General features: G+C 50.9%; 2 long non-coding RNA genes and 2 pseudogenes across 4 annotated transcripts; 2 read left to right on the top strand and 2 right to left on the bottom strand.

The window, feature by feature from the left end:
* Positions 1–49,679: 49,679 nt before the first annotated feature.
* On the top strand, positions 49,680–106,965 carry LOC308609942. Its single transcript, XR_014014372.1, has 5 exons — positions 49,680–49,840; positions 91,925–92,001; positions 98,424–98,500; positions 99,038–99,155; positions 106,941–106,965. It is a non-coding gene; the product is annotated as an uncharacterized lncRNA (long non-coding RNA).
* Positions 88,245–96,554, bottom strand: LOC308609944 (putative ATP-dependent RNA helicase DDX28; annotated as a pseudogene). Its single transcript has 2 exons — positions 96,498–96,554; positions 88,245–90,087 (listed from the first exon to the last, which is right to left on the bottom strand). The product of its transcript is annotated as a putative ATP-dependent RNA helicase DDX28 (transcript).
* Positions 106,966–107,146: 181 nt separating the features above from the next.
* On the top strand, positions 107,147–113,852 carry LOC308609941. Its single transcript, XR_014014371.1, has 2 exons — positions 107,147–108,635; positions 112,959–113,852. It is a non-coding gene; the product is annotated as an uncharacterized lncRNA (long non-coding RNA).
* Positions 113,853–117,212: 3,360 nt separating this feature from the next.
* LOC308609943 (phosphoethanolamine/phosphocholine phosphatase-like) lies at positions 117,213–118,730 on the bottom strand (annotated as a pseudogene). Its single transcript has one exon. The product of its transcript is annotated as a phosphoethanolamine/phosphocholine phosphatase-like (transcript).
* Between the last annotated feature and the right edge of the window lie 23,958 nt (positions 118,731–142,688).

Below are 142,688 nucleotides of genomic sequence, written 5' to 3'. Positions count from 1 at the left end.
GCTGGGCCTGGGGCTGGGGTTGGGACTTTGGCTAGGGCTGGGGCTGGGGCTGGGGCTGGAGCTGGGGCTGAGGCTAAGGCTAGGGCTGGGTCTGGGGCTAGTGCTGGGGCTGGGGCTGGGGCTGGGACTGGGGCTAGGGATGGGGCTGGGGCTGGGGCTACTGCTGGGGCTGGGGCTGGGGCTGGGGCTGGGGCTGGAGCTGGGGCTGGGGCTGGGGCTGGGGCTGTTGCTTTGGCTGGGGCTGGAGCTGGGGCTGAGGCTAAGGCTAGGGCTGGGGCTGGGGCTAGTGCTGGGGCTGGGGCTGGGGCTGGGACTGGGGTTAGGGCTGGGGCTGGGGCTGGGACTGGGGATGGGGCTAGGGCTGGAGTTGGGGCTAGGGCTGGAGCTGGGGCTGGGGCTGGACCTGTGGCTGGGGTTGGGGCTGGGGCTTTGGCTGGGGCTGCACCTGGGGCTGAGGCTAAGGCTAGGGCTGGGTCTGGGGCTAGTGCTGGGGCTGGGGCTGGGGCTGGGGCTGGGGCTACTGCTGGGGCTGGGGCTGGGACTGGGGCTAGGGCTGGGGCTGGGGCTGGTGTTGGAGCTGGGGCTCGGGCTGGGGCTGGGGCTGGGGCTGGGACTAGGGCTGGGGATGGGGCTAGGGCTGGGGGTGGGGCTAGGGCTGGGGTTGGGGCTGGACCTGTGGCTGGGGTTGGGGCTGGGCCTTTGGCTGGGGCTGCAGCTGGAGCTGAGGCTAAGGCTAGGGCTGGGTCTGGGGCTAGTGCTGGGGCTGGGGCTGGGGCTGGGGGCTGGGGCTGGGGCTGGGGGCTGGGGCTACTGCTGGGGCTGGGGCTGCGGCTGGGACTGGGGCTAGGGCTGGGTCTGGGGCTGGGGCTGGGACTGGGGCTGGGGCTAGGGCTGGGTCTGGGGCTAGTGCTGAGGCTGGGGCTGGAGCTGGGGCTGGGACTGGGGCTAGGGCTGGGGCTGGGGCTGGGGCTGGGGCTGGGACTGGGGCTGGGGCTAGGGCTGGGACTGGGGCTTGGGCTCGGGCTGGGGCTGGGGCTGGGGCAGGGGCTGGGGCTAGGGCTGGGGCTGGGGCTGGGGCTGGGGCTACTGCTGGGGCTGGGGCTGGGACTGGGGCTAGGGCTGGGGCTGGGGCTGGTGTTGGAGCTGGGACTAGGGCTAGGGCTGGGGCTGGGGCTAGGGCTGGGGCTGGGGCTAGGGCTGGGGCTGGGGCTGGGGCTGGACCTGTGGCTGGGGTTGGGGCTGGGGCTTTGGCTGGGGCTGCAGCTGGGGCTGAGGCTAAGGCTAGGGCTGGGTCTGGGGCTAGTGGTGGGGCTGGGGCTGGGGCTGGGGCTGGGGCTACTGCTGGGGCTGGGGCTGGGGCTGGGACTGGGGCTAGGGATAGGGATAGGGGCTGAGGCTGGGGCTGGGGCTGGGGCTGGGACTGGGGCTAGGGATAGGGCTGAGGCTGGGGCTGGGGCTGGGGCTGGGGCTAGGGCTGGGACTGCGGCTGCGGCTATGGCTAGGGCTGGGGCTGGGGCTTCGGCTCGGGCTGGGGCTGGGGCTACGGCAGGGGCTGGGGCTAGTGCTGGGGCTGGGGCTACTGCTGGGGCTGGGGCTGGGGCTGGGACTGGGGTTAGGGCTGGGGCTGGGGCTGGGACTGGGGATGGGGCTAGTGCTGTGGCTGGGGCTAGGGCTGGGGCTGGGGCTGGGGCTGGACCTGTGGCTGGGGTTGGGGCTGGGGCTTTGGCTGGGGCTGCAGCTGGGGCTGAGGCTAAGGCTAGGGCTGGGTCTGGGGCTAGTGCTGGGGCTGGGGCTGGGACTGGGGTTAGGGCTGGGGCTGGGGCTGGGGACTGGGGATGGGGCTAGGGCTGGAGTTGGGGCTAGGGCTGGAGCTGGGGCTGGGGCTGGACCTGTGGCTGGGGTTGGGGCTGGGGCTTTGGCTGGGGCTGCCCTGGGGCTGCGGCTAAGGCTAGGGCTGGGTCTGGGGCTAGTGCTGGGGCTGGGGCTGGGGCTGGGGCTGGGGCTACTGCTGGGGCTGGGGCTGGGACTGGGGCTAGGGCTGGGGCTGGGGCTGGTGTTGCAGCTGGGGCTCGGGCTGGGGCTGGGGCTGGGGCTGGGACTAGGGCTGGGGATGGGGCTAGGGCTGGGGGTGGGGCTAGGGCTGGGGTTGGGGCTGGACCTGTGGCTGGGGTTGGGGCTGGGCCTTTGGCTGGGGCTGCAGCTGGAGCTGAGGCTAAGGCTAGGGCTGGGTCTGGGGCTAGTGCTGGGGCTGGGGCTGGGGCTGGGGGCTGGGGCTACTGCTGGGGCTGGGGCTGCGGCTGGGACTGGGGCTAGGGCTGGGGCTGGGGCTGGGGCTGGGACTGGGGCTGGGGCTAGGGCTGGGTCTGGGGCTAGTGCTGAGGCTGGTGCTGGAGCTGGGGCTGGGACTGGGGCTAGGGCTGGGGCTGGGGCTGGGGCTGGGACTGGGGCTGGGGCTAGGGCTGGGACTGGGGCTTGGGCTCGGGCTGGGGCTGGGGCTGGGGCTAGGGCTGGGGCTGGGGCTGGGGCTGGGGCTACTGCTGGGGCTGGGGCTGGGACTGGGGCTAGGGCTGGGGCTGGGGCTGGTGTTGGAGCTGGGACTAGGGCTAGGGCTGGGGCTGGGGCTAGGGCTGGGGCTGGGGCTAGGGCTGGGGCTGGGGCTGGGGCTGGACCTGTGGCTGGGGTTGGGGCTGGGGCTTTGGCTGGGGCTGCAGCTGGGGCTGAGGCTAAGGCTAGGGCTGGGTCTGGGGCTAGTGGTGGGGCTGGGGCTGGGGCTGGGGCTGGGGCTACTGCTGGGGCTGGGGCTGGGGCTGGGACTGGGGCTAGGGATAGGGCTGAGGCTGGGGCTGGGGCTGGGGCTGGGACTGGGGCTAGGGATAGGGCTGAGGCTGGGGCTGGGGCTGGGGCTGGGGCTAGGGCTGGGACTGCGGCTGCGGCTATGGCTAGGGCTGGGGCTGGGGCTTCGGCTCGGGCTGGGGCTGGGGCTACGGCAGGGGCTGGGGCTAGTGCTGGGGCTGGGGCTACTGCTGGGGCTGGGGCTGGGGCTGGGACTGGGGTTAGGGCTGGGGCTGGGGCTGGGACTGGGGATGGGGCTAGTGCTGTGGCTGGGGCTAGGGCTGGGGCTGGGGCTGGGGCTGGACCTGTGGCTGGGGTTGGGGCTGGGGCTTTGGCTGGGGCTGCAGCTGGGGCTGAGGCTAAGGCTAGGGCTGGGTCTGGGGCTAGTGGTGGGGCTGGGGCTGGGGCTGGGGCTGGGGCTACTGCTGGGGCTGGGGCTGGGGCTGGGACTGGGGCTAGGGATAGGGCTGAGGCTGGGGCTGGGGCTGGGGCTGGGACTGGGGCTAGGGATAGGGCTGAGGCTGGGGCTGGGGCTGGGGCTGGGGCTAGGGCTGGGACTGCGGCTGCGGCTATGGCTAGGGCTGGGGCTGGGGCTTCGGCTCGGGCTGGGGCTGGGGCTACGGCAGGGGCTGGGGCTAGTGCTGGGGCTGGGGCTACTGCTGGGGCTGGGGCTGGGGCTGGGACTGGGGTTAGGGCTGGGGCTGGGGATGGGACTGGGGATGGGGCTAGTGCTGTGGCTGGGGCTAGGGCTGGGGCTGGGGCTGGGGCTGGACCTGTGGCTGGGGTTGGGGCTGGGGCTTTGGCTGGGGCTGCAGCTGGGGCTGAGGCTAAGGCTAGGGCTGGGTCTGGGGCTAGTGCTGGGGCTGGGGCTGGGACTGGGGTTAGGGCTGGGGCTGGGGCTGGGACTGGGGATGGGGCTAGGGCTGGAGTTGGGGCTAGGGCTGGAGCTGGGGCTGGGGCTGGACCTGTGGCTGGGGTTGGGGCTGGGGCTTTGGCTGGGGCTGCACCTGGGGCTGAGGCTAAGGCTAGGGCTGGGTCTGGGGCTAGTGCTGGGGCTGGGGCTGGGGCTGGGGCTGGGGCTACTGCTGGGGCTGGGGCTGGGACTGGGGCTAGGGCTGGGGCTGGGGCTGGTGTTGGAGCTGGGGCTCGGGCTGGGGCTGGGGCTGGGGCTGGGACTAGGGCTGGGGATGGGGCTAGGGCTGGGGGTGGGGCTAGGGCTGGGGTTGGGGCTGGACCTGTGGCTGGGGTTGGGGCTGGGCTTTTGGCTGGGGCTGCAGCTGGAGCTGAGGCTAAGGCTAGGGCTGGGTCTGGGGCTAGTGCTGGGGCTGGGGCTGGGGCTGGGGGCTGGGGCTACTGCTGGGGCTGGGGCTGCGGCTGGGACTGGGGCTAGGGCTGGGGCTGGGGCTGGGGCTGGGACTGGGGCTGGGGCTAGGGCTGGGTCTGGGGCTAGTGCTGAGGCTGGTGCTGGAGCTGGGGCTGGGACTGGGGCTAGGGCTGGGGCTGGGGCTGGGGCTGGGGCTGGGACTGGGGCTGGGGCTAGGGCTGGGACTGGGGCTTGGGCTCGGGCTGGGGCTGGGGCTGGGGCTAGGGCTGGGGCTGGGGCTGGGGCTGGGGCTACTGCTGGGGCTGGGGCTGGGACTGGGGCTAGGGCTGGGGCTGGGGCTGGTGTTGGAGCTGGGACTAGGGCTAGGGCTGGGGCTGGGGCTAGGGCTGGGGCTGGGGCTAGGGCTGGGGCTGGGGCTGGGGCTGGACCTGTGCCTGGGGTTGGGGCTGGGGCTTTGGCTGGGGCTGCAGCTGGGGCTGAGGCTAAGGCTAGGGCTGGGTCTGGGGCTAGTGGTGGGGCTGGGGCTGGGGCTGGGGCTGGGGCTACTGCTGGGGCTGGGGCTGGGGCTGGGACTGGGGCTAGGGATAGGGCTGAGGCTGGGGCTGGGGCTGGGGCTGGGACTGGGGCTAGGGATAGGTCTGAGGCTGGGGCTGGGGCTGGGGCTGGGGCTAGGGCTGGGACTGCGGCTGTGGCTATGGCTAGGGCTGGGGCTGGGGCTTCGGCTCGGGCTGGGGCTGGGGCTACGGCAGGGGCTGGGGCTAGTGCTGGGGCTGGGGCTACTGCTGGGGCTGGGGCTGGGGCTGGGACTGGGGTTAGGGCTGGGGCTGGGGCTGGGACTGGGGATGGGGCTAGTGCTGTGGCTGGGGCTAGGGCTGGGGCTGGGGCTGGGGCTGGACCTGTGGCTGGGGTTGGGGCTGGGGCTTTGGCTGGGGCTGCAGCTGGGGCTGAGGCTAAGGCTAGGGCTGGGTCTGGGGCTAGTGCTGGGGCTGGGGCTGGGGCTGGGGCTGGGGCTACTGCTGGGGCTGGGGCTGGGACTGGGGCTAGGGCTGGGGCTGGGGCTGGGGCTGGGACTAGGGCTAGGGCTGGGGATGGGGCTAGGGTTGGGGCTGGGTCTAGTGCTGGGGCGGGGGCTGGGGCTGGGGCTGGGGCTGGGGCTGGGGCTGGGGCTGGGACTGGGGCTAGGGCTGGGGCTGGGGATGGGGCTGGAGCTGGGGCTGAGGCTACGGCTAGGGCTGGGTCTGGGGCTAGTGCTGGGGCGGGGGCTGGAGCTGGGGCTGGGATTGCGGCTAGGGCTGGGGCTGGGGCTGGGGCTGGGGCTGGGGCTGGGGCTGGGGCTAGGGCTGGGACTGCGGCTGCGGCTAGGGCTGGGGCTGGGGCTTGGGTTCGGGCTGGGGCTGGGGCTGGGGCTGGGGCAGTGTCTGGGGCTAGGGATGGGGCTGGGGCTGGGGCTGGGGCTACTGCTGGGGCTCGGGCTGGGACTGGGGCTAGGGCTGGGGCTAGGGCTGGGGCTGGGGCTGGGGCTAGGGCTGGGGCTGGGGCTGGGGCTGGACCTGTGGCTGGGGTTGTGGTTGGGGCTTTGGCTGGGGCTGCAGCTGGGGCTGAGGCTAAGGCTAGGGCTGGGTCTGGGGCTAGTGCTGGGGCTGGGGCTGGGGCTGGGGCTGGGGCTACTGCTGGGCCTGGGGCTGGGGTTGGGACTTTGGCTAGGGCTGGGGCTGGGGCTGGGGCTGGAGCTGGGGCTGAGGCTAAGGCTAGGGCTGGGTCTGGGGCTAGTGCTGGGGCTGGGGCTGGGGCTGGGACTGGGGCTAGGGCTGGGGCTGGGGCTGGGGCTGGGGCTGGGGCTACTGCTGGGGCTGGGGCTGGGGCTGGGGCTGGGGCTGGGGCTGGAGCTGGGGCTGGGGCTGGGGCTGTTGCTTTGGCTGGGGCTGGAGCTGGGGCTGAGGCTAAGGCTAGGGCTGGGGCTGGGGCTAGTGCTGGGGCTGGGGCTGGGGCTGGGACTGGGGCTAGGGATAGGGCTGAGGCTGGGGCTGGGGCTGGGGCTGGGGCTAGGGCTGGGACTGCGGCTGCGGCTAGGGCTAGGGCTGGGGCTGGGGCTTCGGCTCGGGCTGGGGCTGGGGCTACGGCAGGGGCTGGGGCTAGGGCTGGGGCTGGGGCTACTGCTGGGGCTGGGGCTGGGGCTGGGTCTGGGGCTAGTGCTGGGGCGGGGGCTGGAGCTGGGGCTGGGATTGCGGCTAGGGCTGGGGCTGGGGCTGGGGCTGGTACTGGGGCTGGGGCTAGGGCTGGGACTGCGGCTGCGGCTAGGGCTGGGGCTGGGGCTTGGGTTCGGGCTGGGGCTGGGGCTGGGGCTGGGGCAGGGTCTGGGGCTAGGGATGGGGCTGGGGCTGGGGCTGGGGCTACTGCTGGGGCTCGGGCTGGGACTGGGGCTAGGGCTGGGCCTGGGGCTGGTGTTGGAGCTGGGGCTGGGGCTGGGGCTGGGACTAGGGCTAGGGCTGGGGCTAGGGCTGGGGCTGGGGCTGGGGCTGAGGCTAAGGCTAGGGCTGGGTCTGGGGCTAGTGCTGGGGCTGGGGCTGGGGCTGGGGCTGGGGCTACTGCTGGGCCTGGGGCTGGGGTTGGGACTGGGGCTAGGGTTGGGGCTGGGGCTGGGGCTGGAGCTGGGGCTGAGGCTAAGGCTAGGTCTGGGTCTGGGGCTAGTGCTGGGGCGGGGGCTGGGGCTGGGGCTGGACCTGTGGCTGGGGCTGGGGCTGGTGCTTTGGCTAGGGCTGGAGCTGGGGCTGAGGCTAAGGCTAGGGCTGGGTCTGGGGCTAGTACTGGGGCTGGGGCTGGGGCTGGGACTGGGGCTAGGGCTGGGGCTGGGACTGGGGCTAGGGCTGGGGCTGGGGCTGGGGCTGGGGCTGGGGCTCGGGCTGGAGCTGGGGCTGAGGTTAAGGCTAGGGCTGGGTCTGGGGCTAGTGCTGGGGCGGGGGCTGGGGCTGGGGCTGGGGCTACTGCTGGGGCTGGGGCTGGGGCTGGGGCTGGGGCTGGGTCTGGGGCTAGTGCTGGGGCTGGGGCTGGGGCTGGGGCTGGGGCTACTGCTGGGGCTGGGGCTGGGGCTGGGACTGGGGCTAGGGCTGAGGCTGGGGCTGCGGCTGGACCTGGGGCTGAGGCTAAGGCTAGGGCTGGGTCTGGGGCTAGTGCTGGGGCGGGGGCTGGGGCTGGGGCTGGGACTACGGCTAGGGCTGGGGCTGGGGCTGGGGCTAGACCTGTGGCTGGGGTTGGGGCGGGGGCTTTGGCTGGGGCTGCAGCTGGGGCTGGGACTGGGGCTAGGGCTGGGGCTGGGGCTGGGGCTGGTGCTGGGGCTGGGACTGGGGCTGGGGCTAGGGCTGGGTCTGGGGCTAGTGCTGAGGCTGGGGCTGGAGCTGGGGCTGGGACTGGGGCTAGGGCTGGGGCTGGGGCTGGGGCTGGGGCTGGGACTGGGGCTGGGGCTAGGGCTGGGACTGGGGCTTGGGCTGGGGCTGGGGCTGGGGCTGGGGCAGGGGCTGGGGCTAGGGCTGGGGCTGGGGCTGGGGCTGGTGCTACTGCTGGGGCTGGGGCTGGGACTGGGGCTAGGGCTGGGGCTGGGGCTGGTGTTGGAGCTGGGACTAGGGCTAGGGCTGGGGCTGGGGCTAGGGCTGGGGCTGGGGCTAGGGCTGGGGCTGGGGCTGGGGCTGGACCTGTGGCTGGGGTTGGGGCTGGGGCTTTGGCTGGGGCTGCAGCTGGGGCTGAGGCTAAGGCTAGGGCTGGGTCTGGGGCTAGTGGTGGGGCTGGGGCTGGGGCTGGGGCTGGGGCTACTGCTGGGGCTGGGGCTGGGGCTGGGACTGGGGCTAGGGATAGGGCTGAGGCTGGGGCTGGGGCTGGGGCTGGGACTGGGGCTAGGGATAGGGCTGAGGCTGGGGCTGGGGCTGGGGCTGGGGCTAGGGCTGGGACTGCGGCTGCGGCTATGGCTAGGGCTGGGGCTGGGGCTTCGGCTCGGGCTGGGGCTGGGGCTACGGCAGGGGCTGGGGCTAGTGCTGGGGCTGGGGCTACTGCTGGGGCTGGGGCTGGGGCTGGGACTGGGGTTAGGGCTGGGGCTGGGGCTGGGACTGGGGATGGGGCTAGTGCTGTGGCTGGGGCTAGGGCTGGGGCTGGGGCTGGGGCTGGACCTGTGGCTGGGGTTGGGGCTGGGGCTGGGACTGGGGCTAGGGCTGGGGCTGGGGATGGGGCTGGAGCTGGGGCTGAGGCTACGGCTAGGGCTGGGTCTGGGGCTAGTGCTGGGGCGGGGGCTGGAGCTGGGGCTGGGATTGCGGCTAGGGCTGGGGCTGGGGCTGGGGCTGGGGCTGGGGCTGGGGCTGGGGCTAGGGCTGGGACTGCGGCTGCGGCTAGGGCTGGGGCTGGGGCTTGGGTTCGGGCTGGGGCTGGGGCTGGGGCTGGGGCAGTGTCTGGGGCTAGGGATGGGGCTGGGGCTGGGGCTGGGGCTACTGCTGGGGCTCGGGCTGGGACTGGGGCTAGGGCTGGGGCTAGGGCTGGGGCTGGGGCTGGGGCTAGGGCTGGGGCTGGGGCTGGGGCTGGACCTGTGGCTGGGGTTGTGGTTGGGGCTTTGGCTGGGGCTGCAGCTGGGGCTGAGGCTAAGGCTAGGGCTGGGTCTGGGGCTAGTGCTGGGGCTGGGGCTGGGGCTGGGGCTGGGGCTACTGCTGGGCCTGGGGCTGGGGTTGGGACTTTGGCTAGGGCTGGGGCTGGGGCTGGGGCTGGAGCTGGGGCTGAGGCTAAGGCTAGGGCTGGGTCTGGGGCTAGTGCTGGGGCTGGGGCTGGGGCTGGGACTGGGGCTAGGGCTGGGGCTGGGGCTGGGGCTGGGGCTGGGGCTACTGCTGGGGCTGGGGCTGGGGCTGGGGCTGGGGCTGGGGCTGGAGCTGGGGCTGGGGCTGGGGCTGTTGCTTTGGCTGGGGCTGGAGCTGGGGCTGAGGCTAAGGCTAGGGCTGGGGCTGGGGCTAGTGCTGGGGCTGGGGCTGGGGCTGGGACTGGGGCTAGGGATAGGGCTGAGGCTGGGGCTGGGGCTGGGGCTGGGGCTAGGGCTGGGACTGCGGCTGCGGCTAGGGCTAGGGCTGGGGCTGGGGCTTCGGCTCGGGCTGGGGCTGGGGCTACGGCAGGGGCTGGGGCTAGGGCTGGGGCTGGGGCTACTGCTGGGGCTGGGGCTGGGGCTGGGACTGGGGTTAGGGCTGGGGCTGGGGCTGGGACTGGGGATGGGGCTAGTGCTGTGGCTGGGGCTAGGGCTGGGGCTGGGGCTGGACCTGTGGCTGGGGTTGGGGCTGGGGCTTTGGCTGGGGCTGCAGCTGGGGCTGAGGCTAAGACTAGGGCTGGGTCTGGGGCTAGTGCTGGGGCTGGGGCTGGGGCTACTGCTGGGGCTGGGGCTGGGACTGGGGCTAGGGCTGGGGCTGGGGCTGGGGCTGGGACTAGGGCTAGGGCTGGGGCTGGGGCTAGTGCTGGGGCGGGGGCTGGGGCTGGGGCTGGGGCTACTGCTGGGGCTGGGGCTGGGGCTGGGACTGGGGCTAGGGCTGGGGCTGGGGATGGGGCTGGAGCTGGGGCTGAGGCTACGGCTAGGGCTGGGTCTGGGGCTAGTGCTGGGGCGGGGGCTGGAGCTGGGGCTGGGATTGCGGCTAGGGCTGGGGCTGGGGCTGGGGCTGGTACTGGGGCTGGGGCTAGGGCTGGGACTGCGGCTGCGGCTAGGGCTGGGGCTGGGGCTTGGGTTCGGGCTGGGGCTGGGGCTGGGGCTGGGGCAGGGTCTGGGGCTAGGGATGGGGCTGGGGCTGGGGCTGGGGCTACTGCTGGGGCTCGGGCTGGGACTGGGGCTAGGGCTGGGCCTGGGGCTGGTGTTGGAGCTGGGGCTGGGGCTGGGGCTGGGACTAGGGCTAGGGCTGGGGCTAGGGCTGGGGCTGGGGCTGGGGCTGAGGCTAAGGCTAGGGCTGGGTCTGGGGCTAGTGCTGGGGCTGGGGCTGGGGCTGGGGCTGGGGCTACTGCTGGGCCTGGGGCTGGGGTTGGGACTGGGGCTAGGGTTGGGGCTGGGGCTGGGGCTGGAGCTGGGGCTGAGGCTAAGGCTAGGTCTGGGTCTGGGGCTAGTGCTGGGGCGGGGGCTGGGGCTGGGGCTGGACCTGTGGCTGGGTCTGGGGCTGGTGCTTTGGCTAGGGCTGGAGCTGGGGCTGAGGCTAAGGCTAGGGCTGGGTCTGGGGCTAGTACTGGGCCTGGGGCTGGGGCTGGGACTGGGGCTAGGGCTGGGGCTGGGACTGGGGCTAGGGCTGGGGCTGGGGCTGGGGCTGGGGCTGGGGCTCGGGCTGGAGCTGGGGCTGAGGTTAAGGCTAGGGCTGGGTCTGGGGCTAGTGCTGGGGCGGGGGCTGGGGCTGGGGCTGGGGCTACTGCTGGGGCTGGGGCTGGGGCTGGGGCTGGGGCTGGGACTGGGGCTAGGGCTGGGGCTGGAGCTGGGGCTGAGGCTACGGCTAGGGCTGGGTCTGGGGCTAGTGCTGGGGCGGGGGCTGGAGCTGGGGCTGGGATCGCGGCTAGGGCTGGGGCTGGGGCTGGGGCTGGTACTGGGGCTGCGGCTAGGGCTGGGGCTGGGGCTTGGGTTCGGGCTGGGGCTGGGGCTGGGGCTGAGGCAGGGTCTGGGGCTAGGGATGGGGCTGGGGCTGGGGCTGAGGCTACTGCTGGGGCTCGGGCTGGGACTGGGGCTAGGGCTGGGGCTGGGGCTGGTGTTGGAGCTGGGGCTGGGGCTGGGGCTGGGACTAGGGCTAGGGCTGGGGCTAGGGCTGGGGCTGGGGCTGGCGCTAGGGCTGGGGCTGGGGCTTGGGCTCGGGCTGGTGCTGGGGCTGGGGCTAGCGCTGGGGCGGGGCTGGGGCTGGGGCTACTGCTGGGGCTGGGGCTGGGACTGGGGCTAGGGCTGGGGCTGGGGCTGGTGTGGGAGCTGGGGCTGGGGCTGGGGCTGGGACTAGGGCTAGGGCTGGGGCTGGGGCTGGGGCTGGGGCTGGGGCTGGGGCTGGGGCTGTACCTGTGGCTGGGGTTGGGGCTGGGTCTTTGGCTGGGGCTGCAGCTGGGGCTGAGGCTAAGGCTAGGGCTGGGTCTGGGGCTAGTGCTGGGGCTGGGGCTGGGGCTGGGGCTGGGGCTGGGGCTGGGGCTGGGACTGGGGCTGGGGCTAGGGCTGGGACTGCGGCTGCGGATAGGGCTGGGGCTGGGGCTTGGGCTGGGGCTGGGTCTGGGGCTTGGGCTCGGGCTGGGGCTGGGGCTGGGGCAGGGGCTGGGGCTAGGGCTGGGGCTGGGTCTGGGGCTGGGGCTACTGCTGGGGCTGGGGGTGGGACTGGGGCTAGGGCTGGGGCTGGGGCTTGTGTTGGAGCTGGGGCTGGGGCTGGGACTAGGGCTAGGGCTGGGGCTAGGGCTAGGGCTGGGGCTGGGGCTAGGGCTGGGGCTGGGGCTGGGGCTGGACCTGTGGCTGGGGTAAGGGCTGGGGCTTTGGCTGGGGCTGCAGCTGGGGCTGAGGCTAAGGCTAGGGCTGGGTCTGGGGCTAGTGCTGGGGCTGGGGCTGGGGCTGGGGCTGGGGCTACTGCTGGGGCTGGGGCTGGGGCTGGGACTGGGGCTAGGGCTGGGGCTGGGGCTGGGGCTGGGGCTGGAGCTGGAGCTGGGGCTGAGGCTAAGGGTAGGGCTGGGTCTGGGGCTAGTGCTGGGGCGGGGGCTGGGGCTGGGGCTGAGACTGGGGCTAGGGCTGGGGCTAGGGCTAGGGCTGTGGCTGGGCCTGGGGCTGGACCTGGGGCTGGGGCTGGGGCTGGTGCTTTGGCTGGGGCTGGAGCTGGAGCTGGGGCTGAGGCTAAGGCTAGGGCTGGGTCTGGGGCTAGTGCTGGGGCTGGGGCTGGGGCTGGGACTGGGGCTAGGGCTGGGGCTGGGGCTGGGGCTACTGCTGGGACTGGGACTGGGGCTAGGGCTGGGGCTGGGGCTGGGGCTGGAGCTGGGGCTGAGGTTAAGGCTAGGGCTGGGTCTGGGGCTAGTGCTGGGGCGGGGGCTGGGGCTGGGGCTAGGGCTGGGGCTGGGGCTGGGGCTGGGGCTGGGGCTGGGGCTGGGGCTGGGGCTGGACCTGTGGCTGGGGTTGGGGCTGGGGCTGCAGCTGGGGCTGAGGCTAAGGCTAGGGCTGGGTCTGGGGCTAGTGCTGGGGCTGGGGCTGGGGCTGGGGCTGGGGCTACTGCTGGGGCTGGGGCTGGGGCTGGGACTGGGGCTAGGGCTGAGGCTGGGGCTGCGGCTGGACCTGGGGCTGAGGCTAAGGCTAGGGCTGGGTCTGGGGCTAGTGCTGGGGCGGGGGCTGGGGCTGGGGCTGGGACTACGGCTAGGGCTGGGGCTGTGGCTGGGGCTAGACCTGTGGCTGGGGTTGGGGCGGGGGCTTTGGCTGGGGCTGCAGCTGGGGCTGGGACTGGGGCTAGGGCTGGGGCTGGGGCTGGGGCTGGTGCTGGGGCTGGGACTGGGGCTGGGGCTAGGGCTGGGTCTGGGGCTAGTGCTGAGGCTGGGGCTGGAGCTGGGGCTGGGACTGGGGCTAGGGCTGGGGCTGGGGCTGGGGCTGGGGCTGGGACTGGGGCTGGGGCTAGGGCTGGGACTGGGGCTTGGGCTGGGGCTGGGGCTGGGGCTGGGGCAGGGGCTGGGGCTAGGGCTGGGGCTGGGGCTGGGGCTGGTGCTACTGCTGGGGCTGGGGCTGGGACTGGGGCTAGGGCTGGGGCTGGGGCTGGTGTTGGAGCTGGGACTAGGGCTAGGGCTGGGGCTGGGGCTAGGGCTGGGGCTGGGGCTAGGGCTGGGGCTGGGGCTGGGGCTGGACCTGTGGCTGGGGTTGGGGCTGGGGCTTTGGCTGGGGCTGCAGCTGGGGCTGAGGCTAAGGCTAGGGCTGGGTCTGGGGCTAGTGGTGGGGCTGGGGCTGGGGCTGGGGCTGGGGCTACTGCTGGGGCTGGGGCTGGGGCTGGGACTGGGGCTAGGGATAGGGCTGAGGCTGGGGCTGGGGCTGGGGCTGGGACTGGGGCTAGGGATAGGGCTGAGGCTGGGGCTGGGGCTGGGGCTGGGGCTAGGGCTGGGACTGCGGCTGCGGCTATGGCTAGGGCTGGGGCTGGGGCTTCGGCTCGGGCTGGGGCTGGGGCTACGGCAGGGGCTGGGGCTAGTGCTGGGGCTGGGGCTACTGCTGGGGCTGGGGCTGGGGCTGGGACTGGGGTTAGGGCTGGGGCTGGGGCTGGGACTGGGGATGGGGCTAGTGCTGTGGCTGGGGCTAGGGCTGGGGCTGGGGCTGGGGCTGGACCTGTGGCTGGGGTTGGGGCTGGGGCTTTGGCTGGGGCTGCAGCTGGGGCTGAGGCTAAGGCTAGGGCTGGGTCTGGGGCTAGTGCTGGGGCTGGGGCTGGGGCTGGGGCTGGGGCTACTGCTGGGGCTGGGGCTGGGACTGGGGCTAGGGCTGGGGCTGGGGCTGGGGCTGGGACTAGGGCTAGGGCTGGGGATGGGGCTAGGGTTGGGGCTGGGTCTAGTGCTGGGGCGGGGGCTGGGGCTGGGGCTGGGGCTGGGGCTGGGGCTGGGGCTGGGACTGGGGCTGGGGCTAGGGCTGGGACTGCGGCTGCGGCTAGGGCTAGGGCTGGGGCTGGGGCTTCGGCTCGGGCTGGGGCTGGGGCTACGGCAGGGGCTGGGGCTAGGGCTGGGGCTGGGGCTACTGCTGGGGCTGGGGCTGGGGCTGGGACTGGGGTTAGGGCTGGGGCTGGGGCTGGGACTGGGGATGGGGCTAGTGCTGTGGCTGGGGCTAGGGCTGGGGCTGGGGCTGGACCTGTGGCTGGGGTTGGGGCTGGGGCTTTGGCTGGGGCTGCAGCTGGGGCTGAGGCTAAGACTAGGGCTGGGTCTGGGGCTAGTGCTGGGGCTGGGGCTGGGGCTACTGCTGGGGCTGGGGCTGGGACTGGGGCTAGGGCTGGGGCTGGGGCTGGGGCTGGGACTAGGGCTAGGGCTGGGGCTGGGGCTAGTGCTGGGGCGGGGGCTGGGGCTGGGGCTGGGGCTACTGCTGGGGCTGGGGCTGGGGCTGGGACTGGGGCTAGGGCTGGGGCTGGGGATGGGGCTGGAGCTGGGGCTGAGGCTACGGCTAGGGCTGGGTCTGGGGCTAGTGCTGGGGCGGGGGCTGGAGCTGGGGCTGGGATTGCGGCTAGGGCTGGGGCTGGGGCTGGGGCTGGTACTGGGGCTGGGGCTAGGGCTGGGACTGCGGCTGCGGCTAGGGCTGGGGCTGGGGCTTGGGTTCGGGCTGGGGCTGGGGCTGGGGCTGGGGCAGGGTCTGGGGCTAGGGATGGGGCTGGGGCTGGGGCTGGGGCTACTGCTGGGGCTCGGGCTGGGACTGGGGCTAGGGCTGGGCCTGGGGCTGGTGTTGGAGCTGGGGCTGGGGCTGGGGCTGGGACTAGGGCTAGGGCTGGGGCTAGGGCTGGGGCTGGGGCTGGGGCTGAGGCTAAGGCTAGGGCTGGGTCTGGGGCTAGTGCTGGGGCTGGGGCTGGGGCTGGGGCTGGGGCTACTGCTGGGCCTGGGGCTGGGGTTGGGACTGGGGCTAGGGTTGGGGCTGGGGCTGGGGCTGGAGCTGGGGCTGAGGCTAAGGCTAGGTCTGGGTCTGGGGCTAGTGCTGGGGCGGGGGCTGGGGCTGGGGCTGGACCTGTGGCTGGGGCTGGGGCTGGTGCTTTGGCTGGGGCTGGAGCTGGGGCTGAGGCTAAGGCTAGGGCTGGGTCTGGGGCTAGTACTGGGGCTGGGGCTGGGGCTGGGACTGGGGCTAGGGCTGGGGCTGGGACTGGGGCTAGGGCTGGGGCTGGGGCTGGGGCTGGGGCTGGGGCTCGGGCTGGAGCTGGGGCTGAGGTTAAGGCTAGGGCTGGGTCTGGGGCTAGTGCTGGGGCGGGGGCTGGGGCTGGGGCTGGGGCTACTGCTGGGGCTGGGGCTGGGGCTGGGGCTGGGGCTGGGACTGGGGCTAGGGCTGGGGCTGGAGCTGGGGCTGAGGCTACGGCTAGGGCTGGGTCTGGGGCTAGTGCTGGGGCGGGGACTGGAGCTGGGGCTGGGATCGCGGCTAGGGCTGGGGCTGGGGCTGGGGCTGGTACTGGGGCTGCGGCTAGGGCTGGGGCTGGGGCTTGGGTTCGGGCTGGGGCTGGGGCTGGGGCTGAGGCAGGGTCTGGGGCTAGGGATGGGGCTGGGGCTGGGGCTGAGGCTACTGCTGGGGCTCGGGCTGGGACTGGGGCTAGGGCTGGGGCTGGGGCTGGTGTTGGAGCTGGGGCTGGGGCTGGGGCTGGGACTAGGGCTAGGGCTGGGGCTAGGGCTGGGGCTGGGGCTGGCGCTAGGGCTGGGGCTGGGGCTTGGGCTCGGGCTGGTGCTGGGGCTGGGGCTAGCGCTGGGGCGGGGCTGGGGCTGGGGCTACTGCTGGGGCTGGGGCTGGGACTGGGGCTAGGGCTGGGGCTGGGGCTGGTGTGGGAGCTGGGGCTGGGGCTGGGGCTGGGACTAGGGCTAGGGCTGGGGCTGGGGCTGGGGCTGGGGCTGGGGCTGGGGCTGGGGCTGTACCTGTGGCTGGGGTTGGGGCTGGGTCTTTGGCTGGGGCTGCAGCTGGGGCTGAGGCTAAGGCTAGGGCTGGGTCTGGGGCTAGTGCTGGGGCTGGGGCTGGGGCTGGGGCTGGGGCTGGGGCTGGGGCTGGGACTGGGGCTGGGGCTAGGGCTGGGACTGCGGCTGCGGATAGGGCTGGGGCTGGGGCTTGGGCTGGGGCTGGGTCTGGGGCTTGGGCTCGGGCTGGGGCTGGGGCTGGGGCAGGGGCTGGGGCTAGGGCTGGGGCTGGGTCTGGGGCTGGGGCTACTGCTGGGGCTGGGGGTGGGACTGGGGCTAGGGCTGGGGCTGGGGCTTGTGTTGGAGCTGGGGCTGGGGCTGGGACTAGGGCTAGGGCTGGGGCTAGGGCTAGGGCTGGGGCTAGGGCTGGGGCTGGGGCTGGGGCTGGACCTGTGGCTGGGGTAAGGGCTGGGGCTTTGGCTGGGGCTGCAGCTGGGGCTGAGGCTAAGGCTAGGGCTGGGTCTGGGGCTAGTGCTGGGGCTGGGGCTGGGGCTGGGGCTGGGGCTACTGCTGGGGCTGGGGCTGGGGCTGGGACTGGGGCTAGGGCTGGGGCTGGGGCTGGGGCTGGGGCTGGAGCTGGAGCTGGGGCTGAGGCTAAGGGTAGGGCTGGGTCTGGGGCTAGTGCTGGGGCGGGGGCTGGGGCTGGGGCTGAGACTGGGGCTAGGGCTGGGGCTAGGGCTAGGGCTGTGGCTGGGCCTGGGGCTGGACCTGGGGCTGGGGCTGGGGCTGGTGCTTTGGCTGGGGCTGGAGCTGGAGCTGGGGCTGAGGCTAAGGCTAGGGCTGGGTCTGGGGCTAGTGCTGGGGCTGGGGCTGGGGCTGGGACTGGGGCTAGGGCTGGGGCTGGGGCTGGGGCTACTGCTGGGACTGGGACTGGGGCTAGGGCTGGGGCTGGGGCTGGGGCTGGAGCTGGGGCTGAGGTTAAGGCTAGGGCTGGGTCTGGGGCTAGTGCTGGGGCGGGGGCTGGGGCTGGGGCTAGGGCTGGGGCTGGGGCTGGGGCTGGGGCTGGGGCTGGGGCTGGACCTGTGGCTGGGGTTGGGGCTGGGGCTGCAGCTGGGGCTGCAGCTGGGGCTGAGGCTAAGGCTAGGGCTGGGTCTGGGGCTAGTGCTGGGGCTGGGGCTGGGGCTGGGGCTGGGGCTACTGCTGGGGCTGGTCCTGGGGCTGGGACTGGGGCTAGGGCTGAGGCTGGGGCTGCGGCTGGACCTGGGGCTGAGGCTAAGGCTAGGGCTGGGTCTGGGGCTAGTGCTGGGGCGGGGGCTGGGGCTGGGGCTGGGACTACGGCTAGGGCTGGGGCTGGGGCTGGGGCTAGACCTGTGGCTGGGGTTGGGGCGGGGGCTTTGGCTGGGGCTGCAGCTGGGGCTGAGGCTAAGGCTAGGGCTGGGTCTGGGGCTAGTGCTGGGGCTGGGGCTGGGGCTGGGACTGGGGCTAGGGATAGGGCTGAGGCTGGGGCTGGGGCTGGGGCTGGGACTGGGGCTAGGGATAGGGCTGAGGCTGGGGCTGCGGCTGGGGCTGGGGCTAGGGCTGGGACTGCGGCTGCGGCTAGGGCTAGGGCTGGGGCTGGGGCTTCGGCTCGGGCTGGGGCTGGGGCTAGGGCAGGGGCTGGGGCTAGGGCTGGGGCTGGGGCTACTGCTGGGGCTGGGGCTGGGGCTGGGACTGGGGTTAGGGCTGGGGCTGGGGCTGGGACTGGGGATGGGGCTAGGGCTGGAGTTGGGGCTAGGGCTGGAGCTGGGGCTGGGGCTGGAGCTGGGGCTGGGGCTGGACCTGTGGCTGGGGTTGGGGCTGGTGCTTTGGCTGGGGCTGCACCTGGGGCTGAGGCTAAGGCTAGGGCTGGGTCTGGGGCTAGTGCTGGGGCTGGCGCTGGGGCTGGGGCTGGGGCTACTGCTGGGGCTGGGGCTGGGACTGGGGCTAGGGCTGGGGCTGGGGCTGGTGTTGGAGCTGGGGCTGGGGCTGGGGTTGGGGCTGGGACTAGGGCTGGGGATGGGGCTAGGGCTGGGGGTGGGGCTAGGGCTGGGGCTGGGGTTGGGGCTGGACCTGTGGCTGGGGTTGGGGCTGGGGCTTTGGCTGGGGCTGCAGCTGGAGCTGAGGCTAAGGCTAGGGCTGGGTCTGGGGCTAGTGCTGGGGCTGGGGCTGGGGGCTGGGGCTACTGCTGGGGCTGTGGCTGGGGCTGGGACTGGGGCTAGGGCTGGGGCTGGGGCTGGGACTGGGGCTGGGGCTAGGGCTGGGTCTGGGGCTAGTGCTGAGCCTGGGGCTGGAGCTGGGGCTGGGACTGGGGCTAGGGCTGGGGCTGGGGCTGGGGCTGGGGCTGGGGCTGGGACTGGGGCTGGGGCTAGGGCTGGGACTGGGGCTTGGGCTCGGGCTGGGGCTGGGGCTGGGGCAGGGGCTGGGGCTGGGGCTGGGGCTGGGGCTGGGACTGGGGCTAGGGCTGGGGCTAGGGATGGGGCTGGAGCTGGGGCTGAGTTTAAGGCTAGGGCTGGGTCTGGGGCTAGTGCTGGGGCGGGGGCTGGGGCTGGGACTACGGCTAGGGCTGGGGCTTTGGCTGGGGCTGCAGCTGGGGCTGAGGCTAAGGCTAGGGCTGGGTCTGGGGCTAGTGCTGGGGCTGGTGCTGGGGCTGGGACTGGGGCTAGGGATAGGGCTGAGGCTGGGGCTGGGGCTGGGGCTGGGGTTAGGGCTGGGACTGCGGCTGCGGCTAGGGCTAGGGCTGGGGCTGGGGCTTCGGCTCGGGCTGGGGCTAGGGCTGGGGCTGGGGCTGGGACTGGGGTTAGGGCTGGGGCTGGGGCTGGGACTGGGGATGGGGCTAGGGCTGGAGTTGGGGCTAGGGCTGGAGCTGGGGCTGGGGCTGGACCTGTGGCTGGGGTTGGGGCTGGGGCTTTGGCTGGGGCTGCACCTGGGGCTGAGGCTAAGGCTAGGGCTGGGTCTGGGGCTAGTGCTGGGGCTGGGGCTGGGGCTGGGGCTGGGGCTACTGCTGGGGCTGGGGCTGGGACTAGGCCTCGGCCTGGGGCTAGGGCTAGGGCTGGGGCTCGGGTTGGGGTTGGGGCTGGGGCTATGGCAGGGGCTGGGGCTTGGGCTATGGCAGGGGCTGGGGCTGGGGCTGGGGCTGGAACTGGAGCTAGGCCTGGGGCTGGGGCTGGGGCTGGGGCTAGGATTAGGGATAGGTCCTTAGTTACAAATAGTGTCAAGGCCTTAGTTAAGGACAGTGTCAGGGAAAGGCCTATGAGGAGCACAAGGGCCTGTGTAGGATCAGCATTAGGGGCCGGGGCTGGGGCTTTGGCTGGGGCTGGAGCTGGGGATAGGGCTGTGGCTCGGGCTGGGGTTAGGGCTAGGGCTACGGCCTTAGTTAGGAATAGTGTCAAGGCCTTAGTTAGGGTCACTGTCAGGGCCTTAGTTACGGTTAGCATCAGAGCCTACATTACATAAAATATCAGGGCCTGAGCTAGAAGTAGTGTCAGGTTCTTGGTTAGGATGAGCGTCAGAGCCTTTGTTATGTATAATGGCAGGGACAGAGTTATGAGGTGAGTCAGACCCTTAGTTACAGACAGTATCACAGCCTGAGTTAGTAGTTTCAACGCCTTAGTTAACCAGTGTCAGGGCAAGGCCTAGGAGGAGCATAAAGGCCTCTGTAGGATCAGGGGCTGGGGTTTGGGCTAGGGCTGGGGCTAGGGCTACGGCTAGGGCCTTAGTTAGGAATAGTTTCAAGGCATTAGTAAGGAACAGTGTCAGGGCCTTAGTTAGGGTTAGCATCAGAGACTTCATTAGGATTAATTTCACGGCCTGAGTTAGAAGTAGTGTCATCACCTTAGTGAGGGTCAGTGTCAAGGCCTCAGTTAGTACGAGAGTCAGAGCCTTTCTTATGTATAATTGCAGGGCCAGAGTTGGGACGAGAGTCAGGCCCTTAGTTAGGGACACTGTCAGGGCCTTAGTTAGGGACAGTATCACAGCCTGAGTTAGTAGTAGTGTCAAGGCCTTAGTTACGGACAGTGTCAGGACCTTATTTTCAATGAGCATCAGAGCCTTTCTTCATTATCGTGTCGGGGCCTGATTTAGGAGTAGTGTCAAGGCCTTAGTTAGGGTCAGTGTCAGGGGCTTAGTTAGGATTAGCATCAGAGCCTTCATTAGGTATCGTGTGAGGGCTTGAGCTTGTAGTAGTGTCAGGGACTGAGTTAGGAATAGAATCATTGCCTCTCTTAGGAACAGTGTCAGGGTCTGTGTTCAGTGTAGTGTCAGGGCCTTACTTAGGACTAGCATCAGAGCCTTGGTTAGGATTAGCATCAGAGCCTTCATTAGGTATCGTATCAGGACCTGAGCTTGGAGTAGTGTCAGGGCCTTAGTTAGGGACAGTGTCAGGGCCTGAGTTAGGATTAGCATCAGAGCCTTGGTTAGGTATCGTGTCATGGCCTGAGTTAGCCAGAGTCTCAGGCCCTACTTTGGGACTGTGTCAGGGCCTTGGTTAGCACTACCATCAGAGCCTTTGTTAGGGACAGTGTCAGGGTCTTGGTTAGGACTGGCGTCCAGGCCTTCTGTTAGGTACACTGTCAGGGCCTCAGTCAGGCATAGGGTTACGGACTTTGTTAGGGACAGTATCAGGCCCTGATGCTATCCCCTATAGTCTCAGCTGTCACTAAATAATGCCCTGATCCTGTCCACAACTAAGGCCCTGAATATGTCCCTAAGTGCATCTCTGACGATGTCCTTAACAGCCTGAACTCTCTTCAAGTTATCTCTGAGGCTCTGACACTGGCCCTTCCTAAGGCCTCACCCCGGGGTTGTCCCAGGCTGCTGGGCAGTTTTCTCTTGTCCGCATCTCCGGCCAGCGGCCTGCCATTGGCCACTCTAAGATTCTGCGATGCAGTGGTCCCACGTGGGATGTGCCTGTGTAGGCTCACCTGTGGGAGGAGAGTCATGGCCACTCCGCCCTCCAGGGGACTGCGGCTCAGGGTAGGAATCTCTCAGCCAGTGTCTGGAGAACGGGTTGTGTGTCCTTGTTTGTTGTAAATCCCTTGGAGTTACCTCTAACATTTTTTAAATGGATATCCCCCTCAGGATAATTTGATAATAATTTGATTATATCAATAATCAAATTACTGATAAATAATATAAATTACTTACCACATAAAAATTCAGGAATGACATTATGAGAATGAGCAGGAAAACACTGGATGCCCCCCACCCCCAATGATCTATTACTTGGAGGAGTTAAAATTCTAATGAGAAAACACTCACTCTCCTCACCCCCTTGGGTGTCAGCACAAGGCGGAAATCAGCTGCATCCTTTATTTATCCCTCTGATTTTCCAGAACCTTTCCTTCAAGGAGAAATCTCTGGGCTCTGCGGGAGCTGTGAGTGGTGACCATCAGGTAAATCTGACACTGAAAAGCAAGAGGAAAAGAGATAGAGGAGGAGATGAGAATCGGTGATGGGGAGAAGCAGGGGCATCCCCGTTCAATCGCAGGCCGAGGGTCTGGGTTAATCTCCAACGAAGCTAAGGACCACCAGGATCTGGCCCCACTGGCCTTGTCACCTGGTGTGGGGACTGGGGACAGCCAAACCACCATGGCCACTCTCAGAGAAATAAAGAAGGTGGGAGGGCACCCCGAGAGCCAGATTGAAAATGGTCATGCTGTGAGATAGTAAGATGCCCTTTTCAGAAAAGTGAAGACTGTTCTCTTGGCTCTCAAAGACTTGCAAATACTCTGTGTCCTTCTGGAGGCATGCTGAAGGCTTCAGCCTTTGAGGGCAGTAATGGGAGCGCATCGGGGCTCAACACCATCCAGCACTCACTCACTCCTTGAGGGTGCCGAGGATGACCAGTGACCACCCCTCGGGTGCCGTGGGGCCTGAAATTCCCTGATCACCGAGGACGGGAGGGGCCGCACAGACACTCCACTGGACCACCGGGGGCTTGGCCGGTGGGCTACATACAGTCCTTTATCAGATACATGGTTTGCAAACATCCTGCGCCATTTTGGATGGTGGATTATCTTATTCCTTGCTCCTTTTACACACAACTCCTTTTCATTTTGAGGAAGTCTAATTCATCTATTTTGTCCCTTGTTGCTTGTGCTCTCGGTAGATCTAAGATATCATGACCAAATCCAAGGTCGTGAAGATTTACTCTCATGTTTTCTTCTACGAGTTTTATAATTTTGGCTCTTGCACCTAGGCCTTTGGTCCATTTTGTGTTGATTTCGTATGTGGGGTGGGGGGAGGTAAGGGTCCAACTTTACTCTTCTGCATGTGGGTATCCAGTTGTTCCACTACCTGTGCTAACTGTTCGGGAGAAAATACCTGCAAATGATGCGACCAACAAGGTCTTAATTCTGAAATATACAAACGGCTCATACAGCTCAAAAAAGAAAAAAAAAATCAAAAAATAAGCAGAAGGTCTAAACAGACATTTCTCCAAAGACATACAGATAGCCAACAGGCACATGAAAAGATGCTCCACATCGCTAATTATTAGAGAACGCAAATCAAAACTACAGCGAGTTATCACCTCAGAGCGGTCAGAATGGCCATCATTAAAATGTCTAGAAAGAAATGCTGGAAGGGGTGTGGAGAAAAGGGAACCCTACTACACACACTACTGGTGGGAATGTAAATTGATGCAGCCACTATGGAAAACAGTATGGAGGTTCCTCAAAAACTAAAACTAGAATTACCATATGACCCAGCAATCCCACTCCTGGGCACATATCCAGACAGAACTATAATTCGAAAAGATACACGCACCCCAGCATTCACAGCAGCACTATTCACAATAGCCAAGACGTGGAAGCAACCTGAATGTCCCTCAGCAGATGAATGGATATAGAAGATGTGGTACATATATACAACGGAACATTACTCAGCCATAAAACAGAATGAAATAATGCCATTTGCAGCTACATGGATGGACCTAGAGATTATCATACAAAGTGAAGTCAGTCAGACAGAGAACAACAAATACCATATGATATCACTTATATGTGGATTATAAAATGAGACCCAAATGAACCTATCTACAGAACAAAAACAGACTCACAAATATAGAAAACAGACTTGTGGTTGTCAAGGGGAAGACAGGGGAGAGGGATGGATTGGGAGTTTGGTATTAGTAGATGCAAATTATTAGATATAGGATGGATACGTAAGGTCTTCCTGTACAGCACAGGGAACTGTATTCAATACCCTGTAATGAACCATAATGGAAAAGAATATGAAAAATATGTATATATGTATGTACGTATATATGAATCACTTTGCTGTGCAGCAGAAATTAACACAACATTGTAGGTTAACTATACTTCAGTATCAATTAGTTTGAAGGCACTTTTATAAATTAGGTCTTCGTTCTCTTGTCCTTTCATCCTGGGACAAATGTATCACAGAAACTAACCTGGATTACTCCCGGATGAACTCATATCACACAGAACTTTAACTGTTGAACAAACCGTGAATACCAGTTACACCAGGGGATGTCCTGATCCAATATGAAGTTTGTAAACCTTGTAACAAGCCTGCAGAATCCACTAAATTTGGAAATTCAAACTGAAATGAAGCTACCTATCCCATGACTTCTCCACAACTAGTTATACAACATCAATTGGAAACCATATACAATCAAATGAATGTAGACAGAAACAACTATAGCCTTCCTTTTTTTCCCTTTTAGATGAAGACGGTATTTAAGGTGATGTCTTGGGCCGTTTCAGGGTGTTACTCCATTTCCTGGGTATCTGCCATGCACACAGGAGGTACACATGTTAGTTAACTTGTTTGTGCAACTAAATGAAGGTAGTTAATACCACAAAACTGTATACATAAAGTGAATTAAATGCTAAAGTCGTGTTTTGTATTTTTAATGACAATGAAAAAAAAAAACTGTAGCGCTGATATTTGTTACAAAAATGAACGTTAAAAACATTCTTAGTGAAAAAAGCCATACAGAAAAGGCCCCCTAGATCCCATACTCATCTTGTCTGCTTCAAATCCATCAAGGTTGTCCAAATGAGGGAGAAACTCAGTCATGGTTCCAGAAAAAGAAAACTGGATCAGGATGGAAAAAGACATTTTCATACCGTTCGGACAGTAGGTGAAGGTTGAAGTGGGGCTGAGTATTAAATTATAACGTGGACATCAGGATTTCTTCATTTAGGGGTTATGTGCTGGTGCCTTGGGCAAAACACACTGAGCATTTTGTGTCAAGTGGCAAATGTGAGTACTTTTTGACATTATTGCAACTTTTCTGTACATTTTAAATTGCTGGAAAGTAAATTACTTTTCTAGACAACCATGTCAGGATCATGCCAGAAAATCAGAGAAGACAGACATCAAATTTTTCTTACAGAGGCCAAGACTTACCCAGACCACGTTCAACCAAAGTTGTGATACTTATTTCCCTTGTAGGAGTCCGCATGGGATTAAGAGGCACCGTGGGAAGAGTATATTAGTAGCTACCATGTCGTGGGTCCTGTGGATCACCTGGGGGGCAGTAGAAACGGTGAGATTTTAGTATTGCAATTTTTCACATTACTTCAAAAAATATGTTAAAAAATAAATGCAGTAAAGTTGCAAAATATGCACTCAATATACACACATCAGTTTCGTTTCTATACACTAATAATGAACCACCAGCAAGAAACATTAAGAAAACAATCCCATTTACTATTCCATCCAAAAGGACGAACTATTTAGCAATGAACTTAACCAAGGACACGAAAGACCTATACTCAGAAAACTATAAAGCACTGGTAAAGAAACTGAAGACACAATAGGAAACAATAATCATTGCTCATGCGTCAGAAAAATTACTATTATTAAAATGTTTGGGAGAGGGGGAAGATGGCGGAAGAGTAAGACACGCAGATCACCTTCCTCTCCACAGGTACATCAGAAATACAGCTACACGGGGAACCACCCCTACAGAACACCTACTGAACGGTGGCAGAAGACCTCAGACCTCCCAAAAGGCAAGAAACTCCCCACGGGGCTTCCCTGGTGGCGCAGTGGTTGAGAGTCCGCCTGCCGATGCAGGGGACACGGGTTCGTGCCCCGGGCCGGGAAGGTCCCACATGCCGCGGAGCGGCTAGGCCCGTGAGCCATGGCCACTGAGCCTGCGCGTCCGGAGCCTGTGCTCCGCCACGGGAGAGGCCACAACAGTGAGAGGCCCGCGTACCGAAGGAAAAAAAAAAAAAAAAAAGAAAGAAAGAAACTCCCCACGTACCTGGGTAGGGCAAAAGAAAACAGAATAAACGGAGACAAAAGGATAGGGCCGGGACCTGCACCAGTGGGAGGGAGCCGTGAAGGAGAAACGGTTTCCACACACTAGGAGCCCCTTCGCGGGCGGAGACTGCGGGTGGCGGAGGGGGAAAGCTTCGGAGCCGCGGAGGAGACCGCAGCCACAGGGGTACGGAGGGCCAAGCAGAGAGATTCCCGCACAGAGGACCGGTGCCGACCGCCACTCACCAGCCCGAGAGGCTTGTCTCCTCACCCGCCGGGGCGGGCGGGGCTGGGAGCTGAGGCTCGGGCTTCAGTCAGGGCGCGCTGGCGGCGTGAACACAGCCTGAAGGGAGTTAGTGCGCCACGGCCGGCCGGGAGGGAGTCCGGGGAAAAGTCTGGAGCTGCCGAAGAGGCAAGAGACTTTTCCTTCCCTCTTTGTTTCCTGGTGCGTGAGGAGAGGGGATTCAGGGCGCCGCTGAAAGGAGGCTCCAGAGACGGGCGCGAGGCGCGCCTGAAAGCGCGGACCCCAGAGACGGGCGTGGGACGCTGGGGCTGCTGCTGCCGCCACCAAGAAGCCCGTGTGCGACCGCAGGTCACTCTCCACACCTCCCCTCCCGGGAGCCTGTGCTGCCCGCCACCGCCACGGTCCCGGGCTCCACAGACAACATCCCCGGGAGAACGCACGGGCGCGCCTCGTGCTGACGCAACCTCACGCCAGCCTCCGCCGACGCACGCTCGCCCCGCCTCCGTGCCCCTCCCTCCCCCGCGGCCTGAGGGAGCCAGAGCGCCCGAATCAGCGGCTCCTTTAACCCCGTCCTGTCTGAGCGAAGAACAGACGTCCTCCGGCGACCTACACGCAGAGGCGGGGCCGAATCCAAAGCTGAGCCCCGGGAGCTGTGCGAACGAAGAAGGCAAAGGGGAATCTCTCCCAGCAGCCTCAGAAGCAGCGGATTAAAGCTCCGCAATCAACTTGATGTACCCTGCGTCTGTGGAATACCTGAATAGACAACGAATCATCCCAAATTGAGGAGGTGGACTTTGAGAGCAAGATTTATGATTTTTTTCCCCTTTTCCTCTTCTTGTGAGTGTGTACGTGTATGCTTCTGTGTGAGATTTTGTCTGTATACCTTTGCTTTCACCATTTGTCCTAGGGTTCTATCCGTCCGTTTTTCGGGGGGTTTTGTTTTTTTTACTTAAAAAATTTTTTTCTTAATAATTCTTTATTTTAATAACTTTATTTTATTTGACCTTACTTTATTTTATTTTATCCTCTTTCTTTCTTCCATTCTTTCTTTCTTTCTCCTTTTTCTCCCTTTTATTCTGAGCCGTGTGGATGAAAGGCTCTTGGTGCTGCAGCCAGGAGTCAGTGCTGTGCCTCTGAGGTGGGAGAGCCAACTTCAGGACACGGGTCCAAAAGAGACCTCCGAGCTCCACGCAATATCCAACGGCGAAAATCTCCCAGAGATCTCCATCTCAACACCAACACCCAGCTTATCTCAATGACCAGCAAGCTACAGTGCTGGACTCCCTATGCCAAACAACTAGCAAGACAGGAACACAACCCCACCCATCAGCAGAGAGGCTGCCTAAAATCATAATAAGTCCAAGACACCCCAAAACACACCACCAGACGTGGACCTGCCCACCAGAAAGACAAGATCCAGCCTCATCCAGCGGAACACAGGCACCCTCCACCAGGAAGCCTACACAACCCACTGAACCAACTTTAGCCACTGGGGACAGACACCAAAAACGACGGGAACTACGAACCTGCAGCCTGCAAAAAGGAGCCCCCCCCCCCAAACACAGTAAGAGAAGCAAAATGAGAAGACAGAAAAACACACAGCAGATGAAGGAGCAAGATGAAAACCCACCAGACCTAACAAATGAAGAGGAAATAGGCAGTCTCCCTGAAAAAGAATTCAGAATAATGATAGTAAAGATGATCCAACATCTTGGAAATAGAATAGAGAAAATGCAAGAAACATTTAACAAGGACCTAGAAGAACTAAAGATGAAACAAGCAACGATGAACACCACAATAAATGAAATTAAAAATACTCTAGAAGGGATCAATAGCAGAATAACTGAGGCAGAAGAACGGATAAGTGACCTGGAAGATAAAATAGTGGAAATAACTACTTCAGAGCAGAATAGAGAAAAAAGAATGAAAAGAACTGAGGACAGTCTCAGAGACCTCTGGGACAACATTAAACGCACCAACATTCGAATTATAGGTGTTCCAGAAGAAGAAGAGAAAAAGAAAGGGACTGAGAAAATATTTGAAGAGATTATAGTTGAAAACTTCCCTAATATGGGAAAGGAAATAGTTAATCAAGTCCAGGAAGCACAGAGAGTACCATACAGGATAAAGCCAAGGAGAAACATGCCAAGACACATATTAATCAAACTGTCAAAAATTAAATGCAAAGAAAACATATTAAAAGCAGCAAGGGAAAAACAACAAATAACACACAAGGGGATCCCCATAAGGTTAACAGCTGATCTTTCAGCAGAAACTCTGCAAGCCAGAAGGGACTGGCAGGACATATTTAAAGTGATGAAGGAGAACAACCTACAGCCAAGATTACTCTACCCAGCAAGGATCTCATTCAGATTGGATGGAGAAATTAAAACCTTCACAGACAAGCAAAAGCTGAGAGAGTTCAGCACCACCAAACCAGCTTTACAACAAATGCTAAAGGATCTTCTCTAGGCAAGAAACACAAGAGAAGGAAAAGACCTATAATAACCAACCCACGCACATATGGTCACCTTATCTTTGATAAAGTGGCAGGAATGTACAGTGGAGAAAGGACAGCCTCTTCAATAAGTGGTGCTGGGAAAACTGGACAGGTACATGTAAAAGTAGGAGATTAGATCACTCCCTAACACCATACACAAAAATAAGCTCAAAATGGACTAAAGACCTAAATGTAAGGCCAGACACTATCAAACTCTTAGGGGAAAAACATAGGCAGAACACTCTATGACATAAATCACATCAAGATCCTTTCTGACCCACCGCCTAGAGAAATGGAAATAAAAACAAAAACAAACAAATGGGACCTAATGAAACTTCAAAGCTTTTGCACAGCAAAGGAAACCATAAACAAGATGAAAAGACAACCCTCAGAATGGGAGAAAATATTTGCAAATGAAGCAACTGTCAAAGGATTAATCTCCAAAATTTACAAGCAGCTCATGCAGTTCAATAACAAAAAAACAAACAACCCAATCCAATAATGGGCAGAAGACCTAGACATTTCACCAAAGAAGATATACAGACCGCCAACAAACACATGAAAGAATGCTCAACATCATTAATCATTAGAGAAATGCAAATCAAAACTAGAATGAGATATCACCTCACGCCAGTCAGAATGGCCATCATCAAAAAATCTAGAAACAATAAATGTTGGAGAGGATGTGGAGAAAAATGAACACTCTCGCACTGCTGGTGGGAATGTGAATTGGTAGAGCCACTATGGCGAGCAGTATGGAGGTTCCTTAAATAACTACAAATAGAACTACCATATGACCCAGCAATCCAACTACTGGGCATATACCCTGAGAAAACCATAATTCAAAAAGAGTCATGTACCAAAATGTTCACTGCAGCTCTATTTACAATAGCCCGGAGATGGAAACAACCTAAGTGTCCATCATCGGATGAATGGATAAAGAAGACGTGGCACATATATACAATGGAATATTACTCAGCCACAAAAAGAAACGAAATTGAGCTATTTGTAATGAGGTGGATGGAGCTAGAGTCTGTCATACAGAGTGAAGTCAGTCAGAAAGAGAAAGACAAATACCGTATGCTGACACATATATACGGAATTTAAGGGAAAAAATGTCATGAAGAACCTAGGGTTAAGACAGGAATAAAGACACAGACCTACTAGAGAATGGACTTGAGGATATGGGGAGGGGGAAGGGTAAGCTGTGACAAAGTGAGAGAGTGGCTTGGACATATATACACTACCAAACGTAAAATAGCTAGCTAGTCGGAAGCAGCCGCGTAGCACAGGGAGATCAGCTTGGTGCTTTGTGACCACCTAGAGGGGTGGGATAGGGAAGGTGGGAGGGAGGGAAATGCAAGAGGGAAGAGATATGGGAACATATGTATATGTTTTACCGATTCACTTTGTTATAAAGCAGAAACTAACACACCATTGTAAAGCAATTATACTCCAATAAAGTTGTAAAAAAATGTTTATTCTACCTAAAGCCATCAACAACCAGTGCCTGGAAAACTAGACACCGGACTCCAAAGAACGACAGTGGTCATCATCTACACTGCATATAAAGCTAACTAAAAGCACACAGTATTCCACATTAAACTCTTTCTCTCCTGAGTCCCCTGAAGATGCACCCACCCAGCCAGCACTCAGTTGCACAGGAAGATTCTCCACACTTGCTCATTTTTTCCTCTTGCGGAGTCTCCTCACCAGTGGCTCCTGAGAAAACCCAGCTCCTGTCAGTGTGGACAATGCCTCATGTTCCAGAAACCTGAGCCCTGACAGGAGACAAAGCTCCCGTCTGCTTGTCACAGAGCAGTCTGTGGGCAGGGTGCACCTGTGCCCCCAGGGTCAGACAGGTTGGTTTGGCGCCCCCTGTGGGACGTGAGAAAAGTGCCGGGAGTGCCGCACTCACAAACCCAGAGGCCTCATCCGGAAGGCAGTTCTGCTGTATATACTAAGTTTGGAAATCCAAACTGAAATGGAGCCAAGTGTCTCACTGTATCTTCTCCAAAATTGGTTAAGGAGCAATTAATTACAAACCATATGTAATGAAATGAATGTAGACACAAACTTTACAACTTAAACCAAAATTCACTCAAAATTGCCCATAGACAAATTTAAATTACCAAACTATAAAAATCCTAGACAAAAAAAAGATAATCTACATGACTTTGGGTCTGGTGACCTTATTCAGAAAACTGGAAGACAAACCACAAACTGCAAGAAACTATTTCCAAAACACATATCTGATAAAGGATTTGTACTCAAATTATGCCAACAACGTCATTAAAATTTAGTAAAGATTGAAACACACACCTAGCCCAGGAAGATAAACAGGCAGTAAATAAGCATACAAGAATATACTCAAGATGCTGGTGGAATGCATGTACAACCAACTTTGGAAGACAGTTTGGCAGTTTTTTCCAAATCTAAAAAGTCTCACCTTAGGATCCAAGAAGTGTACCTCTTGTATTTAGACAACTGCTTTGAAAAACTGTGTTCAAACCAAAACTAGCATCAAGTAATGCACAGCAGCTCTATTCATAATGGCTAAAAACTTAAGATATCAGGATGTCCTTCTGTAGATTAATTCATAAGCAAATTAGGGCACATATATGTCAAGGGGAGCAGAATACACCACCCCAAAATATGCCCATTTGACAAAAGGATTATTTTGGACTGGTTAATTTAAGAAACAGCAGACTCAGGAGAATCTTTCAAAACCAAGTAGATGGCTTCCCTGGTGGCACAGTGGTTGAGAGTCTGCCTGCCGATGCAGGGGACACGGGTTCGTGCCCTAGTGTGGGAAGATCCCACATGCCGCGGAGTGGTTGGGCCCATGAGCCACGGCCACTGAGCCTGCACATCCAGAGCCTGTGCTCCGCAACGGGAGAGACCACAACAGTGAGAGGCCCATGTACCGCAAATAAATAAATAAATAAGTAAAGTAGAAAATGCCCTTTTAGGAGGTAAATTTCCATTTATTAAGGATATCTCCATTTGTAAGGGTATGTCCCTCTTTGGACCAGGAATTGAAAGATGACTAAATATCAAGAAAAGTTTGTTGGGACTTCCCTGCTGGTCCAGTGGTTAAGACTCCACACTCCCAATGCAGGGGACCAGGGTTCAATCCCTGGTCAGGGAACTAGATCCCACATGCTGCAATTAAGGGCCTGCATGCCGCCACTAAAGATTACACAGGCTGCAACTAAGACCCAGTGCAGCCAAATAAATAAATGTTTAAAAAAAAAAAACAAAGCTTGTCAATGAAATAGGCCTGGATGTAAATCTGTGTAACAACCATACCCTTGTTTACTGGGCTTTGACTAATAACATCCCTTAAATGGCTTCCTCCATTCCCTAACATCTTTCTTTTGTTCTCAGCAGAAGATAGCATTTAAGGTAATGGCTTGGGCCATTTCAGGGAGTGACTCAGTTTTCCTGGGTATCTTTCAAGTATACAGGAGGTACGCATGGTATATATTAAACTTCTGATTGTTTTCTCCAGTTCGTCTCTTTTTCATTACAAGGGAGATCTCAATAAAGAACATAGAAGTGTAGAGGGAAAATTATTTTTCCTCTCATATACATGCAGTGCAATAGTATTCAGAGATATAAAGGAATGGATCATCAACCCATGCAAATATATATAGATAGATATAGATGCAACTAACACGTACATTGCTAAGTGAACGAATCCAGTCTGAAGTGCTACACACTGTATGACCTCATTTATATGACATTCTAGAAAAGGTAAAACTGACACTGGTAAACAGTTTAAGGAATATGTGGTAGAAATAGTCCATATGATACTTTAGTGGTGAATACCTGTCACTATGCATTTGTCTACACCCACAGATTTTTACAACACAACAAGTAATTTACAATCTATTCAAACTTAGCTACTTAGGATATGGGAGTGTCAAAGACTGGAATACAGAATGTAACAAAGAATCGAACTGTTTCAGAAATGTATGGAAAAAGTGACTGTTGGTAGTGGGACAAATGGGCTGACCTAAGTTAACTTTGGAAATGTACAGAATCTGTAGGCCAAAGACAAAATGTGCCATACATGCACAGTGGACTCTAAGTTCTTTCCCATGAGGGGTAGTAGCTAACAGTACTGAAACTACTATATCAGTAATCGAATGGAAGAAGCACTGAATTTAATAAATGACAAATGGTGGAAGCCAGGTTTCTTACCACTGGAGTGGGATGTTACAGTCAAACAAAGGGAGAAGGTTACGATATCCATGTCATAACAGATCCGGTTGGAGACATCGGTATAAACTATCTTTAGCCTACACATAGTTCCATATGGATATCTTTATAATTATGTGTATATGCATAGGCTGGGATACATGCATGTATTTCTATGTACTGTCAGCTGAGCATATTTAGCTCCCACATGTAAGTTTTTAATACCATTCTTTAATAAAAGGAACAAGGGCTCTTTGAAGAAAGGGCTGATGCTAGGACTGAGACAGTAAATATATGAAACAGGATAATCTTAAAATATCAGAAAGTAAAGAAGTACCCAAAATTTTAAAAACCCACAAAAGAAAAATTATGTAAAATGAAAACAGGAGCAAATGGAAAAAGCTCTCAACAGCCAAAGCAAGAATGAACTAAGCAGTCTAATAATGTAGTGCTGGATTATAAACAAAAGTTTACAATAATCATTCACGTGTCCAAACTGGTAAAAATAAATTACATAGTTTTCGATGAATGGTGTTAAATAGAAATCTCCTACGCACAAAGCTTCTAAACAATTCATATAGGCACTCAGCTGTCCATCAAGGATGTGAAGCTAACCCCTCTCTCCTCAAGTGTGGCTTCTGCATTATGACTTCCTCCTAAATAAGACACACAGGATGGACATGGGAAAAAAATTAACCTGTGGGAAAACTTGACAAACACTACTTCAGCTAGGTGACCAAAGTTAAGAATATAAGTGAGAAGTTTCCTTAAGAGCCTGTCCTCTTGATATATAGTGAAGAGGAAGCACTTCACCTCTGTGATCTGCTTTTTCAAAGCCAAGTCTAACCACGACAAAAACACCAAGCAAATCCCAGTGCCCGGCAGTCTATAAAATACCTGACCAGTCCTCCTCCACACTGTCAAGGTCATGGAAACAAGGAGAGTCTGAGCAACTGTCAGAGCCCAGAAGAGACTAAACAGACATGATGACCCCATGTCCTTTGAGACCCTGGAACAAGGAAAGGTATAACAAAGGAACGTGAATAAGGACTTCAGTTAATAGTAAAGTATCAGTATTTGTTCATTATTTGTCATGATTCTGTAGAAAATTAGACAGGAAAAAGTAAACATCAAATAAGAGAAACCTACTGTAACAAACTGGAAACCTAGAGGAAAAGGGGGATTTCTTTGTAAAAACACATTACCAAAATGGTCCCTAAATTAAGGAAAACACAAAAAGGCCAATTAATCACTGAGGAACCTCTTCCTCTACTGGTTATCCTATCACTCTTCCAGGGTTTCCCTCTCCTGGGACAGGGAAGGAGCAGGGACAGAGATGTCTGGCAGCTCCCCTAGTATATGACCCCACCCAGTGTCTTCACCTCCCCCAGCCACGCCTACCCAGTGAGGACACCTGAGGAAGGATCAGGGATTATTGACTCAGATGTATCAACCAGGACTTTTTCTTTTCCCAGCGACTGGACACACTACGGAAGTAAAATAAATTAGTATTTATTGTAAGGGTAGAAATACATTAATACTTGCAAGTGACAAGTTGAAGAATGGGTTTGGACCTGGCAGGTCCAGTGGCTCACACTGTCTCAGTGTGATCTTGCTTCTCTCCAAACCTTTGTCCCGCTCAGTGCCTTTGGGGGACCCCATTCACAGGCACAGGCTCTCTCACTGCCCTTGGGCCAACAGCAGTTCTAGGCTGACAACCACTCACCATCCATTTTCCGAGAAAGAGTTTCTCCTTTTCTTGGATTCCAAAAAGTCATGGTTTTAAATGCCTTTGATCTGGCTTGGGTTGCATTCTCATCATTGACCCAACACCAGAAGATGGAAAATGGGACTGGCTAGATGTGGGTTGTAAACCCTTCTTCGAGCGGGGTGGAACATGGGGTCATCCTTCTGCAACTGTTTGGACTGGAAGCAGGTGAGATGTAATTCCCAAAGGAAAACTGAGGCACTTGGGCCTGAGAACAGATGTTCGCTGGGAGAAAGCAACAGATTCTAAGTCAATGACAGCTCACTGCACAGCACAGAATCTGACACAAAAGGAAGAAAGGGGTTCACTTAGGGTCAGGGGCTGCAGCTATGTATCCAGTGCTCTTACTGTCCCTCCCAAGACTGCAAGAAGTTCTTTCACTTGCTGAAAAGTCAGGATCATTGGTGGTGGTAAACTCAAGTCTCTTTCCTTGGGCATCAGGTTCTCACATCTCATGGCCCAGAACAGCCCATGTGCCCTCAGAAGACCCACAGACCTCATTCCTGCCCCTGAGATGTGGGATCCCGTGAGTTATGCCATCTCCCTGGCCATATTAACTACCCATCCCTGAAAAACAATACTGCTCCTTTTCCAGTTTCTTCTCTCTCCTTTTCTAAGGGAAGAAACCAAATGCTAGGGTGGTAAGGAAACTCTTGTGCAATGAAGTAACGGGAGGCTCAAGAATTATTCCATGCCATGGAACCCATAATTGGCAGGCTTCCAGAGGCCACATGGATGCATATGGCTCTCCAAGACAATGGCAGTGTCAGTGTAAACCTCCCACTGGGAGGTCCAGGTGCTCCCATATCTTTGATTCTTAATGAATATGCATGTCAAAAGTTTCTAACAGGGCTTCCCTGGTGGCGCAGTGGTTGAGAGTCCGCCTGCCAATGCAGGGGACTTGGGTTCGTGCTCCAGTATGGGAGGATCCCACATGCCACGGAGTGGCTGGGCCCGTGAGCCATGGCCACTGAGCCTGCGCGTCTGGAGCCTGTGCTCCGCAACGGGAGAGGCCACAACAGTGAGAGGCCCGCATACCGCAAAAAAAAAAAAAAAAAAAAAAAAAAGTTTCTAACAACTGAAAGGACAAAGGATTGCAGGGCCATGGTCTACTGTATGGGTGTTGTGTCAGGGACACACTCCAATGTTTAGAGGATTATTACTTCTCTTGGCAGCCTATGAGGCTGTGAGCGGGAGGCCTTTTTCTCAGCCACATGCATGTTAGTAGTTGAAACTTCTCAAAAAAATGTCTACACTGCCCAGGTAGCTCTTGAATTGCCCAGCATCATGGTCAGCTCCGTAACTGTACATGAGGGCCTGACAATGCCCAGGCTGGACTGAGCTAGAGGACCACAGATGCCTGCCTGGATAGTCAGAGGTCAAAGGCTGTCCTGCCTGAGACTTGATCATCTATTCATGCCCACTCAGATGGAACAAAGGATGCCTCCAGGGCCAGGAGGGCCCCACCAGCCCTTAAGAAGGTGGCATCTGGGGGCTGGCAGGTCACTGCCCTCAGTCCTGTATAAATCCACACGTGTCCGCTGAGTGCCCTCCTGTCTTGGCTGTGCTGGAACCTGGGGCTGCCCAGGCAGAGTAGGGCCAGCATCACCCTTCCCAGGTAGGAGGGCAGAAGGAAACCATACATGACTTCTGACACCCTCCCCAATCCTTGACAGAGGTTGACTTGGATAAGAAACAGTCCGAGACAAGAACAGACATTTCATTCTTCTCTCAGAGCCCAGGACTGGGGGAAGGGAGGCCAGAAAAACAGTTATTGACCTCAGCTCCCTGACTCCTGTTTGACCCTGGGCAAGTCCTATCCATTCTGGAGGCTTCAGAGAGAAAGAGAGGGGAGGGCAATGAGGGCCAATTGTGCTTAAACCTAACTCTAACCTTTACCCTAATAACCCTAACCTCTAACCGTAACCCCCTAACAACCCTAGCCCCAGACCCCTAGACCCTTGCCCCGACCCCTAAACTCTAACCCCTGACCCTTTAGCCACAGCCCTCTACCAGGACGCTCCAACAATGACCCCTAACCCTAAACCGTGACCCCTGAACCCTCACACTGACTCAAACCTAGGCTTAAAGCCTGGCCTAGTGGGTACCGAGGGATGACTGTATGAACTCTCAAATAAACCAAGGAATTAAATCTTCCTGACCATGAATTTAGCAATGGTTTCTTAGATTTGACAGTAAAGCATAAGAAATGAAAGAAAAAAATAGATAAATTGGATTTCCTCAAAATGACAAACCTTTGTGCATCAAAAGAGGCTATCCAGAAAGGAAGAAGACAGCCCACAGAATGGAAGACAATATTGGCACATTCTATATCTGATAAGACTCTTTACCTAGAATATACCCAGGACTTTTCCAACTCATCAACAAAAAGACAATAACATTTTTGAAACAGACAAATGGCTGCATGGACTGCTCTCCAGGCAAGACATACAAATGGTCAACAAGGACATGGAAAGATGTCAAACGTCAGTAGTCATGATGAAAATGCAAATGAAAGCCACAGTGTGATGCCCCTTCACACACAGTAGAATAAAAATAAACTTTAAAATCAATTTTAAAATATATAAATAAAAATAACAAATGTTGGCAGCAATGCAGAGAAATTGGAACCTTTAAAAGTTACTTGTGGAGATGCACAATGGTGCAGTCTATGCGTACAAACCTTTACCATTTACTTAAAAATATAAAATATAATTACCATGTGGTTCAACAACTCCACTCCTAGATATATACCAAAAAAAAAATGGAAAACAGGCATTCAAACAAAAACTTGTACACCAATTATTCATAGCAGCACTGTTCACAAGAGCCCAGGGTAGAAAAGATTTAAATGTCCATCAGCAGGTAAACAGATAAGCAAAATAAGGTAGATTCATAAGCTACATTATTCTGTCATATAAAGGAATAAAGTAAAATTATACAGCCGCTGTGGAAAACTGTATGGTGGCTCCTAAAAAACATGGATGTGATCCCTTGATTCCACTCCAGGGTGTACACCCAGAATATTAGAAAGCAAGGGCTGGAACAGACATTTGTACCCCATATTCATAGCAACATTATTCACAATAGCCAAAAGGTGGAAGCAACACAACACATCCTTCAACAGATGAATGGATAAGTACAGTGTAGTATATACACAATGGAATATGATTCAACCCTTAAAACTAAGGTAATTCTCACACATGTTACAATGTGGATGAACCTTGAAGTCATTATGCTAAGTGAAACCAGCCAGACACAAAAAGGACAAACGTTCTATGATTCCACTAGTATGAGGTATCCAGATAAGTCAAACTCAAAGACAAAGTAGAATAAGGTTGCCAGGGGTTGAGATGAGTTCGTGTTTAATGGTTACGGTTTCACATGGGGAAAATAAAGCTCTGGAGATGGATGGTGAGGATATTTTTACAACAATGTGAATGTAGTTAATGCCACAGACCTGTGTACTTACAAATGGTTTAAATGGCGCTTTCCCCATGGCACAGTGGTTAAGAATCTGCCTGCCAATGCAGGGGACACGAGTTCAAGCGCTGGTCCTGGAAGATCCCACATGCCGCAGAGCAACTAAGCCCGTGAGCCACAGCTACTGAGCCCTCGTGCCACAACTACTGAAACCTGTGAGCCTAGAGCCCGTGCTCCGTAACAAGAGAAGCCACCGCAATGAGAAGCCTGCACACAGCAACGAAGAGTAGCCCCGCTCGCTGCAACTAGAGAAAGCCTGCGTGCAGCAACAAAGACCCGACACAGCCAAAAAATAGAAAATAAAATAAAATAATTTTTTAAAAAGTTTTTTAAAAATGTTTTAAATGGTAAATGTTATGTGTTTTTAATCACAATGGAAAAAAATGAATGAAATAATGATCAATGTTACAATGTGGATAAACACTGAAAACATCCTAAGTGAAAGAAGCCATACAGAAAAACCACCCAGATCATGCTCATCTTGTACACTTTAAACCCAGAAAGGTTTTTTAAGTGAGGAAAAGCCCCAGTGATGGTTCCAAGAAAAGAAAACTGGATTCGAATAGAAAAATACATTTCCACAAAGCTGGGCAGCTGGTGAAAGTTGAAGCAGGTCTGTAGATAGGATTATAATGTGGAAACCATAATTATTCCTCATTTGGGGGTTATGTGCTCGTTCCCTGGGAGAGTGGCCCTCCTACTCTCACAGGGTAAAACAAACTGGAGAATTTTGTGAATGTGGAAAACTTTATACTGCTATTTAAAGTTTTTTATACACTTGAAATTTACTAGAAAATAAAGTACTTATCAAAACAGCCATGTCATACCATGCCAGAAATACAGACAGAGCTATAGGGACTTGCCTGGGGGCGCGGTGGTTAAGAATCCATCTGCCAATGCAGAGGACATGGGTTCGAGCCCTGGTCCAGAAAGATAACACATGCTGCGGAGCAACTAAGCCCGTGCACCACAACTACTGAGCCTGTGCTCTAGAGCCCGTGAGCCACAACTACTGAAGCCCAAAGCCTAGAGCCCATGCTCTGCAAGAAGAGAAGCCACTGAAATGAGAAGCCCATGCACTTCAACGAAGAGTAGCCCCAACTTGCTGCAACTACAGAAAGCCCACGTGCAATAACAAAGACCCAACACAGGCCAAAAAAATTAATTAATTAAAAAAAATAGAGCTACAGAGCATACAGCACTTCCACTCCTGGGTGTATATCTCGGGATAACCATAAATCCATAAGGCACAGGCACTTCAACTATTAGTGCAGCCCTTTTGCAGGAGCCTCGACTTAGAAACAATATAAATGTTCTTGGAAGAAAAAAATGGATAAAGAAGATATGGTACTTATGTACAATGGAATATTACTCAGCCATGAGATCAATGAAATAAGGCCAGTTGCAGCAACTCAGGTGAACTTAGGTACAATCATTCTAAGGACATAAGTCAGACACAAAAAGACACTTAGCATAAGATATCACTTATAGGTGGAATCTAAAAATGGCTACACATGAACTAAATTACAAAAGAGAGTCACACATTTAGAAAACATACTTAAGGCTGCTAAAGGGGAAAGGTGGGGTGGGGTGAGGCATAAACCAGAGGGTTGAAATTAGCACAGATAGGGTTCCAAAGACCAAATAGGTAATTGACAAGACCTACTCTATAGCTCAAAAAACTAGACTGGGCACACTCTAGTCACCATAAAAGAATATATACGACTGGTAAGAATCTGAAAAAGAATTTATGGATGTCTCTCTGTAAGTGAATCAAGTGGATGTGCAGCAGCAAGAAAGACAGCATTGAAAATCAGCTATACCCCATTATAAAAATAAATTACAAAAAAAAAAAACCAAGGAGAAACTGTTACAAAATTCGTTCAGGGGCTGTGATGAAACCTGCATTGACCCCATCTAGATCCACAGCTAAACAGGACAAGAGCAGAGGGCTCCATCTCTGTCTTTACGTTTACAGTCTAATGCGAGCTCAAGTCATTTTACCTCTGTTCATACACTGCTGATTATTTTCAACAAATCACAAAGATATTGGTGTTTTATATTTACTATTTGGTGCTTGAGCTGGAGTAGCAGGCAGCGCCTTGAGGATATTAATCCTGGCTGAGCTATGATAACCTGGAGCGCTACTTGGAGATGCCCAAATCTTTAACGTAGTCTTAACAGTCCCTGCACTTGTAATAATTTTCTTTATAGTTGTACCCATTATACTGCAGGGTTCAGAAACTGACTTGGGCCACTAATAACTGGGATACCTGAGGTAGCATTTCCCCAAATAAATCATGTAAACTTTTGACTACTTCCCCCATCATTCTTACTCCTACTCATATCACCAATAGTAGAAGCTGGTTCTGGTACAAGTGGAACTGTATATTCAGCTCTAGCCTGCAATCTGGCCCATGCAGGAGCCTCTGTCGACCTAACCATTTCCTCCTTACCTTTAGCAGGTGTCTCTTCAATTCTTCGTGCTATTTCTTGTATTACTATAGTCTTTAATCCAAAACCAGCAGTCAAATCCCAATACCAAACACCATTATTTGTTTAGTCTTCCCTAACTATAGCCATATTACTATAATTACCACTCTCAGTCCAAGCAGCCAGAGTTGCCACACTGTTAAGAGATAGAAATCTCAACACTACATTCTTTGACCCTGCAGGAGGAAACCGAATCCTATAGCAACACCTAGTTTGATTCTTTGGTCACCCTGATGTGTGTATTCATGGCCTACCAGGGTTTGTTATAATTTCACATATCATTACGTACGATTTAGGACAAAAACTGCCTTTCAGCTATTTGGGAGTATTAAGAGTCATGTCCACTGGCCTTTTAGGATTTCTCTCGTGGGCCCATCTCATATTTACCATAAGGGTAGCTGTCGACTCAGGAGCATACTTTGCATCAGCTACCATAATTACTTCTATCCCTACAGGAGTAAAAGTATCTAGCCGACTAGAAACTCTTTATTTAATTTTTTTATTTTTTTATTTTTGGCTGCGTTGGGTCTTCATTGCTGCGCACCGGCTTTCTCTCGTTGCGGTGAGCGGGAGCTACTCTTCGTCGCCATGCGCAGGCTTCTCATGGCGGTGGCTTCTCTTGTTGCAGAGCACAGGCTCTAGGCATGTGGCCTTCAGTAGTTGTGGCTCACGGGCTCTAGAGGGCAGGCTCAGTAGTTGTGGCGCACCGGCTTTTTGCTCCGCGGCATGTGGAATCTTCCTGGACCGGGGATCAAACCCGTTTCACCTATATTGGCAGGCCAATTCTTTACCACTGCATCACCAGGGAAGTCCCTGATTAGCAACTCTTCACGGAGGTAATATTATATGAGATCCCACTCTATTATGAGTTTTAGGCTTTATTTTCCTTTTTACAGTAGGTGGTTTGACAGGAATCATCTTAGCCAACTCATCCCCAGACATTGTCCTCCAGGATACATACTATGTAGTAGCACACTTCCATGACGTAGTGTCCATGGGAGCAGTCTTCACTATTATAGGAGGCTTCCTACACTGATTCCCACTATTCTCAGGTTACACAGTTAACTCAGCAGTAGCAAAACTCACTTCACAGGTATATTTGTAATAGTAAATATGACTTCCTGCAGCACTTTCTTGGCCTCTCAGGGAGGTTACTACATTCCTCTGAGGCACACACAACATGAAATATTTTGTCTTTAGGCTCATTCGTCTCAGTAGCAGCAGTAATGCTAATAATCTTCATACTGTGAAAACCATTTGTGTCCAAACGAGAAGTCTCAGCAGTGGAAACTGCTGCTCCTAACCTAGAATGGTTGCACGGATGCCCTCCACCATATCCTATATTTGAAGTCCTACCTATGTAAATGTAAAATAAGGTAGGACTCAAGTCCTTTTCAAGCAGTTTGAAGCCAACAGCATAACAATTATGTCTTTCTCAATAAATGAGATAAATGTAAAAAGTGATGTAAAATTTTCAAAGTGAAATTATAGGCTAAAATAGTGTATATCACAAAGGCATATCAATTTCATCTAAGCTCTCAAGATACAACATCACCGATTATGGAAGAACTTTTACATTTTCATCACACACATTAATAGTGATTTTTAAAAGAAGTTCTCTAGTCCTCTATATTATTTCACTAATATTGACAATTAAACTAACTCATATATGTACAATAGATGCACAGGTAGAGAAAATTTGAACATTTTACCAGCCATTATTGTAATCTTAGCTGCTCTATCATCATTGTGAATCCTTTACATGATACATGAAATCAATAACTCTTCCCAAAGCATAAAAACTATGGGTCAGTAATGATACTGATGCTACAAATACACAGATTAAGAAGATTTAAATGTTGACTGCTCTGTAATCCCCACATCAGAGCTAAAACCAGGAGAATAGTGATTAATAGAAGTCAACAACCTAGCACTATAGAGACAGTCATTGAAGATTAGTTTCACCTGAAATTGTTGTATACTCCTGAGCTGTTCCTTCTCAGGCCTAAAAAGAGCTGCTATCCCAGGACGCCTAAATTAAAGACTCCTAATACCGACAGGACCAGGCCTATGTTGTGGACAATGATCAGTAGAGGTCGTTTTCCTGAGGTCAAAGACAGGACAGAGGGATATGGCTGAGATATGGGGTGAATCTGGAGCCCATGGGGATGCACCCTCCAAGCTCCAGGATAGGAATGGGGCCTCTGGGGTCCCAGGCCACCCACCACGCCCTCCCGAGCAGGATCTTGGCAACATTCCCTGTCAGTGATGAGGCAGCCCTAGCACTTGTCATGCCCCAATGCTGTGTCCTATGTGGGTCCCATGCTCTTGGGACCACACCCACACTCTGCAGGTCCACGCTGCAGGGTCCTTCCTGCCTCAGGAGTACAGACCCCACAGCAAGCAGTTTCCTCCCCAACCAGCAGGAGGAGGGGAGGAGAGCAGGGGCACGAGGGGAATCTCACTCAGACAACACCCCAGGGGTGCCAGCGGGAACAGTGATGATGCAGATGAGGCACAGACCAAGAGATGGATCCAGAGGGCCCAACAGGCAGCTGGTCAGGTCCTGGCTCATCTGTACCCCAGACACCTTTGTCCCTCATACAGCCCCTTCCTCATACACCCTCTCCTTAAATGCAGATTCTTCAGATGCAAACAGGCAGAGTTTCAGGCTGAAAGTCAGCTCTTCCAAAGTGACCCCTCAGCAAACACTGCAGGATTCCGCTCCAGTGGGTGCCCTGGAGTCCACAACTCAGGGACTGAAGTGGATATCGGTGCCAGGGGCAGTGGGAGAGAATGGGGAGTGAGACGCTCGTGGTTGTGGAATTTTGGTTTTGCAAGATGAAAAGTTCTAGGAATGGTGGTGATGGCTCCACGAGAAAGTAAATAGATCTGATGCCTCAGAAACGTGCACTTAAAATGATGAAGATGGTAAAGGGTATGTGACGTGTGTTTTATTTCACTTAAAATAAATTCTTAAAATAATGTCTTGTTCACTGTGATTCCATTTCGACTCCCCTTCATCACAGATGTCAGAGGCCCAGACACAGTCCACTACCTTAGGGGCCATCACGGTACCCTCACATGGCACATGGGAGACCATTCTTAGGGGGGGCTAGTCTGTGCTCACCTGACCTCTGCCCAGGGGGACCCAGGCAGTGGTGACCCCCATAGATTAGACATATGATATGATATGTTATTAATATGATACCACCAAGCATTGTCACTCACCAGAACACAGAGCAGCAACCCACTCAAACATGCCTGACCTCACATGAATGTGAGAAGACTAAGAGAAGAAAAGGTACCACAGGTTAATCAGGTCAACACCCTTAATGCAGAGGTTGGAAATCTCAAAGGGGAAAAGACACACTGCAGGCAAAGAGCACATATGGGCTCTCCCCGTACATGTGATCCTGACCCATGCAGATGTGGTGAGAGCCACACAGTCCCCACACCCTTTACCTGGGGTCGCATGTCCACACTCACCACGGTGACCCCACCTCCCTAGACCCTGCACCTAAAGTCACACGTGCTCTCTCAACAGGTGACCCCTCCTACCCAGACCTCTCCACCTGTCCACAGTCCCAGGGTGAGCTGCCCTCCCCAGACTCCCCCAACTGGGGTCACATGTGCACAGTCTCCAGGGTGACCTCACCTCCCCAGACCCTGCACCTGGGGTGACATGTCCCCTTGGTCAGGACACCATGGCTCTGCTGGTGGATCCCCTCATGTGGAAACAAGCTGTGTTCCTGGGGCCTCCTGGGATGGGAAAATGTGGCAAGTGGGTCTCCTCTCCCCACACTTGTACCAGAGAAGTCCTCCTCTTTTCAGTTTGATTCTGTTGATTTTACTTGTTTTTAAAGCTTTCATGCTGAAGTTGAGCACACTACTTGGTTCTGGCAGGCTCAGTCCTTTCTTGTCTCACATGCTTGTTGAGATAACTCACAGGACAGCAGGGCTGAAAGCAGGGGGGCAGATCTGGACGCTTCTGAGAATGGAAGGAGAGCTCAGCAGCAGCCTCAGCTGTTACCCATCGGGCTTTTGCCCGATCTGCGTGCCCTGCAATCAATTCACCAGCTAAACCTGCCTCCCTACGCACCATGCACGTGCTGGTGAATTGGAATTATTGCCAGGTAGCCCTCCTGTGGATTCTCCACGAGCCCCAGGGAAGGTGAACCTTACAGGGATTAAGACTAAGGCCCCGACAACAGCACTGACCCTTGGGAGGACCAAGTAACCACACTCAGAAGAGAGGCTGTTACTTAGAGAAGCCCACCTCAGTTCCAGACCCCAGACATTTAAGCACTCACCTTCAGATGCAGGCACAGAGCTTCCCAGTCCTGAGGCCAGGCTGGGTTTCTACCCAGGTTCCCATAGTCCTAGCGTACACAGAACATGGTCAGGCCTAATCTTCTTCTTATAGACAACACATGGTCAGCTCTGAACATAATCAGTAGAAAGGACATGCAGAGGTCTAAATCTACCATGTAGACAGAACTTGACCATGTTTAAACTAGCTTAGGGCTGATCTCATAGGAGGTACAGACCACACACATGGGTCTCTCATCTTTGGACACCCACATCAGGAAACTGAACAAAATCTTTGTCATTAAACATTTCAACAGGCAAAACCAAATGTTACCAATATCTCTGGCCACCTCATGGTCAGGATCCATGAGTGAGCCACGAACTTCTGAGAGTGCAGCCCCGTCTGCTGCCAGGACAGACAAGAAGTGGCCTGATTCCAGCCTCCCAGGCTTCCAGAAGGAGGCGGCCGCACTGGAAGCCCAGGCAGGACAGTCCTGCATGGTCTGGACCAGGAGATCCTGTCTGTCCGCTCCACTGGCCGATTCCGGGCGGGGCGCTCAGGGCCGCTGAGAGCCCTGCACTCAGGTCCTGCTTCCCTGCAGCGTGTGCATGTGCATGTGTGTGTGCGTGTGTGTGTGCGTGTGCGTGTGGGTGTGTGTAGAGGGGGCGGTGGCTGACGGCTCCCATGGCTCCCGTCCCGGGCACCGCACTGTCTTCGAGGGGAGTCACGGGGAGAGGTAGGGGCACAGAAGCTGTTGGAGAGGAGAACCCACCGTGGAGCTCCTTGCACACTGGCTCACCCCACCTGGTGACCCGCCTGCCCATCGTGGGCCGCATGTCACCCCCCAGCCCACACCCCCGAGGGCAGGGTGCCTGCTCTTTCAAAAGGACAAGGTCTCACATGAAGGAGACCCAGTGGGGACTGTCACGCCCCCACTCCTGATGCTGACTTTGGGAGAATGAACCCCCTTGACTGGGCGATGGGACACTGTGAGGAAAGAGGTGGCGGCCCCATCCAAGTCGGGGCCTGGCTGAGAGATGGGAACACAGGAGCCAAGTGCAGGGCCTGGAGGCCAGGCCAACAGGAGGGGCATCCCCAGCCTTGACCGGACTCTCCAACTGTGACATTGTAGCTTTAGGGGACCTGGGGCAGGTGACTGAATGTAATGCGTGTCTAAACTGGACCCTGAATGGGGCTTAAGGAAGGTGTGAAGGATGTTACTGAGACCGTGACAGTCATTGGAAGACAGACTCTGTGTCAGGACATCCTGCTCCATCCATTTAAATCCCTGAGATCTGTGACCTTTACGTGGCTACGCAGGATTGTTAGAGCAGCTGCGTGTGGATATATCTGCAAGTGGTTCCAGCAAACACACAGTTGTGCACACAGGCGGGCACAGCACACACACAAACATATGTAGGTGCACAGCACAAATATATTCACACACTAGCATATGAACACACATGCACGCATATGCCCATGCACACACTAACGTGAGCAAGTGCACACTAACGAACGAGTGCAAGTGCACATACCTATGCACATGCACAGCATAGGTATGCAAACAGGCACAGGCACACGCATGTACATAGCACACACACAGGGAATAAAGTGAATCCATAAAGTGAGTCCGTAAAGCATTAAGTCCTGAACACAAGTGAAGCTGACATGTATTTTTCCCTTTTCTTAGCTTTGATGTTTTTCACAATAAAAAGTTTAAGGAAAAAGTTAATGGCAAATGACTTTTGATTCATAGGACTTTCTGACGTTATTCCACAAATATTATGACAGGAGAAATGAATGTAGATAGTACATGTGTCCACTAATGGATGAATGGAGAAGAAAAACATGGTCCATCAATACAAGGGAATGTTATTCAGCCTAAAAGGGAAGGCAATTCTGACACAGGCTGCAGCAGGGATGATCCTTGAGGGCATTAATGCTCAGTGATGTAAGCTAGACACAAACAAACAAACAGTGCTTGATCCATTCATACAAGGCCCCTAGAGCAGTCGGAAACACAGAGACAGAAAGTAGGATGGTGAGTGCCAGGGGCTGAGGGAGGGACAATGGCGACTGAGTGTTTAATGGGGACTGTTTCAATTTTGCAGGATGAAAAAATTCTGGAGGACGATGGCGGTCAGGTTTGCACAACAGTGCGAATTACTTCTGGACCCTGAAATGTGCACTTAAAAACGGTTAAGATAGTAAAGTTTATGTTTTGTGTATTGGACCACAATTTTTAAAACTTTAAAAAAAAACAACAGGAAGTAGTCCGTGAATAACACAAGATGCACAACTTCACTGACAACCGAGGGATTAAAACCGTAAGAAAACTATTGTGCACACACCTACCAGAATGGCAGACATGAAGACACAGTATCAAATATCAGCAGGATGTGGAGCAATGGAAAGCCCGGTGCGCAGCGGGGGGTGCAACCACTTCTGAAACAATCGGGCCTCAGAGAGCGAAGTCCGTGCACACAGACCCACAGTGTTCCTCCCAGCTGAACACAACCCCCCCAGCCCTGCACCAGGACACACGGACATGGACTCTGCAGCCACAGGAGCCAAACCTGAAAGAACCTGAAGACCATCACAAGCAGATGCAGAAATGAACCATGCACGCTTCTATGAAGGAATATTCCACAGCGATGGAGTACATTTTGTTTAAAGGCAGTAAAACTATAAAAAATTATTTTTTAAAAAAAACTATATTCACAAGATGAAAGAATCTATAATTCTGGCACCTAAGGATTGTCGAATGCTCCTAAAAATAGATTGTTGTGGAAACGTTTATTATAAGGAAATTAACATATTCTCTAGGAAGGATGGGGTGAATGGGCCTGCTACATTTTCTACATTGAAGACATATACAGGTTTTGATTCTACTTCTGTTAACTCAAGTGGGGCTTCATTGGATTTCTGCTACCGCGGAGATAATCAAATTCTGGGTAGGGGTCAGGAGAAAACTAGTCATAGGCATTCTCGTGTAATAATTACTGTTGAAAGTGTAAATGATCCATTTATCAGTACGACTGAGAATAGAATAACTGCTACATTACTTCATATGAGATTGTGTCTGCTACTGTCCCTAGGGCTCCAGTGAGTGAGTATTTTGAATGTGAAGCTCATCCAGATCTGAGAATGGAATAAATGGCTAGGTGTGATATGGCTAATATAAATAATATGCCTACATTTATATTAATTAGTGGGTAAGATATGGGAAGAGGAATTCATGTTTTGAGAGCCAGGGTTAAGGTTAGCATTGGGGCAATAATATATAAATTGATGATGTTGATGGACATAGTGGTTCTTTAATAAGTAATTTGTATGCCTCAGCAATGGTTTGTAATCATCCATGGGGGCTGAGGATTGTTGGCCCTTTCTGGATTTGTATATAGCCTAGGATTTTCCATTTAATTAATATGAGGAATGCTATGGTGAATTAAATTGGGTCATTTGTGAAAGAATGTTGATTATAAACATATTCTTAGGAAGAGGACTTGAACCAGTGCAGATAAAGGTTTCAGTTTTACATAATTACCGGGCTCTGCCACCTTAACAAACATGGTTCTACAGTAGGGTATGTATAAATTAATTGAATGTAGATTATATCATCATTTAGTTTCCAGACATTTTGTAAAGTAAGCCGTAATGCCCTTGTCCTTTCCTACTGGCAGAAATCTGCAATAGACAGAAAGCAACCAGGATGACTCCAGTCTGAACTCAGACCACGTGAGACTTTAATCGTTGAACAGACAATTAATAACAGTTATACCATTGAAATGTCGTGATCCAGCATCAAGGTCATAAACCATATTGCCGCTATGAACTCCAGAATACAATTACACTGTTATCCCTAGTAAAACTTGTTCTGTTGATCAGTGTTTTAGAACAGGTGATAAAGCATTTTGACTAGTTGGTCTAAATTTTGATCACTCAGAGGTGGTTGCTTCTCCAAAAAATAAATGGCACACGGGCCCAAGGCGCACCAGCTTCAGTAGTTGTGGCACACAGGCTCAGTAGTTGTAGCCCACTGGCTTAGTTGCTCTGTGGCACGTGGGATCTTCCCAGACCAGGGATCGAACCCGTGTCGCCTGCATTGGCAGGCGAATTCTTAACCACTTCATCACCAGGGAAGTCCCAGGATCACAGTCTCCCTTTTAGTATACCTTAAGCCCAAAGAATCCATGGAGAATTGTTACAGAAAATAAGACAATAAAATATTGTAAGGACTGTAACAGAAGCATATAGTACATTGTTCATATAGACACAACCCAAGCAGTTACAAAGTATATTAAAAGGGAGGCTGAAATTTTATTTTATTTATTATTTTTTTAACATCTTTATTGGAGTATAATTGCTTTACAATGATGTGTTATTTTCTGCTTTATAACAAAGTGAATCAGTTATACATATGCATAAGTTCCCATATTTCTTCCCTCTTGCATCTCCCTCCCTCCCACCCTACCTATATCACCCCTCTAGGGGGTCACAAAGCACCGAGCTGCTCTCCCTGTGCTATGTGGCTGAGGGAGGCTGCAATTTTAAAGAATAAGATAAATTATACCCACAAACTCCCAATCTTTCCTGAAACGTTGCAATCTGGAACCCTATTGTAGGAAGCAGAAGATTCCAGGAGACATTCTACAAATGAAGGACTCTAAACCCTGTGGTTGGATAAGGAATTCTGGAAGGAAGGTATCCTCACCAGAGGAGAGCAGGTTCCTATACTTGTCTAACACCACATACCTGGACAGTTCCCACTGATCTTGGTCCAGGCATTGCCTGTCCTCTTGAGAGAAAACTATGGCCATATCCTGGAATGTCAGCAGTCCCTGAAATTAAAAGTACACATACCGTGTGGCCACGGGAAGAGTTCATAATGTGACCCAAGAAGAAAAGAGCAAGTTAAGAGAACTGGTTTTAATTTAGAAGAGTGTCTTCAATTACCCACTAATATATATATATATATATATATATATATATATATATATATATATATATATATATATATATATATATATTTTTTTTTTACAAAGTAAGTTTCTCTATCTTATTTCTAACTACAAGAAAAGAGTGTGGCATGTGATCCACAAAACCAGTATAGAGACTATACTTATCTGGAAAAGAAATGATAAAATGATGGTTTCAACACAGGCATATGCATTTTTGAGTGTTTTATTTATATCAAATTGGATAAAATGTGTGTATTTCTCAGACAGAAAAGACGTGTCGAGGTAGAAATGTACCTTTCAACTATTCATGGGTACACAAGTACACTGGGGAGACTGTACAAGTTCAGATTGTGATTCAGTAGGTCCGGTGGGCCTGAGTTCTATTTTTTTAACAAGCTCATTTTTAACTAGTGATGCCACAGTCTCTGATTCATTAACGACAATTGTGAATAGCAGAGACATAATTAGAAAGGTAAAAATTCATATTTAATTTTGAACTTAAAGTGTTTTATGGATTTTACACCTTTAATAGGATAGTAAGCACAGCAGCAACAATCATTTGTGAATATTTACTATAGACCGTGTATCTTTCTAACTTTGTAGTGTAGGACTCCAGGAAAAATGCCTGGGCTGCGGTCACAGTGGGCGGGGCCCTCAGGCCGGGCCGCCCCGCCAGGACCCCCGACGGGGCCCTGCGCTCCTGGCGGCTCCCTCCCCCGGCGCCTCCGTCCCTCCCAGAAGGCCTCGGGGCAGAGCGGTCCCACCCCCTGCGCGCAGAGCGGAGCCCGCGTTTCCGCAGAGCTGGAGCTCCCGGCTCGGGGTCTCTTCCCTCCGCCTTCACGGAACTGCCCCGGAGCCCGCGGCGAGGGCGGCCTCACTGACGCTGCCGGCTCTGGAGGGGCCCCGGAGGCCGAAGCCGTGACAGTCGTGCGGACGGCGGGCCGGGTAAGTGGGCGCCGACCCTCCGCCTGGTACGGTGCCCTGGCGGCAGGGCAAGACCAGCTTCTGAGGGGCAGGGGTTCGCTGCCACCCGCCGCTGCTGTGCAGAAAGGGCGGCCCCCAGCGTCTGGTCCCGGGAACTTCGGTCCCTCCTCTCGCCCCTGCCCTCGGCCTGGCTCGCGGGGCCTGGGGGGCGTGGGGAGGGGGTCGGCCTGAGTGTCCTGAGGGGAAACGGGGCAAGGGAGGCGCAGGGCCCGGCTGCAGCGTCAGCGCGCCTCCCCCCGACTGCGGGGAAAGCGGCTAAAAACTCCTCCCGAGGCTCGCAGGCCCCTTATTCAGCGGAGTCCCTCTGCCCTCCTTCCTCCCTGAGCTAAAGGACTGGGGGGAGGGGACAGGGCAGGGCACTGGCGCAGGTAATGGGGACCATCAGCAGGTGATTGTTAACTAAGGAAAACCGGCTCTCCCAACGTGAGGAATGCAGCGCTTTTCTTTGTTTGCGGAGATGCCAGAGGCTGGGCTCCCTGAATTCCTTCCTTTCATATGCACCTCAGCGCTCTGGGGCCTGCATTCTGTATTTGCATATCCTGAGATCCTCAGGGCTCGCGGCTCACACTGGAGGGCTGCAAAGGCTGATGACTGTGATATCCTTTGTTTACTGAGATGGCAAGAAATATTCCATTTCTCACAGGCTTGAAGGGCACAGAGTGAAAAGGGTAGGAGAATCTCACTCGGCATGTACTTTGGTTTACACATAGATAATATTTACACTTAACTGTGCTACTAGAGGTTCTCAAGTGCGATCAACTTGTACCACTGCCCTCTATGTATTAACTTCATGAATATCATAAGATAAGTGCCTATAGAATTGACTTAATCCATTTAAATAGGATAATGGTTTTTAAAGGAAACATAATAGAAATATGACAACAAATCCCTTACCACTAAAGGCTGGGTCTGGAGCAACCTAAATAAATGTTCCATTGTTAAAATATTGAAAGATGTATTCAATAGAAATATCAACAAAAATGACAAATAATGAGGGCAGCAGAATGTTGAAATGTTCTATCTTTATCCTTAAAGTGCCAGAACATCATGTATTAGTAGGCACTGGGGGCAGAAGATGCCTGATTTTATACCTTTGTCATATTCGTACAGTTGTTTCAACAAGTAACTTAAAGACCAAATGGGAAAAAAGGAGGTTTGTGCCTGAGATCATGTTTATGTGAAACCAGGGATGGCTACCTTGTCCCAGGTGAGTTAAGTTTACCTGGCAGGTAGACCACAGAGCTCCTGAGAAGCAAGGGTTGGAATTTTTCTGCTGGGTGCCCCTTAGGTTCTGTGACTTGACTGATTGTGAGTCATGTTTCGGGAAAGACCTGATCACAGGAAAAGGGTGGGGAAGAGTGATTTGGGGAGCAGCTAACAACATGCATCACGGCTCATGGCTTGAATGAATTTTAAAGAAACAGGAAAACAAATGCTTCTTATGGAATCAGAGAATGTCCAGCCGGACAATCCCAGAAAATGAGGAACACCCATCCCATTTTCCAGATGAGAAAACAGAGGCCCAGCAAGGTGAAATCCCTCACCCAAGTTGCACCCGTCTCTCCTCCCCACTACATGGTTCATGAAAGCACGACTTTTCCTGTCGTGATCACTGCTGAACCCCAAAAAGGACCAGGCATCTAGCCGCTGCTCCAAAAATTTTGGTTGACTGTAGGAACAATGCTATTTCTTTTTTCTCACTCTTATTCAGGATTGTGCCAAGAACTCCCCAGGCTGCAATGTAATTCGATAAATGTAAATATTAATTGAGTTTTGTTGTGATGAGGACTTAGGCTTTGAAGGTAACAGACTTGATTCAGATCTTGGTTCTGCCACTCAATAGCTGTTTGGCTTTGGGAAAATTACTAAACCTCTCTGAGCTTATTTCTTCCTTTGTAAAGTGGGGATAAATGTATCTGAGCCAGCAGAGCACCTGCATGAGAGATGTGCACTAAATATTGGTCTTTCTCACTCTCCCACGCCATCTCTGTTCTTCCCAGAGAAGTTGTACAGAAGGATATAGTACTTTTTTAAATTAATTAATTAATTAATTAATTTTTGGCTGTGTTGGGTCTTCGTTGCTGTGCGCGGGCTTTCTCCAGTTGCGGCGAGCGGGGGCTACTCTTTGTTGTGGTGCGCGGGCTTCTCATTGCAGTGGCTTCTCTTGCTGCGCTTGTTGTGGAACACCGGCTCTAGGCACACGGGCTTCAGTAGTTGTGGCCTGCAGGTTCACTAGTTGTGGCGCATGGGCATAGCTGCTCCGCAGCATGTGAGATTTTCCCTGACCAGGGCTCGAACCCATGTCCCCTGCGTTGGCAGGCATATTCTTAACCACTGCGCCACCAGGGAAGTCTAATATAGTACTTTATAAAGAGGGGTTTTAATTGATTTCAGATAGTGTACATGTTTCTTGTAGAAAAGATTTTTCCACTATAGAAACGTTAACATGCAATACCACTACAAATGCAGTATTCTATGGGTTAGATATTGTCAGTAAATTTTATAAGTAATTGGGCAAAGGCCAAGGCAGTAGGTACTGGGGAGTAAGAAGTCTCAAGTCTGGGGTGCCCCCCCACCCCAATTTCAAGAGCAGGGTGTGTTTTTCAAATCCATGTTTCATCTGGTCTTTGTTTCTCATCCATCCTCTGTGTCTGCCTTTCACAAAAGGCTCAGATCCTCCACTTTCACACCCTCCCGGCTGGCTGTGCCCCAGCTCCCGTCCTGGAACCTCTGCACGCATGGGTGTGCCTGCTCTCCCTGGGCTTCACCAGCTTTGCCAGGGAGCTGCTGTATCGTGCACTGCTAGCTGTACCCCAGAGTGCCTAGACCCTTCTGGTACATGAAGTACACCCTCATCACCATGAGTGCACACCCATCCCCTTACCTTATATCCTGCCTCTAAGCCAGGCTTGGGGGTGACTAGTGTGCATTCAGCTATGTGAGGTGCTGGGATCAAAGTGAAGTTCCCAACTTTTGAAGTTGCAGGCTTGAGGAGCACACAGTGATTTAAAGTCGGGTCACCTGACTTAAAGGGGGAGCTGATTGCTTTAAAGCCAGGGCAGCTGGCTTAAACCCTGCGTCCCTCCGCTGCAGGACGAGACCAACTTTGGCGGTTCTCGGGTTTGCTCCAAGCCAGCACTGCTGTGCAGGAAGAGCTTCCAGTAGTGCCTTAGTGCGGGGGAACTTGGTCCGTTGTCTTGCCGCTGCCCTCAGAGCGGGACCACCTGCTCTTCTGGAGGAGAATCAGGGAGGGGGAAGTGCAGAGTCCCGGCTGGAGTTGCGGCACCCTTTGTCTGATGGCAGGGAAGGGGGGACGGGGCTGTGTGGTGTCCTGGGGCTGGACTCACCAGGTCAACTCAGCCTCTCAGCCTCCTAACCTCACCCCACACACCCCACAAGAGTCTCCAATGATATGTAATTGTGCCTTAGGTTCTCGGTCTTCAAACTCATACCCAGGCTCCCAGGTCCCTTGATTCATCCAATTCCTCTGTGCTCTTTCTTCTATTAGATACAGTCCCAGAGGGAGGGGCTGGGGGATGGGACTGGAGGGACCCCGGCAGCACTGGCCTAGGCTGACTAAAGAGATCCAGGGCCTGCACTCTCACACATGTGTGAGGACCCTTAAGGCGCAATAGAGGGGGCCAGTTAGAGGCAGTCCTTGTTGCCTCAAGTGAGTATGGATCACCGTCGGGTGGGGAGCATGCTGACCCCTGAGAAGTACTGTTAGAAGGATGTGTTCCTCCCTCGGCTTCAAGGACGTGGGTGGGCTTCAGGGCTCCATTTCCCCTCCAGACCTCCAGGGCTGACTGCACCCCAGCGGCCTTGCAGACCTGGCTTCCTGTCCCAGAACTTGCCAGGCTCCAGGAAGAATCCAGACTGCAGAGATGGTGCTTGAGCGCTCCAGCTTAAGAAGTGCTGTCCCTGGGGACCCAACAGTGGAGGGAGGAAGGGTGAAGGGAGTAGGGGGGTGGGGTTGGGAGGGGTGGCTGCCCTGGGAGACGTTGAGAGAGAAATATCGTCCCCCACACCCCCTGCCCCCTGCAACTGACTGACCCACTGATGCCATAGGATCTCAGGCCCTTTTAGTCAGAGATGCCTCGGTTTCTTTACTCCTGAGTTCAAAACTATGCAAAACCAACTCTTCATCCTCTTGCTGCCTGGCCAGGACTTGTAAAGCACTGTTCTTTTGGAGCACTCGTTCCCTAAACTGCAGTTTGGAGCTGTCCCAGCTATTTAAAGGTGTTCTCCTTAAACTGAGACTAAATCCTACTCTTTTGGAAAAACGCCTTGCACTTCCGAGGAGATCATGTTTTCTGCCCATTCCTTCCTTCTACTTCCCTCTTAAGAAGCCCTGTGCTCAAAGGGCTTGGTGACTTATTTTTTGCTTGATGTCAAAAAGAAACCTTCCCCATGCACCACAAAAATCTTTCCTGGAGCATAGGTGTTTCAAAACCATGACCGTGTTTTGCAGTCAGTATACACTGGGTAGACTGCCTAGCAGTCCCTCCAAGAGCCAGAGGTGAGCGTAATCAACTTATCTGATTGGATGCCCTTCAAGTTTAGGAAGGTCCCATTCTTATGCCCCAGCAGATAAGACAGGGCCCTGGATGGCTGTGGCTGTGATTAGATAACTTCTGATGATTTTATTTCCCTTACTGAGCTGCTGCTTCTAGGTTAAATTCATTTTATTACCTGTCCTTTTTTTTTTTTTTTTTTTTTTGCTGTACGCGGGCTGCTCACTGTTGTGGCTTCTCTCGTCGTGGAGCACAGGCTCCGGACGCACAGGCTCAGCGGCCATGGCTCACAGGCCTAGCCACTCCGCGGCATGTGGGATCCTCCGTACTGGGGCATGAACCTGTGTCCCCTGCATTGCAGGCGGACTCTCAACCACTGCGCCACCAGAGAAGCCCTACCTGTCCATTTTTAAAGAAAGACTGAAAAAGTCACTGTAATAGGTCAGGAGTCTGAGCTCAGGGTTAGTCAAAGGTACTCACAGGGAGGAAGGTGGATAAACATAGGTGCGTAAAATAGGAGGGTTGGCAAGTACAGCCAGGACGACCGGGTTCACCGTGCGCACTAATAAAGGCCAGAATCTCCTCATTTATCTCTGGTGGGAAGTTCTGATGGTTTCTCAGGATCAAACTCAAATCATATTCAAACTAGGGGGCTTCCCAGAAGGCGCTGAAGCACCGGCAGAGCCCACCTGCGCTCCCACCTTGGCACTCCAGGATCAGAGTTGGGTTTGGAGATGGGGTTGCTGTAACCCCAAGGAGGTGAGCAGAGAGGAGGAGTTGATTACCGGTCTCCTCTGACTCTCTGGCCCAAATTGCCTGGCTTCACGGGGGGTCAGAGTTTTGCTTTGAGCAACTTATGGGGCACTTCCAGACTGGTGGGGTTGCCCAGTGGCCCGACAGTCTGACAGGCTGGCTGCGGTGTGACCGCCCTTTGTTTCTTCAGAATCTGTTCATCAGGAGGTGCATGGTTGCGGAAGCCCATTCACCGCCCTCCACCGAGGGTGATGGCACCTTCCCTGGCTGTACCCTATGACCACCAGGTACTTGAAATGAATGCAAGGTTTTTGACTTCAAAGAAGAGCTCACATAACCCCTTCTGCCTCATAATGTGTGGGATTTACTATAATGGAAGGACATTATAAAGAACAGGTAGAAAACCCACCTGTTGGTCTCCATGTAGGAGTTTATTTTGTGTGAATCTCTCCTACACGAGCAGATAGCAGAGGTTTATTTTTGTTCCCGTGTGTGTAGTTGTGGCAGAGGACGTAGGTATGGTGGTTTGAAGCCCTCAAAGAAATATTCTCAGAATTCTCAAGACTTCTCTTGATTGGAACCGAAAGAGACCTGGAAAAGGAGGAAAAGCAAAGGAGGAGGGAGAACGAATGGCTGTTTCTCAGTAAATTCACCTTCCTGGTTGATTTTTCTGTCTTCTCATTTCTTTTAACTTCTATGTATGTCTAATGGAATGATGTAGAAAGGCTGATTTTTATGCTTTAAAAGATTTTACATCACAAAGAAACTAGAAGTGGCTAACAGAACTTATTCACATCAATGTTACATAGAGACTTTGATATTAAATTTGTATACTAAAATGGGTTAATCCAAATTTTCTCTTTCTTTTTGAGTGAATATTTCTAACATATTTTTGTAGATAATAATTTATCCTAGATATACAAAATTGTGAGAATGGGTACCATTTTTCACCACTTAAATGATTTCTTTTAAATGAATAGATCGTACACTTTAAAGGCCAATGTTGTCTTACATGTTGTTTTTTAATTCCTTGATTTCCAAAACTTGTGTTTATTTAATTGATTTCTATCTAATAATCTGTCTCTCCTTTATTGTTTCTTACTTTATATTTTATTGATCTATAGTTAATTTACATTATTATATTAGTTTCAGAGGTACAACATAGTGATTCATAAATGTTTAGGTTCTTCTCCATTTATACTTATTATAAAAGAGTGGCTCTATTCCCCATGCTATACAGAACGTCACTGTAGATTATTGATTTTATACATAGTGGATTCTTCCTCAGAATCTCCTACCACTATTTTGCTCCTCCACCCTGTCTCTCCCTGCTGGTAACCACTAGTCTGTTCTTTAATCTGTGAGTCTGTTTCATTGTTGTTGTTGTTGTATTCAATGTTTTAGATGCCACGTGTAAGTGATAACCTACCAGGCTTGTTTTCTCTGCAGCTTATTTTACTAAGCATAATACCCTCCAAGTCCATCCATGTTCTTGCAAATAGCAACATTTCATTTTTTGCTGAAGTCATCATAAATATCATTTTTTTATCCCCTAACCTATTGATGAACACTTAGTTTGACTCTATATCTTGGCTATGGCAAATAACACTGTTATGAACATTGGTGTGCAGTTATTTTTTTTTTTAAATAGTGTTTTTGTTTTCTTCTGATATACCCAAGAGGGAAATTGTTGGATATTATGGTAGTTCTATTTTTAGTTTTTTGTGGAACCTCCATTCTTCTTTCCACAGTAGCTGCACTACTTCACATTCACATCAAGAGTTTACAAGAGTTTCCCTTTCTCCACATCCTCACTAACCTTTGTTATTTGTGACCTTTTTGATGACAGCCATTCTGACAAGATTGAGGTGATATATCTCATAGTTTTGATTTGCAATTTATTGCCGATTAGCTATGTTTAGCATCTTTGTGCATTCTGGCTGTCTATCTGCATTTTTTCCTTGGAAAAATGTCTATTTAAGTCTTCTCATTTTTTAAAAAATTATTTTGGGTGCAGTTCTGATATTGAGTTGTATGTGCTGTTTCTGTAGTTTAGATATGAACCCTTGCTTGGTCATCTTTTTGGTGTTAACCTCTTATCATGTGCAAATATTGTCTCTCCTTCAGCAGGTTGTCTTTTCATTTTGTCTTTGGTTTCCTTTGCTGTGCAAAATCTTTTAAGTTTAGTGAAGTCCCATTTGTTTATTTTTGCTTTTGTTTCATTTGCCTTAGTAGACTGAACGCAAAACTGTTGCTATCATTTATGTTGAAGAATGTTCTGTATTTTCCTCTCGGGGTTTTATGGTCCTACATTTAGGTCTTTATTCAGTTTTGCGTTAATTTTATATACGGTGTGCTAAAATACTCTAATTTTATTCTTTTCCATGTAGCTGACCAGTTTTCCTAGTACCACTTATTGAAGAGACAGTTCTTTCTCCATATTGCCTGCTTTGTCATAAATCAATTAAATATACGTGTGTGGGCTTATTTCTGGGATCTCTATTCTATTCCAGTGATCTTTGTGTCTGTTTTTGCTCCGGTCCGATGCTCTTTGATTACTGTCGCTTTGCAGTATAATCTGAAGTAAAGGTGCCTGATGCCTCCAGCTCTGTTCTTTCTCAAGATTGTTTGGCTATTTGGGGTCTTTGTGTTTCTATACACATTTTAAAATTACTTTTTCAAGTTCTGTGAAAATGCTTTGGTATTCTGATAGGGATTGCATTAAATCTGTAGATTGTCTTTGGCAGTATGGTTATTTTAACAGTATTAATTCTTCCAGTCCATGCACCTGCTATATTTTCTCATCTTTTTCTGTTGCCTTCAACTTCTTTCACCAATGGCTGATACATTTCTGAGTACATGTCTTTTACCTGCTTAGGTGTGTTTGTTCTTAGGTATCTTATTATTTTTAGTGTGATTGCATATGGTATTGTTTTCTTAATTTTTTTCTTTCTGACAGCTTTGAGTTTTGTTTTTTTCTTCTTTTTCTAATTCCTTCAGGTGTAATGTTAGGTTGTTTATTTGATATTTTTCTTGTTTCCTAAGAATAAGCTTGTATCACTATAACTTCCCCCTGTGAACTGCGTTGGCTGTGTCCCATAGATTTTGGATCACTGTGTGTTCATTTTCATTTCTCTTGGGTATTTTTAGAATCCCTCTTTAATTTCTTCACTGTTCCTTTTTTCCCCTTTTATTCATCTGTGATGTGAGGACTATCTTTAATATGATGTTTGGATTTCTTTCAGTTGTGTGTGTGTGTGTGATTATTTAAGTTGCTGAGCTCTTAGTTTCACGTGGACACTAACAACCCTGCATTGTTACTCTGCTCCCCCACAGTTACTGAATTTGACCTTATATTTTACATCTACTTGTTTTGTGTGTCCCTTAACTTCTTATTGTGAATATAGATGATTTTATTACTGTTTTCTTTCATCCTTCCTATTAGCTGTGTACGTGGTTGATTTACTGCCTTTGTTGAATATTTGCCTTATCCAAGGAGGTTTTTCCGTTAGTAAGTTTCCTTTTCTAATTTTTATGTTTCAGTCATGGCCTTTTCTTTTTCACTGAGAAAAGCCCCTTTAAGATTTCTCATAAAGCTGGTTTGGCGATGCTGTGCTCTTTTAGTTTTGCTTCTCTGTAAAACTTTAGATCTCACCATCAAATCTGAAGGAGAGCCTTGCTGGGTAGAGTATTTTTGGTTATAGGCTTTTCCCTTTCATGACTTTAAATATACCATGCCACTCCCTTCTGGCATGCAGAGGTTATCCTGAAAAGTCAGCTGATAACTTAATGCAAGTTGCATGTTTGTAACTTGTTGCTTTTCCTTTGCTCCTTTTAATAGTGTCTTTTTATCTTTATTTTTTTGCCATTTTAATTACAATGAGTCTTGGTGTGGTCCTCTTTGGGTTGATCCTGTTTTGGCCTTACTGTTTTTACTGGACTTGGATGTCTGTTTTCTTTCCCAGGTTATGGAAGTTTTCAGCTCTTATGTCTTCAGGTATGCTCTACACTGCTTTCTCTTTCCTTTTTGCTTCTGGGACCAGTATAATGCAAATATTAGTACACTTGATGTTTCACATGTCTGTTCAACTTTCTTCATTTCATTTTAATCTATTGTTTTACAGTTCATCTTCAGTGATTGCCAGTACTCTGTCCTTCAGTTTTCTGATTCATTCCTCTGTCATTTAGTCTACAGTAGTTTCCTTTTAGTGTATTTTTCATTTCAGTTATTGTATTCCTCATCTCTGTTTTGTTGTTCTTTAATGCTCTAACTCTTTTTAAAAAAATTCTTCCTTCTTGCTCTGGTCGTCCATTCTTCTCCTGAGTTCTTTGATCATCTTTATAGTCATTACCTTGAAGTATTTTTTGAGGAGATTGGCTACCTCCACTTCACTTAGATCTTCTGAGTTCTTATCTTGTTCCTTCATTTGGATCGTGTTTCAGTGTCACCTCATTTTTCTTAACTTGCTGTTTTTATTGCTATGTATGTAGTATGTTCGTTACATTTCCTGACCTTCTAGAAGTGGCCTTTTGTAGGAGAGGTCCTATGTGTCCCAGAAGCCCACTGTCCCCTGGTCACTAGAACTATAGTTCTAGGTGTACCCCCTATGTTGGCTACTTGGGCTCTTCTATTGTGGTGGGCTGACTACTGTGGGTGGTCTGGTAGGCTTGGCTGCCCCCAGACTGCTTGTTTGACAGACTCTGCCTTGTATGGAGGCTGTCTGTGCTGCTTGGTGAGGCTAAATCATAAGGCAGTTGGCTGCACGACTCTGTGGGACACCAAATCTAGTGCTGGTTCACTTATGGGTAGAATTGCAGTCCAGGTGATATCAGGGCTAGTGCCCAGTCACTGGGGTGATGCTGGCTACTGGGAGGAAGACACAGGTCCTGAGTTCTGGCTGCAGGGCCCAGGAGTCTCAGAGTTGGTGTTGGATCACTGTTCCTGACACAGCTATCTGCAGGGTCTGGGGTATCCCTAATCTTGTGCTGTCATTCTGATGGGCAGGGTCAAGACCCAAGTGAGTGCATGGCTGCTTGTGGCCTGCAAGTGAGTGTTCTGGTCACACAGGCTGCTGGGCTGTGGTATTCCTGGAGCTGGTGTGTGCCTGTTGGTGTATGAGGCTGATCCCACTGCTAGAGCAGATTTGCTGTTGGGTAGGTCCAAGCTCCATCCAGTCCCTGTGCAGTAATCACCTGCCGACGGTGAGACTGATTCCAAGGCCAGAGCAGGCTCACTTGTCAGAGGGGCCAAGGACTCTGGGGCTGGTGCCTCTCCACTTAGGTGTGGAGGCTGGTCCTGGGGCTTTTGGTTGCTGGGCCCATGTCCAGCGGCAGCTGTGCATTGAGAGGGTCTGAAAGCAGCCTGTTTGCTGGTGGATGGGGCTATGCCCCTGCTCAGTTAGTTGCTTGGCCTGCAGCATCCTAGTACTTGTGTCTATAGTCTGGTGGAAATGGGTAGGGCTAGACCCTGAGGCTAAAAAGATAGAGGGAGGACTCTGAAATAATGCTTGCTGGTACCAGTGGCCACGAGGTAGAAGGAGCTCCCCCAAGTGGCTGCTGCCAGTGTCTATGTCCCTGAGGCTGTGCTGTAGTTGCCTCTGGACTCTCTGGGAGACTCTCCAAGATCAGGAGGTAGGTGTGACCCAGGATCCGTTCAAATGAGTCATACCTGAGGTTTCTAAGAAGTTATATACACAGTTGCTATTTGGATTGCTTGTTGATGAAGATAAGTGGAAAAACTAGAGTCGTTTCCAAGTGTAGGTAAGATATAATGAGAGGATGGAGGTGGGAAGTAGGGAGGCCCAGAGAAAAGTGGGAAGGTCATACTGGGCCAAGATGGTGGTAATATCCAGCAGAATGGATGGTAGGGCAGACTGTGGTTTCATCTTTATTATTTCGGCTCCCCACCTCATCCTTAATAATTCTTTGGGAATATTTCATTGCTCTGTGATGCAGGTACAGAATTCGAGTGAGGAGACTACACCCTCAGCGTCCAGCTGTCTGAGTCCTCAGTGTGCTTCAAATGATGGAGAACTATTGCTTCTTTATGAGAAGAGTTAGTACCTCGTAGCTAAGCTTTAGCTGGAGCTTATGCAGGATTGATTCCAATTTATATATACTGTTGGCATGGAGGTTCCTCCTCCTCTTTTCTTGACCATTATGAAATGAATCTATATTTCTCAATATTTGTGTATATCAGATAAATACATTAAGTAAAGGAATCTTATATATTGCTCCCTGCATAGTTTGCTCTTTCTTGTTTCTCTTTTACCTTTACTAAATTAGCACAGTGAGAGACCGTGCAATGTTCTGATCAGGAGAGATTAGAACATCATATTTCTAGAGAGGTTGGTGGGACAGAGCAGGGGTCCCAGTGAGAATCAAAGCTTCTGTTTCTACTTGGAAGTGTACCTGTATAGAGTAGAGGGCTCCAGGAAATATCCTAGAATATTGCAGTGTCCCTGCGGGAGATCATTAAGAGAGGCAGGATCTGGTCCCAGATCACTGTACTATGACATGTTTGTCAGTCATCTGGTGTGAGATTCTCAGAGCCAATCCCATATGGTAAGGCTGAGTGCAGAGTATGAAGCACCTGTGAAAGCCTTTGATTGAATGTTAAAGATGAAGCTCTGATTTTGGGGAGAATTTTCTTACCTGACTGAATGTCACCCTTCTGTGGGGATGAGATTCTGTGCTTTTCTTCTCTTGATGACCACTGACTGAAAGTCATTAGAGGATCATGTCTAGACAGCATTCTTTATTTAATTTCTTAAAGAAGAAAACATAGAAAACATTTTTATCCACTTTCAAATTGAGGGTCAAGGGGAATGACATCAGTGAAAATGTCAGAGTAGGGAGCTCTAGCTTGTGTCCATCACCAGAAACACTGACATACGTGGTAAAACCTGTCAGAATGATCTTATCAACACATGTAAGTTTTCTTTTCTTTTCACCCTGTAGATTTATCTTTCACTGAAACTTAACTTACTACAAGATGTGGAGAATAAACAGGGAAGTAGAAACTGCATTTCCTGATGAGAGAATCACTAAGTCACATTAGTTGTTCTGAGCTATGTCTTACTTACCGTGACTGTAATTAAAACAAACAAACAAACAAAACACTTTTTTTTGGTAAGTCAGTTCTGACATTTCCTCGTTAAAGACAAGGTAACAGATACAGATTTAGATCTACCAGAATTGAGCAAAATGTTGATTGTACCTGTGCTGCATATATGAGCATGACCTGCTACAAATCTTCATTATACTGATTTCCACAACTGACAAATTCACTTTGGCCACTCCTGATATGTTGCATGTAAGGAATGCATAGGACACTAACCCCAGCTGGTCACAGGTAAACTCTGCCACGTGGATTACCGCATGTTTTCCTGCTGGAAGACCACACATTCTCGAGTATCATGACTGCAGAGTATGTGGGCTCTTCTTTTTTCTGGATAAAGGTTAGATAATCACCTAATTTTATGAGAAATATATAAATTGTATTTGCATATTCTTCAGGTTTTTATTTATCCATTCTCTTTCAAGTCCTAAGTGCAAATATTAAAGTGATTTCCAAGAGGGTGGTAAATAAGACAGCTACGTTTATGCTCCAAAATTAGCAATAAAGCATAATACAATTGTAAATGCATTAATGTGTGATTAATATGTAGATACTATGTAAATGCAATTTTAGTAATGCTTTGTGGAGAGCTTCAGAATCTAGGTATTTAAAAAAAAAAGAAGAAGGAGTTTTTGAAACTCTCAGGGAATTATATAGAAGTTTTTGTGTCTATAATTATCAATCTGGAATAATGCATTTTCTCAGAAATAAACTAGGCATAAAATTGTAGGAAAAAACTTCATGAAATGAAAGAGCATGTGAGATGGGCATACAAGAAAAAGAATATTCTCAGAGAATAATGAACAGTGTGAAGTTCAGCAGAAGTGTAATACAGATTAAAAGAGTAAAACTTTGGAGAGCCTACTTATGAGTTCCCCATATTGCATCTTTGGAGAGACGGTAGTCATTTGAAATATGATGTTATAAGATGACGTTAACATACTTAAATACTTTCGTTTAGAAATGACCACTTAGAACCAGAATAAATGAAAGAGAGCACAAAATTATGTTTTTGTTGATTTTTGAAGATCTCAGGTGAGTGCTAATAATTTAAATATATATGATGTCAGGCTTCCCTGGTGGTGCAGTTGTTGAGAGTCCGCCTGCCGATGCAAGGGACACGGGTTCGTGCCCCGGTCCGGGAAGATCCCACATGCCACAAAGCGGCTAGGCCCGTGAGCCATGGCCGCTGAGCCTGCACGTCCGGAGCCTATGCTCCACAATGGGAGAGCCCACAACACTGATAGGCCTGCGTACTGCAAAAAAAAAAACAAAAAAAACATGGTGTCTTTCACTGCAAAATAAAGGAGCTTTGGAGGATTCCTGGAATGAATGTCAATATTATGACAATAGTATGAGTGTGTTTCATGTTTGGTAATTACAATCATTGTTGCTTTTGCTGTGGTCATCCATTTACAATGTTTGGTGTCAGTTGATTTTTCTCTTGTAAAAATAAAATACAGTCTGTGTGTGTGGGAAAAAAACATATGTGATGTCGTGATAAAGTTGTATGTAATTTGAGATCTGGCAAAAAGCATTTCTTTTCTGTAATGCTAGGATGCTAATTGGACATTTTTGCAAGAAAGAGATTTCAGGATGCAAATCTCGTGTCTCTAAGGTAGGAAGCCAGTTCATGATGGAACATTCTATTAAACTTGTGTGAGTGCAGAAATATTTCTTTGGAAGAAAGAGGTCATGAATCCCTTTTTAACAGTTAGTGGTTTATAGTATACCGAATGAGCAAAATGGGTATTTCTGAACTTTAGAAAAAAATAATATAGTTTTTCTGCATTTATATTATGCAGCTGATGTAGAATATCAAAAATTCTTTATTTTGAAAAACAATGTAATCAATTTGACATAATTCATATATATTGAACCTGTGGTACACACACACAATAAAACATACATTCAAAAAATCTTTTTCACTTAAGAAATATTTTCTAGTGTAGTTGATTTACAACGTTGTGGTATTTTAAAATACATGTTTATTAGAGTATAATTGCTTTATAACACTGTATTAGTTTCTGCTTTACAACAAAGTGAATCACCTATATGTATACATATATCCCCATATCCCCCCGTCTTGAGGCTCCCTCCCAGACTCCCTATCCCACCCCTGTGGGGGACATAAAGCACCGAGCTGATCTCCCTGTGCTATGCGGCAGCTTACCACTAGCTCTTTTACATTCGGTAGTGTATATATGTCAGTGCTACTCTCTCACTACGTCCCTGTGTCCCCTTCAGCCCTGTGTCCTGAAGTCCGTTCTCTACATCTGTGTCTTTATTCCTGCCCTGTCACTAGGTTCGTCAGTACCATTTTTCTGAATTCCATATATATGTGTTCACATACAGTATTTGTTTTTCTCTTTCTGACGTACTTCACTCTGAATGACAGACTCTAGGTCCAACCACCTCACTACAAATAACTCAATTTTATTCCTTTTTATGGCTGAGTAATACTCCATTATATATATAGGCCATATCTTCTTTCTATATTCCTCTGTCGATGGACATTTAGGTTGGTTCTATGTCCTGGCTATTGTAAATAGTGCTACAGTGAATATTGTGATACATGTCTCTTTTTGAATTATGGTTTTCTCCGGGTATATGCTCAGTAGTGGGATTGCTGGGTCATATGGTAGTCCTATTTTTAGCTTTTAAGGAACCTCCATATTGTTCTCCATAGTGGCTGTATCAGTTTACATTCCCACCAACAGTGCAGGAGGGTTCCCTTTTCTCCACACCTTCTGCAGCCTTTATACATTATTGTATTAATTTCTGCTGTGCAGCAAAGTGATTCAGTTATGTATATATATATATATATATATATATATATATATATATATATATATATATATATATATTCTTTTCCATTATGGTTTATCAGAGGATACTGAATATAGTTTCCTCTGCTGTACAGTAGGTCTTTGTGGCTTGTCCATCCTATGTAGAATAGTTTGCTTCTGCTATTCCAAAACTCCCAATCTCCATCACTCTCTCCTTGGCAACCACAACTCTGTTTTCTATATCTGTGTGTTTGTTTCTGTTTTGCTGACATGTTCATTTGTGTCCTGTTTTCGATTCCACATGTAAGTGATATTATATGGTATTTGTCTTTCTCTTTATGACTTACCTCAGTATCATTATCTCTATGTCCATCCATGTTGCTGCAAATGGCATTATTTCATTCCTTTTTATGTCTGAGTAATATCTATTGTATACGTATACCACACTTTCTTTATACATTCATTTTTTAATGAACATTTAGGTTGTTTCCATGTCTTGGCTATTATAAATAGTGCTTCTATGAACATAGGGTTTTATATATTTTTTGGAATTATAATTTTGTCTAGATATATGTCCAGAAGTGGGATTGCTAGATCAGATGGCAACTCTCTTTATAGTTTTTTTGCGGAACCTCCATACTGTTTTCCATAGTGGCTGCACCAACTTACATGGCCACCAACAGTGCTGAGGGGTTCCCTTTTCTCCATACCCCATCCAGCATTTGTTAATTGTAGATTTTTTTTAATGATGGCCATTCTGATCAGTGTGAAGTGATACCTCATTGTAATTTGGATTTGCATTTCTCTAATAATTAGTGATGATTAGCATCTTTTCATGTGCCTATTGGCTATCTGTATGTCTTCTTTAGAGAAATGTTTATTTAGGTCTTCTACCCATTTTTCCATTGAGTTATTTGTTATATTGTTATTGAGTTGTAGGAGCTGTTTGTATAGTTTGTAAATTAAGCCATTGTCAGTCTCATCATTTGCTAATATTTTCTCCCAGCCCATAGGTTGTATTTTCATTTTGATTATGGTTTCCTTTGCTGTGCAAAAGCTTATAAGTTTGATTAGTTCCTGTTTCTTTTTTGCTTTTACTGTAAGTCCGCTACGTATGAACAAGTTCTGTTCCAAGAGTGCGTTTGTAAGTCCAATTTGTTTGTAAGTCCAACAAAGTTAGCCGAGGTACCCAGGTTACACAGTCGGCTATATGGTATTGTACCATAATGGGTTTATAATACTTTTCACACAAACAGTATATAAGAAACAAACACAAAAACAAAGAAGACATTTTTAGTCTTACAGTACAGTGACTTGAAAAGTACAGTAATACAGTACAACAGCTGGGATACTGGGGCTGGCATCGAGGGAACAGGCGAGAAGAGTTACTGATTGGAGGAGGGGGAGGAGGTGGGAGATGGTAGAGGTGAAGGGTTATCAGCAGTGGGAGACAGGGGGCAAGCTCCAATTTCACTCATACCTGACATTGATGACACAGGTTCTGGTTCCTTGCTGGATTTAATTCTATCTACCCTCTTGAAAAACTGATCCATTGATGTCTAGGTCGTAGCTCGTTTCTTCTCATCATAGATGATGACACGGTAGCACTGGTTTGCCTTCTGAATGGCTGCTACCACCTTTGGGTACCATTGTAGGTTCGAGCCCTGTGCCTCAGAAACTAACAGTGCCTCCTCAAATTTAGAAGATGCCCTTGGCATTTTCTGTGTCGTGAATCTCTTCAGTTCTTCAGTTACTTCTTCTTCCTCCTGTCCCTCTTCATCCTTTCTCTGCGCCTCCAATTCCATCAGTAAGCTCCTCATGTTGCACAGCAAGGAGTTCAATGAAACCGTCCTCTTGCAGATCTAGCTCCAGCTTCTCGCTGAGGGTCACTACGTTGCTGAAGACCTTTTCAGACTTCTGATCTGCCTTCTCAAGTCCACAAACATCATGAACAAACTGTGGGCAAAGGTTCTTCCAAACCCCATTCATGGTGACCAACATACACTCACACCATGCAAAGTCAATGTTTTTTATGGCCTTGTAGATGTTATAGTCCTTCCAAAATTGTCCCTAGGTTCTTCCTGATTTCTCACTTACCTTTACTGCCTGACAAAAAGTGTGACATAAATAATATTTCTTGAAAGTCGCTATAACTTCCTGGTCCATAGGATGGATGAGCAATGCAGTATTCGGTGACAGATGCACTACTCTGACGTTGGGAAAAGTCATCCATGAAAGGGGGGTGGCCCAGAGCATTGTCAAGCAGCAAAAGAATGTTTTTCTGGGACGTCCTTCTCCGAGCAATATTTCTCTACATCTGGGATAAAGTGTTGGCAAAACCAGTCCTGGAACGTGGCCTGTGTAATCCAGGATTTGGGGTTACACTTCCACACAATAGCAAGAGAGTCATTGGCTATGTTTTTAAGTGTTCTTGGGTTCTCTGAATGATGAACTAAGAGAGCCTTCAGCTTCATATCACTGGAAGAATTGCCACCAAACAACAGTTAGCCTATCTGTTTCTGCTTTACAGCCCGGCATCAACTTTTCCTTCTTACTGATGTAACTTCGGTCTGGCATCCTCTTCCAGTACAGTTGTGTCTCATCCACATTAAACACCTGGTCGGGTAAATGCACACCATTATCAATAATTTCTCAAAGTGTTTCAGGAAGTTCCTGGACAGCTACCCTATCTGCACCTGCTGCCTCTCCACTTACTTTTACCTTGTTGAGGTTGGCTCTACCCTTGAACCGATGAAAACAGCCATGGCTGGCATTAAAAAATATGCCCTCTGATTCTTTCCCGTGTTTCTTCTTCAAGTCTTCATAAAGGCTTTTAGCTTTCTCTTGAATCACCATAAGCTGAGCAGGATTTAGCGCTGATATTGATCCTGCACCTGCACACTGAGAAGTTTCTCCATCTCCTCCATCACTTTTCCGTGCTTCTTTGATATTTTGTCATGAGCATTGAATATTATATTGGCTGTGGGTTTGTCATAAATAGCTTTTATTATGTTGAGATGTTTCCTTTATACCCATTTTAGTAAGCGTTTTTATCATGAATGGATGTTGAAGTTTCTCAAATGCTTTTTCGGCATCTATTGAGATGATCATTTGTTTTGTGTTTTTCCTTTGTTGATGGAGTGTATCATGTTGATTGATTGGCATATGTTGAAACAACTTTGTGACACGGGGGTGAATCAAATTCGATCATGGTGTATGATCCTCTTATGTGCTGTCAGATTGGGTTTTCTAATATTCAGTTGAGAATTTTTGCATCCATATTTATCAGAGATATTGGCCTGCAATTTTCTTTTTTGCTAGTGTCTTTCTCTGTGTTGTTTTTTTTTTTAAGTCTTTATTGAATTTGTTACAGTATTGCTTCTGTTTTATGTTTTGGTTTCTTAATTGTGAGGCATGTGGGATCTTAGCTCCACCACTAGGCATTGAACCCACACCCCCTGCACTGGAAGGAAAAATCTTAACTGCAGGACCACCAGAAAAGTCCCCATCTGTGTTTTTTTATTTTTCAGTAAATTTCTTTATTTACTTATTTTTGGATGCATTGGGTGTTTGTTGCTGTGAACGGGCTCTCTCTAGTTGTGGCGAGTATGGGTTACTCTTTGTTGTGGTGTGCGGGCTGTTCACTGCACTGGCTTCTTTTTTGCAGAGCATGGGCTCTAGGTGCGTGGGCTTCAGTAGTTGTGGCTATCAGGCTCAGTAGTTATGGCTCGTGGGCTGTAGAGCACAGGCTCAGTAGTTGTGGCACATAGGCTTAGTTGCTCCACGGCATGTGAGATCTTCCCGGACCAGGGCTTGAAACTATGTCCCCTGCATTGGCAGATGGATTCTTAACCACTGTGCCACCAGAGAAGTCCCCCCCCCCATCTGGTTTTGATATCAGGGTGATGGTGGCTTCATAGAATGTCATTGGATGTATTCCTTAATCTTCAATCTTTTCGAAGAGGTTGAGAAGAATCAGTGTAAGTTTTGCTTTGTATATTTGGTAGAATTTGCCTGTGAAACCATCTGATCCTGGATTTTTGTTGGTAGGGAGTTTTTGTAAATTACAGTTTCTATTTTGCTTGTAGTGATCAGTCTGTTCAAGTTATCTATTTCTTCTTGATTCAGTTTTGTTTGGCTGTAAAAAACAAATATTTTAAAGTTATGTTAGCAGCTAAATACTTACCATGTATTAGACCACAAAAGAGCAAAGAAAAAAATATTAAAGTATTTTTTCAAATAGAAAAAGTATTGAAATATTTTTAAGAAATTGGGATAATAGTACTAGTTACAATATTGACAAATTGTTCTGAAATTAAACACTACTTTATCTAAGATGCATATCATATGCTTATCGTTTTACTGTTTTTAAATACATGGAATGTTTTCACCTTTCTAAAGTAATTATTTTATTTTACCTGTATATTGGGAAAAAATTTTAGTTGCACATAATATAAAAAATTACACTTTAATAGGAGACATTAATCCATTTACCTTTGCTGTAGTATTGAAAATACTTAGGTTTAGAGTTACCATGTTATTGAGTACCCTTATTTATTTATTTATTTATTTGTTTGTTTGTTTGTTTGTTTTTTGCGGTACGCGGGTTTCTCAATGTTGTGGCCTCTCCCGTTGCGGAGCACAGGCTCCAGACGTGCAGGCTCAGCAGCCATGGCTCACGGGCCTAGCCGCTCCGTGGCATGTGGGATCTTCCCAGGCCAGGGCACGAACCCGCGTCCCCTGCATCGGCAGGCGGACTCTCAACCACTGCGCCACCAGGGAAGCCCTATTTATTTATTTTTAAAAAAACTTAATTTGGGGGAGGTATAAATTATTTATTTATTTATTTATTTTTAGCATCTTTATTGGACTATAATTGCTTTACAATGGTGAGTTAGTTTCTGCTGTATAACAAAGTGAATCAGCTATACATATAAATATATCCCGATTTCTCCTCCCTCTTGCATCTCCCTCCCACCCTCCGTTTCCCACCCCTCTAAGTGGTCACAAAGCACTGAGCTGATCTCCCCATGCTATGCAGCTGTTTCCTACTAGCTATCTATTTTACATTTGGTAGTATATATAAGTTAATGCCACTCTCTTACTTCGTCCCGGCTTACCCTTCCCCCTCCCCATGTCCTCAAGTCCATTCTCTATGTCTGCGTCTGTATTCCTATCCTGCCCGTAGTTTCTTCCCAACCATTTTTTTTCTTTTTTAAAATTCCATATATATGTGTTAGCATACAGTATTCGTTTTTGTCTTTCTGACTTACTTCACTCTGTATGACAGACTCTAGGTCCATCCGCCTCACTATAAATAACTCAATTTCATTTATTTTTATGGCTGATAATATTCCATTTTATATTGAAGATGTGCAAAATCTTTTTTATCCATTCATCAGTTGATGGACACTTAGGTTGCTTCCATGTCCTGGCTATTGCAAATAGAGTTGCAATGAACATTGTGGAACATGATTCTTTTTGAATTATGGTTTTCTCCAGGTATATGCCCAGTAGTGGGATTGCTGTGTCATATGGTAGCTCTATTTTTAGTTTTTTAAGGAACCTCCATACTGTTCTCCATAGTGTCTGTGTATCAATTTACATTCCCACCAACGGTGCAAGAGGGTTCCCTTTTCTCCACACCTCTGCAGCATTTATTGTTTGTAGATTTTTTGAATGATGGCCCTTCTTACCTGTGTGGGATGATACCTCATTGTAATTTTGATTTGCAATTCTCTAATGATCAGTGATGTTGAGCATTCTTTCATGTGTTTCCTGGCAATGTGTATATCTTCTTTGGAGAAATGTCTAATAGGTCTTCTGCCCATTTTGGATTGGCTTGTTTGTTTCTTTGATATTGAGCTGCAGGGGGTGCTTGTAAAGTTTGGAGATTAATCCTTTGTCAGTTGCTTCATTGGTAAATATTTTCTCCCATTCTGGGGGTTGTCTTTTCATCTTGTTTACATTTTCCTTTGCTGTGCAAAAGCTTTTAAGTCTCATTAGGTCCCATGTTTTTATTTTTATTTTTATTTCCATTTCTCTAGGAGGTGGGTCAAAAAGGATCTTGCTGTGATTGATGTCATAGAGTGTTCTGCCTATGTTTTCCTCTAAGAATTTTATAGTGTCTGGCTTTACATTAAGTCTTTTATCCATTTTGAGTTTATTTTTGTGTATGGTGTAAGGGAGTCTTTTAATTTAATTCTTTTACCTGTAGCTGTCCAGTTTTCCCAGCACCACTTATTGAAGAGGCCGTGATTTCTCCATTCTATATTCTTGCATCCTTTATCAAAAATAAGGTGACCATATGTGTCTGGGTTTATCTCTGGGCTTTCTCTCCTGTTCCATTGATATATATTTCTGTTTTTGTGCCAGTACCATACTGTGTTGATTACTGTAGCTTTGTAGTATAGTCTGAAGTCAGGGATTCTGATTACTCCAGCTCTGTTTTTCTTCTCAAGATTGCTTTGGCTGTTCGGGGTCTTTTGTGTTTCCATACAAATTGGGAAATATTTTGTTGTAGTTTTCTGAAAAATGCCATTGGTATTTTGATAGGGATTGCATTGAATCTGTAGATTGCTTTGTGTAGTATAGTCATTTCACAGTGTTGATTCTTCCAATCCAAGAACATGGTATATCTCTCCACCTGTTTGTGTCATCTTTGATTTATTTCATCAGTGTCTTATAGTTTTCTGAGTAAAAGTCTTTTGTCTCCTTAGGTAGGTTTATTCCTAGGTATTTTATTCCTTTTGTTGCATGGGTAAATGGGAGTGTTTCCTTAATTTCTCTTTCAGACTTTTCATCTTTAGTGTATGGGAATGAAAGGGATATCTGTACATTAATTTTGTATCCTGCAGCCTTACAAACTTCATTGATTAACTCTAGTAGGTTTCTGGTAGCACCTTTAGGATTCTCTATATATAGTATCATGTCATCTAGTGGCAAACAGTGACAGCTTAACTTCTTCTTTTCCGAGTTGGATTCCTTTTATTTCTTTTTCTTATCTGATTGTTGTAGGTAAAAATTCCAAAAGTGTGTTGAATAATAGTGGTGAGAGTGGGCAACGTTGTCTTGTTCCTGATCTTAGTGGAAATGGTTTCACTTTTTCACCATTGAGAACAATGATGACTGTGGGTTTGTCATATATGGCCTTTACTATGTTGAGGAAAGTTCCTTCTGTGCCTACTTTCTAGAGGTTTATCATAAATGGCTGTTTAATATTGTCGAAAGCATTTTCTGCATGTATTGAGATGATCATATGGTTTTTATCCTTCAGGTTTTTTAATATGGTGTATCACATTGATTTGCATGTATTGAAGAATCCTTGCATCACTGGGATAAACCCAGCTTGATTATGGTGTATGATCCTTTTAATGTGCTGTTGGATTCTTTTTGCTAGTATTTTGCTGAGAATTTTTGCATGTATGTTCATCAGTAATATTGGCCTGTAGTTTTCATTATTTGTGACATCTTTGTCTGGTTTTGGTATCAGGGAGATGGTGGTCTCATAGAATAAGTTTGGGAGTGTTCCTCCCTCTGCTATATTTTGGAAGAGTTTGAGAAGGTTAGGTGTTAACTCGTCTCTAAATATTTGATAGACTTTTCCTTTGAAGCCATCTGGTCCTGGGCTTTTGTTTGTTGGAAGATTTTAATGACAGTCTCAATTTCAGTGCTTCGGATTGGTTTGTTTATAGTTTCTATTTCTTCCTGGTTCAGTCTTGGAAGTTTGTGCTTTTCTAAGAATTTGTCCATTTCTTCCAGGTTGTCCATTTTACTGGCATATAGTTGCTTGCAGTAACCTCTCATAATTCTTTGTATTTCTGCAGTGTCAGTTGTTACTTCTCCTTTTTCATTTGTAATTTTATTGATTTGAGTCTTCTCCCTTTTTTTCTTGATGACTCTGGCTAATGGTTTTATCACTTTTGTTTATCTTCTCAAAGAATCAGCTTTTAGTTTTTTTGATCTTTGCTGTTTCCTTCATTTCTTTTTCATTTATTTCTGGTCTGACTGTTATGATTTCTTTCCTCTGCTGACTTTGGGGTTTTTTTTTCTTTCTTTCTCTAATTGCTTTAGGTGTAAGTTTAGTTTGTTTATTTGAGATGTTTCTTGATTCGTGAGGCAGGATTGTATTGCTATAAACTTCCCTCTTAGAACTGCTTTTGCTGCATCCCATAGGTTTGGGGTCGTCATGTTTTCATTGCCATTTGTTTCTAGGTATTTTTTAATTTCCTCTTTGATTTCTTCAGTGATCTCTTGGTAATAAAGTAGTGTACTGTTTAGCGTCCATGTGGTTGTATTGTTTTACAGATTTTTTTCCTGTAATTGATATCTATTCTGATAGCGTTCTCGGAAAAAATACATGATACAATTTCAATTTTCTTAAATTTACCAATGCTTGATTTGTGACCCAAGATATGATCTATCCTGGAGAATGTTCCTCAAACACTTGAGAGTGTATCCTGTTGTTTTTGGATGGAATGTCCTATAAATATCAATTAAGTCCATCTTGTTTAATGTATCATTTAAAGCTTGTGTTTCCTTATTTATTTTCATTTTGGATGATCTGTTCATTGGTGAAAGGGGGGTGTTAAAGTCCCCTACTACGATTGTGTTACCTTCGATTTCCCCTTTTATGGCTGTTAGCCTTTTCCTTATGTATGGAGGTGCTCCTATATTGGGTGCATAAATATGTACAATTGTTAAGTCTTCTTCTTAGGTTGATCCCTTGATGATTATGTAGTGTCTTTCTTTGTCTCCTGTAATAGTCTTTATTTTAAAGTTTCTTTTTTCTGATATGAAAATTGCTACTCTAGCTTTCTTCTGATTTCCATTTGCATGGAATATTTTATTCCATCCCCTCACTTTCAGTCTCTATGTGTCCCTAGGTCTGAAGTGGGTCTCTTGTAGACCACATATATACCGGTCGTATTTTCAGATCCATTCAGCCAGTCTATGTCTTTTGGTTGGAGCATTTAATCCATTTACATTTAAGGTAATTATTGATATGTATGTTCTTATTACCATTTTCTTAATTGTTTTGGGTTTGTTATTGTATGTCTTTTCCTTCTCTTGTGTTTCCTGCCTAGAGAAGTTCCTTTAGCATTTGTTGTAAAGCTGGTTTGGTGGTGCTGCATTCTCTTAGATTTTGCTTGTCTGTAAAGGTTTTAATTTCTCTGTCGAATCTGAATGAGGTCCTTGCTGGGTAGAGTAATCTTGGTTGTAGCTTTTCCCCTTTCTTCACTTTAAATATGTCCTGCCTGTCCCTTCTGGCTTGCAGAGTTTCTGCTGAAAGATCAGCTGTTAACCTTATGGGGATTCCCTTGTATGTTATTTGTTGTTTTTCCCTTGCTGCTTTTAATATTATTTCTTTGCATTTAATTTTTGATAGTTTGATTAATATGTGTTTTGGCATGTTTCTCCTTGGGTGTATCTTGTATGGGACTCTCTGCACTTCCTGGACTTGATTAACGATTTCCTTTCACATATTAGCGAAGTTTTCAACTATAATCTCTTCAAATATTTTCTCTGTCTCTTTCTTTTTCTCTTCTACTTCTGTGACCCCTATATTCTAATGTTGGTGTGTTTAACATTGTCCCAGAAGTGTCTCAGATTGTCCTCAATTCTTATCATTCTTTTTTCTTTATTCTGCTCTGGTAGTTATTTCCACTATTTTATCTTCCAGGTCATTTATCCATTCTTCTGCCTCAGTTATTCTGCTATTGTTTCCTTCTAGAAAATTTTCAATTCCATTTACTGTGTTGTTCATCATTGTTTGTTTGCTCTTTAGTTCTTCTAGGTCCTTGTTAAACATGTCTTGTATATTCTCCATTCCAGTTCCAAGATTTGGGATCATATTTAGTATCATTACTCTGAATTCTTTTTCAGGTAGACTGCCTATTTCCTCTACATTTGTTTGGTCTGGTGGGTTTTTACCTTGTTCCTTCATCTGCTCTGTGTTTCTCTGTCTTCTCATTTGGCTTTGTGGACGGTGTTTGGGGTCTCCTTTACGCAGCCTGAAGATTCGTAGTTCCCGTTGTTTTTGGTGTCTGCCCCCAGTGGCTAAGGTTGGTTCAGTGGGTTGTGTATGCTTTCTGGTGGAGAGGACTGGTGCCTGTGTTCTGGTGGGTTTGTCTGGATCTTGTCTTTCTGTTGGGCAGGTCCGCATCCGGTGTTGTGTTTTGGGGTGTCTGTGACCTATTATGATTTTAGGCAGCCTCTCTGATAATTGGTGGGCCTGCATTCCTGTCTTGCTAGTTGTTTGGCATTGGATGTCCAGCACGGGATCTTACTGGTCTTTGAGTGGAGCTGGGTCTTAGCATTGAGACGGATATCTCTGGGATGCTTTCGCCGTTTTGATATTACAAGGTGCCCAAGGTCTCTGGTAGACCAATATTCTGAACTCTGCTCTCCCAACTCAGAGGCACAGGCCTGACACCCGGCTGGAGCACCAAGACCCTCTCAGCCACACAGCTGGGGGTGAGAGCAAGAGCTAGCTTTGGTACATCTCAAAGAACACTAATGAGATTCACTCACCATTTTCTCTCCATCAGTGAAGAAAACAAAATTCAGTGTTCGGTGAGTCAGCCACCTTGGTAGCCAGCCTCCAAGAAGGCCCTAATCATACCCTAATTATCTCCCAGTCATCATGCACCTGTGTGCCTCCTCACAGTTGAAAAGGGCTGATGTTTTAACTAATAAGACATTGCAGAAATGACAAAGTGCAGCTTCCAAAGGTATAAAAGATATTGGAGCTTCTGCTTTGGTTTCTGCTAGATCACTCATCCTGGGGTAAGCCAGCTGCCATGTCATGAGGACACTCAAGCAGCCCTAAGGAGAGATTCATGTGGCAAGGAGCTGAGGCCTCTTACTTACAGCCACATGAGTGAGTCATCTCACAAGTCACAATACTTAATTTTATTTATTTATGGTTGTGTTGGGTCTTCGATGCTGCACAGGGTTTCTCTAGTTGTGTCGAGCAGGGTCTACTCATCATTGTGGTGCATGGGTTTCTCCTTGCTGTGGTTTCTCTTCTTGTGGAGTATGGGCTCTAGGTGCATGGACTTCAGTAGTTGTGTCACGCAGGCTCAGTAGTTGTTGCTTGCAGGCTCTAGAACGCAGGCCAAGTAGTCGTGGCACATGGGCTTAGTTGCTCTACAGCCTGTGGGATCTTCCCAGACCAGGGATTGAACCCCTGTCCCCTGCATTGGCAGGCAAATTCTTACCTACTGAGCTACCAGGGAAGTCCAGTGTGCTCTTTTTTAAACCTAGTCTGTTTTCATTATTTTCTATTTTAACTGTTCTATATTAAATAAAAAATAATAATACTCTTTTCTACCCCTCCTCTTTGAGGATGATATATGAAGAAGTATGTCTTATTTATTAATCTGAAATTTTCACCTTACTTTTAAGAAGTAATCACAATGTCAAGTATTTAATACCTTTCACTTCCACCTTGAAAAGCATGGATATTAAAGTGCTAATATAATTACCTTCCCTAGTCTATCATTTTTACTTTTTGTTATGTATAAAAAACAACTAAAAATATGCATGGTTTGTAAGGAAATGACAAATTTCAGAAAATTCAGAATCTGCATACACTCTATACATAGCTTCTAGATACAGACACAGAAAATTGCCAGATACTCAGAGCCCCCCTTGTCCAATTCTAGTGACTCCCCTTAAGGTTTAATATTGTTCTGGTATCTAACAAAAAGATCACTTTACCTGTATTTTGTATTTTATATAAATGTAATGGCACAGTAAAATCACTTTTGGATTGGGCTTTTTAATTTTATGTTGTTTATGAATATGCCTATATGGTTGCCTGTTGTTGTTGTCATGCACTGACACTGTTGCATAGGATTCCATAGTGTAAATATTTAACTATTAATTAATTTTTTCCAAAATGTATCACAATATGAGTGATTTTCAGTTTGGGTCTATTGAGAATTGCACTGGTATATACATACTAGAACTTGAGCTTTGGTGGTATGTGTATAAATTATTGTTCAATATACATGTAGTAGTAAAATTTTTGACTCATAGCTTTCATCTGTTTATCTTTTTAGATATTTCTAAATATTTTCAAAACATTTGTATGATTTTTCATCCTCAGCAGCAGTGAATGAGATTCAAGGATTACACACATTCTTGTCAAACTTGATAATACCTGTCATTTTCATTTGAACTTTCTTGTTGGGGAGTGATAATTCCAGGTATGACTTTTTTGCATTTAATTGACTACTAAGAAGCCAAGCATCTTTTGATATGTTTACTTAACGTTCTGTACTCTCTTTCTTGAAATATCTTTTGGTATATTTTTCCCATCTTTGCTATTACATTATCTTCTTATTGAAGACTTTTTTTTTTTTAACATCTGAAGACTTCTTATTTAGGAGTTTTAAATATATACTTGATATAAGTTCTTCTGTCTTTCTGTCTCTCCTCTTTCTTTAGATGAGTGTCAGTTTTTAATGTTAATAACATCTAATTTGTTATTTTCCTCTAGTCTTATTTCTATTTATTTATGTAATCTTCTTATCTGTTGCAGAACACATTATATATTCTAAACCACAAATATGTTTTCGTTTCTTCAATAAATCTAATTGTTAAGCTTTAAATTTAAGTTAACTTTCTGAACTAAATATGTTGTATCATAGTGAGCATTAATTTGTCTATGACAGCTGAAAGGTTACATTTATTCAGAAAATGTTGTATTCAGCTTTCTTTTCATTTGCTCCTATTTCTCATTGATTCACAGAGGTAAACATCACTTCATCCATGGATCTGACTTTTCTTGATTTCTCATGGTCATTCTCATTAATTCTTCTTGCCTCATGAAATCTTTAGGCATTGCATTATTCCACAAAAGCAAAAAGCTTCCTTGGGCCTTTTTCCTCAGAAGATTGATTATTCCCACGTTTTAAATGGGAGATTGCAATAAGTTAGGAGAAAATGCCACAGGGGTCTCTCTCTCTTTTTTTTTTCTTTCACATCTTGTATCAGCCTCTGCTTGCACTCTGTGTTCAAAGATTTTTGTATAACACATTGATAGAAGTGCCTGGTGTTTCTATCCTTGGGGCAAAAGACAGATTAATTACCTGACAAATAAAATGAAGACAGTGTCCTTCTCTGTTCACATGTTGGAAAGGATTGCTTGCATCCTAATTTAAAAGTTTCAGGTGAGTGAAGCTTAAGATTCCAAAGCTTTAATCCATATTTGCACCATGCACAGCATCCAACAGGACTGCTTTACAAAACCCCATGAGACTTTTGTGTGTAAGTGAAATAGATAAAAATATAAAACTATTGCTGTCTTTTTGGGTCATAAAAAAGATTTTTTGTCTCATTTAAAATATATTTTTTTCTAAAATCCAAAAACGTGTCAGGCTAAAATATTGGAATTTCAAACATGGTAAAACCCCTTTTGAACGATGCGAAGTGAGACTTCTTTGTAGTGCTGATTTACATTGCCCACTTGCTTGGTTGGCCAAAAAGGGCCTACGCGTTTTTTCCTTAATATATTCAGGGAAAAAAAACGTACGCCCATTTTGGCCAACTGCATCATTGTCGAAGTTCTGCCGCTTTTCATGTGCTTTAAAGGCAACTCCGATCTACCTCTTGAAAACGGTTTCCTGCAATTCTGCCTTGTTTTCAAATCCTCTTCGTTGCCTTACCTCAATAAGGTACGAAAGTTATCATTTATTATCCTGCAGGTTTGTGAATTTTAGTGCCTCTGAGATCCATTTTTCAACTCGCCTTTTTGGGAGCTGGCCTCCAAACCGCAGGATTGCTTCAGGCCCTATTCTGGTTCCGGGGGGGGGGGCAGGCAGAGCCTTCGGTTAATTCTTCTTCCTGATTGGAAATTAGAGTGACATGTGTCTGTCCAAACACCTAGAGGTGATCTCTCATTGGTTCCCCCTCTACCCGTTCAACCTCTGGACAAATTGCAAACTGTACGAAACTGGAGGTTAAAGGTGCTGATTCTCCAAGTGGGGAGATTGTTGGTAAAGCAGCTGGAATGGCGAACCCGAGCACCACGAGATGAAAAATGAGGTGCATTTTAGAAACGTTTCCCGATCATATGGTGTACCATCCTCTGGGTTTCCCATGCATTTTTTAGCTGTAGGAAGATTCCCTTGAACCTGGAGATTTCTGACCCATGGAATGGGTAGCACGCAGTATTACTTTAAAGGGTCTGCATTTGCTCACGCAACCTCACCAATCCGGTCGCCCCCAAGAGTGTCCAGCCTTATGTCTCTTCCAGCTGTGGGTCTAGATGTGGTCAATCCAGGTTGCATCACAGCCACTGAACGAATTTTGTAAGAATTTCTCTCTCTTTCACTGTCTTTGCTTTTTTTTGTAATTTGTATTTATAATGGGATTTAGCTGATTTTCAGTGCTGTGTTTGTGCCTCTTTACACCCACTATATTCACTTACCGAGAAATATCAATAAATACTTTTTAAGATTCTTACTACGCAGATATATTCTTCTGTGGTGAATAAGGTGTGTTGAGTCCAGTTCACTGAGCAATGAGTATGTCTTCTCTATTACATATTTGGTTGATGGAATGGTATCTGTGCTGATTTCAAACTGTTGTTTTATGCATCACCCCACCTCACCTTTCCCCTTAAGCAGCCATAAGTGTGTTTTCTAAATGTGTGACTCTGTTCTGTTTTGTAATTTAGTTCATATAGCGATTTTTACATTCCGTCTATAACTGATATCTTATGATAAGTTTCTTTATCTGTGTGACGTATTTCTCTTAGAATCATCGTACCTAAATCCACTCATTATGCTGCTACTAGCCTTAGGACATTGATTTCATGGCTGAGTGATATTCCGTTGTACATAAGTACTACAACTTGTTTATCCATTTTTCTCTTTCATGAGATACTTAAGGTGTACCCGAGTCGAGGATTTTGTGAACACAGCAGCCCTAAAATTTGGGGTGCCTGTGTCCTGTCGATTTTTGGTTTTCTCAAGATATAAGCCCATGAGTGGAAGTGCCCTGTGCTCTGTAGCTCTGTTTTTTAGATGTTTTAGGAAACACCATACAATTTTCGAGAGTGGCCGTTGGCAATTTATATCACGCCCATCAGCGTAAAAAAGCTCCCTTTTCTCCTTGACTTGCCCTGCATTTGTGGTTTTTACACTTTTTCAGCATGGCCCTTTTGACCAATGCCTAGTGAGACTTCTTTGCAGTGTTGATTTGCATTGCCCGCTTGTTTGGTTGGCCAAAAAGGGCGAATGCGTTTTTTCCTGAATATATTCAGGTGCTCACCAGGGCATGTAGCAGGTGTGGGTGAGTGTCACGTAGCGCACACCCAGCGCATAGAAGGTACGCAAGATGGAGAGGCTACTGTCCAGTGAGTGGCCGCCCTCCACACCAGTAAGGCAAGCCAACTTCCGGGTATTGTTGAGAGCTGGGGGCACATAGGTCACATGATCATTTTCAGAGGCAGGGGTAGCTTACTGAAGTCCCTAACACCCACTACCACCAGTCTGTTTACCTTTTTTTTTTGGCCATGCCACGCAGCATAAAGGCTCTTAGTTCCCCCACCGGGAATCAAACCCGCCCCTCCTGCAGTGGAAGCGTGTTGTCTTAACCTCTAGACTACCAGGGAAGTCCCCCGTCTACCTTTAACTGAGGTCACAAGCTCCAGCTCAGAATAGGAGGCACACATGAGGCGGATGAGGTCAATTTGTTCCAGGATGAGGCGCACAGCATCCCGTTCGTGGGTCTGGCATGGGACGTAGGCTGACCAGAACTGAGGGAAGGCCAGGGCTTAGTTTGGGCTTTGGAACTCCTTGGGCTTCTCATAGCCTCCTCAGCTGGCACAGCACTTACTGTGCCCAGAAGTCACATGTAATGCGTTGCTTTTTCTGTGGTACTTGGAAGCCCGTCAGGTGGGCTCACTGTGACCCCTGTAGCCCCCAGCGTCCATGGCATGGCACTTTCTAGGTCACTATGGTAACTTCGTTCCAATGTGACTAACCTGTGGTCTCTGTGGCCCCCAAACTGCCCCACATTCCCCAGCAGCCATGGTGGTACCTTGTGTGTCCCTTTGGTACATGGCCACCCACGAGACCATCTTTCAGCCTGTCCAAGCTGGTCTAGCCATGGCTGAAATTGCGCAGATTACCATGCTATATAGCCCATTGTGGACCAGGGGCATGTTGTTGTGGCTGGAGGGAGGTCAAGGCAAATGGGTGGGCTCCTTAGGTCTTGGGATCGGGCAGGACACATTGCCTGGCCTGGGCCAGCCTGGGGGTCCCCCACCTCACACTGTCACACAGACTATACTAGGAGCAGCTGAGGCCTGGGCTGAGGGTTTCCCACCAGGGAGGGGATGACAGAGAAGGGGAAGGGCATCCATAGACGATGGAGAGGACATCCAGGGGTGGTGTGAGGGAGCCTCCCCACTAGCGCTACATGCTCCGGACCTCCTCCCCTGCCCAGGGCCAGGCTAGGCCCCCAGCAGCCCGCACACACTGCAGCCACCCTTCCACAAGCGGGAAGTCCCGCATCAGGGCCCGCGTGCGCTCCCGCGGACTTGGGGTGCTGGAGGTGCCCAGCGTGGTCTGCACGAGGGTTACCGATCACAGCAGCAGACCCAGCAGGAGCAGCAGGCACAGCAGAGGCCGCTGGCTGCGTGCACGGGGACCTTCGAGGCCCCCGGGCCGCAAGCTGCGCAGGGCAAGGCAGGCGGGCAGAGGCGGGTCTGAGAGGGGCGGGCTATGGGGTTCTGCCCGTCGACACAGGCCACCCAGCGGCGTGGCCTCGCGAGGGGGGCGGGGTGAGGGAAGGGATACAGAGTCACAGGACCCTGCGAGCCGTGTGCGGAGAGCCGCGATCCGGATCCGGGAAGCCCGGGAGTCACAGGGGGGCACTGCCCTCCCGCCCCCTGCTCAGAGGCAGCTCCCGCGGGCTAAGCTGGCCTCTGCTGAGAGCCCACTCGCCTCCCATCGCGGGTTCCCTCCGCCCCCGCCCCTCTTCCCACACCCACTGCACCGAGGGGGCGCCCTAGGTTGCTCTCCCCCGCCCCTAACCTTCCTGTCCAAGCTGGGGTGCTTCTCTCAGAGGGCCACCTGCAGCCCGTGGCCTCCCGGGAGCACACCTCGTCCCCATCTGCCTGCAGCCGGCCCCGCCCACCCCGAGGGCTGCGTGCGAGGGTCTCTGTGGCCACAAGTGCTCTGGGCTCCCGGTTTCCCGGTACTGGGCCATGGGGGCTGGTGTGGGGGAAGAGATAGTTTCTGGAAATGGGGGGGGCGGGTAACCATGTGAGCTCTGGATTCAGGAAGGGGCCCTCTGCCCCCAACCTTCTCTCTCCTCCTACTTGACTCCCCAACCTGCATGACCATTCTCTGGGGACTTGAACCAGCACCTGGGAACTATCAGGAACCTCCCCCACTTCTGTCAGCCAGCCTCAGGAGAGCGCCCTCAGGAGCTGCTACACCTCCCCAGGGCCTGAATAGAGGGACTTTTGGGATGTGAACTGAACAACCTTCTGGGGAGAGTCAACACCCTTTTACTCAACAGAGCAGGAACTCAGTCAGTAGGCTATTCGTGTGGAAGGAAATGAAGTCGCTTCCATGGCAGAAGAGCCCCCGCCGCAGCAACCTTCGTCCCAGAGCTGCTGGCTGACCTTCTGGCCAGGATCCCTCCTACCTCAGCGTGGAAGGCCCGGCCTCGTGGAGAAGTGTAGGTTCTGAAGAAAGACCTGGCACCTGGGCTCTGCTGCTACACTTGCCTTATCTCGTGGCCCTTGTGGCTCTAGCTTTCCCAGAAACCTCAAGGGCTAAGTACCTGTGCTTGCTCAGAGGCCGCACGCCATTCCCCATTTCCAGCCTCAGGCCCTCCCTCTAGCTGCCTCCTCTAGGGACCCCCTCCCCCCAACACACACACACACACACACACACACACGCACACTGGGGATGTGCCTTCTCACAGCAGCTCAACCACTGAGATGATTTAGGGACTGTGCCCAAACTCCTGCATCCCCAGCCTCTCAAGTTTTTGCTCTGATCCCTGGCACCCCCTGGAGCTGTTCCACCTTTGGAATCTTTCCCATGTGGCAGGAGTGCCTAGCACAGGGGTAGTGACCTAAGTCTGAGCACTGGCGACCCTACAAATCTGTTGTTACAGAAAAACATTTTATTGAGCAGTAAGGGACCCCACTGGGGACAGAAAGGGCTGGCAATAAAGGAGCATGTGAACCTCGGGGCGGGGTGCGTGCTGCTTGACTCTCCATCCTGTTCTTGCTTCAGGGAGCAGGGCTTCCTGGGCCTCTCTGTCCTGCCTCCTGAGACCCCAAGCAGGAGGCTCTTTGCGAAGCCACAGATTGCTGCTTTCAGTTTCAAAAAGCCCAGCTCCCCCCTGGTTTGTGGTGGTGGCCGCTGACAATGGCTCAGGGCAGGAGCCCATGTGGTAGACTGCTAAGGCTTCTCTGCACCCTGTCTCTGCTCCTGCATCCTCCTCTGCTCGCAGAGTGCAGACTTCACTTTCTCCAGCTCACAAAGGGGCCCGTGAGGATTGAGCAGAGGAATGCCAGGTTTTCTTCCAGGCCAGCTTCTGCCCTGGGATGTTCAGGGCAGACTCTCATTTCAAACCTCACTTTCTGAGGCTCCTGGCTTATGGCCATTTAGTGTGCAGGGAGACTCCTGGCTGAGGAAGGCTCAGACAGAACGACGCAGGTTCTAATCTGTGGTAGTGGGCAGTGGTGGGGGGGGGCGGGAGGGGTCACTGCAGGAAGAGGCATTCGCTGTCTTAGGCAGTTAAACCATTGCCCTGTCTTCAGAATGGTTCAGCCAGCAAGATTCTGTGGAGTCCGCCTCCTGGCACCATGCTACAATCGCCGGATTTTGGGTCTGGAGCAACCGAGATCTTCGTCCGACTCTTCCGGAGTGTGCTTTCTCTCGGGAGCACATCTGGGGACTGGCTTCTCGGCTTCCTCCTTTGCTGGCATGGCCAAAGGAGCATCCCCGTCGGCCCGGTAGCCACCAACCAGGCAGTATGTCTCCCCATGCCGGCCCAACTGCGTTTCTCCACACCCTCGGTTAAGGACATGGTAGTGACCAGGTTTAGGAGGAGAAATGGGAGCCACAGCTGCTGCAAAGAAAATCAGAACTGATCAGTTACTTCTGCTGTACACAGTCTCCTGCCAGAATTTCCCTCTCTCATGTCTCTCCCAGTTTCTGGCTGAAGACCTTTAATCTACTTGACATCCAAAACACAGACTTGGCCCATCACCTCTATGAGTCCCTAGAGAAGGGACACTGGCTGCAAAAGCAATTCCTAGAGCCTACGGCTGCATCAGGTGAGGCAGTCTCTTCACCGTTGCCAGGGAAAACAGTAGAACCCGAAAGAAATTGCAATCATGATCCTCTCCATCTCTCCCTTCCACAACAGAGAAAACATTTCTTGCAGTGTGTCACTTCTGAGGCTTTAATGGAAACGTCTTTCAAGTTTTGGAAAAAGATAATCTAATATAAATTGGTTAAGGACCCCTCCCACCTTGGCAACCCCTCTTGGGCCCCATTTATAATGCCTGTTACAACCACACTGAACTCTAGCCCTCTGATACTTTTATCTAGATTAGAACAAGGCCAAATACTGAGGCACAGTGATCAGGAGACTCAGAACCGGGTTCTGGGTACCAAGTGTAGGCTCACATCCACCCAGCCTCCTGGGACACCATCTGCTCAGCCCTCCAGTCTCAGTAGCACTTCATCACCCCCCTTGGTCCTTCCGGTCTTCCCATGAATAGGGCACCACCCTCTCCCCTAGTACTCAGCAGCTCAGTATGGGATGTGTCTGAGGGGACCGATATAGATGTGTACATGGCAGCACAGAGGCGCCTGGGTTTGAAGGTGCGGTTCAGGAGTGGCCGTCTTCCTCAAACTGCTCCGTTTACCATCTGCCAACAAAAACGCGCTTGTCTTTTGCTAAGAGGCCAATCAGGAAAGGGTCTGAATGGAAGCATCCTGTAGCCCAAAGCGGAAGGCAACATTTATAAAGATCAGAAGCTTCCTGAACACTAGTTCAGGGATGACCTTTCACTTGTCCTCAGCAGTGAGCACTGTGGGACCCTGAAGGTGTCCCAGGTCACTGGTATTACTTACAGCTGGGAAAGCGCTGAGGTTTACATAGTGGGCAAGCCCCACAGGAACATGTGGCAGCCAGGTGAGGTTGTGTGTACACCATGCCTCTTCTACAGATGCCCGGTCTCGGTGTACCTGCTGCACTGCCCAGCCAGGGAACAGAGCACTGGTTTGAGTAAATATAGACGATCCGGTCAGACATTCTCTCTCAGACAACCAAAGAGATTGGTATCTGGTGGAGAACTGGTAGGGAAGTTTCTCTGAGGGCAGCACGTTTCCATAGTTATGCTGCCATGGAAACTGTGAGAAGGCCTGTGAGGTCATCACTACCCAGTGAGGTCATAATAAGGAACCTGTGACTTGCGGTCAGGCTTCAGGAGGAGGGGCAGTTTTGTGGAGGAGAGCAGGGTGGAGGCAAAGGTACTCTGCCTGGCCCCTCACACCTGGGCCTCCCCACCCATGCCCTAGTCTAGTAGACACCCCACGTGGGGCATGCAGTTGGGCTGGTACAGCCCCAGGGGCCCCAGGAGGGCAAGAGAGACCCACATTCTAAAACTGGCTTGAGAGGCAAGATTAACGTTAAGAGACAGCTAGGTTGTATGGCACTGACCCTGAGAGGCAGAGAATTGTGTGGACTGGAATCAGGGAAGGCTCCTTGGCAGTGGGCCTGAAGGACAAGTGAGATTTGGACCCATGGGGAAGAGAGGGAAGACATTCCAGTTTGGGAGAATACAAGCAAAGACACACTCTTCTCGACCTTGTCCTGCCCCAAATATAAATTCATAGAACCCTCACATTTTTACACCTGAGGGCTTAGAAAAACCAAGATGTTAAGGAGCCTACCCAGTGTTACACAGCTAGTGAAGAGGGGTTCTGCTCAATGGTTACGTTCATGTCGGGGCTCCGGATTTACAGCTGATAGGAATGTGAGGACGAGCTCATGCCGTTTCAAACATTTCCAAGTGATACTGAGAGAGATGTTAAAGGTGCAAAATGAGGGTGCTGAATGACCTCACAAAGTGGGAATGGTGGGCCCATTTTAATATGAAATTCAAAACAAATTCATGACAAAAGGACATAATACAAAATGACAATCATTACACTCCCCTCTCCCCTAGAAGTAAAAATCATTATAATCCTCTCTCTCTCCACCATGAAAGGATGAGATAAAGGCTCAGCAGCAGCCCCCGTGAAAATCATGGTCAAAACTGTGAAGAGGGTTTAGTAAGACAACTTGGTCTGACTCAGAGAAGGAAAGAGACAACTCTGCCCTTAGCCTGATCAGGCCCACAGGAAGGAACCACATTTGGGCAGCTTTTGATAGTGTGGCAATGAGAGAGAACCTTCTTTAGGAGGGGACTCCCTGTTGCCGACCTTGAAAAAGCAAAGATGGGACCTTCGTTTACTGGGGCTGTTGCAGAGGGGATGTGCCCAGGAGGTAGAGACTGCTTGGACTACCCTTTTAGAGGTTGGGCCACCCTGGTTGAGAACCACAGCACCTTCTATCCCTAAACTGCTTGAATCAGTGGGTGCCCGTTAGGACAGACGAAGTCAGGCCTCATTGGAGCAGACTGCCTTTGGGAGTGGTAGAAGGTAAAATGTGAAGGGGAATGCTTGCTCTGGCGGAGGTTTGTCACGGCAGGTGGGCCAGCATGAGACCATTCAGAATCTCCGAGGCTCCGGAGATTACTTGGCTGGGAGCATCCCTCTGATGTGGTGTGGGGACTCCTACCTTAACAGGACCTGGCTGGGCATCTGGGGGAGGCAGAATAAACGGTTTATTAACTTAAGAGCGAGAGAATCACCTGGGGGGTTCCACCAAACCACTTAAAAAGCCTTGTACCTGGATTCTTGAGCCAACCCTCAGAAAACTTATCTAGATCTGGAGTAGGGCTCAGGAAGCTGCACTTTTAATAAGCTTCCTGGGCAGTCCCACCACAGTGGTCCATGGATAGACAGACCAAATTATTGTGTATTCTCGGTTGCTTTTGGGAGTCAAAGTGGGCAATATTAAAAACTGCAGCAGGCATATGTATAAACAGGGAATATTCAAGGCAAGCAGAGGTGTGTAGTTATTCTATGCATGAATCAGATTTGAGAAAAGCTAGCCTGGTGGTTAAAGAACACAACCCTGAGGACAGACAAACCAGATTCTTTCCTACTGACTTGTGTGATTTTGACCAAGTTCTTTTATCCTTCTGACTGTTTCTTCATATGGAAAAGAGCTATGACTGTACATTTAGCACAATATTCTCTTTCGGCAAAGGTTGCTCTGGGTCCATTTGTGTTCTCTGCAACTTAACCCTTTCCAGTGCGCAAGCATTTTTAAGTTGTTTGGTGAAGTATTACATTTGACTTTCAACAGTTCATTACTTTGGGCAAAGCTTATATAATGCTGCAGAGACTAGAACCTATGCAGAAATAGTGAGAGGATGTTATAAGCTTATTCTGCTGGTTTATAAAAAAGTTTAACCTTTTCTTCTCTTCCTCCACCTGCCACCAAGAGACGAGAAAGAAGGCAGAGCCTGGAAATGCACACCAAGCAATATTTCTGTGTCAGTTTGCCTTTTATTCCTCTGCCAGTACTTCCCAGAGAGATTTCACCAAAAGTGCCTAAGCTTGCCATGGCCATTGTTGTGAAGAAAATTTCTCTTTATTGCTAGTCACATCCCCTTTTCCTTCTCCTGGAGGCTTAATGGATGTTTGGGGGCAGGAAACAAAATTTAAACTAAAACATCAATTGAAAGAGCCTTCGTCCTAAGTGTGGTAGTTTGGAGTGTGAATCTTCTCAGGGTCTACTGAATTCTGCCCCAGTGGAAACTTATTAAGGGGCACCCATAGAAACATCGCTTATTGTTAGAAACCATGACATAATACAGAGCCAAGATCGACATTCTTCTTCACGTGAAAGACTACAGAGAGCCAAGCTCAGTAGTTCACCCTCAAGTGTTGGCCAGCAACTTATCTTTTGAAGCCAGACAGCAGCCCGAGTCTTCAGAAGGTGACTAGGCAGCCCAGAGCACCCTACTGACAAGTGTGTGTGCTCACCCATCCAGCACAGAGGGAAAGGTCCCTGTTATGGCATCATATATAGGCCTGCTGCAATAAGGTTTGCCGGTGCAAAGGCTCTCTCACTGAGGACCCCAGTCCTGGAAGGCTTCTCCTCTGGCGAGCTGCCAGTTCAATCTTCTGAGCCAGGCTCACGTCCCAGGGATGGGTCACAAAGCTGACGACGGTGCCTGGCACCTCGCCCCCCACCCGGCCCACCCTCCCTGCTCTGTGGATGTAGTCTTGCAGGGTGAGAGGGAAATCATAATTGATGACTAGCTCCACCTGGGTGCTGTCCAGGCCCTGAGAGGCGATGTCTGTGCAGAGAAGAATGTCTCGGGAGCCCTTCTGGAAGGACTGGAAGATGCCTGCTCTCATTGAGGCTGGCATTTGTCCCTGCAGTCTTAAGTGTTGGATTTTGTGGTCATCCAGAATATATACCCCAGCCAGTTCACAGCGCTGTAGCAATTACAGAACACCAGAACAGTTCCTGCGGCGCCAGTCCTATATGCTCTGTCATGCTGCCTAAGGATCTGTACCAACCCAGTCACCTTCTCTGTTCCCTTCAGCCTCATGAATGTCTGTCTGACATGAGGCATGATGCAGTGGAGCTTGTCACTGGTAACGGGGGTTAGAGAGTCTAAGCTGGCAACTTTACTCAGCAGCTGGCCTATACCTTCGGGAAATGTGGCACCCACCAGCACTAACTGAGCTTTGGGACTGAAGGGGTCTTTTATGTCAGCTGAGCCTTCTGCTATATGGCTCCCCTCCAAGATGTAATCCACCAGTTCCAGGAAGCTTTCATCCAACAGCGTGTCTGCATCATCCAACACCAAGAAGGAGAGCTGCTCCAGGCTGATCATCAGTTGAGTTTTCAGGGCCTTCCACAGAGCCCCCGGAGTGGCTACCAGAATATCTGCTGGAGGTTGTTTGGACAGTTGCAGCCGGATCCTCCTCATGCCATGGCCTCCCCCTAACTCCCGCACCTGGAGGTCCAAGGAGCTGCCCAAGGCCTGGGCCACGGCACGCACCAGTTTGGCTAATTCTCGAGAAAGCACAAGAACCAGGCCTCGAGGAGCAGGGATACGACAGGGGTCCAGGCTTGGCTGGCCCAACAGCCGTTGAAGGAGAGGTAGCATGTAGCTGAGAGTTTTGCCACTGCCGGTTTCTGCGGCGCAGAGAATGTGGCGGCCGCGAAGAAGTGGGGGAATGGTACTCGACTGCACGTTTGTGGGCCGAACAACTTCGGGAGCAGCCTCCTGTAGCGCGCTCAGAACGGGGAGCTCCAGACACAATTCAGTGCAGCTGCCCTTGGGCGAAAGGTTCCGCAGCGCTGGAGCCTCATGTTGCGCGCACTCGATGGAGAAATGGTCCGCGTGGGTGCACCGATTCCTCCAGCCCCACGAAGAGAGTGGCACGGGTTCCAAGAGCCTAGCGTGAGGTGAGCCGGCTGGTTCAAGTCGGGTCGCCGCACTGACATCAGCGTCAGCCCAGGACGCGGCAGCATCAGCCGCGGGGGGGCTACGCTGGCCGCTATGCCGCTCTTCCTGCTGCCGCTGTAGAGCCCGCGGGATGCGCACCACGGGCAGGGGCTCGTTGGGACCGCGGACCATCAGGTCCCGGCGAGGCGCCAGAAGCAACCGAGCCGCGAGCGACAACAGCCGCAGCCGCCGTGCCAGAGCCATACACCCCTTGTTGCGGGAGAGGCGCACGACAGTGACGTCACCGGCGCGCCAAGGCCTCGCGGACGGTGGCCGGCGCGGCTCAGTAAGGCCCGCGGACTCGGCGAACTGTGTGGAAGGAGCGGGATGTGTAGAGCTCAGCAGCGGCGAGGTGTGTAGGTCCGAACCGGGGATGGTGACTCCAGACCCCCGCCAACCTTGGGGAAGGGTGCGCGACGGAGGCAGGACCGGGGTCCGGCGATACGCGGCGATGGGGCCCTGGCATTACGAACCAGGAGGGCGGAGGGCTTCTGGCGATCCGATGTCCGATCCCTGCCGTGCTCTTTTGTCGCCCTCACAGCTCCTGTCATGGCTTGGCCAGTTCGGGTCTCCCCCCGTGACTTATGATGAGGGTGCGGCGATGTTTTCCCAGATGTGGTCCCCGTGTAAGGTCTTTGAATACAAGTATTTATTGAGAGTCTGAGTGAATGGGTCAGGCCTGGGGGCCGAGACCAGGAGTCCGGAGTCGTAGGTCCAGGCTCACCCTTCCCTTAGAGCTCCCCAGAGAGCTGAGGGCCCCGAGGGCAAGCTGATGGCTTTCAGCGTATCTTCTCTTCAGTCAAGAGAACTCATCTCTTGGTACTTTTCCCCTTTCTTTTCAGCTGAGGTTCATTCTCCCCTCCCTTGTCACCCTTTCCAAATTCTCATCCTGAACTCACTGCTTTCTTGGGTAGTTCACCTCCAACGGTTTTCCAGTCAGATACCTCAATTCCGTAAACAGCAGAGAGGAGGGTCCTGCTACAGGTTTGTGTCTTGTCTCACAAAGCCGCGGTCAGGCAGAATATTTTACTTTAATTCAGTTGTTCAGGTTGCCAAAAAGCCTTAGACAACAGGTACTTCCTGAACGGATACCGAAAATGGGTGTCCGATCATTTCTGTAATTTCCAGTGTCTTGGGTAGGAGATAAGGTAAACGTGGATTAATCACCTGGGAGGTTCTTAACATCTGGCGAAAGAGTTTTACTTTCATCAGATACCGTTACAGAGATAAATACTATCAAATTTCAAATAGCATTTTGATACACGATAGACGTTCTGGAGAGTTGGATGCTAAGCCAGCAGAGGAGAGGGTTTTGAGTCCTCATGGGTGAACAGAGTCATTGGAAAGAGCAGTGGCTCTTGAGTGAGGGTGATTTTGCCATCACCCGTCCTCCAGAACGTTTGACAATGGCTGGAGACATTTTTCTTTGTCACATCCGGGGTGTGGGGGCGGGTGGGGCGGTGCTGCAGACATCGAGTGGGTAGTGGCCAGGATGCTACTACATATCGTACAAGGCATAGGACAGCCCTCCCCACCACCCCAAAAGAATTATCTGGCCCAAAATGTCAATAGTGTGCTATGGAGAAACCTTGGATAGAGGCTGAGGACTGAAGAGAGGCTGAGGTTCTCACATGTACTCTCCCTTCAGGTTGTCAGTCACATTTGCCAGACCCTTGTGTGGCCCTGCCCCTTTCCTAGAATCTGTAGCAGGCACACTGATGCCATTGCTTGTCACGGCCTTGGGATGAGAAAACCTTGGGGGCTCCTCAAAGTCATAAACACAGGAAGGAAGGAGTGATTTAGGAGGGTGACGTGGGAGAAGAGAGCTTTAGGCAGAACAAAATTGTCCTCATGTGTTTGGGAAATGTGCCAGGTGGAAAAGAGATGAGGTGTGCCATGGGGTGTACCATTGCAGAAGGCAGACTGGGACTGATGCGTGACAGGGAGTCAGATTCTGAACTTGATATAGACTGCTGTAGCAACTAGAAGTGCCTAGACCTGTCTAGACAGTGCTGGGTTTCCTGTCACTGCAAAGTTCATGTATAGGCTGATGACCAGTGACTGGTGATATGCAAGAGGGGATTTCATATAAAGGATGCTCTAAGATATTGTGATTCTACACCACTTTTGCGATTCTTTCCCAGAACTCGGAGCTCCTCGTTCGTTAGCTGAAGAGCTCCTTGGATGTCTGCTCTGACAAGTTTCATCCATTTACATGTGCCACTCATTTTTCAGGTACAAAACGAAGAATCGCTTTGCACAAAGCCAGAAGGGATACGCTGAAAGAACGATCAGAAAAGAATAATACATAGGTAAGCATTTACATTGACTTTCTCCACATAGTTGAGACAGGGTAGCTGGTTAGTGGCTGCTTTCTCGTGCTCGAGCCCTTACAAAGTGAATCTCCTCAGCATGTCATAGAGGTTGGAGCCTGTCTGAGCCTGTGTGTCTCTGCCCGTGGCCCCTAGTTTCTTCGTGTCATTGCTTTAGATACTGTGTAAGGCGCTTCTCTTTTCCTCCGATCACAGCAGACATTGAGTAACCTCTAGTTCTGACTGAGATGCATATTTCACATTATAGTACTTTGAAATGAGAAAGGTTTACCTATTGTGGAAACAAATGTAGGCTCCTGGGAATGTTAGTGTCACATGGTAATGTTTTTCCCAGGGCTGCCATGGTAACTGACGTTGCCTGGTTACTCCCTAAGTTTTGAAAAGAATGTCTCCTTGGATCTCAGGTGATAGTGGTACATTCCTTCCTTCATTTATTCATTCAGTATATATTTTCTGAGCACCATGTATGTCCCAGGTACTTTTCATATGGACAGTGAATGAAACAGACAAAATTCCTGCCCTAGTGAAGTGTATATTCTGATTAAAATGGGGTGAGGCCTGGCCATTGGTAGTTTTAAAAATCTCTCCAGATGATTCTAATGTACAGCTAGGTTTGAGAATCACAGTTATAAGTGAAGCACGTTGGGAATTGCAAAGGCATTGCAGAAATAAAAAGTGGCTGGCTATTCGTATTCCTTCGCTATTCCTGCATTCTCCTGCCTGCATCCGGACTGTTGTACAAGTGCCGATCATTTTCTTTTCAGCCCTTTTCGCTCTTTGCCTAGACCCTTTATCCCTCTTTCTAACCTAACACCCTACCTACCTCCTTCTGGTCTTCCAACCTCCAGTCCATCATCTGTTTGGGATTTGTCCTAAAGTTGGTGGGAAGCCATTGCAGGGTATAAACAGGGAAGTGGTGTTAGCAGAGATGCCTTTTTCAGACACCGTACTGGCTATTGTAAGAGAATGGATAGGAGGGGGCGGGAGAAGATTTGGGGAGACTCATTAGGAGACTGGCTTTGTGCCCAGTGGTGGCCTTGGAGGTGGAGTAAAGCAGGCACGTTAGAGTCATATTTGGAAGGTTAGTGATGGCTTGGAGGCGAATAGGAGTAAGCGATGAATTGGATGTGGGGAATGTGGGTTAATGGTGTGTAATTGGGTAAATGGAGGTGCTACTTACTGAAATGGGAAAAATTTTCTCCTCACATATTGGCCTGATAAACACCTTCTCACCCTTTAGACCTTGAATCAGAGATCCTTTCTTTTTTTATTTTAATATATTTTATTTTATTTCATTTTTATTTGGGCTGCGGTGCCGGCTTTCAGGACCTTAGTTCCCCAACCAGGGATTGAACCCAGGCCCCCTGAACTGGAGGCACAGGGTCCTAACCAGAGGACCACCGGGGAATTCCCAGCAGAGATTTTTTTCTTTTTTTTTTTTTTTTTAAATATAAGCTTTAATTAATCAATTTTTGGTCACGTTGGGTCTTCGTTGCCGCGCGTGGGCTTTCTGTCGTTGCGGCGAGGAGGGGCTACCCTTCGTCGTGGGGCACGGGCTTCTCACTTGCAGGGGCTTCTCTTGTTGCGGAGCACGGGCTCTATGTGCGTGGGCTTCAGAAGTTGTGGCGCACGGGCTCAGTAGAGGTGGCTCGTGGGCTTAGTTGCTCCGAGGCATGCGGGATCTTCCTGGAGCAGGGAGCAAACCCGTGTCCCCTGCATTGGCAGGTGGATTCTTGTTTTTGTTTTTGTTTTGTTTTGTTTTAAGCATATTTATTGGAGTATAATTGCTTTACAATGGTGTGTTAGTTTCTGCTGTATAACAAAGTGAATCAGCTCTATGCATACGTATATCCCCATATGCCCTCCCTCTCGAGTCTGCCTCCACCCTCCTAATCCCACCCCTCTAGGTGGTGGCAAGGCACTGAGCTGATCTCCCTTTGCGATGCCGCTGCTTCCCACTACCTAGCTGTTTTACATTTGGTATTGTATATATGTCAGCGCTACTCTATTACTTCATCGCCGCTTACCCTTCCCCCTCCCCGCGTCCTCAAGTCCATTCCCTACGTCTGCGTCTTTATTCCTGTCCTGCCCCTAGCTTCATCAGAACTATTATATTTTTTTAGATTCCATACATATGTGTTAGCGTACGGTATGTGTTTTTCTTTCTGACTTACTTCACTCTGTATGACAGACTCTAGGTCTATCCACCTCAGTACAAGTAACTCAATTTCGTTTCTTTTTAAGGCTGAGTAATATTCCATTGTATATATGTGCCACATCTTCTTATCTATTCGTCTGTCGATGGACACTTGGGTTGCTTCCATGTCCTGGCTATTGTAAATAGTGCTGGCTGGCGGATTCTGAGCCGCTGCGCCACCAGGGAAGTCCACAGAGATTATTTTTTGAGGGAGGCCCTCCTCAACCCCCATCAGTCTCTTCGCTGCTGAGCTAGACTCCTACAGCCTTACGTAAGTGCTCCATCACAGCACCGTGCACACTTTTATTTTCACACATATCTGTAAGTTCCCTTTCTATAACCCTCTGTCCTATTGAACCTTACCCTCCTGCCTCATCTTTCTGTCTCTAGTGCCTAGCAGTGCTTGGCGTATCTTAGGGGCTCAGTAAGTGTCCGCTGAATAAATAATTGGAGACAGAGTACGAGGCTTAGGAAGGTTGATCAAGGCTTTGTCTTCTACACGTGGAGTAGGAGATGCCCTTAACACATCCGAGTGGGGATGTGTTTTGAGCAGTTGGTGGGAGGTTGGGATGCCTTTGGAGATGATCGTGGCCAGTAGTTTATACCATGGGAGTGAATAAATTTGTGGGGCAGGATGTGTGAAATTAGCAGGGAAGAGGGCCCACGACTGAGGAGCAACCTCAACATGTGAGGGCAGGAGTTGAAACCAGGAAAAGAGACTGCAAAGCAGGGGTAGAGAGAAAAACTGGGAGAGTGTGCGGTCGATGAACCCAGGGAGGAGAGAGAGCGAGCAAGAGGGGAGGCTTCACCGTGCCACGTGCTGCTAGCAGAACACGACTGAGGACAGGTCAGTGTCTCGTAGACTGAGCCACTTCGAGGTAATTGGTGACTTGAATCAGAGCAGTTTTGGGAGAGTGGCAGAGGGGGAGGGCATGCCGGAGTGGGCTGAGGAGTACAAAGGTGTAGTACCTCTGAGAAGAGCATCCTTGGCAAGCTTTGTGGTTTTGAGGAGGGACCGAGTTTGCTTAGAATAAATGAATTAACAGTTATCTCTGGGCCACGGGATTTGGATTTTCTTCGTTTTACTCCTGTTGCTCTACCTTCAAAATATTTTTAGAATGTGACCACGTCTCGCCACCTCCCCTACTATCTCTCCGTCCTGAGCCACCATCATCTCTGACATCGGTGGCAGAAGAGCCTTCTGATGACCTGCCAGTGTCTACCGTGGCCCCCACAGTCTGTTTTTCATACAGCAGTCGGCGTGATCATGGGGAAGGTGATCCGTCACGCCACTCCTCTCCTTAAAAGCCTTCACTGGCTCCTATCGTGAAGCGCTGACACAGCCCGCAGAGCGTCCGACAAGGCCATTCGGGGTCCGACCGCTGTGTCCTACCTGCTCGCTGCTCTCCATCCATTGTGTATCTGACTTCCGTTACCCTCTTCTCCTTTCTGTGGCCTCCTTCCTGTTCTTCTCACACACCAGACAAGCTCCTGCCCCAGGGTCTTTGCACCGGCCCTTACCTCTCCTGCACGCTCTTCCATTAGATACGAACTTGGCTAACTCAGATCTCTGCTCAGATGTCACCTGCTCATTGAAGTTTATCTGGGCTCCTTCCTCTATTTAAAATTTTAACCTACGGGGATGAGGTGGCGGGGGGGGAATGGGTGCGGGTGGTCAGAGGATACAAACTCCCAGTTACGAGACAAATATGTTCTGGGATGTAATGTGCAGCATGGCAACTATGGTTAACAATACTGTATTGTATCTGTTTTCATTTTATTTATTTGTTTACTTTTGGCTGTGTTGGGTCTTCGTTGCTGCACATGGGCTTTCTCTAGTTGCGGTGAGTGGGGGCTCCTCTTCGTTGCGGTGCACCGGCTTCTCATTGTGGTGGCTTCTTTTGTTGGGGGCCACCGGCTCTAGGCGCGTGGGCTTCAGTAGTTGTGGCACGTGAGCTCAGTCGTTGTGGCAGCGGCCCAGGTCGCGCCAGCACCGGCCGCGGGGGGGCTCCGCTGCCCACTCTGCCGCTCTTCCTGCCGCCGCTGTAGAGCCCGCAGGATGCGCACCACGGGCAGGGGCTCGATGGGACCGCAGACCGTCAGGTCCCGGCGAGGCGCCAGAAGCAACCGAGCCGCGAGCGACAACAGCCGCAGCCGCCGTGCCAGAGCCATACACCCCTTGTTGCGGGAGAGGCGCACGACAGTGACGTCACCGGCGCGCCAAGGCCTCGCGGACGGTGGCCGGCGCGGCTCAGTAAGGCCCGCGGACTCGGCGAACTGTGTGGAAGGAGCGGGATCTGTAGAGCTCAGCAGCGGCGAGGTGTGTAGGTCCGAACCGGGGATGGTGACTCCAGACCCCCCGCCAACCTTGGGGAAGGGTGCGCGGCGGAGGCAGGACCGGGGTCCGGCGGTGCACGGCGATGGGGCCCTGGCATTACGAACCAGGAGGGCGGAGGGCTTCTGGCGATCCGATGTCCGATCCCTGCCGTGCTCTTTTGTCGCCCTCACAGCTCCTGTCATGGCTTGGCCAGTTCGGGTCTCCCCCTGTGACTTATGATGAGGGTGCGGCGATGTTTTCCCAGATGTGGTCCCCGTGTAAGGTCTTTGAATACAAGTATTTATTGAGAGTCTGAGTGAATGGGTCAGGCCTGGGGGCCGAGACCAGGAGTCCGGAGTCGTAGGTCCAGGCTCACCCTTCCCTTAGAGCTCCCCAGAGAGCTGAGGGCCCCGAGGGCAAGCTGATGGCTTTCAGCGTATCTTCTCTTCAGTCAAGAGAACTCATCTCTTGGTACTTTTCCCCTTTCTTTTCAGCTGAGGTTCATTCTCCCCTCCCTTGTCACCCTTTCCAAATTCTCATCCTGAACTCACTGCTTTCTTGGGTAGTTCACCTCCAACGGTTTTCCAGTCAGATACCTCAATTCCGTAAACAGCAGAGAGGAGGGTCCTGCTACAGGTTTGTGTCTTGTCTCACAAAGCCGCGGTCAGGCAGAATATTTTACTTTAATTCAGTTGTTCAGGTTGCCAAAAAGCCTTAGACAACAGGTACTTCCTGAACGGATACCGAAAATGGGTGTCCGATCATTTCTGTAATTTCCAGTGTCTTGGGTAGGAGATAAGGTAAACGTGGATTAATCACCTGGGAGGTTCTTAACATCTGGCGAAAGAGTTTTACTTTCATCAGATACCGTTACAGAGATAAATACTATCAAATTTCAAATAGCATTTTGATACACGATAGACGTTCTGGAGAGTTGGATGCTAAGCCAGCAGAGGAGAGGGTTTTGAGTCCTCATGGGTGAACAGAGTCATTGGAAAGAGCAGTGGCTCTTGAGTGAGGGTGATTTTGCCATCACCCGTCCTCCAGAACGTTTGACAATGGCTGGAGACATTTTTCTTTGTCACATCCGGGGTGTGGGGGCGGGTGGGGCGGTGCTGCAGACATCGAGTGGGTAGTGGCCAGGATGCTACTACATATCGTACAAGGCATAGGACAGCCCTCCCCACCACCCCAAAAGAATTATCTGGCCCAAAATGTCAATAGCGTGCTATGGAGAAACCTTGGATAGAGGCTGAGGACTGAAGAGAGGCTGAGGTTCTCACATGTACTCTCCCTTCAGGTTGTCAGTCACATTTGCCAGACCCTTGTGTGGCCCTGCCCCTTTCCCAGAATCTGTAGCAGGCACACTGATGCCATTGCTTGTCATGGCCTTGGGATGAGAAAACCTTGGGGGCTCCTCAAAGTCATAAACACAGGAAGGAAGGAGTGATTTAGGAGGGTGACGTGGGAGAAGAGAGCTTTAGGCAGAACAAAATTGTCCTCATGTGTTTGGGAAATGTGCCAGATGGAAAAGAGATGAGGTGTGCCATGGGGTGTACCATTGCAGAAGGCAGACTGGGACTGATGCGTGACAGGGAGTCCGATTCTGAATTTGATATAGACTGCTGTAGCAACTAGAAGTGCCTAGACCTGTCTAGACAGTGCTGGGTTTTCTGTCACTGCAAAGTTCATGTATAGGCTGATGACCAGTGACTGGTGATATGCAAGAGGGGATTTCATATAAAGGATGCTCTAAGATATTGTGATTCTACACTACTTTTACGATTCTTTCCCAGAACTCGGAGCTCCTCGTTCGTTAGCTGAAGAGCTCCTTGGATGTCTGCTCTGACAAGTTTCATCCATTTACATGTGCCACTCATTTTTCAGGTACAAAACGAAGAATCGCTTTGCACAAAGCCAGAAGGGATACGCTGAAAGAACGATCAGAAAAGAATAATACATAGGTAAGCATTTACATTGACTTTCTCCACATAGTTGAGACAGGGTAGCTGGTTAGTGGCTGCTTTCTCGTGCTCGAGCCCTTACAAAGTGAATCTCCTCAGCATGTCATAGAGGTTGGAGCCTGTCTGAGCCTGTGTGTCTCTGCCCGTGGCCCCTAGTTTCTTCGTGTCATTGCTTTAGATACTGTGTAAGGCGCTTCTCTTTTCCTCCGATCACAGCAGACATTGAGTAACCTCTAGTTCTGACTGAGATGCATATTTCACATTATAGTACTTTGAAATGAGAAAGGTTTACCTATTGTGGAAACAAATGTAGGCTCCTGGGAATGTTAGTGTCACATGGTAATGTTTTTCCCAGGGCTGCCATGGTAACTGACGTTGCCTGGTTACTCCCTACGTTTTCCATTCGACGCAGCAGGCCCACCGCTAGGCCTCTCACCTGAGAAGTCCAGAATTGGGAACACACAGGCTGTATCAGTTGCACTGCGGCCTTATTCACAATAGCCAAGATGGTGAAGCAACCAAAATGTCCATCAACAGGTGAATGGATAAAGAAGAAGAGGTCCATGTACACAGTGGAATATTCACCATGGAGAACAATGAAACACTGCTCTTTGAGGCACCACAGATGAGCATAGAGATAATCATGGAACATGAGGTAAGTTGGAAATCAAAAGACCTATATCCTATGATATTACTTATAGGCGTTATCTGATAACTGACACACAGGAAAATATTTCCACAGAGAAAGACACTCACAGATGTAGGAAAAAACTATACTTATCTAAAAGGAAAGGTGGGAGGAATGGATAAATTAAGATCAGTGTTACATATACCAATACATATTATATACATGTGTCACAAAGACCGACCATATAGCAAGGGAGGTCTACGGAACACTGTGTAATATTTTGCATGGGCAGAGGATCTGTATATGAATAGATATATATAATGTACAAATGAGCCAGATTGTGTACAGCTAGGGCAAACAATATTCTAATAATTACCCCGATTACAAAAATTAAGACAACCAACAAGAAGTAATGAGACATAAACGTATGGGGGTTTCTCCTGGCACATTCCATTCTAATTTACAACCTAGGAACACGACTTCCAGAAAGGCTCTGCTGCCCTATTACCCAGATTGGGGAATGGAGAAATGCTGCCTCCTTGTGACCGTTTCAACCAACAGCAGCTTTAAACCCACTGCTAATGGTCACTAACTATTCACCAATCTTGCCAGTTCTGTAATGACACCTGTCCACCAAAATAATCCTGGGGTCGAAAATTGAATAAGAAATTGAAAAGAGGGCAACCTTCCAAGAGGACAATTTGAAAAGGTTTATCGTATGCATACTTTTTTCTCCTTTTTTTAAAAACACAAACAAAAAAAGCTTGGAAAAATGATGAGTTTTAGGAATTTATAAAGACATGCAAACCCAAATTACAAAAACCTATCAGCTCACAGCAGTCAGAATGGCCATTAACAAAATGCTGCAAGCAATAAATGCTGAAGCGATTGTGGAGAAGTGTGTACCCTCCGTTCTAAGGGGGACGTGGTAAGAGCCACTAATGAAAACACAATGGAGGTGCTTTGAAAAGGGAAACATTGCACTACCAGGCAATCAATCATACCCACTGCTGGACCTGTCACCTGAACAAATGAGAATCAAAACCTCACAGACAGGCAATTCTGCACTCCAGCAATACTTACCATAGCCAACACTTGGAAGCAACGAAAATGTCCATCAACAGAGGAGTGCACCAAGAAGCAGTGGTCCATGTACACAATGGAATATTACTCCAATAAAAAGTGTAAATTAAATTTAAAATGAAATATAAGTAAGGAGACAGAAGCAATTGGGAGTTTATGCGGGCACATTTCTCTCTAATTTATAACCGAGGAACACCACTGGCAGGAAGGTCTGTTTCCCTAGTACCAGCATGGGGAACGTAGAAAGGCTGCCACACTCTGGCCGTTACCTGCAAAAGCAGCTTAAAACCTGTGCTAATGGTCACTTCATGTGAACAACTACTGCATGGCTGTAAATGAGACCTGCCCACAAAATGCCTTGAGGGAGGTAATGGCCAAAAAATTGCAAAATGTGACTCATACTTTAAGAAAAGACTTTGAAGAGCTAAGCTGTAATCACAGTTTGAAAAATAAAATGGACATGCCTTAAAGCTTAATTTCAACGGATTATGAGACACACGCAAATTCAGCTACAAAGAGGTTTCAGCTGGTACACCTCAGAATAACCATCAGCAAGAAACCTATAAACAATAAATGCTGAAGTGTTTGTGGAGAAATGCATAACCTCAACTTTCAGTTGGACGTACCCTTGAAAGATCCACTAATGAGAACAGAATGGAGATGCCTTTAAAAGGTACACATTGAGCTACAATATCATTCAGCAGGCCCATTCCTGGACCTGTAACCAAAGAAGACAGAATTGGAAAGGCACAGGAAGGCAAATGTGCACTGCACAGTATTACAATAGCCAAGATATGGAAGTAACCAAAAAGTCCAGCAACAGATGAGTGGACAAAGAAGAACTGGTACAAGTACAGACAAAATATTAGCCAAGGAACAAAAAAGGACACATTGCCCTGTGCAGCACCACAGATGATTCTAGATGTAATCACACAACCTGGAGTAAGAAAGAGAAAGACACATATCCTATGATATCACTTATAGGTGTTACCTAAAAATTGATACCAGTGAAGATATTCCCACAGAGAAGGGCTATCAGAGATTCATTAAACAAATTTATGGTTCACCAATGGAAAGGTGTGAGGATTGGATACATTAGGATATTGGGGTTAACAGACGTATACAAACACAGGTGAAATATATAATCACCAAAGACCTACGGAATACCAAGAGAAGACTACTCAACATTCTGTTATAACGTACATGGGATAAGGATCCCAGGAAGAATAGACATATGTTTATGTGTAAAAGAACCATATCTTGCACACCTACAACAAGCCAAACGTTGTAATCAAACTTGCTGTAATAAAAAATAAAAAATTAAATTAAAAACACGAACAAGAAGTAGTGAGACAAACTTGAGGGGCTTTCTCCTGGCACATTCCGTTCTAAATTCCAATCTAGAACACGACTTCCATTGAGGCTCTGTTGCCCTAGTAACCAGATTTGGTAAGGGAGAACTGCTGCCACCTTGTGGCCGTTTCACACAACTGCAGCTTTAATCCCAGCGCTAATGGTCAGTGGATATTCAAAATCATTGCAGGCCTGTAAATGACACCTGCCCTGAAAACAAATCCTGGGGTCATATATCGACCAAAAAATTCAAAAGACGTCCATATTTCAAAACGACAGTTTCAAGAGGCATAATTTATGCACATTTGGCTTCTGTTTCTTTTCCTGTCTTTTTTTGTTAAAAAAATGGGAATGGAAAAAGGCTGAACATCAGGAATTAATAAAGCCATGCAAGTCCAGTGTACGAAAACGTTCACCTCACAGCCGTCAGAATGATTATCAGCAAAAAAGTCTAAAAGAATAAATGCTGAAGGGGTTTTAGAGAACTGTGTACCCTTTAGCTGCTGGTGGGATGAAACCTGGTAACAGCCAGTAGTGAGACCAGATTGGAGGTGCGTTTAGGGGTAAAAATGGAGTTACCATGTGATCCTGTAGGCCCACTCATGGGGTTATCACCTGATTAGACCAGAATCAAAAAGACACAGGCTGGCAATCCTGCACTGCAGCAACATGTACCATCCCAAGACCTGGAAGAAACCAAAATATCCATCAACAGAAAAATGCACCAAGAAGAAGTCGTCCATGTACACAATGGAATATTAGCCATGAAAAAGCATGGAACAGTGCCGTTGGCACCACTATAGAAGGATCTACAGATAATCACCCAACATGAAGTAAGAAAGAAACCGAAAGACAGACATCCTATGACATCACTTATAGGTGTTACCTAAAAATTGATACCCATGAAATAATTTCCAAGAGAAGGACACACATAGATTCAGAAAACCAAATTATGTTTAACCAAATGGAAAGGTGTAAGGAATGTATGAATTAGGATATGGGGGTTAACAGACATGTACTAATACATATGAAATATATAATCACACAATACCTATGGAATACGAAGAGAGGTCTACTCAACACTCTATAATAACATACACGGGAAAGGATCCAAAGAGGAATAGACAGATACATTGATAGGATGAACCGGAGACTGTACACCTAGGAGAATCTACATTTTTATCAAATTTGCTCTGATAATAAAAATTAAATTTAAAAAACAAACAATAATTTAGGAGATATAAACTCTTGGGGCTTTTCGCTGGCACATTCCACTCTAATTTGCAGCTTACTAACACGATTTCCAGGAAAGCTCTGTTGCCCAAAAACCCAGAGTTGGAAATGTAGAAATGCTGCTGCCTTGTGGCCGTTTCCCACAAGAGCAACTTTAAACCCACAGCTAATGGTCACTTAACATTCACAAGGACTCAGGGCTGTAAAGGACACCTGCCCTAAACAATTGTGCGGAGGTAGGGAGTGGCCAAAAAAATTCAAAACTGGCATATTTTCAAGGAGATAGTATGGAGGGGTAAGTTTTACTCATTTTCAAAAAAGAGGAAAATGGATAAAAGCTCAACATCAGGAATTATTAAGACTCATGCAAGTCTAACCTCCAAAAATTTTCAACTCACACATGTCAACTACCATCAGCAAAAAGTCTACAAGCAATAAATGCTGAAGGGGTTTTAGAGAACACTGTACCCTGTAGCTTCTGGTGAGATGTAAAGTGGTAACAGCAAATAATGAGAAGAGAAAGGAGCTGCGTTTAAACGTAAAAATTGAGCCACCATTCCATTCAGCAGGCCCACTGCTGAGCCTCTCACCTGAGAAGTCCAGAGTCGAGAAGGCACAGGCTTCAACAACCGCACTACAGGAATTTTCACAATAACCAAGACATGGAGGTAACCAAAATGTCCGTCACCAGATGAGTGGAAAAAGAAGGAGTGGTCCATGTACAAAATGGAATATTTGCCATGGAAAACAATGAAACACTGCTCTTTGAGGCACCATAGTTGATCCTGTAGATAATCACAGAACATGAGGTAAGTCGGAAAGCAAAAGACATATCCTATGATACCACTTATAGGCGTTATCTAACAACTGACACAAATGAATATATTTCCACAGAGGAAGACACTCACAGACTTAGAAAATAAACTATGCTTATCTAAAAGGAATGGTGGGGTGAATGGAAAAATTAAGATTAGGGTTACCATACGTGTACCGACCATATAGCAAGGGAGGTCTATGGAACACTCTGCAATAATTTACATGGGAATTGGCTCTGTACGGGAATATATATATATATATATATACATATATACATATATATATATATATATATATATATATATATATATATAAAATGCACAAATGAACCAGATTGTGTACACCTAGGACAAACAATATTCTAATCATTATCCTGATTAAAAAACTAAAACAACGAACAAGAATTAATGTAAGATAAACTTATGGGGGTTTCTCCTGGCACATTCCATTTTAATTTACAACCTAGGCACAGGACTTCCAGAAAGGCTCTGCTGCCCTAGTAACCAGATTTGGGAATGGAAAAATGCTGCCGCCTTGTGGCCGTTTCCCACAACAGCAGCTTTAAACCCAGTGCTAATAATGGTCACTAAATATTCACACTCATTACAGGCCTGTGAATGACACCTGCCCTAAAAAACAATCCTGGGGTCGAAAATTCACCAAAAAATTCAATTTTGACGGCAACCTTACAAGAAGACAATTTCAGGTGGTTAATTGTACTCTCCGGTTTTTTTTTTCACTTTTTAACAGAAATTTTAAAAGGTGTGGACATATGGTAGTATATATAAGTCCATGCAACTCTCTCACTTTGTCCCAGCTTACCCTTCCCCCTACCCGTGTCCTTAACCATATGTAAAACAGATAGCTAGTGGGAAGCATCCACGTAGCACAGGGAGATCAGCTCGGTGCTTTGTGACCACCTAGAGTGTTGGGATAGGGAGGGTGGGAGGGAGGGAGATGCAAGAGGGAGGAGATATGGGGATATATGTATATGTACAGCTGATTCACTTTGTTATAAAGCAGAAACTAACACACCATTGTAAAGCAATTATACTGCAATAAAGATGTTAAAAAAAAGGTGTGGACAAATGCTGAACATTAGGAATAATTAAAGACATGTAAATCCAAATTACAAAAATCCTATCAGCTCACACCAGTCAGAATGGCCATCAGCAAAAATTCTGCAAACAATAAATGCTGAAGGGGTTGTCGAGAAATGCCTACCCTTGGTTCAACGTGGGACATGGTAAGAGCCAGTAAGGAAAACACAAAGGAGGTGCCTTGAAAAGGTAAATACTGAGCTACCATTCAATCAGGCAAACCCACTGCTGGGCCTATCACCTGAGAGGATGAGAATCAAAAAGACACAGGCTGGGCTTCACTGGAGGCACACTGGTTGACAGTCCACCGGCGATGCAAGGGACACGGGTTCATGCCCTGTTTCAGGAAAATCCCACATGCCGTGGAGTGGCTGGTCCCGTGAGCTATGGCTGCTGGGCCTGTGTGTCCGGAGCCTGTGCTCTGCAATGGGAGGGGCCACGGCAGAGAGATGCCCACGTACCGCAAAAAAAAAAAAAAATAGACACAGGCTGGCAATCTTGCACTCCAACAATATTTACCATAGCCAACACTTGCAAGCTACGAAAATGTCCATCAACAGAGGAATGCAGAAAGAAGTGGTCCATGTACACAATGGAATATGACTCCAATAAAAAAAAATATAAATTCAATTTAGAAAACAAACATAGGTAAGGAGACATCAGCTTTTGGGGGTTTATCCAGGCACATTCCACTCTAATTTATAACCGAGGAACACCACTGCCAGGAAGATCTTTTTCCCTAGTTACCAGATTGGCAAAAGCAGAAATGCTGCCGCCCTCTGGCCTTGACCTGCAACAGCATCTTTAAAACCTGTGCTCAGGGTCACTTCATATGCACCAGTACTGGAGGGCTGTAAATGAAACCTGCCCTCAAAATGTCTTGAGGGAGGTAATGGCCATAATATTTCTAAATATCACACATACGTCACGAAAACAATTTGAAGAGGTAAGCTGTACTCACAGTTTGAAGAATAAAAGGACATGCCAGAAAGCTCAATTTCAAGGGATTATGAGACACATGCAAATCCAACCACAAACAGGTATCAGAACACACTAGTCAGAATAAACATCAGCAAAAATCTACAAACAATAAATGCTGAAGGTGTTGTGGAGAAGTGCATACCCTCAACTTTAAGTGGGACGTAACCTGGTAAGAGCCACTAATGAGAACAGAATGGAGGTGCCTTTACAAGGTAAACATTTTGCTACCGTATGATTCAGCAGGCCCACCCCTGGGCCTATAACCTAAGAAGACATAATTGGAAAGACACAGGCAGGCATATGTGCATTGCCGCAGCATTACAATAGCCAAGGCATGGAAGCAACCAAAAAGTCCATCAACAGATGAGTGGAAAAAGACTAACTGGTACATGTACAGACGGAATATTAGCCAAGGAAAAAAAGGACACAATGCCATTTGCAGCACCGTAGATGAGTCTAGAGGTAATCACACAACATGTAGTAAATCAGAAAGGGAAATACACATATCGTATGATATCACTTATAGGTGTTACCTATAAATTGATACCAGTGAAGATATCTCCACAGAGAAGGGCAATCACAGATTCATTCAACAAACTTATGTTTCACCAATGGAAATTTGTGTGGATTGGATACATTAGGATATTGGGGTTAACAGACGTATACAAACACAGGTGAAATATATAATCACCAAAGACCTACAGAATACCAAGAGAAGAGTACTCAACATTCTGTCGTAACGTACATGGGCAACGATCCCAGGAAGAATACACGTATGTTTATGTGTACAAGAACGACATCTTGCACACCTAGAACAAGCCAAATATTGAAATCAAACTTGCTGTGATAAAAAATAAAAATTATATTAAAAAAACGAACAAGAAGTTGTGAGACAAACTTAAGGAGCTTTCTCCCGGGATATTCCATTCTAAATTACAACCTAGAACACGACTTCCATTGAGGCTCTGCTGCCCTAGTAACCAGATTTGGTATGGGAGAAATGCTGCCACCTTGTGGCCGTTTCACACAACAGCAGCTTTAATCCCAGCGCTAATGGTCAGTTGATATTCAAAATCATTGCAGGCCTGTAAATGACACCTGCCCTGAAAACAAATCCTGGGGTCATATATAGACCAAAAAATTCAAAAGACGTCCATATTTCAAACCGACAGTTTCAAGAGGCATATTTTACGCACATTTGTGTTCTGTTTCTTTTTCTTTCTTTCTTTTTTTGTTAAAAAAACAGGAATGGAAAAAAGCTGAACATCAGAAATTAATAAAGCCATGCAAATCCAGTGTACGAAAACGTTCACCTCACAGCCGTCAGAATGATTATCAGCAAAAAAAGTCTAAAAGAATAAATGCTGAAGGGGTTTTAGAGAACTCTGTACCCTTTAGCTGCTGGTGGGATGTAACCTGGTAACAGCCAGTAGTGAGAACAGAGTGGAGGTGCGTTTAAGGGTAAAAATGGAGTTACCATGTGATCTGGTAGGCCCACTCATGGGCCTATCACCTGAGTAGACCAGAATCAAAAAGACACAGGCTGGCAATCCTGCACTGCAGCAACATGTACCATCCCAAGACCTGGAAGAAACCAAAATGTCCATCAACAGAAAAATGCACCAAGAAGAAGTCGTCCATGTACACAATGGAATATTAGCCATGAAAAAGCATGGAACAGTGCTGTTGGCACCACTATAGAAGGATCTACAGATAATCACCCAACTTGAAGTAAGAAAGAAACCGAAAGACAGACATCCTATGACATCACTTATAGGTGTTACCTAAAAATTGATACCCATGAAATAATTTCCAAGAGAAGACACACATAGATTCAGAAAACCAAATTATGTTTAACCAAATGGAAAGGTGTAAGGAATGTATGAATTAGGATATGGGGGTTAACAGACATGTACTAATACATATGAAATATATAATCACACAATACCTATGGAATACGAAGAGAGGTCTACTCAACACTCTATAATAACATACACGGGAAAGGATCCAAAGAGGAATAGACAGATACATTGATAGGATGAACCGGAGACTGTACACCTAGGAGAATCTACATTTTTATCAAATTTGCTCTGATAATTAATAAAAATTAAATATAAAAAACAAACAATAATTTAGGAGATATAAACTCTTGGGGCTTTTCGCTGGCACATTCCACTCTAATTTGCAGCTTACTAACACGATTTCCAGGAAAGCTCTGTTGCCCAAAAACCCAGAGTTGGAAATGTAGAAATGCTGCCGCCTTGTGGCCGTTTCCCACAAGAGCAACTTTAAACCCACAGCTAATGGTCACTTAACATTCACAAGGACTCAGGGCTGTAAAGGACACCTGCCCTAAACAACTGTGCGGAGGTAGGGAATGGCCAAAAAAATTCAAAACTGCAAATTTTTCAAGAAAATAATATGAAGAGGTTAATTTGGCTCACTCTTTTAAAAAAAGGAAAATGGATAAAAGCCCAACCTCAGTAATTATTAGACTCGTGCAAATCTAATCTACAAAAAGGTTTCAACTCACACCACTCAACTGGCCATCAGCAAAAAGACTACAAACAATAAATATTGAAGGGGTTTTAGAGAACACTGTACCCTCTAGCTTCTGGTGAAATGTAAAGTGGTAACAGCCAATAATGAGAACAGAAGGGAGCTGCAATTAAAATAAAAATTGAGGTACCATTCAATCCAGCAGTCACACCACTGGGCCTCTCACCTGAGACCTGAATCGAGAAGACCCGGGCTGCAAAATCTGCACTGCAGCCTTATTCACAATAGCCAAGACAGTGAAGCAACCAAAATGTCCATCAACAGATGAACAGATAAAGAAGAAGTGGTCTATTTATACAACAGAATATTAGCCATGGAAAACAATGAAACACTGCTATTTGAAGCACCATAGATGAGCTTGGAGATAATCACAGAACATGAGGTAAGTCAGAAAGCAAAAACCTATATCCTATGATATCACTTATAGGTGTTAACTAATAACTAACACAAATGAACATATTTTCACAGAGAAAGACACTCACAGACTTAGAAGTATGCTTATCTAAAAGGATAGGTGGGGTGAATGGAAAAATTAAGATTAGGGTTACCATACATGTACAAATACCTATTAAATACATATATCAAAAGACCGACCATATAGCAAGTGAGGTCTATGGAACTGTGGAGACGTCCCAATCACCTGACTGCTCTCCGACCTGCCGTGAATTGGAGACTGAGACCAGGCACGCCTCTCTCCTCCTCCATTCACTCAGGGACAGACTGGGGGTCATGGGAACCTCAGAATCGAAACCAGATTCTAAGACACCCCTGGGGTGTCTCCTAGCCAATTTTACAGCCCTCGGTTTCTCCCAAGTTCTCCGTTGCCGACGGCTTATTTTCTATTCCACTGTGGCCAGGCCACAATATTCTCTAGACAGTCAATCCAAATGGCCTCCTGAAGGGACTTTCAATTTTAACATCCTCCGTGATCTAGATAATTACTGCCGCAGGATGGGCAAATGATCCGAGGTCCCCTATGTTCAGGCCTTCTGGTATTTATGCTCCCGCCCCTCCCTCTACGTCGATTGTTCCACTTCCCAGATCTTTCCTGCCAAACAGGCATCTCCTACATCCAAGCCCCTAATTTCCTTTGATGATGACTCCTCTCCACTAGGCGACCCACCCGAATCTCTCACCTCTCCCTCCTCCAGAGCTCCTCTCCAGCCTCCACCCAACCCTGAAGCGGTCCCTCCTCATCCCACAGCCGCTCCGGCCCATCCAACCGCTCCCCCGCCTCCCTCAACGGTTTCTCCTCCCTTGCCTCTTGCTTCGCCAATTAGTGCACATACACGCTCTCCCGACTCCCAAGATCCAAATCTCCTCTGCCCTCTGAGGGAGGTAGAAGGAGCGGAAGGATTAGTTACAGTTCATGTTCCCTTTTCCCTCCAAGTTCTCTCTCAAATAGAAACGCGATTAGGCTCCTTTTCGGCGGACTCTTCCCGCTACATCAAATAATATTGCTACCTCTCTCAAGCTTACGATCTAACCTGTTACGATATCTCTGTGATCCTATCTTCTACTCTGACCCCTGATGAGAGGGAAAGAGAATTCAAACTGCTGCCCGAAATCATGCAGATCAGGTTCACCTTACTGACAACTCCATGCCTGTCGGAGTGACTGCTGTACCTGGTACCAATCCAGGCTGGACTTATCAGGATGGCCAAGATGGCCGTCATAAACACGACCTCATGATCCAGTGCCTCCTGGCTGGCATGCAGGCTGCTGCTCATAAGGTAGTCAATTTTGAAAAACTAAAGAGATAATCCAAGAACCTAACGAAAATCCAGCTATCTTTCTCTATCTTTCTCTATCTCCTTACAGCGGCCTTAACTTTCTACACCCAGCTGGATCCCGACACCCCGGCAGGGGCAGCGGTCCTAGCCACCCATTTTATCACCCAATCAGCCCCAGACATCCGAAAGAAATTAAAACGGGCAGAAGATGGCCCTCAAACCCCTATTCGAGATCTGGTAAAGATGGCCTTTAAAGTCTACACTACCGTGAGGATTTGGCAGGATCCAGCTGACAGGCTCGGATGCACCAGAAGGTGGCCCTCCAAACCCAACCTCTTGTAGCCGCCCTAAGGCCGGCCATCTCCCATGTATCACAGCATCCATGGGGTCTGCAAAAGGCAACCCCGCCGGGGGCCTGCTTCAAATGCGGAAAAGGCCACTGGGCTCGCCAATGTCCCCATCCCCGACCTCCTTCTAAGCCCTGTCCCAGCTGCGGGTTAACGGGCCACTGGAAGAGTGACTGCCTTACGACTGGCCCTCCCTCAGCGTCTCCACGTGGGGGGGCAGGCCGACCCAATGGCATTACCACTCGAACTGCTGGGATTGGCTGACGACTGACAGCACCCGGACTCGAAGACCCCCATCACCCTCACCGAGCCCAGGGTAACGCTACAGGTAGCGGGTAAGCCCATCTCATTTCTGGGGGACACGGGGGCTACCTATTCGGTCCTGCCTACTTATTCCGAGCCAGTTTCTCCTTCCCAGATCTCGGTCATGGGTATTGATGGCAAACCATCCTTCCCACTCCAGACCGGTCCACTCCCATGTCATATCGAAGGACTCCCTTTTACTCATTCCTTCTTAGTCATACCATCCTGCCCAGTTCCCTTGCTAGGCCGAGATGTCCTTTTCCACTTAGGGGCCTCCCTCCAGCTGGATAGATTTGACCCTAAGGTCCCCTCCTCCCAACTCCTGCTTCCTCTTCTCGGCCTGTCTCTAGAACCCTCCCCCTCCTATCCCCCTCTTCCAATCACACGGAACCCAATCAATCCCCATGTCTAGGATGCTTCTAAGCCCATAATAGCAACACACCATTCCCCCGTCCTCATCCGCCTAAAGGACCTCTCCAAATTTCCATCAAGGCCCCAATTTCCCATCTCTGAGACTCACCTTAGGGGCCTACAACCTATTATCACCAGACTCCTAAACCAGGGACTCCTTATCCCCACTGACTCCCTGAAACACCCCCATCCTGCCTGTCCGCAAGGCCTCTGGGGATTATCGCCTAGTCCAGGACCACCTCCTAATCAATGAAGCCATAATCCCTCTCCACCCAGTAGTACCAAACCCATACATCTTGCTCTCCCATATCCCCCCATCCACAACCCACTTTACGGTTCTAGATCTCAAAGATGCCTTTTTCACTATCCCCCTACATCCTGACTCGTATTTCCTCTTCACCTTTACCTGGACGGATCCGGATACTCATACTTCCAGTCAGCTCACCTGGACAGTTCTTCCCCAGGGCTTCCACGAGAGTCCTCACCTCTTCGGTCAGGCGCTGGCACAGGACCTCACTTCCTGCTCCGGTACCCCCAGCACACTCCTTCAATATGTAGATGACCTCCTCCTTTGTAGCCCATCTCAGCCTCTCAAGACAACAAACTGCAGATCTCCTCAATTACCTTGGCTCTCGTGGTTATCGGGTCTCCAGCCAAGGCTCAGTTATCTGTATCTTCTGTAACCTACCTGGGGCTCCACCTTACCCCCACCACCAAAGGTCTAACAGCCGATCGCACCCGGATTATCCGTGAACTCCAGCCTCCGGAAACAGCGGAACAAATTCTTTTTTGGGCCTTATAGGATTTTTCCGACACTGGATCCCTAACTTTGCTCTCCTCGCTAAACCCTTATATCTAGCCGCTAAAGAAACTCCTCAAGGACCCCTCACCTCTCCTTCCGCCGTTCGACAGGCCTTTCTCACCCTCTGTAATGCTCTGATATCTTCTCCCCTTTCTCTGCCCAACCAAAACCAACCTTTTCACCTTTTTGTAGATGAACGGGCTGGAATAGCCACTGGACTCCTTGCCCAGCCTGTTGAGCCTTCCTACCGCCCCGTGGCTTACCTATCCAAACAGCTACACCCAACCATTCGGGGATGGCAACCATGCCTTCGGGCCCTAGCAGCAGCAGCCGAACTGACCAAACAAACACTGCAGATACTCAACCACACAGGAATAGGTAACATCTCCGACTGCTTTCTATGTGCCTCGCTTGGCCGGCCACCCTTGGCTGCTGTCCCACTCGACCAACCCTTCAATTCTACTTCCTACACATCCCCAAACCCACCTTTTTCCCCGTTAAAAGTCCCCATATTCCTTGATTCAAAAAAATCTCACCAGTGGAACTTGTGAAGAAAGGAGGAGGGGGAAATGGATAGGGGGAATAAGGAAGAACTAAAACTCTCAGAAGTCAAGAAACAAAGTTTTATCATTAGAAAGATTATAAAGTCTTCTATTAATAAATTGACTAGTTAGAAATGAAAAAAAAAAAATCTCACCATCTGTTACGGCAGCCACCCAAATCTAGCTGATACCGGGTTTCTTTGCAACACATCCCTCACGGTAAACACATCAATTGAAGCACCACCAGGCATGTTTTTGTGGTGCAATGGTTCCCTCACAAAAGAGATCAATTCTTCCTCCCCCTTCCCATGTATCCCCGTTACTCTCGTCCCACAACTCACACTGTATAGCCAAGCCGAATTTTCCTCGCTAATCACGCCGCCCCTTACCCGACAAAAAAGAGCTATCTTCCTCTGGTCGCAGGCATCTCTCTCGCCTCCTCCCTGGTCGCTGCAGGCCTCGGGGGGCGGGGGGGAGCTCTAACACAGTGTTTCAACATCCCGCGACTTAGAACATAAGCTCCAGCTAGCCATTGAAGGCTCCGCCGCCTCCATCTCCTCTCTCCAGTGCCAAATCACCTCCATAGCCCGAGTCGCTCTCCAGAATCGATGAGCCCTGGATCTCCTGACGGCCGACAAAGGAGGTACCTGCTTCTTCCTACAGGAGGAATGCTGCTGTAAACGCCCTCCATCGCTTAAGAGAAGAACTCCAACGCAAACACCAACAGTCCGCCTCCCCAATTCCCGATTGGTGGCGATCCACCCTCTATACCTGGCTAACACCAATCTGAGGCCCCTTAATTCTCATCTGTATCTTGCTCATGTTTGCCCCCCGTTTTCTTAGGTTCCTTCGCCGGCGCATGGAGGAAGTCTCTCGGGTGGCCACAAACCAAATGTTCCTCGGTCCTTACACCTTACTTCCTACAGAAACCCCCACTGGTCTCCCCTAAGCCTCGGACCTCTGGTCGCCCGACTCCCCTTTCGACGCCCCCATTCAGCATGAAGTAGCCAGAGATCGGAACGCCGCCCCATTACACCAAAGATGTCGGGATGTAAGGCCAACTGGCCAGAGGCAGGGGGACGCAATCAGATTCACAGGTTGCATCAGACCGAAACTCTCCGGACCACCCAGTTCCAGAAACTGACCTGGAGACATTCCGGACCACCCAGTTCCAGGAACTGACCTGGGGGCTTTCCACCCGGCCCAGCCTTCCCGCCTTTCGAGGGACGGGACTAGCGGTCCCAAGACTGATGTAACCGGCACCAGATAGTGCCACGACACCCGAAGAGACCACCAGATAAGGAATTCCCTGCGCCCTCCCAGATTCACCACACCCCTTTCCCTTCTTCCCCTACAAAATCTTGCCCAGCCCTCGCCCGGGGGCGACTTCTCTGGTCCCTTTCTCTCGGACCAGTGAACCTCGCCCGGGAGCGCCCCCTAATAAAGCTCACTTGAAGCTTTCCTCTGTTTCGCGATGCCGTTTGTTAAGATCCGACCTTACACTTACACATCAAGGATGGCTCTGAGCTGAATTTCTGCAAAACAAGACTATCCCGTGCAAAGAACAACCCAGTAGAGCTTTGTATCCCATCAGCTACAGGAAGAGAATGGCTGCCGGCTACTGAAAGCCAGCAGCATTTACAACTTAACTCCCATGGCCTCTGCAGGGGTACGTCTGAGTTTTCTGTTTCTGCCCCTGTACCAAACAGCTCTGGTGTAATTCCTCGTTCCTTCCTCCACCCACCCCCACCAACCCCCGTCCCCTTACCTGCGGTCCGCAGCCCTCCGCTCCGCGCTCGGATGCCGCTGGGGTGCCAGGGACCCACGGGACGGGTCGTTCCCAGCCGCCGAGCGCTGGCTTCCTAGACCCCCGCCAGCTCGCGTGGTGCTGACGGCGAGGAGCCCCGAGGACGCCCCGCGCCAGGTGCGCTCTGGCCGGGACGCCCACTTCCAAGACACTCTCTTCCGGCAGAGGCGCGCAGACCACCGCCGCGCTCAGGTGACCCACAGCCAATGCCGAGCAAGACCCGCCCCGGCGGCGCCGCGTCCGCGCGGCGCAGCACAATCACGGCGCTCCAGGCACAGGCGCCGGAACGCCCACTTGCAGGACATTCTCCTCCGGGAGAGGGGCGCAAACCGCCGCCGCGCTCAGGTGACCCGCACCCAATGCCTAGCAAGACCCGCCCCGCCGGCGCCGCGTCCGCGCGGCGCAGCACGATCTCGGCGCTCCAGGCACGGGCGCCGGGGGGCGGGCGTCTCCTCTCCTGAGAGGCAGCTAGCGATGCCCCCGGGCGCGGGCCCCTGCAGCGCGGAGACGGCTCCAGGCTGGACTCACCGACACCAACGCCGCCAGGAGGAGCGCCTGGCAGGACTCGGCAAACAACCCAATGTTTTAAATGGAAAAAGGGCTTCAAAAGACCCTTCTCCAGATAAGACATACAAATGGTCAGCAAGCACATGAAGAGATGTTAATCGTCATTAGTCGTGATGAAATGCAAGTTAACACCACAACGCCGACCCCTCCACACACTAGAAAGCCTACAATCAAGAAAGCTAAAAATAACAAATGTTGGCAAAAATTTAGAGAAACTGATACAGAATTTTCCATAGGGAAAATAACTTCCGGAGGTGGATGCTGAGAATATTTGTACAACGTGAATGTAATTAATGCCATAGAACTGTATGCTCAAAATGATTTAAATGGCAAATGTTATGTGGGGGGTTTTAACATAATTTAGCCCCTGCTTTATACCAGACCCCAGAGTCGAAGCTTCTCATCCATTTTCTCACTTTTACTTAACCTCCTAGGATCTTCACACTCCAATTTAACAGACGAAGCTGAGCCTGAGAGGTTAAACTAAGTGACTTGCTGAAGGCTCACTCGGCCAAGTCTACACTGTTCAATGTTGCTGTATTTACTGAGCACCTACTAGAGCACCTACTGAGCAATACCTCCAGCACCTGCCAGAGACATTGTGGAAAGACCAGGATGAACGGGGGCTGAAAGCAGATTACAAAACATGGGTACATCCTGGGGCCCTGCTCTCAAACACTGAAGTTTCTTGGAGTGGAGGGGATGGCTTGTGTCACACTTGTGGAGCCTTTTATTCCACGCCACCGCACCCCCACAGAGGAGGGAAGCAGCTGGCCTGATACTGAGTATTAGCTCAGCTGGGGAGGAGTCCTGGGGCTTTGAAGAAGGCATCTCCTGCCCCACTCCCCACATTGCCCCCTGGAGTCCAGTATGTGGGCACAAGCATCCCTGTGGCGGGGCAGGAGGCACGTCTCATGGCACCCCTCGCCTCCCGCCCTGCAGTAATGACACTGTACCCATACACCCGCCAGAAGGACAATGAACTCTCCTTCTCTGAGGGCACCATTATCTGCATCACCCGCCACTACTCCGATGGCTTCTGTGAGGGCATCGGCTCAGAGGGGTCTGGATTCTTCCCCAGGAACTATGCGCAGCCCAGCTGCTGACAACCTGGGATCTCTGGGATGCTGACCCAAGCACCGCCTTGAGTGAGCCTCTTGAGTCCCACACCAAAGCCTGCTCCAGTCAAGACTGGACCAGACCGGCACGCCTCCTGGGCTGTGAGCTGTGTCTCTTCCTTTCCCCCATTGCAGTGGGAAGGCGTCCGGGTAAAGAAGAGGAGGCACCCAGAGGCCTGCTGGAGACAGGAAAGAACTGGAAGCCAAGGAGCTTGGTGACCTTATCCACAGGGGACCCTTACGCCATGCAAGACAGGGTGTCCAGCTGCAAGTGCCAACTTTGAATAAAATTCTGATGACCTCCTGATGATTGCCCTGCAGGGCTAGCGGGCCGAGGGACTGAAAGGCAACCCACCTGTAAGGCTCCTGCTAACTGAGCCTCCTCTGCCTGCCCTAAGCAGCAGTATCTCCCATCTCCTCGGTGCTCACTGAGCCCTCCACACTAGACCCCTGTGCCCCTCTGCGAAGGTGGGCCGCACCCTGCTCTTTTGCCTGTTGCCTACTTTGTTGTGTATTCAGTCTTGGTGCCCCAGGCTGGGCACTCCTCCAAGAGTGGGGACCAGCTCTCTCACTTAAGTGGGGCTCTCTGAGAGCAGAGCTCACCTCGCCCTCATCCCCCAGACGGCAGCGTGAGACACCTCGCTCACCTCTGCCCCTTCACCTCCTTCACAGCTCTGAAACCCCAGAAGAGGGAGGTGGGCCTTGGGTTTCCACTGGCTCTGCTTTAAAGCATCATGGCTTTCTCTTCCATACGGGAGGAGGGGGGCTCAAAAGGGCCCAGTCAGTGGGGCGACCTTGGTTAAGTCCCTGCTTTCTTGCTGCATAGACGAGGCTGTGCTGCAAGGAGACATCTTCGGGCTCTGTGAGGTCCCTGGCTGGCCAGACCCGAGCCCCGGGACAGTGTGCTACCTCTTTCCACCAACAGGAGGTGACTGTTCCCTCTAGCTTTTTATCCTGTGGGGATGCTAACAGGGTGGGGTTGGGGGAGGCAAGGAGTGTTGTATAGAGCCACAGTAGGTAAAGCAAGATCTACGCCTGGGACCGTTGGCAGGGAGCACCACCTCTCTCTGTGGGGAGTCCAGTGCGGGGGAGGTGGGGGGAAACATTTCGGGGCCTGGGTCCTCTGGACAGAAGACTGGAGGAGGGAGGCCACGCAGCCCAAGGCAACAGTTAACCACAATGCGGCGGGACATGTTCCTTCTCTACCCTGACAGGGAACCGCGTCCTCCCAGCTGAGAGGACAAGGTTTGTGGAAACACTGCTGCCTGCTCAGATATGCGCGCCACGCTGCTGCGGCCGGACTCCGGAATTCGCTTGCAGTGGAACTGGGGGAGGCAGCCGAGCTGGGTTAACTGCACAGATGGGGACAGCTCCCAACTCCCTCCTCCAGTCCCCAAATGGACCAACCTGGGATTCCGGGAAATCCTGGAGGGATATACCGAAACGAAAGGGAAAGGGAGTAATAAAACTAGCTTTCTCTTTCCCGACCCCCACCGCCCCACGCCCTCCCCGCCCGGGTGGCCCCTGCAGGCCACGTCCTCAGCACCTGATGCAGGTGTAGGCGCACTTCGGTGGAGGTTTCCCAGGGCACCACCCTGGCGCGGAAGGAGCTGGGCTCGGCCTTCTGCGCCTCCTGCATAAGGCGGTGCATGGGGTAGTGGCGGCGCGGGAAGGCCACGTCGCCGCCTGCCAGCAGCCCCATGGGGCAGAAGTCGTTGGCGCCGTTGCTCACGTAGAAAAGGTGCTTGAAGGGCAGGCCGTCGTCGGCCTGCTCGCGCAGATAGTCGCTGAGCACCTTGTGCTGGCACATGTTGGCGGGGCAGCGAGCGCAGCTGTGCGCATGGAAGGGCTGCAGCGCCAGCAGCCCCCAAGGGTCGGGCCCCGACGGGTTGCTGAAGATGCGGCAGAACAGGCCGTGGTGGCCGGCGGCGCGCAGCGCACTCTCCACGCCAAAGGTGTTGGCGTCTGAGATGAGAATAACCTCAAAGCAGGCACCCTGCTTGGCCACAAACTGCAGCAGCCCGCCCGTGCCGGGCGACAGGGGGATGGCCTCGTAGATGGCGCGCAGGTCCCGCGGCCGCACGCCCTGCTCGCCCAGGTACTGGAAGACGCGCTGCATGTACTCGTTGTAGAAGCCCTCGCGCTAGGTGGCACGCAGGCTCTCAGGCAGCCGCTGGCCCGCCGCGGCACGTGCACGACGGAGTCGTCGCTGTTTTCGTCCACGATACTCTCGTCCAAGTCGAAGGTCAGGAGGAAGCGTGGCGCGCCGGGCACAGCCATCCCACTGTCCTCTACCAGCTTTGTCCTGAGCGACCAAATCCTTTTGTGGTCACCAAAAAGAGTCCCTCAGAGGAAAGGGGGACAGGACCTCTGAGCTTCTCCTGCAGGGTGGGGAGTGGCGGCTGCAGAGGTCTGTCCCGGCTGAGTCTGGAGTGTCAAGAGTGGGGAGAGGGCCTAGCTGAGGTATTTGGGTGCAGGATGGAGCAAGGGGCGCTTACGGGAATTGGAGGGGACGCTGCATCTTATCCATCCCCGGATTTCTGGGCTCCGGCTCTCACGAGTCCTTCCAGTCCAGAGGGTCCGTGAATGGTGTGCATCTGGGCCGTTCCCTCCACTTGCCCCCCATCCCCATGTTATGTATTTTTTTTTTTTTTTTTTTGCGGTATGCGGGCCTCTCACTGTTGTGGCCTCTCCCGTTGCGGAGCACAGGCTCCGGACGCGCAGGCCCAGCGGCCATGGCTCACGGGCCCAGCCGCTCCGCGGCATGTGGGATCCTCCCAGACCGGGGCACGAACCCGCGTCCCCTGCATCGGCAGGCGGACTCCCAACCACTGCGCCACCAGGGAAGCCCCATGTTATGTATTTTTAACCACAATAAAAAAATGAATGAAACACTGATAATACATGTTACAACATGGATAAACATTGAAAACATTCTAAGTCAAAGAAGTCATACTGAAAAGGCCACTCATATCACAACCATCTTGTGTGCTTTAAATCAATAGCAGTTTTGAAAATGAGGGGATGGGACTTCCCTGGTGGTCCAGTGGTTAACATTCTGAGCTCCCAATGTAGGGGGCACAGGTTCCATCCTTGGTCAGGGAACTAAAATCCCGCGTGCACAGTATGGCCAAAAAATAAAATAAAATTAACGTCACTGGCCTGGTTTGGATCATAGCATCGTCCTTGAACCCATCAGAGCACCCACAGGATGGAACATGGGATTGGCTAGATGTGGATCATATGCCCATCTTCAAGGTGGGTGGAACGTAGCATCAGCCCTCTGGAACTGTTTGGACTGGAAACAAGTAAGAAGTTCCCAAAGGAAAGCTGAGGTTCTGGACTTTGGCATGAGAACAGATGCTGGATTGGGGAAAGCGGCAGATTCCACACCACTGACGGCCCACTGCACAGCTGTGGGATCTGAAGGCCAAGGAAGGAAGGGGCTGATTTAGGGTCAGGGGCTGCAGCCACCCATCCAGTGCTCTTGCTGTCCGTCCACAACAGCAAGAACCTCTTCCTCTTGCAAAAGGCACAGCCCTCCTTGATGTCTCTGGTGGCGGGAGCCCAGGAGTCACACCTGCCCCCTGGCCACATGACTCACCCATCCCCCAAGAACAATACTGCTCATTTATCCAGTCTCCTCCCTCCTTTACAAAGAGCAGAGACTAAATGCTATGGTGGTTAGGAAATTCTTGCTCAATGAAGCAGTGGGAGGCTCAAGGATTATGCCGTATCATGGAATCCATCATTGGCAGCTTTCAGAGACCACATGGGTGCATGTGGATCTCCAAGACCATGCGGCCTCAGTGTGAAACTATCCACTGGATGACCCAGTTGCTCCCGTATCTTTGACTCTTAATGAGTATGAATATCAAAAGTTTGTTACAGCTGGAATCCCAAAGGATTGCAAGGCCATGGTCTGCTGTATGGTTGTTGTGTCAGGGACACTCGAATGTTTAGACGGTTATTACCTCACTTGGCAGGCTATGGGCCTGTGAGGGGGAGGCCCTTTTCTCAACCACATGCATGTTAGTAACTGAAACATCCTAAAGGGCTGTCTGTGCTGCCCAGGTAGCTGTTCAATTGCCAGCAGCAAGGTCAGCTCAGTAATTGGCCACAGGGGCTTGACAGGGACCAGACTGGCCTGAGCTGGAGGATCATAGGTGACTGCCTGGATGGTCAGAGGTCAAGGGCTGTCCTGAGACTTGATGTCTACTGATGCCCACTCAGATGGGACAAAGGATGCCTGCAGTCCCAGGAGGGCCCCACCAGCCCTCAGGAGGCAGCACCTGGGGGCTGGTAGGTCGCTGCACCAAGTTCTATATAAATTCATAACATGACCATGGAGTGAGCTCAGTCAGGCCTGTGCTGGACCCGGGCTGCCCAGGCCAAGTGGGGCCAGCACTCCTCTTTCCAGTTCAGATGGTAGGAGGGAGCCCTGTGGGCTTCTGAGGCCCTAACAGCCATTGACTGAGGTTGAGTTGGATTTGAAAGTCAGTGACCCGAGCAGACGTTTCGTTCTTCTGCTCTCAGGTTCCAGGACGGGGGTAGATAACCAGCGGCCCAGGTGAACCCCCACTCGTGAGTGACCCCAGGCAAGTCCTGTCCACCCTACAGGACTCAGACGTGTGGGGTTAGGGGGGCCGTGGGTCAGCTGTGCTTAACACTAACCCACTAACCCTAACGCCCAAATCCCTACTGTTCACTCCCTAACCCTAACCTCCTAATCTCTAATCCTAAACCCTAAGGCTCCTAACCCCTAGCCCCTAGATACTCGACCTTGACCTGTAAACTCCCAACCCTTACCCTGACCCTGACTCAGACCGTCTAACCTGATCCTCTAACCCTGACCCTCTAGCCTGCATCCTTTAACTCATCCCTCAAAACCTGGGCTCACCTGAGTGGCTCCATCCAGAGGTGAAGCAAGACCTGTCTTTGGGCCCCCACTGCCTCTGCCCTCTCCTCCCCCCAGGAACCAGAAAGCCCTGGGTTGTTGGACTCTCCTGACCAGATGGGCAGCTGCTCCTGGTCTACCTGTGCCCACACCCCCCTCCTCTGGGGCCCTTGGCCTCTGGACTGTCTGACCTTCAGTCCACCTTCAACAGCCCGGAGACTAATCCAGGTGAGACGCCTGCTTCATTGGCACAGGTGGGACCTGGTCCCCATCCTCACAGCCCGGCCAGAAAACTTTGTGTGCACTGTCTCATGAGGCTGCCTGTCCCCAGCCAGCTGGAGGGGTCGGGAGTCAGATGCAGAACCAAAGTGTCCTTGAGGTTGGAGTGCGGGCAGGAGACGGCAGGAGAGGTGAGAGGTGAGGTGTCATCATTCCCAAACCAGGCAGGGAGTGTGTGCTGTGTTTGCATTTCGGGCAGGGAAGAGTATGTCAGATGGAAGCTCTGAAGTAGCACACCTTGCAGGCCAACCTACTAGGAGAGTTCTTCCCTAAGCCAACAGGTGGCGCAAGACAACGCAAGAAACTGTACATATATACTTACAATGAATCTGGAAACTGGAAAGGAAACGTTACAGGTCATGGCAACCGAGGCACGAGGAGCCTGTCCCGCCCGCCCAGGCTTGCGCAGTCTGGAGGTGGAGCCAGGGTAGGCTGGACAGGCAGCTCCCGGCTAGGGCCTGGGCCGGAGAGCCCCCAGAAGGTGTGGCAACCCGCAGACAATTTCCAGAGCCCACTGCAGCCAGGAGACGTTCCCTACAGAAGAGCCTCTGGCCCTGTGTGTCCACCCTGCACACAGCACGACCGTTGGTCCGTCGACCCCTGGGCCTAGTTCACGGCTGTCTGGCCGCCCCTCCCCTCACTTCCTGAGTCTCTGAGCCCCCAGGGCCCCCTTGGCCGAGCCTTCTCTGCACACCTGGCTCTCCTGACTATCCCTGCCTCTCTGAGCACACCGTGTCCTTCCCCGGGGTCTGCGGGTCTGGCTAAGGGTCCCCCTTGTCCCCGGGTGGGCACCCCAGCCAACGCTGACGCTTGCCTTTCCTGAAAGATGGCCCCCTCAGTCTCACCAACTCCAAACTGTGTTGCGTTTACTTCTGGGAAAGAGGGAATGAAGAGGAAGCCCCATTCTGGCCTCACGCAAGGTGTGTGCTAACCTTGTGGACCCAAGGGACCACCACAAAGAGGCTGGAAGCCTGGCGGAGGCACAGCCCCCACCGTCACCCCTGTTCCTCGGCCCATCTCCTCTCTTCTGCCATCAAACCCCTCAGCCGCCACCAGAGGAAAAATGTGGGCCTAATCCTGTCACTCTGGTTCCAAAACTGTTCTGTCTATAAAACGAAGTCAAAGCTAGCTGTCTGGCCACCCTTGCAGCCCCTCTGCGATGCGTCCTCCCCGCGAGCCAGGCACCCAGCCCCTTCCCCTGCCCCCTGCCCCCACCCTCCTCTAGAGCGAGCTCCGTCCATCCCACTCCTTCAGTTCAGCTCAGCTGCCACCTCCGCTGACCCACCAGCCAGAGGTAACCTCTCCCTCCGCAGACACACCTGGCCTGCAGCTTCTCTGCCCCGCGCCCGGCTGGGCTGAGCACAGCTGAGAGCATGCGCCTGCTTCACTGTGGACCCCAGGCCCCAGCACGTGGCACAGGCTCAGGGGTGTTTACTGGACAGATGGATGACCGTGAGGATGAGCAGGCAGATCACTGACGGTAGCGGGTAGTGGTCCTCCTTCTGAGTCTCTACACTTCACCACAAAGTGCTGAGGCCACAGCAAAAGGGAGGGTGGGGGAAGGCGGCACCAGAAAGCAACAACCCTGTGCCTTCCTCATCCCCCCACAGCACGCATGTGTACACACATATGTGCACGAACATGCCCAAGCATACCGGCATTCACACACATGTACACACACATGAAAAGATGGACTGCAGTCACACACAGGCACACAATCACACGTGCTGCGCATGCAAAAACACGTGCATACACACGTGCCTGCCTGCACATAAACACATTCACATGCACTCGGGTGTACACAGACCTGTGCACAGACAGCACACACATGCACATGCTTGCGCACACTCACGTAATACACACACATACACACAAAAGCTCAGGAAATTTCACAAAGTTTGTTTTTGTTTCACCCTCCCCAAGAACGAGGAGACACCAGATGGTCCCTGGGAAATAAAGATGGTCACAGCCCTGCACCTGTCACTGAGGCTAGCTGAAGGCTCAAGCACGCTCTGCCCTGCCCAGTCGTGGGGTACAGACCCAGCCTGCTCAGCTGCCTCAGCCGAGCCTTCCGCTGCCCCAGCCGCTCGCGGGAGAAGCAAGTCTGAGTGTCACTTGCAGGTCATGTCTGTGCTACTTCCGGACTGGGGGTCTTGTGTTACCTTGCATGGTATCTTGCTGTGGGCTGAGGCTTACATTTTGCTAACTACTCTTCCATAAGCACTTCACCATATTCCTGAATGCCTATGCCCTCCAGAGGCCCCAGTTCTAGAACCCTGGAGTTGGGAAACAGTCAGCCGTCTCTGTGCACAATCACAAAGCTGCAGTCTGACCCAAGTCCACTTCTTCTATGTCTTAATGCTGCTCCACCTGGGGCTGATTGTGGAGGTGCTGGGTCTACAGTCCATGAAGATCTGGGAGACATGATCCCCCTCTCGCAGGCCTGCACGGACTTGCCTTTGCCTCTTAGTCCAAGTCATGCTCTATACAACATCTCTGTTTTTCTCCTCTAGAAAAAAATATTCCCAGAAGCAGCAGCATCTCTTTAGACCACAGTCAGGATGACCCTCCTGGAATGAGCCTCAATCCTACCTCAACTGGACTATCTCCTGCCCTCTGTCTGACAAGGACCAGGCCTTGGGTGTAGTCAGTCTCCCCTCCAGTCTGACTGGGCCTTCCTGACCAGAGAACCCAGGAATACCCCCTGAGCCTGTGGACTCAAGCACATGCTGTGGGAAAATGTGCTGATGCATAAAAAAAATGATAGGACTCTCCAAGACCATGAAAAATCACACACAACACGAACCATAAATAACAGCCAGGCTTGTTCTACACTGTGTGAAAACTGTCAATTTTTCGCTACACTGGAAAACACTCAGAGATGCTCTGGGCCTGGAAGAGCCCCAGGGCCCTGGTGCTGCCCAGACTGGAAAGGGCCTCACATAGCACCTTCTGGATCCTCACTGTGGTGGGATGGGGGAGCCAGGGAGACTGCATAAGAAGTGGGTACAGGAGCCCAGCCAAGCTCCCAGGCTTTTGGGGCCTGGAGGGTCAGAAAGTTCCAGAGTATTCCCCTTGCTGAACTTGGATTCAGAGTCCCAGATGCTCTGTGGGCAGCAGGATCCTCCCATGAGGACACTGACCATCTCCTGCAGGCCTCTACCACACAAAGGGTGACCAAACACAGAGCTGTGCCACAGGGACGCGGGCAGGCCAGGGAGCCTGAGGGAGAGACGGTGGAAAGCGGCAGCACCCAGTTGCATGGTCTTCTCGTCCCACAAGTCCTAACCAAGGCAATGACACTGTCCCTAAGTAAGGCCTGAGATTACTAATAACTCAGGCCATGACACGATACCTAAAAAAGGCTCTGATGCTATTCCTAACTAAGGCACTGACACTGTCCCTAACTAAGGCCCTGACACTACTCCTAACTCAGGCCCTCAAACGATTCCTAACAAAGGCTCTGATGCTAGTCCTAACTAAGGCCCTGACACTGTTCCTAATAAAGGCACTGATGCCACTCCTAACTCAGGCCCTAACACTGTCCACAATGAAAGGCCTTGTGCGACTCCTAATTCAGGCCCTAACACGATACCTAACAAAGGCTCTGATGCTAATCGTACCTAAGGCTCTGACACTGTCCTTAACTAAGGCCTGGACACTACCACTAACTCAGGCCCTGATACTGTCTCTACCTAAGGCCCTGACACTACACCTACCTCAGGCCATGACAGTGTCCCTAACTAAGGCCCTGACATTATAACTAACAAAGGCTCTGACGCTAGTTCTAACCAAGGCCCTGACACTGTCCGAAACAAAGGCACTGACACTACTCCTAACTCAGGCCCTGACACAGTACCTAACGAAGGCTCTGATGCTAATCCTAACTAAGGCCCTGACACTAACCCTAACTAAGCCCTTGACACTACTCCTAACTAAGGCCCTGATGCTACACATAACTCAGGCCCTGACACTGTCCTTAATGAAGGCCTTGACACTACTCCTAACTCAGGCCCTGACACAGTACCTAACGAAGGCTCTGATGCTAATCCTAACTAAGGCCCTGACACTAACCCTAACTAAGCCCTTGACACTACTCCTAACTAAGGCCCTGATGCTACACATAACTCAGGCCCTGACACTGTCCTTAACGAAGGCCTTGACACTACTAATGACTCAGGCCCTGACACTGTCCCTGAGGCCCTGACACAACTACTAACTCAGGCCCTGACATGATACCTAACGAAGGCACTGATGGTAACCCTAACTAAGGCCTTGACACTATTCCTAACTAAGGCCCTGATGCCACACTTAACTCAGGCCCTGACACTGTCCCTAATAAAGGCCCTGCTGCTGTCAATATTGAAAGTCCTGACACTATCCTAAGCTTATATCCTGTCCCATCTCTTACTAAGTTCCTGAAACTGTCCCTAAGTGAGGCCTTGATGCTGTCCCTAACAGAGGCCCTGAGGCTGTCCCTAACAGAGGTCCTGATAATGTCTTTAACAAAGACCCTGATGCTGATCTTACAGAAGTACTGGTGCTACTCCTAAGCCTTGCGTGGACACTGTCCCTAGATAAGGCCCTGATGCAGGTCCTAAATAAGGTCCTGATGATCTGAATAACTAAGGCCTTCAAACTATCCCTCGCTCATTTCCTGACGTTATGCCTAGCCTGTAACCTGACTCAGTCCGTAGCTAATGTCCTGCCTCTTATCCTACCTGAAGTCCTAATGCTGTCCCTAACTAAGGCCCTGACTACTGCTAAATCAGGCCCTGACACTGGCCCTAACTAAAGCCTTCACACTACTCCTATCTCAGGTCCTGACACTGTCCCTAACTAAGGCCCTGACACTACTCATAACTCAGGCCCTGACACAATACCTAACAAAGGCTCTGATGCTAGTCTTAACTAAGGCCCTGACACTCTCCCTACCTAAGGCCCTGAATGTACTCCTAACTCAGGCCCTGATCATGTCTTTAACTAAGACCCTACTGCTCATCCTACAAAGGCCCCGATGTTGCTCCTAAGTCATGCCCTGAGAGTGTCCGTAGCTAAGGGCCTGATGCTAGGCCTCACTCAGGCCCTGTCGCTCTCCCTATAACAGGCTCCCAGGCGATCCCTACCTGAACCCCTGACACTGGTTCTAAACAAGGACCTGATACTCCCAGTAACTGTGGTATTCACACTATCCCCAGGTCATTTCCTGACACTATACCTATACCTTAACGTAACCCTGTCTTTAGCTAAAGTCGAGCCTCTCATGCCAACTAAAGGCCTGGATGCTGTGCGTAACTCAGGCCCTGACTTAGTCCCAAGGCCTTGACACTGTCCCTAACTAAGGCCTAGATGCTGGTCCAACGTCAGGGCCTGATACTGTCCCTAACAAAGGCCCTAACACTAATCCTAACTCAGGCCCTGACAGTGTACCTAACTTAAGGTCCTGACGTTAGTCCTAACTAAGACCCTGACACTGTCCCTAACAAAGGCTCAGATGCTAGTCCTAATCAAGGCCCTCACACTGTCCCTAACTAAGACCCTGACAGTACTCCTAACTTAGGCCCTGACCCGATACCTAACAAGGCTTACTTATTAAGTAAGTAATAATTAGCCTACCTGAAGCCCTAACTCTGTCCCTAACTAAGGACCTGAATAGTCCTAACTAAGGCCCTGACGCTGTCCTCACCAAGGCCTTCACCGTACTCCTAACTCAGCCCCTGACACTGTACCTAAGGCCCTGACAGTACTCCTAACTTAGGTCCTGACACGATACCTAACAAAGGTTCTGATGCTATTCCTAACTAAGGCGCTGAAACAGGACCTAACTAAAGCCCTTGGCTTAGGAGTAGTGTCAAGGCTTTAGTTAGGGACAGTGTTGGGCCTTAGTTTGCACTAGCATAACAGCCTTTGTTAGGTATCATGTGAAGGCCTGAGTTAGGAGTAGTGTCAGGGCCTTAGTTGGGGACGGTGTCAGGTCCTTAGTCAGGACTAGCAACAGAGCCTTTGTTAGTAATCGTGTGAGGGCCTGAGTTAGGAGCAATGTCAAGGCCTTAGATAGGGACAGTGTGTGTCAGGGCCTTGGTTAGGACTAGCATCAGAGTCTTTGTTAGGTATCATATCAGGGCCTGAGTTAAGAGTAGTATCAGAGCCTTAGTTAGGAACAATGTCATGGCCTGAGTTAGGAGTAGTATCAGGGCGTTATTTAGGGACACTGTCAGGGCCTGAGTTAGCAGTAGAGTCAAGGACTTTGTTAGGGATTGTGTCAGGGCCTCAGTTAGGAATAGTGTCAGGACCCTAGGTAGGGACAGTATGAGGCCCTGACTTAGGATGAGCATCTAGGCCTTAGTTAGTGACAGTGTCATGGCCTTGGGACTAAAGTCAGGGCCTCAGTTAGGCACAGCATCAGGGCTTTAGTTGGCATAAGAAGTTCAACTTTAGCTAAAGAAACGGTTAGGTTAAGGTCTAGGTATAGTATCAGGAAATAACCTAGGGATAGTGTCAAACTTTAGTTACTGAGAGGATCAGGGCCCTGTTCAGAACGAATATCAGGGCTTCAGGTAGGGACAGCGTCAGAGCCTGACAGAGAGACGGTCAGAGCATGACTGAGGCCTAGCGTCAGGCCCTTAGCTAGGGACACTGTCAGGACATGACTCAGGAGCAGCATCAGGGCCTCTGTAGAATCAGCATTACGGTCTTAAGACATGATCAGAGCCTGAGTTAGGGAGAGCGTCAGGGCCTCAGTTACAGGTAGCTTCAGGGCCTATGTTAGCGGCAACCTCACGGCTTTATTTGGGGACAGCGTCAGGGCTGACTTAGGAATAGTGTCAGGACCTTGGTTAGACATGGGTCTCAGGGCCTCACGTAGGGACAGCGTCAAGGCTCACGTAGGGACAGTTTCAGGACCTTAGTAAGAGATGTGACAGGATATATGCTCAGGAGAGTGTCACAACTTCAGATATTGACGGCAGCAGGGCCTTTGTTAGGGACAGTGTCAGGGCCTGAGTTAGGGACAGTGTCAGGGACTGAGCTAGGGTCAGTGTCAGGGCCTTAGTTAGGATTAGCATCAGAGCCTTCGTTAGGTATCGTGTCTGGGCCTGAGTTAGGAGTAGTGTCAGGGCCTTAGTTCGGACAGTGTCAGGACCTTAGTTAGGACAGTGTCAGGGCCTTAGTTAGGACTAGCATCAGAGCCTTTGTTAGGTATCGTGGCAGGGCCTACATTAGGAGTACAACAAGGGCCTTAGTTGGGGACACATTCATGGGTTGAGCTAGGAGTAATGTCAGGGCGTTATTTAGGGAGAGTGTCAGGGCGTGAGTTAGGAGTAGTCTCAGGGCCTTAGTTAGGAGTAGCACCAGAGCCTTTCTTAGGAATAGTGTGAGGGCCTGAGCTAGGAACAGCATCAGAACCTCTGTTCGGTATCGTGTCACGGCCTGAGTTAGCCATAGTCTCAGGCTCTACTTAGGGACAGCATTGGTTAGAAGCAACAGAGCCTTTGTTACGGACACTGTCAGGGCCTTGGTTGGGACTAGTGTCAGAGCCTTCTGTTAGGTACACTGTCAGGGCTTGAGTTAGGAATAGTATTACAGCCTTAGTTAAGGACAGTATCAGGAGCTGACTTAGAGCATCAAGGCCTTAGTTAGGGACAGTGTCACAGCCTTCGGGATGAATTCAGGGCCTGAGTTAAGAACAGCATCAGGGCTTTAGTTGCCATAAGAGGCCTGACTTTACCTAAAGACAGGGTTAAATTATGATCTAGGTATAGTGTCAGGAAATGACCCAGGTATAGTGTCAACACCTTAGTTACTGAGAATATCAGGGCCTTGTTTAGAACCAGTGTCAGGGCTTCAGATAGGGAAAGCGTCAGAGCCTGACGTAGGGAGAGCAACAGGGCCTGAGTGAGGCCTAGCATCAGGTCCTTAGCTGGGGACACTGTCAGGGCATGACTCAGGAGAAGCATCAGGGCCTCTGTAGGATCAGCATTACGGTCTTAGTTAAAGACATGGGGGCTTCCCTGGTGGTGCAGTGGTTGAGAGTCCGCCTGCCGATGCAGGGGACACAGGTTCGTGCCCCAGTCCGGGAAGATCCCACATGCCGTAGAGCGGCTGGGCCCATGAGCCAAGGCCGCTGAGCCTGCACGTCCGGAGCCTGTGCTCCGCCACGGGAGAGGCCACAACAGTGAGAGGCCGGTGTACCGCAAAAAAAAAAAAAAAAAAAAAGACATGGTCAGGGCCTGAGTTAGGCGGAGCGTCAAGACCTCAGTTAGGGATAGCTTCAGGGCCTGTCTTAGGGACAGCCTCAGGGATTTAGGGCCAGCATCAGGGCTGACTTAGGAATAGTGTCAGGACCTCGGTTAGAGATGGTTCAGTATATTAGCTCAGGATAGTGTCAGGCCTTTAGTTATTGCCAGCAGCAGGGCCTGCATTAGAGACAGCTTCCGGGCCTTACTTACAAACAGTGTCAGGGCCTTACTGATGACTAGTCAGGAACTTAGTTAGGGACAGCATTAGGGCTTCAGGTAGGGTAAGAGGCATGACATTAACTACGGACTGAGTCACGTTACGGGCTAGGGATAAAGTCAGGAACGTAGCGAGGGACAGTTTGAAGGCCTTAGTTACTGAGAGCACCTGGGCCTTCTTTAGGACCAGCGTCACAGCCTTCGGTAGGGACAGTGTCAGGGCAAGGCCTAGGAGGAGTATGAGGACCTCTGTAGGATCAGCATCAGGGTCTTGGTTAAAGACATTCTCAGGGCCTCACTTAAGGACAGGCTCAGGGTCTCACTTAGGGACAGCGTCAAGGCTCACTTAGGGACAGTTTCAGGAACTTAGTAAGAGATGGGACAGGATATATGCTAAGGATACTGTCAAAACATTAGATATTGACGGCAGCAGGGCTTTTGTTACGGACACTCTCAGGACCTGAGTTAGGACTAGCATCAGTGCCTCTGTTAGGAACAGTGTCAGGACCTGTTCTAGGTGTAGTATCAGGGACTTATTTAGGGACAGTGTCAGGGCCTGAGTTAAGTGTAGCTGCAGGGCCTAGTTAGGAATACTGTCAAGGTCTTAGGGTCACTGTCACGGCCTTAGTTAGGGTCACTGTCACGGCCTTAGTTAGGGTTAGCATCAGAGCCTTCGTTAGGTATAATGTGGCCCTGAGTTAGAAGGAGTGTCAGGGCCTTAGTGAGGGACAGTGTCGGGGCCTCGATTAGGACGAGCGTCAGAGCCTTTTTTATGTATAATGGCAGGGCCACAGTTAGGAGGAGAGTCAGGCCCTTAGTTAGGGACACTATCAGGGCCGTAGTTACGGACAGTATCACACCCTGAGTTAGTAGTTCTGTCAAGGCCTGAGTTAAGGACAGTGTCAGGGCAAGGCCTAGGAGTAGCATAAGGGACTTTGTAGGATAAGCATCAGAGGCTGGGGCTGGGGTAGGGGCTGGGGCTGGGGCTAGGGCTGGGGCTGGGACTGGAGCTAGGGTTGGGGCTGGGCCTGGGGCTGGGGCTGTGCTTGGGCTGGCGCTGGGGCTGGCGCTGGGGCTGGGGCCTTAGTTAGAAATAGTGTCAAGGCCTTAGATAAGGAAAGGCCTAGGAGGAGCATAAGGGCCTCTGTAGGATCAGCATCAGGGACTGGGGTTGGGCCTGGGGCTGGGGCTAGGACTGGGGCTGTGGCTGTGGCTAGGGCTAGGGCTGGGCCTGGGGCTAGGGCTGGGGCTGGGGCTAGGGCTAGGGCTCGGGCCTCAGTTAGGAATACTGTCAAGGCCTTAGTTAGGCTCACTGTCAGGGCCATAGTTAGGGTTAGCATCAGAGCCTTCGTTAGGTATAATGTGGCCCTGACTTACAAGTAGTGTCATGGCCTTAGTGAGGGACAGTGTCAGGCCCTCGATTAGGACGAGCGTCAGAGCCTTTTTTATGTATAATGGCAGGGCCACAGTTAGGAGCAGAGTCAGGCCCTTAGTTAGGGACACTGTCAGGGCCATAGTTAGGGACAGTATCACGGCCTGAGTTAGTAGTAGTGTCAAAGCCTGAGTTAAGGACAGTGTCAGGGCAACGCCTAGGAGTAGCATAAGGACCTTTGTAGGATAAGCATCAGACGCTGGGGCTGGGGCTAGGGCTGAAGCTGGTACTGGAGCTAGGGCTGGGGCTATGGCTGGGGCTGGGCCTGGGGCTGGGGCTGCGCTGGGGCTGGTGCTGGGGTTGGGGCCTTAGTTAGAAATAGTGTCAAGGACTTAGTTAAGGACAGTGTCAGGGCAAGGCCTAGGAGGAGCATAAGGGCCTCTGTAGGATAAGCATCAGGGGCTGGGGCTCGGGCTGGGGTTGGGGCTGGAACTGGGGCTGGGGCTGGGGCTGGGGCTAGGGCTAGGGATAGGCCCTTAGTTAGGAATAGTGTCAAGGCCTTAGTTAGTGTCACTGTCAGGGCCTTAGTTAGGTTTAGCATCAGAGCTTTCCTTAGGTATAATGACAGGGCCTGAGTTAGTAGTAGTGTCAAGGCCTGAGATAAGGACAGTGTCAGGACAAGGTCTAGGAGGAGCATAAGGGCCTCTGTAGGATCAGCATCAGGGGCTGGGGTTGGGCCTGGGGCTGGGGCTAGGACTGGGGCTGTGGCTGGGGCTAGGGCTAGGGCTTGGCCTGGGGCTAGGGCTGGGGCTGGGGCTAGGGCTAGGGATCGGCCCTCAGTTAGGAATAGTGTCAAGGCCTTAGTTAGGGTAACTGTCAGGGCCATAGTTAGGGTTAGCATCAGAGCCTTCGTTAGGTATAATGTGGCCCTGACTTACAAGTAGTGTCATGGCCTTAGTGAGGGACAGTGTCAGGCCCTCTATTAGGACGAGCGTCAGAGCCTTTTTTATGTATAATGGCAGGGCCACAGTTAGGAGGAGAGTCAGGCCCTTAGTTAGGGACACTATCAGGGCCGTAGTTAGGGACAGTATCACAGCCTGAGTTAGTAGTTCTGTCAAGGCCTGAGTTAAGGACAGTGTCAGGGCAAGGCCTAGGAGTAGCATAAGGGCCTTTGTAGGATAAGCATCAGAGGCTGGGGCTGGGGTTGGGGCTGGGGCTGGGGCTGGGGCTAGGGCTGGTGCTGGGACTGGAGCTAGGGCTGGGGCTGGGACTGGGGCTGGGGCTGGGGCTGCGCTGGGGCTGGCGCTGGGGCTGGGGCCTTAGTTAGAAATAGTGTCAAGGCCTTAGTTAAGGACAGTGTCAAGGAAAGGCCTAGGAGGAGCATAAGGGCCTCTGTAGGATCAGGGGTGGGGGCCGGGGCTGGGGATGCGGCTGCGGCTAGGGCTAGGGCTAGGGCTATGCCCTTAGTTAGAAATAGTGTGGAGGCCTTAGTTAGGGTCATTGTCAGGGCCTTACGTAGGTTTAGCATCAGAGCCTACGTTAGGTATAATGTCAGGGCATGAGTTAGAAATAGTGTCAGGGCCTTAGTGAGGGACAGTGTCGGAGCCTCGGTTAGCAGAGCGTCAGAGCTTTTTTTATGTATAATGGCAAAACCAGAGTTAGGAGAAGATTCAGGCTCTTAGACAGGGACACTGTCAGGGCCTTAGTTAGGGACAGTATCACGGCCTGAGTTAGTATTAGTGTCAAGGTCTGAGTTAAGGACAGTGTCAGGGTAAGGCCTAGGAGGAACATAAGGGCCTCTGTACGATTGGCATCAGGTGCTGGGTTTGGTCCTGGGGCTGGGGCTAGGACTGGGGCTGTGGCTGGGGCAAGGGCTAGGGCTGGGCCTGGGGCTAGGGCTTGGGCTGGGGCTGGGGCTAGGGCTGGGGCTGGGGCTAGGGCTAGGGCTAGGGCTAGGCCCTTAGTTGGGAATAGTGTCAAGGACTTAGGGTCACTGTCAGGGCCTTAGTTACGGTTAGCATCAGAGCATTCGTTAGGTATACGGACAGGGCCTGAGTTAGAAGTAGTGTCAGGGCCTTAGTGAGGGACAGTCTCAGGGCTTCGGTTAGGATGAGCGTCAGAGCTTTTTTTATGTATACTGGCAGGGCAAGAGTTAGGAGGACATTCAGTCCCTTAGACAGGGACACTGTCAGGGCCTTAGTGAGGGACAGTATCACGGCCTGAGTTAGTTGTAGTGTCAAGGCCTGAGTTAAGGACAGTGTCAGGGCAAGGCCTAGGAGGAGCATAAGGGCCTCTGTAAGATCAGCATCAGGGGCTGTGGTTGCGCCTGGGGCTGGGTATAGGGCTGTGGCTGTGGCAGGGGCTAGGGCTAGGGCTGGGGCTGGGGCTGTGGCTGGGGTTGGAGCTGGGGCTGAGGCTAAGGCTAGGGCTGGGTCTGGGGCTAGGGCTATGGCTGGGGCTGGGGCTGGGGCTATGGCTGGGGATACGGCTGGGGCTGGGGCTGGGGTTGGGGCTCCGGGTGGGACTGCGACTGCAGCTGGGGCTAGGGCTGGGGCTGGGGCTTGGGCTAGGGCTGGAGCTGGGGCTAGGGGTCGGGCTAGGGCTGGGGCCTTAGTTAGGAATAGGGGCAAGGCCTTAGTTAGTCTCCATGTCAGGGCCTTAGTTAGGTTTAGCATCAGAGCTTTTGTAAGGTATAATGACAGGGCCTGAGTTAATAGTAGTGTCAAGGCCTGAGATAAGGACAGTGTCAGGGCAAGGACTAGGAGGAGCATAAGGGCCTCTGTAGGATAAGCATCAGGGGCTGGGGTTGGGCCTGGGGCTGGGGCTAGGACTGGGGCTGTGGCTGAGGCTAGGTCTACTGCTGGGGCTGGGGATGGGGCTAGGGCTAGGGCTCGGCCTGGGGCTAGGGCTGGGACTGGGGCTAGGGCTAGGGCTCGGCCCTTAGTTAGGAATAGTGTCAAGTCCTTAGTTAGGGTCACTATCAGGGCCATAGTTAGGGTTAGCATCTGAGCCTTCATTAGGTATAATGTCAGGGCATGAGTTAGAAGGAGTGTCAGGGCCTTAGTGAGGGACAGTGTCAGGCCCTCGATTAGGACGAGTGTCAGAGCCTTTTTTATGTATAATGGCAGGGGCACAGTTAGGAGGAGAGTCAGGCCCTTAGTTAGGGACACTATCAGGGCCGTAGTTAGGGACAGTATCACAGCCTGAGTTAGTGGCTCTGTCAAGGCCTGAGTTAAGGACAGGGTCAGGGCAAGGCCTAGGAGTAGCATAAGGGCCTTTGTAGGATAAGCATCAGAGGCTGTGGCTGGGGTTGGGGCTGGGGCTAGGGCTGGGGCTGGGAATGGAGCTAGGGCTGGGGCTGGGCCTGGGGATGGGGCTGTGCTGGGGCTGGCGCTGTGGCTGGGGCCTTAGTTAGAAATAGTGTCAAGGCCTGAGTTAAGGACAGTGTCAGGGCAAGGCCTAGGAGGAGCATAATGGCCTCTGTAGGATCAGCATCAGGGGCTGGCGTTGGACCTGGGGCTGGGTCTAGGGCTGTGGCTGTGGCTGTGGCTGTGGCTAGGGCTGTGGCTGTGGCTGTGGCTAGGGCTGGGGCTAGGGCTGTGGCTGGGGTTGGAGCTGGGGCTGAGGCTACGGCTAGGGCTGGGACGGCGGCTGTGGCTGGGGCTAGGGCTGGGGCTGGGGCTTGGGCCAGGGCTGGAGCTGGGGCTAGGGGTCGGGCTAGGGCTGGGGCCTTAGTTAGGAATAGTGTCAAGGACTTAGTTAGTCTCAATGTCAGGGCCTTAGTTAGGTTTAGCATCAGAGCTTTCGTTAGGTATAATGACAGGGACTGAGTTAGTAGTAGTGTCAAGGCCTGAGTTAAGCACAGTGTCAGGGCAACGCCTAGGAGGAGCATAAAGGCCTCTGTAGGATCAGCATCAGTGGCTGGGGTTGGGCCTGGGGCTGGGGCTAGGGCTAGGGCTCGGGGTTTGGCTTCGGCTAGGGCTAGGTCTGTGGCTGGGGCTGGGGATAGGGTTGGGGCTGGGGATGGAGCTACGGCTGGGGTAAGGCTAGGGCTGGGTGTGGGTCTCTGGTTAGGGCTGGGACTGGGGCTAGGGCTGGGGCTCGGGCTGAGGCTAGGTTTAGGGCTAGGCCCTAAGTTAGGAATAGGGTCAAGGCCTTACTTAAGGACAGTGTCAGGGCAAGGCCTAGGAGGAGCACAAAGGTCTCTATACGATCAGCATCAGGGGATGGGGCTGCGGCTGGGGCTGGACCTGGGGCCTTAGTTAGAAATAGTGTCAAGGCCTTAGTTACCACATTGTCAGGGGAAGGCCTAGGAGGAGCAGAAAGGCCTCTATAGGATCAGCATCAGGGGCTGGGGCTGCGGCAGGGGCTAGGGCTGGGGCTGCGGCTGGGGCTAGGGCTGGGGCTGGGGCTTGGGCTGGGCCTGGGGCTAGGACTAGGGCTAGGCCCTTAGTTAGGAAGAGTGTCAATGCCTTAGTTAGTGACACTGTCAGGGCCTTAGTTAGGGTTAGCATCAGAGCCTTCGTTAGGTATAATGTGGCCCTGAGTTAGAAGTAGTATCAGGGCCTTAGTGAGGGACAGTGTCAGGCCCTCGATTAGGACGAGCGTCAGAGTCTTCTTTATGTATAATGGCAGGGAGAGAGTTAGGAGGAGAGTCAGACCCTTAGTTAGGGACACTGTCAGGGCCTTAGTTAGGGACAGTACCACGGCCTCAGTTAGTAGTATTGTCAATGCCTTACTTAAGCACACAGTCAGGGCAAGGCCTAGGAGTAGCATAGGGGCCTTTGTAGGATAAGCATCAGAGGCTGGGGCTCGGGCTGGGACTGGGAATGGGACTGGGGCTGGGGCTGGGGCTAGGCCTGGGGCTAGGGCCTTAGTTAGAAATAGTGTCAAGGCCTTAGTTAAGGACAGTGTCAGGGAAAGGCCTAGGAGGACCATAAGGGCCTCTTTAGGATCAGTGGTGGGGGCTGGGGCTGGGGCTGCGGCTAGGGCTAGGGCTAGGGCTACGCCCTTAGTTAGGAATAGTGTGAAGGCCTTAGTTAGGGTCACCGTCAGGGCCTTAGTTAGGGTTAGCACCAGAGCCTTCGTTAGGTATAATGTGGCCCTGAGTTAGAAGTAGTGTCAGGGCCTTAGTGAGGGACAGTGTCGGGGCCTCGGTTAGGACGAGCGTCAGAGCTTTTTTTATGTATAATGGCAGGGCCAGAGTTAGGAGGACATTCAGTCCCTTAGACAGGGACACTAACAGGGCCTTAGTTAGGGACAGTATCACGGCTTGAGTTACTAGTAGTGTCAAGGCCTGAGTTAAGGACAGTGTCAGGGCAAGGCCTAGGAGTAGCATAAAGGCCTTTGTAGGATAAGCATCAGAGGCTGGGGCTCGGGCTGGGGTTGGGGCTGGGGCTCTGGCTGGGGCTCTGGCTGGGGCTAGGGCTAGGGTTCTTGCTGGGGCTGGGGCTAGGGCTGGGACTGGGGCTGGAGCTAGGGTTGAGGGTAAGCCTAGGGCTGGGTCTGGGTCTGGGTCTGGGGCTGGGATGGGACTGGCAATGGGTCTCGGACTGGGGCTGGGGCTGGGGCTAGGGCTGAGGGTAAGGCTAGGGCTAGGTGTGGGTCTGGGGCTAGGGCTGGGGCTAGGGCTGGGGCTCGGGCTGGGGCTAGGGTTAGGGCTAGGCCCTTAGTTAGGAATAGTGTGAAGGCCTTAGTTAGGGTCACCGTCAGGGCCTTAGTTAGGGTTAGCATCAGAGCCTACGTTAGGTATAATGACAGGGCCTGAGTTAGAAGTAGTGTCAGGGTCTTAGTGAGGGACAGTGTCAAGCCCTCGATTAGGACGAGTGTCAGAGCCTTGTTTATGTATAATGCCAGGGCCAGAGTTAGGAGGAGAGTCAGACCCTTAGTTAGGGACACTGTCTGGGCCTTAGTTAGGGACAGTACCACGGCCTGAGTTAGTAGTATTGTCAAGGCCTTATTTAAGGACAGTGTCAGGGCAAGGCCTTGGAGTAGCATAAGGGCCTTTGTAGGATAAGCATCAGAGGCTGGGGCTCGGGCTGGGGTTGGGGCTGGGACTGGGGCTGGGGCTGGGGCTAGGGCTAGGGCTGTTGCTGGGGCTGGGGCTAGGGCTGGATCTGGGGCTGGAGCTAGGGCTGAGGGTAAGCCTAGGGCTGGGGCTGGGTCTGGGGCTGGGGCTGGGTCTGGGATGGGACTGGGAATGGGTCTAGGGCTGGTGCTGGGCCTGGGGCTAGGTTTAGGGCCAGGCCCTTAGTTAGGAATAGGGTCAAGGCCTTAGTTAGGGTCACTGTCAGGGCCTTAGTTAGGGTTAGCATCAGAGCTTCCGTTAGGTATAATGACAGGGCCTGAGTTAGAAGTAGTGTCAGGGCCTTAGTGAGGGACAGGGTCGGGGCCTCGGTTAGGACGAGCGTCAGAGCTTTTTTTATGTATAATGACAGGGCCAGAGTTAGGAGGACATTCAGTCCCTTAGACAGGGACACTGTCAGGGACTTAGTTAGGGACAGTATCACGGCCTGAGTTACTAGTAGTGTCAAGGCCTGAGTTAAGGACAGTGTCAGGGCAAGGCCTAGGAGTAGCATAAAGGCATTTGTAGGATAAGCATCAGAGGCTGGGCCTCGGGCTGGGCTTGGGGCTGAGGCTCTGGCCGGGGCTAGGGCTAGGGCTGTTGCTGGGGCTGGGGCTAGGGCTGGATCTGGGGCTGGAGCTAGGGCTGAGGGTAAGCGTAGGGCTGCGGCTGGGGCTGGGTCTGGGTCTGGGTCTGGGTCTGGGATGGGACTGGGAATGTGTCTAGGGCTGGTGCTGGGGCTGGGGCTAGTTTTAGGGCCAGGCCCTTAGTTAGGAATAGGGTCAAGTCCTTACTTAAGGACAGTGTCAGGGCAAGGCCTAGGAGTAGCATAAGGGCCTTTCTAGGATAAGCATCAGAGGCTGGGGCTCAGGCTGGTGTTGTGGCTGGGACTGGGACTGGGGCTGGGGCTTGGGCTGGGTCTGGGTCTGGGGCTAGGGCTGGGGCTGGGCCTGGGCCTGGGGCTGTGCTGGGGCTAGGGCCTTAGTTAGAAATAGTGTCAAGGCCTTAGTTAAGGACAGTGTCAGGGAAAGGCCTAGGAGGACCATAAGGGCCTCTGTAGGATCAGGGGTGGGGGCTGGGGCTGGGGCTGCGGCTAGGGCTAGGGATAGGGCTACGCCCTTAGTTAGGAATAGTGTGAAGGCCTTAGTTAGGGTCACCGTCAGGGCCTTAGTTAGGGTTAGCATCAGAGCCTACGTTAGGTATAATGACAGGGCCTGAGTTAGAAGTAGTGTCAGGGTCTTAGTGAGGGACAGTGTCAAGCCCTCGATTAGGACGAGTGTCAGAGCCTTGTTTATGTATAATGGCAGGGCCAGAGTTAGGAGGAGTCAGACCCTTAGTTACGGACAGTTTCAGGGCCTTAGTTAGGGACAGTCCCACGGCCTGAGTTAGTAGTATTGTCAAGGCCTTATTTAAGGACAGTGTCAGGGCAAGGCCTTGGAGTAGCATAAGGGCCTTTGTAGGATAAGCATCACAGGCTGGGGCTCGGGCTGGGGTTGGGGCTGGGACTGGGACTGGGACTGGGGCTGGAGCTGGGGCTAGGCCTGGGCTAGGCCCTTAGTTAGGAATAGTGTCAAGGCCTTAGTTAGTGTCACTGTCAGGGCCTTAGTTAGGGTTAGCATCAGAGCCTTCGTTAGGTATAATGTGGCCCTGAGTTAGAAGTAGTGTCAGGGCCTTAGTGAGGGACAGTGTCAGGCCCTCGATTAGGACGAGCGTCAGAGTCTTCTTTATGTATAATGGCAGGGCCAGAGTTAGGAGGAGAGTCAGACCCTTAGTTAGGGACACTGTCAGGGCCTTAGTTAGGGACAGTACCACGGCCTCAGTTAGTAGTATTGTCAATGCCTTACTTAAGCACACAGTCAGGGCAAGGCTTAGGAGTAGCATAAGGGCCTTTGTAGGATAAGCATCAGAGGCTGGGGCTCGGGCTGGGACTGGGGCTGGGGCTGGGGCTGGGGCTGGGGCTAGGCCTGGGGCTAGGGCCTTAGTTAGAAATAGTGTCAAGGCCTTAGTTAAGGACAGTGTCAGGGAAAGGCCTAGGAGGACCATAAGGGCCTCTTTAGGATCAGTGGTGGGGGCTGGGGCTGGGGCTGCGGCTAGGGCTAGGGCTAGGGCTACGCCCTTAGTTAGGAATAGTGTCAAGGCCTTAGTTAGGGTCACTGTCAGGGCCTTAGTTAGGGTTAGCATCAGAGATTTCGTTAGGTATAACGACAGGGCCTGAGTTAGAAGTAGTGTCAGGGCCTTAGTGAGGGACAGGGTCGGGGCCTCGGTTAGGACGAGCGTCAAGCTTTTTTTATGTATAATGGCAGGGCCAGAGTTAAGAGGACATTCAGTCCCTTAGGCAGGGACACTGTCAGGGCCTTAGTTAGGGACAGTATCACGGCCTGAGTTACTAGTAGTGCCAAGGCCTGAGTTAAGGACAGTGTCAGGGCAAGGCCTAGGAGCAGCATAAGGGCCTCTGTAGGATCAGCATCAGTGGCTGGGGTTGGGCCTGGGGTAGGGCTAGGGCTGGGGCTCTGGCAGGGGCTAGGGCTAGGGCTGGGGCTGGGGCTGTGGATAGGGCTGAGGCTGGGGCTGGAGCTAGGGCTGAGTGTAAGGCTAGGGCAGGGTGTGGGTCTGGGACTAGGGCTGGGGCTCGGGCTTGGGATAGGTTTAGGGCTAGGCCCTTAGTTAGGAATAGGGTCAAGGCCTTACTTAAGGACAGTGTCAGGGCAAGGCCTAGGAGGAGCATAAAGGCCTCTATAGGATCAGCATCAGGGGCTGGGGCTGCGGCTGGGGTTGAACCTGGGGCCTTAGTTAGAAATAGTGTCAAGGCCTTAGTTACCACATTGTCAGGGGAAGGCCTAGGAGGATCATAAGGGCCTCTATAGAATCAGCATCAGGGGCGAGGGCTGGGACTGGGGCTGGGGCTGGGGTTGGGGCTAGGGCTGGGACTACGGCTACAGTGCGTCTAGGGCTAGGGCTGCGGCTGGGGCTGGGGCTTGGGCTTGCGCTAGGGCTGGGGCTGGGGCCTGGGCTTGGGCTGGTGTTGGGGCTAGGGCTTGGGCTAGGGCTAGGGCTCGGCCCTTACTTAGGAATAGTGTCAAGGCCTTAGTTAAGGTCACTGTCAGGGCCATAGTTAGGGTTAGCATCAGAGCCTTCGTTAGGTATAATGTGGCCCTGAGTTAGAAGTAGTGTCAGGGCCTTAGTGAGGGACAGTGTCAGGCCCTCGATTAGGACGAGCGTCAGAGTCTTCTTTATGTATAATGGCAGGGCCAGAGTTAGGAGGAGAGTCAGACCGTTAGTTATGCACACGGTCAGGGCCTTAGTTAGGGACAGTACCACGGCCTGAGTTAGTAGTATTGTCAAGGCCTTACTTAAGGACAGTGTCAGGGCAAGGTCTAGGAGTAGCATAAGGGCCTTTCTAGGATAAGCATCAGAGGCTGGGGCTCGGGCTGGGGTTGGGGCTGGGACTGAGGCTGTGGCTGGGCCTGGGGCTGCGCTGGGGCTGGGGCCTTAGTTAGAAATAGTGTCAAGGCCTTAGTTAAGGACAGTGTCAGGGAAAGGCCTAGGAGGACCATAAGGGCCTTTGAAGGATCAGGGGTGGGGGCTGGGGCTGGGGCTGGGGCTGCGGCTAGGGCTAGGGCTAGGGTTAGGGCTATGCCCTTAGTTAGGAACAGTGTGAAGGCCTTAGTTAGGGTCACCGTCAGGGCCTTAGTTAGGGTTAGCATCAGAGCCTACGTTAGGTATAATGACAGGGCCAGAGTTAGAAATAGTGTCAGGGTCTTAGTGAGGGACAGTGTCAAGCCCTCGATTAGGACGAGTGGCAGAGCCTTGTTTATGTATAATGGCAGGGCCAGAGTTAGGAGGAGAGTCAGACCCTTAGTTAGGGACACTGTCAGGGCCTTAGTTAGAGACAGTACCACGGCCTGAGTAAGTAGTATTGTCAAGGCCTTATTTAAGGACAGTGTCAAGGCAAGGCCTTGGAGTAGCATAAGGGCCTTTGTAGGATAAGCATCAGAGGCTGGGCCTCGGGCTGGGCTTGGGGCTGGGGCTCTGGCTGAGGCTAGTGCTAGGGCTGTTGCTGGGGCTGGGGCTAGGGCTGGACCTAGGGCTGAAGATAGGGCTGAGGGTAAGCCTAGGGCTGGGTCTGGGTCTGGGTCTGGGGCTGGGGCTGGGATGGGACTGGGAATGGGTCTAGGGCTGGTGCTGGGGCTGGGGCTAGGTTTAGGGCCAGGCCCTTACTTAGGAATAGGGTCAAGGCCTTACTTAAGGACAGTGTCAGGGCAAGGCCTTGGAGTAGCATAAGGGCCTTTGTAGGATAAGCATCAGAGGCTGGGGCTCGGGCTGGGGTTGGGGCTGGGACTGGGGCTGGGGCTGGGGCTAGGGCTAGGCCCTTAGTTAGGAATAGTGTCAAGGCCTTAGTTAGGGTCACCGTCAGGGCCTTAGTTAGGGTTAGCATCAGAGCTTCCGTTAGGTATAATGACAGAGCCTGAGTTAGAAGTAGTGTCAGGGCCTTAGTGAGGGACAGGGTCGGGGCCTCGGTTAGGACGAGCGTCAGAGCTTTTTTTATGTATAATGACAGGGCCAGAGTTAGGAGGACATTCAGTCCCTTAGACAGGGACACTGTCAGGGCCTTAGTTAGGGACAGAATCACGGCCTGAGTTACTAGTAGTGTCAAGGCCTGAGTTAAGGACAGTGTCAGGGCAAGGCCTAGGAGGACCATAAGGGCCTCTGTAGGATCAGGGGTGGGGGCTGGGGCTGGGGCTGCGGCTAGGGCTAGGGCTAGGGCTACGCCCTTAGTTAGGAATAGTGTGAAGGCCTTAGTTAGGGTCACCGTCAGGGCCTTAGTTAGGGTTAGCACCAGAGCCTTCGTTCGGTATAATGTGGCCCTGAGTTAGAAGTAGTGTCAGGGCCTTAGTGAGGGACAGTGTCGGGGCCTCGGTTAGGACGAGCATTAGAGCTTTTTTTATGTATAATGACAGGGCCAGAGTTAGGAGGACATTCAGTCCCTTAGACAGGGACACTGTCAGGGCCTTAGTTAGGGACAGAATCACGGCCTGAGTTACTAGTAGTGTCAAGGCCTGAGTTAAGGACAGTGTCAGGGCAAGGCCTAGGAGTAGCATAAAGGCCTTTGTAGGGTAAGCATCAGAGGCTGGGGCTCGGGCTGGGGTTGGGGCTGGGGCTCTGGCTGGGGCTGGGGCTCTGGCTGGGGCTAGGGCTAGGGCTGTTGCTGGGGCTGGGGCTAGGGCTGGGACTGGGGCTGGAGCTAGGGCTGAGGGTAAGCCTAGGGCTGGGGCTGGGGCTGGGGCTGGGGCTGGGATGGGACTGGGAATGGGTCTAGGCCTGGGGCTGGGGCTGGGGCTAGATTTAGGGCTAGGCCGTTAGTTAGGAATAGGGTCAAGGCCTTACTTAAGGACAGTGTCAGGGCAACGCCTAGGAGGAGCAGAAAGGCCTCTATAGGTTCAGCATCAGGGGCTTGGGCTGCAGCTGGGGCTGGACCTGGTGCCTTAGTTAGAAATAGTGTCAACGCCTTAGTTACCATATTGTCCAGGGAAGGCCTAGGAGGATCATAAGGGCCTCTATAAGATCAGCATCAGGGGCTAGGGCTGGGACTGAGGCTGGGGCTGGGGTTAGGGCTAGGGCTAGGACTGCGGCTGCTGCTGGGGCTAGGGCTGGGGCTGCGGCTGGGGCTAGGGCTGGGGCTTGGGCTTGGGCTGGGCCTGGGGCTAGGACTAGGGCTCGGCCCTTAGTTAGGAATAGTGTC

Source organism: Mesoplodon bidens (assembly GCF_964165515.1).
Source record: "Mesoplodon bidens genome assembly, contig: HAP1_SCAFFOLD_659, whole genome shotgun sequence".
Classification (NCBI taxonomy): domain Eukaryota; kingdom Metazoa; phylum Chordata; class Mammalia; order Artiodactyla; family Ziphiidae; genus Mesoplodon; species Mesoplodon bidens.
Note: the sequence above shows the minus strand (reverse complement) of the source record. Positions and strands in the feature narration are given on the sequence as shown.